The 144179-nt window shown below is 43.4% G+C and overlaps 1 protein-coding gene across 1 annotated transcript; it reads right to left on the bottom strand.

Annotated features, from left to right (window-relative positions):
- Positions 1 to 47272: 47272 nt before the first annotated feature.
- Positions 47273 to 108627, bottom strand: ATCAY (ATCAY kinesin light chain interacting caytaxin). Its single transcript, XM_075864172.1, has 12 exons — positions 108238 to 108627; positions 106723 to 106857; positions 73773 to 73834; positions 73461 to 73682; positions 72214 to 72399; positions 71966 to 72068; positions 69715 to 69846; positions 66818 to 66904; positions 55320 to 55418; positions 54449 to 54484; positions 48021 to 48056; positions 47273 to 47922 (listed from the first exon to the last, which is right to left on the bottom strand). The coding sequence occupies exons 2-12, from the start codon at positions 106803 to 106805 to the stop codon at positions 47889 to 47891; spliced, it is 1080 nt and encodes a 359-aa protein (XP_075720287.1). The 5' UTR covers positions 106806 to 106857; positions 108238 to 108627; the 3' UTR covers positions 47273 to 47888.
- Between the last annotated feature and the right edge of the window lie 35552 nt (positions 108628 to 144179).

The following is a 144179-nucleotide window of genomic DNA, read 5'->3' as shown; positions in this document are numbered from 1 at the left end:
GTCACTGTAAGGAACCAGTATCCCCTTCCTTTGATTCCTGATCTCTTTAATCAGGTTCAGGGGGCCCAATGGTTCTCTAAGTTTGATCTACGTATAACCTTATCCACATCAAAGAGGGGGATGAGTGGAAGACTGCGTTTAACACGCCCGAAGGTCATTTCGAATACCTCGTCATCCCCTTTGGGTTGTGTAATGCTCCTGCGGTCTTCCAGAATTTCATAAATGAGATTTTAAGAGATTACCTGGGTGTATTTCTTGTAGTGTACCTTGATAACATACTGGTGTTTTCCAAGGACTTGTCCTCCCACATTGAGCATGTCAGGAAGGTGCTCCAGGTCCTTCGGGAAAACAAACTTTGCGAAAACCGAAAAATGTGTGTTTGGGGTACAGCAGATACCATTTTTGGGTCAAATCCTCGCTCCTCATGAATTCCGCATGGACCCCGCCAAGGTCCAGGCTGTGGCGGATTGGGTCCAACCTGCCTCCCTGAAGGCATTACAGTGTTTCTTGGGGTTCGCTAATTATTACAGGAGATTTATTGCTAACTTCTCGGTCATCGCTAAGCCTCTTACGGACCTCACTCGCAAAGGTTCTGATCTCCTCCACTGGCCTCCTGAGGCTGTCTAGGCTTTTGAGGTCCTTAAGAAGTGCTTTATCTCGGCCCCGGTGCTGGTTCAGCCGAACCAAATGGAGCCATTTATCTTGGAAGTTGACGCATCCGAGGTGGGAGTGGGGGCTGTCTTGTCCCAGGGTACCAGGTCCCTGACCCATCTCCGTCCCTGTGCCTACTTCTCCAGGAAGTTTTCGCCCACTGAGAGTAACTATGATATTGGCAACCGCGAAATCTTAGCCATTAAATGGGCATTTGAAGAGTGGCGCCACTTCTTGGAGGGGGCTAGGCACCAGGTAACGGTCCTTACCGACCACAAGAATCTGGTTTTCCTAGAATCTGCCCGGAGGCTAAACCCGAGACAAGCTCGATGGGCGCTATTTTTTACCAGATTCAACATTTTGGTTACCTATAGGGCTGGGTCTAAAAATATTAAGGCCGATGCACTGTCGCGTAGCTTCATGGCCAGCCCTCCTTCGGAGGAAGATCCTGCTTGTATTTTGCCTCCCGGTATAATCATTTCTTCTATTGATTCTGATTTAGTCTCTGAAATTGCGGCTGATCAAGGTTCAGCTCCCGGGAACCTTCCTGAGGACAAGCTGTTTGTTCCCCTGCAATTCCGGCTAAGGGTACTTAGGGAAAATCATGACTCCACACTATCCGGTCATCCAGGCGTCCTGGGTACCAAACACCTCATTTCCAGAAACTATTGGTGGCCTGGGTTGCCTAAAGACGTTAAGGCCTACGTCGCCGCTTGTGAGGTTTGTGCTAGGTCCAAGACTCCCAGGTCCCGACCAGCGGGCTTACTACGTTCTTTGCCCATTCCCCAGAGACCTTGGACCCATATCTCCATGGATTTTATCACCGACTTGCCTCCATCTCAAGGCAAGTCGGTGGTGTGGGTTGTAGTAGACTGCTTCAGTAAGATGTGCCACTTTGTGCCCCTCAAGAAACTACCCAATGCCAAGACGTTAGCTACCTTGTTTGTCAAACACATCCTGCGTCTCCATGGGGTCCCTGTCAATATTGTTTCGGACAGAGGGGTACAATTTGTTTCATTGTTTTGGAGAGCCTTGTGTAAAAAGTTGGAGATTGATCTGTCCTTCTCCTCTGCCTTCCATCCTGAAACTAATGGCCAAACTGAGAGGACTAATCAATCTCTAGAAATATATTTAAGGTGTTTTATCTCTGACTGTCAATATGATTGGGTCTCATTCATTCCCCTCGCCGAATTTTCCCTTAATAACCGGGTCAGTAACTCGTCAGGGGTCTCCCCCTTTTTCTGTAATTTTGGGTTTAATCCACGGTTCTCCTCCGTTTCACCTGCTAGTTCCAACAATCCCGAGGTAGAGGTCGTTCATCAGGAACTGTGCACAGTCTGGGCCCAGGTTCAGAAGAACCTAGAGGCGTCCCAGAGCGTACAAAAAACTCAGGCTGATAGAAGACATTCTGCTAACCCCTTGTTTATGGTCGGGGATCTGGTGTGGCTATCGTCTAGGAACTTGCGCCTTAAGGTCCCGTCCAAGAAGTTTGCTCCCCGGTTTATTGGGCCGTATAAGGTAATTGAAGTCCTCAATCCTGTCTCCTTCCGAATGGAGTTGCCCCCATCTTTTCGAATACACGACGTGTTTCATGCCTCGCTCCTTAAACGCTGCTCCCCGTCCTTGGCTCCCTCGAGGAAACCACCTGTTCCCGTTCTCACCCCTGAGGGGGTGGAATTCGAGGTGGCCACGATTGTGGACAGCAAGATGGTCCAAGGCTCCCTCCAGTACCTGGTTCATTGGAGAGGACACGGGCCTGAGGAGACGACTTGGGTACCCGCCCGGAATGTTCACGCTGGGGTATTGGTCAGGAAGTTCCACCTTCGTTTCCCCAATAAACCAGGTCCACTTAGAAAGGGTCCGGTGGCCCCTCATAAAAGGGAGGGGTACTGTAAAGGATCTGCCAGGCACAACTTCTGTGGATACGCCCATAGGTAATCAGTCTGCACCTGAGTCTATGTCTCTGAGACTGACTCCATCTTCCACCACTCAGGATGGCAGGCTTAAGAGTGGGAGAGCCTATCGCAGCCTGGCCAGACGGAGCTAGCTCCCGCCCTCTGTCTATTTATATCTGCCTTTCCTGTTCCTCCTTTGCTTGTGATTCTTCTCGTGTGGTTTCCTTGCCCAGCTACAGCTTCTACTATTTGATCCTGCTCCATACTGACCCTGGCTTACTGACTACTCTTCTGCTCTGCGTTTGGTACCTCGTACACTCCTGGTTTGATTTGGCTCGTTTACCTCTCTTGTTGCTCACGGTGTTGCCGTGGGCAACTGCCCCATTTCCCTTAGCTTTGTGTACACTTGTCTGTTTGTCTCGTGCACTTACTGGACGTAGGGACCGCCGCCCAGTTGTACCCCGTCGCCTAGGGCGGGTCGTTGCAAGTAGGCAGGGACCGAGTGGCGGGTAGATTAGGGCTCACTTGTCCGTTTCCCTACCCCCATCATTACATAACGAACTGTAGTTTCGATCAGTACCATTTTTGGGTACATGCGACTTTTTGATCTGTTTTTATTCAATTTTTTAGGAGGTGAAGTGACAAAAAAATTGTGATTCTGATATGGTTTATTATTATTTTCTTTTACATTGTTCACCGTGTGGGATGAATAACTAAATACTTTTGTCAGTCAGGCCGTTACGGACGCGGCGATGCCAATTATCTATAGTTTAATTTTTGCCAGGACCTACTATGCTTCCGTAGATGGCAGACCGGAGCCCATTTTTAGGCCTCAGATTGCCATAGGAACCTTTGGCTGCCCGCGATTGTGTCGCAGGACCGCCAATGGGATTGTAATCCCTTAAAAGCCGTGATCGCTATTGAACACGGCTTCTAAGGAGTTAATCAACGGGGACCACCACGATCGGTCCCTGCACACTGAGCTGTGATAGCCTTTTGTCGGAAACAGCAGGTATCACAGCTCAAACACATGCCGGCTAAAAATGGCAGTGTGCTAAATCAGGTCAGTACTATCACTGAGCTGAGCGCGAACAATGCACTCAGCCCGACGTAATAGTACTGAGCTGAGCAGGAAGGGGCTAATGTCACCCATTTGGGAATGTTTTTCTTATTACCCTTCCCTATGTATTATAGAAATTTAAAAACCTCATACAGAACAATTTTTAATACTGTCTCATTGATGGGAGCCCTGGAAAGTGAATAGGGCTGTGCCGCAGTGAAGGGAAAAACTTTGAAGTGGTGAGAGTGCTTATAGAGTGTTGTTGTAACGTCTATGGCCACAGCCCGTCGTTCTGACTTACCCCTCGACCACCGTGGCCATGGACATCCGAGTTCCTTGCAGCGCGTGCACGGTCTTAAAGGGCCGGTGCACGCATAATTGCAGGAAATCTGCAATCTAGCCCAGAATGCTATGGGCTATAAAAGGGGGTCTGCCTGTAATGTCGGGGTAGGGAGACAGATAGGTGAGCCCTAATCTACCCGCCACTCAGTCCCTGCTTACTTGCACAGCCCGTCCTAGGCGACGGCGTACAACTGGGCGACGGTCCCTACGCTCAATATGTGCACGACAGACAAAACAAAACTAGGGTACACAGAAGCAATGGGAAGTGGGGCAGTTGCCCACGGCAACAACGTGAGCAACAGAGTAGTGGACGAGCCGAGTCAAACCAGGAGAGCACGTGGTAGCAAATCCAGAGCAGGAGAATAGTCAGTCAGGCCAGGGTCATAATGAAGCAGAGGTCAATGGTAACAGCAGGAACAGCAGAGTCAGGAAACAGGAGAATCACAGGCAAAAGACAAGCAGCAAATGAAGGTATAAGTAGACCAAGGGCGAGAGCTAGAACCGTCTGGCCAGACTGTGATAGGTTCTCCTACTCCTCAGCCTACCAGCCTGAGTGGTAGCAGATCGAGTCACTCTTGCAGACCTAGGAACAGATGCAGGCTGATTAACCACGGGCATCGACACAGAAGCTGTGTCAGCAAATCCTTTACACTGCCCTCTTGTTCTTTGCCTGAGCGTTGTTCATTGCCCAAAGTTTGTCTTGCTAATGGTCCCCTAGTGTCTTCGAGTTTCCTAGTGTTCCCTGTTCCTGTATCCTGTTCCCATGCTATCCTGATCTAGTGCAGTGCTGAGCTGTTGCCATGTTGTGCTGCATTCTACGCCTGTTCTGCTACGCCACGCCTGACGTCTACCTGCCGCCTGGTCCCAGCCATGCCTGCCTTGCTACTGTCTACATTGCCTCAGGTATCCTCTCTGGACTATAGACTCTGTACTTTACCTGTTTGGTCAGCTGCCATCCCACTACGCGGTACGGCCCAGTGGGTCCACACCCCGCATCATGACAGTTGTGTTCTCTTCGTGGGACCATTTATTTAGCCCTACCTGTTATTTTATATCTATCCCTTAGATCTAATTTATCAGCATATGCTTAATAGTGACTTTGACATTTTTCCACCATTGTTTATCTATATGCAAAAATTCAGGGGAGAAAGCCATGCCCCCTGGTAGGACATGCCCCATTGGCAGGACACGTCTCCTCAGTAGGACATGCTTAATTTGTTTGGCTCACCAAAGTGTCACTGGAAAACTTTTTCAAATGTAATATACTGAATCAGTATCTGCTGTTTCTCCCATTTTTTAGCACTTCCTCTGCGAAGACTGGAAGCACTATTTACAAGACCTGTTGGTATGGTTGTTCCTGGTTGATTCTCCAACAAAATCTGCTCTTTAAAACCAAATTGCCTTTCCTTCTGAGCCCTGCATTGTGTCGTATTGCCGTACTCGGGAGAAATTGCTTTACAAATGTAGTTTTTTTTTCTCATTTACTCTTTGTAAAAATGAAAAATTTTGAGCTAAAATACATCTTTTTGGTAAAAATGTTATTTCTTATTTTCACTGCCTAATTCTAATTAATTAAATTAAAAATCTTTGGCTCATAATGCTCATTATACCCCTAGATGAATTCCTCAAGTGGTGTAGTTTCCCGCATGGAGTCATTTCTCAGGGGTTTCTACTGTGCTGGTTACTTCATGGCGCCCAGAAACCAATCTAGCAAAATCTGTGCTCGAAAAGCCAAGTGACTCTCTTTTCCTTCTGAATCTATGAAACACCTGTGTGGCCAAAATGATCACTACCCCACTAGATAAATTCCTTCGGGATATCGTTTTTAAAATGTAGTCTTTTGGGAGTGTTTCTTATGTTTTGGCACCTCTACGTAAACCTATATTGGTGCCTCGAAAAATCCACAAGGTGCTCTTTTATTTTTGTGGCCTGTTTTACAGTTAAGTAGCACACTAGGGAATATTTCTAAAAACTGCAGAATTGAGTTGTATTTCCCTGTTAACAATTGCTGTGTTACAGAAAATAAGGATTACAATGTTCAAATTTCACCTTGACTTTGCTTTCATTACTGTGAAACGCCTAAATAGTTAAAGAGGCTCTGTCACCAGCTTGATGCTTCCCTATCGGCTACCTAATCTAATAGGCGCTGTGTTGTAGATCACTACTGTGTTTTGTTTTAAGAAAATTTCCAAAGTTTTTTTTTTTTTAAGGTACCTGTTCAGTTCTGAAGTGGCTTTGAGGGGCCTATATATTATAAACACCCATAAAACACCCCATTTTAAAAACTAGACCCCTCAAAGTATTCAAAACAGCATTTAGAAAGTTTTTTTTAACCCTTTAGGCATTTCACAGGAATTAAAGCAAAATGGAGGTGAAATTTGCAAATTTCATTTTTCTTGCTGAATTTAAATTTTATTCTATTTTTTCCTGTAACACAGAAGGTTTTACCAGAGAAACACTACTAAATATCTATTGTCCAGATTCTGCAGTTTTTAGAAATGTCCCGCATGTGGCTCTAGTGTGCTCGTGCACTAAAATACAAGCCCCAGAAGCAAAGAAGCACCTAGTGCATTTTGAGGCCTCTTTTTTATTAGAATATATTTTAGGCAGCATGCCAGATTTGAAGAGGTGTTGAGGTGCCAAAACAGTAGGAATCCCCAAATAGTGACCCCATTTTGGAAACTGCACCCCTCAAGGAATTTATTTATGGTTGTTGTTACCATTTTGACCCCACAGTTTTTTCACAGCACCTATTTGAATTGGGCTGTGAAATTAAAAAAATGACTTTTTTTCCAATAAGATGTCATTTTTGATCAAAATTTCTTATTTTCACAGGCAACAAATTGCCCCATTTTGTTGCCCAATTTGTCCTGAGTGCAGCAATACCCCATTTGTGGCGATAAACTGCCGTTTGGGCCCATGGGAGGGCTCAGAATTAAAGGAGTGCTATGTGTTCTTTGGAATCCAGATTTTGCTGGATTGGTTTTTGGGTGTCATGTCTCATTTGCAGAGCCCCAGCGGTATCAAAGCAATGGAAACCCACCAGAAGTGACCCCATTTTGGAAACTACACCCCTCAAGGAATTCATTTATGGGTACTGTGACCATTTAGACCCCACAGTTTTTTCACAGAATTTATTTGAATTGGGCTGTGAATTTAAAAAAATGAAATTTTTTCCAATAATATGTCATTTTGGCTCAAAATTTCTTATTTTCACAAGGAATAAAACAACCCATTTTGTTGCACAATTTGTCTTGAGTGCGGCAATACCCCATATGTGGTGATAAACTGCTGTTTGGGCCCATGGGAGGGCTCAGAAGGAAAGAAGCGCTATGTGTTCTTTGGAATCAAGATTTTGCTGGATTGGTTTTTGGGTGTCATGTCGCATTTGCAGAGCCCCAGAGGTATCAAAGCAATGGAAACCCACCAGAAATGACCCCTTTTTGGAAACTACACCCATTAAGGCATTCATCTAGAGGTGTAGTGAGCATTTTGATCTCACAGGTATTGTCTAAAAGGCAGAGGCATTGCTAGGTTCTCCAGCACCCGGGGGCAAAGATTCAGTTTGGCGCCCCCCCCAACCTCTTTCCCGACATCCCCTTCCCCCTCGCCGTGTTTGTTTTCTCTACCAATCGACGTGTCATTTCTTTTCCACATTTCTTTTTATGTAACGCAAGCATAAAAACATTTGTACATTTTACAAGCAATAGGATTCTATACACAACACCAGAAACAAGCTCAGTACATATATATAGCACCAGCAAAAATACAGCTCAATTTAGTGCAACACCTGCCGTATAGGTGTGTACGGCGTAAAACTACAGCTCCCAGCATGGCCCGAACAATGGTAAGGATATGCTGGGAGATGCTGTTTCACAAAAAATAAATCATATCATAATCATATCACCCATCATCTCGCTATAGATCATACAGTAACTACAGTACTGATTAGAGGCAGAATAAACATTTACATTAAGTGACTCACCGGTGACGTCTCAGATTCTAGTTATTTTTCTCCATCCGATCCAGACCTCTATGATGACTTCTCCCGGTCACAGACCATTTCTGCAGTTTGCCGCTCACATGTCTTCAGCTTCTCGCTTTTCCAACATTTCTGCACCTATAAATAAATATAAAGTTCTCATTATACCACACACTACGCCCCTAAATATAATAGCGCCATACACTGCACCTCTAATTATAATAGCACCATACACCGTGTCCCACACACACACACACACTGTGCCCCCTGTAGATAGTGCCTGCCATAGAGCCCCCTGTAGATAGTGCCTGCCATAGAGCCCCCTGTAGATAGTGCCCCCATAGAGCCCCGTGTAGATAGTGCCCCCATATAGCCCACCCCTGTATATAGTGTCCCACAAATAACTCCCCCTATAGTGCTCTACAGATACCCCACCCCTGTATATAGCCCCCTGTAGATATAGCCCAGCCCTGTATATAGTGCTCCACGTATAGCCCAACCCTGTATATAGCCCCCTGTAGATATAGCCCACCCCTGTATCTAGTGCTCTACAGATAGCCCACCCCTGTATATAGCCCCCTGTAGATATAGCCCACCCCTGTATGTAGCCCCCTGTAGATATAGCCCACCCCTGTATATAGTGCTCCACATATAGTCCACCCCTGTATATAGTGCTCCACATATAGTCCACCCCTGTATATAGTGTTTCACAGATAGCCCACCCCTGTATATATCCCCCTGTACATATAGTCCACCCCTGTATATAGTGCTCCACTAGATAGTCCACCCCTGTATATAGTGCTCCACAGATAGCCCATCCCTGTATACAAGGGTGGGCTATCTGTGGAGCACTATATACAGGGGCGGACTATATGTACAGGGGGGCTATATACAGGGGTGGGCTTTCTGTGGAGCACTATAGGTGGAGCTATTTGTGGGATACTATCTACAGGGGGATTATATACAGGGGGGGCTATATCTACAGGGGGACTATATCTACAGGGGGACTATATCCAGGGGTGGACTATATCCAGGGGTGGGCTATATCCAGGGATGGGCTATTTCCAGGGGTGGGCTATATCTACAGGGGTGAGCTATATCTACAGGGGTGGGCTATATCTACAGGGGGGCTATATCTACAGGTGTGTGCTATATCTACAGGGGTGGGCTATATCCAGGGGTGGGCTATATCTACAGGGGTGGGCTATATAATGGGGTGGGCTATATACAGGGGTGGGCTATATCTACAGGGGTGGGCTATATCTACAGGGGTGGGCTATATCTACAGGGGTGGGCTATATACAGGGGTGGGCTATATTTACAGGGGTGGGCTATATACAGGGGTGGGCTATATACAGGGGTGGGCTATATCTACAGGGGTGGGCTATATCTACAGGGGTGGGCTAGATCTACAGGGGTGGGCTATATCTACAGGGGTGGGCTATATACAGGGGTGGGCTATATCTACAGGGGTGGGCTACATACTATATAGCCCTGCCTGTAGCTATAGGCCACCCCTGTATATGGTGGTCCATAGATAGCCCACCCCAGTATATAGCCCCCCCCCCCTGTAGATAGACACCCCCCCCCGTAGAAAAAGCCCCCAGCGTGTAGATAAAGCCCCCCCCCATAGATAGAGTTCCCCTTGTAGATAAAGGCCCCCCCCCCGTGTAGACAAAGTCCCCTCCGTAGATACAGCCACACACTTTCATTACATTTTTAAAAAAACAAAAAAAAACTAACTATTTAAACTCACCTTATTCCCGCTACCACGCCGTCCGGCAGCCATGGAGACCTGCTCTCTTCTGCGTAGGTCTCCTGGTGGTTCAACGCAGCGTCTATGAAAGGCACTGATTGGCTGGGCAGGATGACTTTCCCTGTCAGTCAGCGCCTATCATCGACGGAAGCTTCACTGGTACAAAAGGTACCAGTTGCTTCACTCGTGGAAAGGCGCCTGAATCCCCGGGCACGGAACATTCATTGCTTCTAACAGTACCTGTGTCCTTGCGACACAGGTACAATTATAGTGCAGGAGGAGGTGGCGCTGGCGCCCCCCTCTAAGCTGCGCCCCGCCTGCCCCCCCCTAGCTACGCCCCTTTAAAAGGTATTGCGCAGCAGATGGTGCAGCGTGAGATTTGCAATTTTCTATATATATATGCCATTTCAGTGTCCAATATATTGTGCCCAGCATGTGCCACCGCAGATATACCCTTTAAATTGTAATGTGGGTTCTCCTGGGTACGGCAATACCCTACATGTGGCTGTTATCAGCTGCCTGGGCACACGGCAGGGCTCAGAAGGGAAAGATGAGGGGGATAAGCTGTGCGGAGTGCATCAGGGTAAATTAAAAATCAAGGGATGTATGATAAATTCTAAAACAATCTTTCATACAGAGCCCTGGTTTTTCGGGACACGTCACATTGATATATTGTGTTCTCCCTTATCCCCCTCTTATAGCAGACTTTGCACCTCTTTTGACTTTTTCCCTTCTTGCCAGTTTGGGGAACTTCTCCTGGAAAGTGTTGCCCTGGTACGATGCGTGTGGCCCCGCTTCCAGAAGTACTGGGTGCCCCCCTCTTCTTGGTCCATAAAGATTAGGTTTTTGATAACCACCTCTTGAAATTCCAGGAAAGTTCCCCTCTGGCCTGAACATCGACGTAGCACGTACGCATTGTACAATGCCATCTGTATGATGTGCACGGCCAGCTTCTTATACCACACCGCATGGTGCTGTAGGGCTTCAGGACTTGATCTGACAAGTCCACCCCTGACATGTACCTATTGTAGTCCAGGATGCAGTCTGGTTTGGGGGTCTCTGTACTGGTACCTCGTACAGGTACATGGGTACTGGTGTGGCATCTCTCTTGTCCTTGTACGTGACACACAATATGTTGCTGCTAGATTGTGCCCTGCTCTCACCCCTTCTGAGTGTTTGCCCTGCAGAGTCTTAGGGAGGCCTCTCAGATTTCTTCTAGCAGTGCCGCATGCCGCAGGACCTCTGGAAGCGAGGCAGTTGAAGAGTGGGACGCTGGTATAAAAATTATCCAGGTAGAGTTGGTAACCCTGGTCCAGCAGTGGGTGCACCAAATCCCACACAATTTTTGCATTAACTCCCAGTAAGGGGGGGCATTCTGGGGGCTGAGCACTGGTGTCCTTCCCTTCATATATCCTAAATTTGTAGGTATACCCTGATGCACTCTCGCACAGCTTATACATCTTCACGCCATACCTTGCCCTCCTACCCGGCAAGTACTGGCGGAATTGAAGCCTCCCTTTAAAATGTACCAAGGACTCATCAATAGAAATACACTTCTCGGGGGTGAATACTTGGGAAAACCGGGCACTGAAACGAACTAATAGAGGTCTCTTTTTTTTTTTAGGTTCCAGTTCAGTTCTGAAGTTGCTTTGAGGGGCCTATATATTAGACACCCCCATCAAACACCCCATTTTAGAAACTAGACCCCTCAAAGTATTCACAACAGCATTTAGGAAGTTTATGAACTCTTTAGGTGTTTCACAGGAATTTAGAGCAAAGTAGAGGTGAAATTTACATACTTATATTTGTCAGAAAATCCTTTTTATACCATTTTTTTTCTATAACACAAAAGATTTTACCAGAGAAACGCAACTTAATACGTATTGCCCAGATTCTGCAGTTTTGAGAAATATCCCACATGTGGCCCTAGTGCGGTAATGGACTGAAGCAGCGGCCTCCGAAGCAAAGGAGCACCTAGTGGATTATGAGGCCTCTTTTTTATTAGGCACCATGTCTGGTTTGAAGAGGTCTTGTGGTGCCAAAACAGTGTAAACCCCCCAAAAGTGACCCCATTTTGGAAACTAGACCGCTTGAGGAATTCATTGTAGTTTTCATGCAGCTTTTTGATCAGTTTTTATTCTATTTTTAGGTGGCGTGGTGACTAAAAAACAGCAATTCTACTATTGTTTTTTTATTCTATTTTTTTTACAGCGTTCACCGTGCGTTATAAATGACATATTCACTTTATTCTGTGTGGCGATACGATTACGGCGATACCATATGTTTATAGTTTTTTTTTATTATGTCTTATGGCGTTTGCACAATAAAATACGTTTTGTAAAAAATCATTCACTTTTTATGTTACCATGTTCTAAGAGCCAGAACTTTTTTATTTTTCCATCAATAAAGCCGTGCGAGGACTTATTTTTTGCGTAACGAACTGTAGTTTCAATCATTACCATATTTAGGTACATGCGACTTTTTGATCTCTTTTTATTCCATTTTTTGGGAGGTGAAGTGACCAAACAATTGTGATTCTGGTACGGTTTATTATTATTTTCTTTTACGGCGTTCACCGTGCGGGATAAATAACTAAATAATTTTGTAGTTCAGGCCGTTACGGACGCGGCGATACCAATTATTTATAGTTTATTTATTTATCTATTTTTATTAATCATAAAGGACTGAAAAGGGAAAAAGGGGGATTTTTACTTTTATTACTTTTAAAACTTTTATTTTCTTATTTTTACACATCTTTTTTTACTTTATTACTTTGTCCCACTAGGGGACTTGAGGCCCTGATCGAAATTCTAATACACTGCACTACATGCGTAGTGCAGTGTATTAGAACTGTCAGCTACTCACTGACAGCAAGCATAGTGGGTCCTGACTTTGTCAGGATCCACTAGGCTTCCGTCGATGGCATAGCCGGACGCCATTGTTTGGTGTCTGGTTGCCATAGTCACCATCGCCGGCTATTATCGTGTAGCAGGCCGGCGATGGAAGCTTAACCCCTAAAGAACCACGATCTCTATTGAACGCGGCTTTTAAGGGGTTACTCAGCGGGGACACAGCGATCAGTCCCCGCTGTAGGAGCTGCGGCAGCTGCTGTGCGAGACAGCAGCTGTCACAGCTCCTGTATGTGTCGGTAGGACGGCTGAAATAGCCGTTACTCCCGAGACGTACTATTAGGTCATGGAGCGCGAACGCTATGGTTACCATGACCTAATAGTACGTCCAGGAGCGGGAAGGGGTTAAAATGGGGTGATTTATAGGGGGTTTCTGACATATAGACCCCTCAAAGCCAATTTGGTCCCTAAAAACAATAGGTTTTAGAAATCCACTTAAAGAAGTTATAAACCTTCAAACGTCCTATAAAAATAAAATGTAGCATAAAAAATTATTCAATCATAAAGTAGACATGGGAAATGTTAAAAAGTAACTATGTCTATAAAAGGGTCTAAAGGCCCAGTATTGGGTAGACCTTTACTGTCTATTGTTGCTTCCATATCCTCCTGGAAATATCTTATTTCAGTTACGCCTGTGTCGGAGTGCATATCTCTGAAGTTACTTCCCCTTTGCTATCTATCTTCCTTCATGCCAGGAATTAATTTGGGGATTTGGGTAAAGGCTGGAATATATGACATAGGGTCATTGTAAGCCTGGGTATTTGTTGCATTGGGAGCTAGATTTAAAGCTGGAAATTTCACTAAGTGAATGGTACTCTGCTATACATTGGGCCTCCAGGATTTCAAGGGGAGCTAGCCACAGAGAAATAGCGCAAAAAATACTACTTAGATGGTATAGAACCCCTCTGCAAATTGCTAAATTTAATGTTAATTATTCTCCGTCATGTTGGAGGGGTTGCGGAATGATAGGTAGTTATATGCATGTATGGTGGACTTGTCCCCTAGTATCCAAGTTTTGGAAATTAACCTTTACATTTATTTCTTCTATTGTACATTTCAGGATCTCTCCATCCCCAGCTCTGGCACTATGTTTTATTGGCCTTGTTGACATGCCTATAGAGTTTCAGTGGATTGTTGGCCATGTAATCTTGGCTGCCAGATTATTGATAGCTAGGTCTTGGAAGTCTTCAGATCCGATCACAATAATGGAGCTAAGTAACCTAGTACACTTTGACTATGTTATGGAGAAGATGGTAGCTATACGTTTAAATACTTTCAATACCTTTCGTATACAATGGGCCCTATGGCCAGAATATAGGTTGTCCAAGACTCCTTCCCCCACTTCCCCCTCGTAACATGGGCGCTGGTAGTTCGGGGGACAATGTATGGCTATAGGTTCATTTTCCATTTTCTAAACTTTTCTGTATAAATCAAATAATGCGGCAGGGGGAAAACTTCTGGCTCAGACTTCCATGTTTTGGAAGAAGGTAATACGGCAGCTTTTCCTTTTCTTTTTCTTTGTTAAATTTACTACTTATAGTCGAAGAAGCTGAGACTTGTTTATTTGTTATTTCTAATGTATTTGTACTATAAAATATTACGATTTTTCACTAATTCTGTTGACAACGGATGGAATTGTTTTTGTCTTTCCTTTCTTCTGATGGATTATATAGTGCAAATGTTTTGTTTTTCGTTTTTTGTTTCTTAACTGTTTTGTTGTTATGTTGAAAACTTAATAAAAATGTAAATTTAAAGAAAATAAAAGTAACTATGTCGTGTGATATGACTGTCTTACAAGCGGATAAATTCAAATGTAGAAATATGCTAACTTTTCAAAATTTTCTCTTAATTTTGTTGTTTTTCAGAAATAAACACTGAATGTATCAACCCAATTTTGCCACTAACATAAAGGAATCTCAGAATCGCTTGGATAAATAAATGCTTTCCACATTTAAAACCACATAAAGTGACACGTGTCAGATTTGAAAAATGAGGTTCTGTCAGGAAGGTCAAAACTGGCTAAGGTGGCCTAGGGTTATAAATGTAGGAAGGGATTTTTATATACTAAGTGAGTTTAAGAAGGTAATCTCCATATATTACCTGCTTGCTACTGCCAGATCTATTAATGTTACATAGTTAGTTCGACTGAAAAAAGACACATGTCCATCAAGTTCAACCAAGGGACAGGAAAAGGGCAGGGAAAAGTTTCTACACATAGGAGCTAATACTTTTTTGTTCTAGGAAATTATCTAACCCTTTTTTAAAGCCATCTACTGTCCCTGCTGTGACCAGCTCCTGCGGTAGGCTATTCCATAGATTCACAGTTCTTACAGTAAAGAAGGCTTGTCGCCTCTGCAGGTTGAACCTTTTTTTCTCCAGACGGAGGGAGTACCCCCTTGTTTTTTTAGGGGGTTTTACATGGAACAGGATTCCACCATATTTTTTGTATGTGCCATTAATATATTTATATAAATTAATCATGTCCCCCCTTAGTCGTCTTTTTTCAAGGCTAAATAGGTTTAATTCTTTTAATCTTTCCTCATAACTTAGATTCTCCATGCCCCTAATTCGTTGCTCTTCTTTGTATTTTTTCCAACTCCAGGGCATCCTTTCTATGAACTGGAGCCCAGGCACTGTCCCGCGAGTCCATGCCTCTTTTAATACATGACAATATCTTGCTGGCTTTTGAAGCAGCTGATTGACACTGCATGCTGTTATTTAGCTTATGGTTTACAAGTACACCCAGATCCTTCTCAACAAGTGAATCCGCCAGTGTAGCTCCCCCTAGGACATATGATGCATGCAGATTGTTGGTACCCAGATGCATAACTTTACATTTATCAACATTAAACTTCATTTGCCAACTGGATGCCCAAACACTTAGTTTGTTTAAATCTGCTTGCAATTCACGAACATCTTCCATAGACTGAACTATATTACATAGCTTGGTGTCATCTGCAAAAATAGAAATAGTGCGATTAATCCCATCCTCTATATCATTAATAAATAAGTTGAATAATAGTGTGAAGGATGGAGTGGACAGAAGTTAATGTTTATAATAATTTTCTTTCTTTAATAAAATATAGACTTAGGAGTTGTGTACATAATTGTGATGAAGCAATAGTAGGATTAGATAAGTATACGTGGCAAGATGGCCCCTGAACAGGGACTACGCACTAATAAAATAACAAGTCACTTCCTGGTATGAACGAACTATGAACTATGAAGACATATCTAAAGGACCAGATAAGGGTGAACCTATCCAAGGATGACACAAGTAACAAGAGGCTTACAGTGATACGTGCTTTTATAAAAGTGTGATAACATGTACCCACCCCCAGGAGAAAGGAGATATAGAACAAATGTGTGTAATAAAGCAGCGACGCCTCTCCTGATGCTGAGTAAGGAGCTTTGTACCAGACTCTGTGTGGTGTGATTCCTTTCGTACGAACTCAGCGTATTATCCCTGCCGGTTGAGACTGATTAGTACCCGAACATTTTGGCGCTCAGCGTGGGGCCACACTCGAGGGATAAGCCGTGTCCGTGATCGACGACCCCCAGACGCCTCAACATCGAATCGCCAGCCACGCTCCCAGGAAGTCTGATCAGCTTCAAATAAAACACGGTAAGGTTAAGTTCATGTTTATGAATATTGGCTCTTATCCGTGTGGGAGAGTGAGCAGGTGATAAGATACCGAGGTATTTGGAGTCAATCCCGGCCACACTCTCAGCGACAGAGAGTTAACCCGCTGTGTGGCTCCAAGAATCATAGTATAGATAGTCGCGTCTCGCCGGCATAGGTGATAAGTATAAGTGTAATAATTCAATTAGTCGCAGGGTATAGTTTGATACCATTAAGACGACAGGTATAAGTGTAATAATTTAATTAGTCGCAGGGTATAGTTTGATACCATTAAGACGACAGGTATAAGTGTAATAATTCAATTAGTCGCAGTGTATAGTTTGATACCATTAAGACGACAGAGACAGACAGTCAGTTATAATTGTGTTTTGTGTTCAGAAACATCGAGAATAAGGTTTCATTCTCAGGACGGTGTTAAATATAGAACAGTATGTTTAATGTGTTTAAAACAAAGAGACAGGCAAAGGAATGTGGTTCATTAACCGCAAAAGAGATAGTAGAAAAAAGAGAAGGCAAGAAGAATGTAGAAAATAGTAAGAAAGTTATGCACATATGTGGCATATTTATAGATGGAAGAATGGGCTGCAGCTCTTAGGAAAAACAAGGGAAGATTAAGTGACGAAGGAAAGTTAGATGAAGCATTAGCTTGGCAAAGAACAGCCATAGCCATAACTAAAGACAAGTTTACTGAGCAAGAAATACGAGACAGAAAGGGTAAAATCATCAAATATGTGTATTACAAAGAACGTGTCCAGCCACCGCCCTATAATGGCGACGGTGGAATTCTAACTGCGTGGGAGTGTCCCAGTTGTGGTCAACAGAACCCGCCCCAAGTTGAATATTGTGTATCATGTCACTTTCCACGCCCCGATCCTCCCATATATGCCACGCCTTCGGCACCACTCCCCGCCCCAGGAGGCCATCTTGGTACACCTAAACCTGTTGTTCCGTTATATCCGGTACTCACACAAGAAGGTGGATTTTATAAGCCCCCTCCGGAGGATGTGGCCACGCCCGGCCCAACCAAATCAGTATGAAATAATCACCTTGTTAATTTTGTCATTTGTAGTGTTTTTTCTATTTACAGAAGTTCCAGTCTAGTTCACTGATGAAACAACACGTAATCATAATATAGAGATGGTGGCCGTCAGATTGTACTGTTAAACATTAACGTAGATAATTCCTGTACAATGGTGTGATAAATGATTGCAGATACGTATGTTGTTTTGCCGGCATTGAAAGTGTTAAGATTGTGAGAAGTTGTGAGAAATGAGTGTGTGACCTCCCTCCCTCCCCCCTAAAGTGTGCTGTGTTTGGGAGGAGGAGGAGGGGGGGCTGACTGGGTGCAGTCTGCAGGGCTGATGAGACAAAGGGATCTCAATATGCACTGCTGAGATATATATATATATATATATATATCAGTAATGTCTACAAACCGAAATACATTTCTTCTCTTTTGCGCAAGCGCTGTTGTTTATAAAAGTTACGATATTTATGTGTTATGATGTGATCAGATTTCATGTGTTTTGATGCTAATTCAGACGTATTAAACTACAGATACGGTGAGACACGGGGGTTTGAAAATGTATGTGCCCCCACCGTTCCCTATTTTTATATACTGTTTATTGGTTTGCAGTAATTAATGTGATCAGAGATAATATTTTCTGTTTTATTGAATAACTAACTACAATTGTTCTATTTTTGATTTCATATAGAAATTATGTCATTGTAAAGATCAAATGTATTTTGTCAGGAAAAAGTCATTTTTGTTTCAGGCTGTTGTACATTACAGGGGGTTAAATTAGTGTTATGTTGAGATGTAGTTTTGAACTCTGCTACATCACTCTCGCAGAGTCCACAAAGGGGGGAAGGGTGAAGGAACTGATCAGGTACAATTTTGGTTTATGTGTAAGAGACCATCCCCCTCCAGCAAAGTTACACAGGAGGATGTGACATCACTCACACGAGTCTTTATGGATTTAGATGAGGGAGAAGGCAAAACAAAACTTGTCTGGACATTGTTAATTTGATGTAAAGTTTTTAGGGATGTTTTATTTTTATTTGTTTTTGTATTAATCAAGTATTTGCAGAACCTGATAAAAGTGAGATTCTCAAAGTATTCTGGATTATCAGCTGAATGAGGAGGAGTTGTGTTTGGTAGCGGCTCGTGACACCAATCCATGGAGTACCTCTACGCAAGCATATACTTTGTACTGTACTGAACAAAATGGACATGCCACTGCAGTTCTCACACAAAGTCATGGACCACAGCAGCGCCCGGTAGCATATTATTCAGCTAGACTAGACCCTGTGGCCCGAGGTTCCCCATCATGTGTGAGAGCTATCATTGCTGTAAATTCAATGTTAAACAAGGCCTCAGATTTGGTCCTGGCATTTCCAGTCCAGGTTTTTGCACCACATGATATTACTGCTATTCTTACTCAAGTACAACCGAAGCATTTGTCCACTGCAAGACATTTGAGATTAATCTGTGCGCTTCTTCTCCCTGAGCAGGTTACTTTACACCGCTGTACTACATTGAACGCAGCTACCTTACTGCCTTTGGAGCAAGGTTGAGAAGACGTAGGTAAAGTATGGTCACAATTTTTGTCTGAAACTGATGAACATGATTGTATGGCCCTTATGGCCCAGGAAACAGTGGGGTTCGCACATGTAAAAGATACCCCACTCCAAAACCCAGACCTAAATACTCTTTGTGGATGGTTCAAGGTATTTTGTAGAAGGATCTTTTCTTACAGGATATGCAGTAACCACCGAAGATGTAGTCCTAGAAGCAGCCTCCTTACCAGCGTCCCGCTCAGCACAAGAAGCGGAGCTTAAGGCCCTGGCAGCAGCATGCCAACATGCAGAAGGAAAGACAGCAAATATATACACTGACTCTCGAAGTAGCAGTAGTAAACATTAAAAGCTCACACCAAGGTTAGTTCACCAGAGACAAAAGGAAATGCTTTGGCAGACCAAGCCGCAAAAGCAAGCAGCACAGAAGCTACCCGTGTTAGCAGCCGTATGTCAGATAAAAGATCCAGAGGAAACAAGACCAGCTGTAAGCCCGGAACTACGGCAAAAACTTCAAGGACAAGCAACAAAAGAAGAAAAAGACAAGTGGACGGCCCAAGGAGCAACGCTACGAAAAGATGGCCTCTGGCAATGCCAGAATAAACTGTGCCTGCCTAAGACAATGTTCCCAATGATGGCCCAAATAACACATGGAGCGACTCACCAATCAAAAACGGCAATGATGGACTTGGTAAACAAGGTGTGGTATGCCCCAGGGTTTAGTGTGATGGCCAGCAGTTTTACACAAGGATGCATGATCTGTGCAACACATAATATTGGAAGAACTGTAAAAGTACCACAGAAGCACACACCCAGACCTATATCCGTTCCAGAGACTGCAGATAGACTATATTCAACTACCCAAAGTTGGTACCTAGGAGTATGTGCTTGTTTGTATTGATCTCTTTTCAGGATGGCCAGAAGCTTTTCCAGTAACCAAAGCTACAGCCGTAGCCCCAGCAAAGAAACTGATCAACGAGGTGGTGTGCAGTTATGGAGTTCCAGAGATGATCGAGAGCGACAGAGGAACTCATTTTACGGGTGAAATCATGAACCATGTGTTGTCAGCTCTAGGCATAAGTCAAACCCTACATACACCATACCATCCACAGAGCAGTGGGAAGGTTGAGAGACTAAATGGGACTCTCAAATTGAAAATCCAAAAAGCAATGGTAGAAACCGGGAAACCATGGACCGAGTGTCTACCATTAGCCTTGTTCTCAGTAAGATACACGCCCACAAAAAGAACAGGTCTCAGCCCATATGAGATCTTATTTGGGTCGGCTCCCAGATTAGGATGTTATTTTCCACAGGTGCTCCAAATGCAGTATGGTAGACTAACAGATTATGTATCAACGCTGAACAAACAATTGACCAAGGTGCATGCACAAGTCTTTGCTTCCATTCCAGGTCCTGATTCAGTTGAAGGGACGTATAAGCTAGAACCAGGAGATTGGGTCATTGTCAAAAGACACGTGAGGAAGAGCCTTGAGCCACGGTTTGATGGTCCTTTTCAAGTTTTGCTCGTTACAAGCACCTCAGTGAAGCTCGAAGGAAAGGCAAGCTGGATTCACGCCAGTCATTGTAAAAAGGTTCTTCAGCCAGAAGAATGAAGATCTTTGCGGTTGTTGCGGCGGTTGTTGCGTGTGCTCTTATACAAAAAGGCAGAACTGCTACTCCTGTACACGTAATCAGTACAGAATCACTGGAACAGTTCAGGACAGGGTGGGCGAATGCCACAGTGATAGAAAGCAGGGTAACTACACCTGTAAGGCCAATGCCCCGTGTTATACTACAAATGTGACTACAACCGAAGGGACTTGGAAAAAAGGACCACATGGAGGGACTGTGTACCTTCACATAGACAAAACAGCCAACATTAGCATACAAGAAGAGACGCCGGGGCTGTTGCTTTGTTGTTATGAACCAGATTTACAGTATCTACAGAAATATACAACCAGTAAAAATAGAAACAAAATGATAAATAAGACTTATGAAAGATGCAACAAGGAGAGGCTCAACTCTACGATTGTAATAAAAGAAACTGATGGGATAATATTATTTATGAATAATAGCCAAATAAGAAATAGAAGATATTTTGTATTCTTGATAATAATTTTAAGAGATAGTTTTAAGCCACATATAACAGTACAAAGTCTGGAAAGAATCCCACACATTTGTAAGAGCGCTGTAACCCAACAGCAGAAAAAGAATGTACACTTCAATATTTCCTTCCCTGAATCCCCCAGCTGTCATAGACAAAAAAGAGAATGGTATGACCCGCTATTAGGAGGGGTAGGAACGGGATTAGGAGTATTGAATGGTATACAGTTAGAAACAGTTATGAACAAATTAAACTCAGTGGAGATGACACATGTACTGCATTAAGGATAGGTGCGTCATGGTTACCTACTACCTTTGACTTACAGCAAAAAGGGTTAGCTATAGATGAACTGTTTCTAAATGTTTTTAATGAAAGTATGCTAACCGAATATAGAACATTACAGAATGTATCAATTTTTGTAAAATGGACAGTATTGGCTGTCGTCTTATACAGGGAATCTCGGCTATGTGGGACCTGAGGGTCCATTTAGAATTATGGATATGGTAAATTCCACAGAATGGGAAAAATTGATTCTTGAATAGCCAAACCCCGTTGCCCCTAGGATCCGAACCATCTCACAAATAGTTGCAATCGCGAACCCAGGATTCGAAGACACTATGGCTATGGAAACTGGATTTGGGGATACAAATCTATGGTTGGAATGGATGAAATATTCCGCCACTAAAGTAAACAAAAAAATTGAAGGACTTTTACCAACTCCATCCATGAAAACAACCACCCTTTATCGAGACTATTGTTCTGAAGATGAATAGATAGTGTAGGGTGTGCACCGACTCTTTAAGTCCAGCTACAAAGGGGGGTCTCCTAATAGGGGAGGCTCGTCTCAAACTGGTGAAAAAATCCTTTTACTCCCCTTTCCCAGAGCACGGACACACTTAGGTTAAGAAATGAAGAAAATAATGATAAAAGGGGGGACTGTGAAGGATGGAGTGGACAGAAGTTAATGTTTATAATAATTTTCTTTCTTTAATAAAATATAGACTTAGGAGTTGTGTACATAATTGTGATGAAGCAATAGTAGGATTAGATAAGTATACGTGGCAAGATGGCCCCTGAACAGGGACTACGCACTAATAAAATAACAAGTCACTTCCTGGTATGAACGAACTATGAACTATGAAGACATATCTAAAGGACCAGATAAGGGTGAACCTATCCAAGGATGACACAAGTAACAAGAGGCTTACAGTGATACGTGCTTTTATAAAAGTGTGATAACATGTACCCACCCCCAGGAGAAAGGAGATATAGAACAAATGTGTGTAATAAAGCAGAGACGCCTCTCCTGATGCTGAGTAAGGAGCTTTGTACCAGACTCTGTGTGGTGTGATTCCTTTCGTACGAACTCAGCGTATTATCCCTGCTGGTTGAGACTGATTAGTACCCGAACAATAGTGGTTCCAGCACTGAACCCTGGGGTACACCACTTATTACCGGGGACCATTCAGAGTAGGAATCATTGACTACAACTCTCTGGATACGGTCCTTGAGCCAATTCTCAATCCAATTACAAACTATATTTTCTAAACCTATAGTCCTTAATTTACCCATTAGACGTCTATGGGGGACAGTGTCAAATGCCTTTGCAAAGTCCAAAATCACTATATCCACAGCGGCCCCTCTGTCTAGGCTTCTGCTCACCTCTTCATAAAAACAGATTAGGTTAGTTTGACAACTTCTGTCCTTAGTAAAACCATGCTGGCTGTCACTTATAATACTATTTTTTGTCACATAATCCTGTATATAGGACCTCAATAGCCCCTCAAACATTTTCCCCACGATGGATGTTAAGCTTACTGGTCTATAATTACCCGGGGAAGACCTAGAGCCCTTTTTGAAAATAGGCACCACATTTGCTCTGCGCCAGTCCCTTGGCACTATTCCAGTCACTAGATATTCTCTGAATATTATGAAAAGGGGGACAGAAATAACTAAACTAAGCTCTTTAAGAATTCTAGGGTGTAACCCATCTGGTCCCGGGACTTTGTGCACATTTATTTTATTTAATTTAGCTTGGACCATATCTACATTCATCCAATTCAGTATACCAACTGATATATTAACAGCACTGGCATCGGCTACATCAGCTGCTCTTTCTTCAGTTGTATATACAGAGCTAAAGAACCCATTTAGTAACTCTGCCTTCTCTTGATCCGCTGTGACCAACTCCCCATTACCACTATCTAGGGGTCCTACATGTTCAGACCTTGGCTTTTTAGCATTTATATACTTGAAGAATTTTTGGGGATTTGTTTTACTATCCTTGGCCACCTGCCTTTCATTTTGTATTTTTGCTAATTTTATTACATTTTTACATATTTTATTAAGCTCTTTATATTTTACAAAGGCTGCAGATGTACCCTCAGATTTGTATTTTTTAAATGCCCTTTTTTTGTCATGTATTGCCCCTTTTCACAGAAGGTGTAAGCCATGTGGGATTTAATTTTAGTCGTTTATACTTGTTACCTATAAGAATAAATTTTGCACTATTATTACCCAAAGTAGATTTGAAAATCTCCCATTTATCATTTGTCCCATTATTTGACATTAGTTCTTCCCAGTCTAGATCCTGAATTGCAGCCCTCATCATGGGGAAATTGGCTTTCTTAAAATTAAATGTTTTTGCCCTCCCAGCCTGCATTTGTTTTTTACAGTATAGGTAAAATGTAACTATATTGTGATCACTGTTACCAAGGTTTTCTCGAACATTGACATTCCCAACAAGATCTGCATTATTAGAAATGACCAGATCCAACAGAGCTTCACCTCTAGTCGGGTCTTCCACAAACTGGCCCATAAAATTTTGCTGCAACAGGTTGAGGAAATGTCTCCCCTTTGCAGTTGAAGTCGAACCATGACACCAATTAATATCCCTGAAATTAAAATCTCCCATTATCACTACAGTACCCGCCTGTGCAGCCCGCTCCATCTGTTTATATAGCTGACCTTCCATCTCCTCAGTTATATTGGGGGGTCTATAGATTACACCAAAAGTTATTTTTTCAGTGTTTACCTCCCTTTCTAGTTCCACCCACAAGGTTTCAACCTCCTCACAGTATTCACCCACTATTGTCTCTTTCACACTCGCCTTCATATCACTTCTCAAATACAGACATACACCACCGCCTTTCCTATTTGTCCTGTCTTTCCGAAACAATGTAAAACCCTGTAGGTTTACAGCCCAGTCATGTGAAGAGTCCAGCCATGTTTCAGCAACACCAACTATATCTATATTTTCTTCCAGTACCAAGGCCTCCAGCTCACGCATTTTGCTTTAGTATTCCTTTACTAAAGTAAGATATAAAGAAACAAACACGGCGCCACATAGTGTGAGTAAGCCCAATCAAACAGTCAGAGTATGACAGATGGATGCTTACCACAGCTGGATAGGTCAAACACTTTGAAATAGAAGTAGATCGTGGAGAGTGCTGCTGCCGAAATCCCAAACGGTAACTCCAATGGGTAACCGTGCAATATTGGTAATTATAAGGTAGAAAGAAAAGGGATGTAACCACGGCGCTGCTACTCAATAAGGATCCAGAAATTGATAATAGTATTTATTGGTAAGAAGGCTACGCGTTTCAATGCCGCACCGGCATCTTCCTCAGGCCATATGAATTGCAGTTAAAACTAGGTAGCTTTATATGCACCACGCGGATAAAAAAGCCGCCAATGTGTTCAGGGTCAGAGGGCACAAATGACGTAATCAGTGCAAGGATCACCAATGAAACAGACAAACATGTCTATAAACAAAAAAATTACATTAATGTTAAAACAAACACAAATGTTGACACATCGTAACATTTACAGGTTAGTTGAAATGAAACAAATAAATAAATCAATAAATAAATAACTAAATGGAAACATGAGAAAAGGTGAATAAATAAATAAATAAATAAACTTTTCTCATGTTTCCATTTATTTATTTATTTATTTATTTATTTATTTGTTTCATTTCAACTAACCTGTAAATGTTACGATGTGTCAACATTTGTGTTTGTTTTAACATTAATGTCATTTTTGGCATGGCATGGCAGCCCGAACCGCACATCATGTTATAAATATATTCAGCGCGCTAGCGCTGCTAACTGCCGAAGATGAGGAGGAGGAGCAGGGAATTGGCCGGGAAAGGGGTAGGACACGCCTCCCTGACAGTGCGGGCCGCCGCCATTGAGTAACAGAACAGCGACGGACGGCTGTTCTGTTACTCCAAAGCAGCAAGAGAAGAGCCGGGCGGGCGGTCACCGGCGCTGAGGTTAGTTGGCTTAACCTCCTGCCCAACTGGTTCCCAACCGCTGGCTGTATTTTTACAGCCAGCAGTCAGGAACGGGTCGTTAAAACCCGAGCCATAGACTTTCTACGGCTCGGGTTTTAACTCGCGATCGGGCAGCTGAATGTCGGGTCTCCAGCTGTCAGTGACTGCCGGGGACCCTGAGGAGAAGATAGAAGCAGCTTTCACTGCTTCTGTCTTCTCTGATCACTTGCTGAATGCGCGCTGTGTACAGGAATAGAGACAGCAGCAGCGGCGCTGTCTCTATTCCTCCCGGTGATCATGTGACTGGTCACATGATCGCCGGGTGCCGTTAGTGGCAGACTGTTGCTGGGTCTAACTAGACCCAGCAGAGCCCTACTAGTGACAATCGTCACTATGAGAGGGCTGATTTCCCCTGTAACTGGGGCTGCTGTGCAGCCCCAGTTACAGGGGAAAAACATGGTGTAAAAGAAAGAAAAAGTATATATAAAGTTCCCCAAAGGTCTTTTTTGACCTTTGAGGATCAGACCATAGTAATAAAAAAATAGTAAAGTAAAGTGCAAAAAAAAATTAAATAATAAATACACAAAATACCCACCCCAAAAAAAACGTTCCCCCCGCCAATCATTGTTGTAACGCTAGCGCTGACCCAATTACCCTAATATAGACATGTAATATATAAAAATTTACAGTAAACAATGACGATTACAAATAAAAGGTCTATTTTAGGGTAAAACTATGTTATTACCCAAAAAAAAATAGCTGAAACGTAAAAAAGCTTATTTTTTTACTATTATTTTCAAACTTTATGAATAAAAATTCTAAAATTGCAAAAAAGGTGTGTATAAAAACGTTAAAAAACGAAACCTGCATTGTCTACGGAAAAACGTTGCAAAAATCACGTCGGTTTTATTTTTTTTTAATAAAAATGTGTGTTTGGTGCAACTTTGTAATTACGTTTTATTAAAGAATATTTTCACTTTTTGAGATACAGCTGCTTTGTATCCTGTATCCGTCAGGTCAGCAGGACTGACGGGATCAGTGAAACGGGCCCTGCGCTAAATTATAATCTTAGATGTGATAGATTTGAGGTGGATCCTGCGTGTCACTGATCCTGTCAGAAACAAAGAACCTGTATCTAAAAAAGTAAAAATATATTTTTATAAAATCAATCAATCACACTGATAAACACACATACTAATATATATATATATATATATATATATATATATTATAATATAAAGTTTTTAAATGTGTACATAACCCTGTGGCACTATATACAAGGGGGAGCGCTGTGTGGCACTATATACAAGGGGGAGCGCTGTGTGGCACTATATACAAGGGGGGGGCTGTGTAGTGCTATCCACAGTGGTATGTGTGTGGCGCTCTTTATAGGGGGGGCTTTTTGGTGCTATTTACAAGAGGGGGAGGGCTGTGTGGCGCTCTCTACAGGGGGGCTGTATGGCACTATCTATAGGGGGCTGTGTGTAACGCTCTCTACGGGGGGGGATGTGTGATATATAGAGGGGGCTGTGTATGGCGATATCTATGGGGGTGTGTAATATCTACAGGGGCGGTGCGTGGCACTATGTACAGGGGGCTGTGTGTATGTGGCGTTTTACAGTGTGTGGTATTATTATATTCAGGCGCGCAGTGTTTGGTGCTATTATATTTAGGGGCACAGCGTGTGGCACCATGATAACTTTATTTTCGTTTATAGGTGTGGAAATGTTGGAAAAGTGAGGAGACGTCTGAGTGGCAAATTCTGCAGAAATGAGTCATGGCCGGGAGAAGTCGTCATGAGCGCTGGACCGGATGGAGAAGAAATGAGGAAAAAAACTACTAGAATCTGAGACGTCGTCACCTGTGAGTCACTAGATTTATAGAGAATCTGTCACCTCTCCTGACATTTTTATTATAGGAATCCTTGTATTTCACAAAAAGTATTTCTGCAGTCCAGGACTGATAGACAATTCCCCTTGTCAGGAGGATGTGTCCCTACACAGTGTGATACTGTCAGTATGTACGGACATAGCCCTGTGACAAGGGAAATCGTAACACTGTTAATGCTTGCCCAAAAAGGTAGTGTTAAAAATAGTTACGGCGCGGCAGGGCGGCGGTGAGGAAGGGGGGCCCAAGTTTGGGTAACAGCCCAGGGCACATGGTCTACTTAATCCGCCACTGCATATTCTTGCTACCATAGACTTAGAGACAATTGTGGATTTTTTGTGTTCTTACCTTTTCTTAAATATATGACATAAGGTTTCAAGCATTTCCTAATTTATTGTATACTCTACAATTTTTGAACTTTTGTGTTGGTTATGCCCAAGTATAGCGTTTACTAACGGTGTGTATGTGTGTATACAGTGCTGTGCAAAAGTTTTAGGCAGTTGTGGAAAAATGCTGCACAGTAAGAATTCTTTCAAAAATAGAAGTGTCAACGTTTTTTTTTTTTTATCAATTAACAAAATACAAAGTGGCGTCTAAATCAAATCAATATTTGGTGTGACCACCCTTTGCCTTCAAACCCGCATCAATTCTCCTAGGTACACTTGCACAAAGTCATGGATTTTGCAGGATTATAGTCAGGTGTATGATTAACAATTATACCAAACAGGTGATAATGATCATCTTTTTCATATGTAGGTTGAAGCACAGTCATTAACTGTAACAAACAGCTGTGTAAAGGTGAGGTTGTGGAAGACCGTTTCATGTCACAGGTCCACCATGGCAAGACTGAGCACAGCAACAAGACACAAGGTAGTTTTTCTGCATCGGTAAGGTCTTTCCGAGGCAAAGATTTCAAAGCAAACTGGGGTTTCAAGATGCGCTGTTCAAGCTCTTTTGAAGAAGGCCAAAGAAACGGACAATGTTTAGGACCGTAAACATAGTGGTCAGCCAAGCAATCTTAGTGCAGCAGATAAAAGACACATCTTCTAATTTCAAAGGGTAGTAAACCTGATGTCCAGTAGTGCTATGTGCTCGGAACTGGCAGAAGCCAGTGGGACCCAGGTACACCTATCTACTGTTCGGGGTCTGATTGGCTCCAAATTTATTCTGCAGCAGAACAACGATCCCAAACATACACCCAATGTCATTAAGAACTATCTTTAGCGTAAAGAAGAACAAGGAGCCCTGGAAGTGGTGATATAGCCCCCACAGAGCCCTGATCTCAACAACATAGAGTCTGTCTGGTATTACATGAAGGGACAGAAGGATTTGAGGAAGACTACATCCACAGAAGATCTGTAGTTAGTGCTCCAAGATGTTTGGAACAACCGCTACAATATCATCTATATCACCTTGGGAAGTGAATATAGATCTAATTCTCTGTTTATAATCATTAAAAGTACAGTATGTTTTGACAATCCAAATTGAAAACATGACATCTTTATATAAACTAAACTTGATATAATTTAAAATGCTATTGCTATTCTTTACTTTAAGATGGAGCCTCTTTATTCACCATGGTAAACAGAAATTTTACTTGATTTGTGTCAAGGTTATCATTGATGTATATACATATGTCCTTTGCATTATATACAGTATCAAAGCCTTCCACGCATGTCTAAAATTTCTTATGAGAGGAATTATTTGCTGCCATTTTTTTTAGCCTATTAACTTATATTAAATATAGAAAAAAAGAATCCCTTGAAAGTCCAGAAATCTGGCGCTGGTGGAATAATGAGTCATAATGTTGTCTATAATAAAAGAACTGTACGGTCACATGCAGCATAAGAGAAGTTAATACCACTCACTTTTTGACACTTAGGTGTCTTTACAAAAGCTTACAAATCATGAGTAATTATATAAAATCAATAGCAGAGTTTAAAACGCTCTAAATGCTTATTTTATGATTAACTATTTCAGTTGTTTTAATTTTTATGAAGAAATTAATGGACCCAATCTGCTCTAGTGGAGTCGGTAAGAAAAAAAACGACTCACAATAGCCCAGGGAGATTTGTTTGATCTTTATCATAACCAAATAACCAAATTAGAAAAGGATGAATTTGGCATTTTTCAATCTACTGTATATAACAATGTAATAGAAAAACATATGTTGCAATATATGATAGCCTGGGCACCAGAGAAAAATGTGGTTTTATGGCCAGCTTTTATCACAATTTTACAGCTTATATATTAACATGTTAATCATGTAAATACAGTGTTTTACTTTACACTGATCAGGTATAAGACCCAGTTCAGTTTTTTGGCGATGATTTCGACACGGAAACCGCATTGGAATCAGCGGCAAAAAAAGTCCGAAATCGCTTCCTATTGATTTCAGACATGCAGAGCAGCATGTCCTTTCTTGCCGCGGTTCCACCTCTGACCTCCCATTAAAATCAATGGGAAGTAGAAAAAGCGTTTTTTTGCACACAGTCCTAAATGGCCGAAGGCGAAGAATGCATCGAAAACCGTGGCAAAAAATCACAGGCAGGTGAAAATCTGACTCAAAATTCCTGAAGAAATTTTGAGGCAGATTTTTTTCTGCCTGCAAAATACTCCGTATTACCTTAGAGGAGGCCAAACGGCGCTCCTCTAAGGTAATACTGTTTGGCAAATGTATAAAGAACAATACATAGTGAGCTGGTTTACTCACCTAATTTTGTTGTGTACGTATAGGCACAACACTAATGCTTTGCATTGGTAACAATTGATGATCTCTCTTTAGGTGTCAGCTGCCACCCGCTGCTATCCCACGGGTGAAATCCACTTTGCCTGGGAGAATGAATCAAGTAGAAGGGAGAAAAAGTGCAGCATTTGGGACACAATGCCTCGCAGGTAATTATTCAAAGGAAGTATATTTTTCTTGGGTATACGTTTTTATTGTCACACACTACGCGTTTCATGACCAGACAGGTCCCTTCCTCAGGCTTATACCAAAAATATACTTCCCTTGAATAATTACCTGCCAGGCGCCGTGTCCCGAATTATGCACTTTTTCTCCCTTCTACTTGATTCCGTCTGAACTAGGCTGTCATGCCCATGGCCGCGGGCCGTCAGGCTCACTCACCTTCTGATGGCCGTAGCCATGGATCTGCGAGCGCTGGCCCCAGCCCTCTCCTCAGGAGACACCAGCACTCACTTCTGCTTATCTCAGCTGGGTCCCGTAGGGTGCGTGCGCAGGCTCGTGCCTGCTCTTAAAGGGCAAGTGCGCACACCTGAGTTGAAGTCAAAATGAGCCCATGAGCACCCTGGACTATAAGAGGGGCCCAGCGCCTTCCTGCCTTGCCTGAGCTTTGTTGTCCTACCTTAAGTTTGTCTAAGCAAATGGTCTCCCAGTGTTTCCCATTCCTTCTGCCTGTAACCTGTATCCTGTTCAACCCTGGTCAAGTGCCATGCTGAGCTGTAGCTGAGTACCACGTCTGTCCTGCTACATCACGCCTGGCGCCTGCCTGATGCTTAGTCCCAGCTGAGCCTGTCTTGCTACTGTCTGAGCTTCCACAGGTAAACTATACAAACTATATACTGTGTCCTGTGTCCTGTTGGCCAACTGCCATACCGTCAAGGCGGTATGGCCCAGTGGGTACACGTAACCAATGTGACAGTACGCTCAGGCCATGGACCCCGCTGGTCGATCCAAGACCATGACGACGTCACAAGAGATGCGGGCGTATATGCTAGATCTCCGGTCTCGACAGGACCAACTACTCCAGGCCTTGAATATTATTGCACGTCGGGTGGAGGTGCAAGCTGCCTTTCCTCCTACTACACCTCCTGACAGTACTGATCCTCCGACTACAACTCCTGACAGTGCTGATCCCCGATTTTCTTTGCCACTTCCTGACCACAATGATGGAGACGCAAGGACCTGCTGTGGATTTTTGAACCAGTGCCAGATCCACTTCAGCCTGCATACAAGGGCATTTTCATCTCATGGCGCAAGGGTTGCTTTCATTGTCTCTCCCCTCACTGGCAGGGCCCTTGCATGGGAAAATCCTATCTGGGAGAGACAAGGACCAGAGACCCGTAACCTACGGACATTTCGCAAAGTGTTTGAGGTGCCTGGACGAGTCTCGTCTGCAGCCGCTTCCTTGCTGAACCTACGCCAGGGAGACACCTCCATGGGTGAGTACGCCATCCACTTCCGCACCCTGGCGGGAGAACTGTTGTGGAACAATGAGGCCCTGGTGGCTACATTCTGGCAGGGACTGTTCCCTAAAATTAAGGACGAGCTTGCCGCTCAAGATCTACCGTCTACCCTGGATGACCTCATACTTCTGGCCGCCCGGATTGGTAAAAGGATCCGAGAACAGCTCCAAGAAGCTTGTTGAGAGGGAGGACTCCCTAGTCCCGGTCCCTACTTTGCAACAACTCCTGCTGTCCTCAGATGCCGACCCTCCTATGGAGTCTGTGAGGATGGACCAGTTTAAGCTGTCTACCCAGGAGAGACAACGTAGACACACCTCGGGACTCTGCCTGTATTGCGGCCTCGGAGGCCATCTTGTGCATCTGGTCCCCAAAAGCCCCAAAACCTAGGGTTGGTAGGAGAGACAACCTTGGATAAAGAGGGACTTTTGTCTAAATTGTCCATTCCCGTGACCATAATGTCCGCCGAAAAAACGCATCGGGTCTCTGCGTATCTGGACTCTGGATCCGCTGGTAATTTCATTCGTAGAGACCTGGTGGATCTTCTCCAATTGCCCACTACCCCTTCTGGAGAGGCCGTTGGTAGTGGCCTCTGCCAGACCCTATTATAGCTGTGACCAAGCCACTGAGGCTCCAAGTAGGAGCTCTCCACTCCGAGCTCCTCTTGTTCTTTGTCTTGACCAAGGCCGTTAACCCCGTAATGCTGGGTCTGCCTTGGCTCCGACTACATGCCCCAGTCCTGGACTGGAGCTCTGGAGAGGTTCTCCAATGGGGTCCCGAGTGTCCCAACCATTGCCTGGCACAGATTAGTTCGGCGCAACCTCCTCTGCCTCGGTCATTGGCAGGATTGCCTGGTCATTATGCTGCATCTTCGGACGTCTTCAGCAAGAAGGAGGTAGAGACGCTGTCCCCAAACCATTTGTATGACTGTCCTATCGAGTTGACTCCTGGTACATCCCTTCCCCGTGGTACGGTATATCCTCTCTCCTTGCCAGAGACTCTGTACATGTCCGCCTATGTTAAAGAGAACTTAGAGAGGGGCTTCATACGGAAGTCTTTCTTCCCGGCAGGAGCCGGGTTCTTCTTCGTCAAGAAAAAGGATGGTTCCCTGCGTCCTTGTATCGACTACCGGGGTCTTAACCAGATCACGGTAAAAAATAGGTATCCGTTTCCATTGATCTCAGAACTGTTTGATCATATACGTGGTGCCAAGATTTTTTCCAAACCAGACCTGCGTGGGGCTTACAACCTAGTCCGGATTCGCCGGGGTGACGAATGGAAGACTGTATTTAACACCTGTGACGGACACTATGAACATCTAGTAATGCCCTTCGGCCTGTGTAATGCTCCTGCGGTCTTCCAGGAGTTTGTTAATGACATCTTCCGTGACCTCCTCTATGTTTGTGTTGTGGTCTATATTGATGATATCTTGATTTTTTCTCCAGATCCTATGACTCATCAGAGACATGTCCGTTAAGTTTTGCTGCGGTTAAGGCAGAATCGCCTGTGCGCCAAGTTGGAGAAGTGTGTGTTTGAGAGAGATGCGCTACCCTTCCTGGGCTACATCGTCTCGAATCGAGGTCTCAAGATGGATCTTGAAAAGGTAAAGTCCGTCCTGGAATGGCCACGCCCTCAAGGCTTGAGGGCCATGCAGCACTTCCTGGGATTCGCTAATTTTTACAGAAAGTTCATTCCAAACTTCTCCTCACTGACATCGCCTATCTCTAACCTCACCAAGAAGGGAATGAACACCAAGGTATGGACTCCTGAGGACGCATTGAACAGCCTGAAGAGTGCCTTCACGTCAGCCTCTATCCTCCATCATCCAGATGTTTCTCGAGGGTTCTCGTTGGAGGTGGACGCCTCCTCTGTCGGTGCTGGTGCACTCCTGATCCAGAGAGGTTCCAAGGGCAAGTCAATGGTATGTGGATATTTCTCTAAGCTCTTCTCTTCCGCAGAACGCAACTACTTGATTGGGGATCGGGAGTTACTGGCTATCAAATTGGCCCTGGAGGAGTGGAGACATCTACTAGAGGGTGCAGCTCATCCCATTATGATTGATAGGGACCACAAGAATCTCCCCTATCTCCAGACAGCCCAACGGCGAAACCCTCGTCAGGCCAGGTGGTCGCTGTTCTTTACCAGGTTCCAGTTTGAGCTCCATTATCGCCCGGCTGACAAGAATGTGAGGGCCGATGCCTTGTCCAGGTCATTCGAGACAGAGGACACCATGGAGATTCCACAGAATATTATTGACCCGTCTTGCATTGTCTCTGTCAACCCCCTGCAAGTTAGGGACATTCCTCCAGGGAGGACCTTTGTGCGTCTGACTGACAGAGGGAGCATCCTCCGCTGGGGACACTGCTCTAGACTGGCAGGTCACACGGATACCCGTAAGACCCGAGACCTGATTGCCCGTCATTTCTGGTGGCCCACGCTGCCCAAAGACATCATGGACTTTGTTTCGTCCTGCTCGGTGTGTGCAGCTAACAAGGTCGCTCACTGCAAACCTGCTGGCCTGCTCCAACCGCTGCCTATGCCCGATGTTCCCTGGCAGCATATAGCTATGGACTTTGTTACGGGCCTGCCTCCCTCTGTGGGATGCAGTACTGTCTGGGTGGTGGTGGACCTATTTTTGAAGATGGCACACTTCGTTCCACTGACCGGCCTTCCTTTTGCTCCTCAACTGGCCAACTTTTTCATCCAACACGTCTTCCGCCTGCACGGCTTGCCGCGGCATATTGTATCTGATCAGGGGGTCCAGTTCGACTCTAGGTTCTGGAGAGCCCTCTGTGGACTCCTCAATGTGAGATTGGACTTTTCCTCAGCCTACCATCAGTCCGATTGTCAAGTCGAGAGGATCAATCTTTGATAACTACCTACACCACTTCATCTTCAAGCAGCATGATGACTGCTTGCAGCTTCTTCCGTGGGCTGAGTTCTCATATAATAATCACACTAGCGAGTCCACAAGGAATACACCGTTATTCATTGTCTACGGCCAACACCCACAAATTCCTCTCCTGGTGCCAGTTATGTCTGAGGTACCAGCAGCTGATTCTGCTTTTAGGGACTTCCTGCAAATCTGGCAGCAGACTCGATCCTCCATCCTACTGGCAGTTGACCGCATGAAACGGAAGGCAGACACGAGGAGAAGAGAACCTCCTCAATTTCTCCCTGGCACAAACGCCTGGCTGTCCTCTAGGAATATCCGACTGAGGGTGCCATCATACAAATTTGCTCCCAGGTTCCTCGGACCCTTCGAGATCCTACAGCAGATCAACCCTGTCGCCTACAAGCTTCAGCTGCCTCCTACCCTCAAGATCCCCAACTCCTTCCATGTCTCCCTCCTGAAGCCGGTGGTTCTGAAATGCTATACCAAGACTCCTAGCCCTGCGGTTGCCTCCAGTGGCCCTTCAGACACCTTTCAGGTTAAGGAGATCTTGGACACCAAGAGAGTAAGAGGAAGAACTTTTTATTTGGTGGATTGGAAGGGGTTTGGTCCTGAAGAGAGGTCCTGGAAGCCAGAAGAGAACCTCAATGCTCCTACCCTACTGAAGAAGTTTCTCTCTCGCTCGGGCCCCAAGAGGAGGGGGCGTAAGAGGGGGGATACTGTCATGCCCAAGGTCGCGGGCCATCAGGCTCACTCACCTCCTGACGGCCGTAGCCATGGATCTGCTAGCGCTCACTTCGGCTTACCTCATCCGGGTCCCGTAGGTTGCGCGCTCACGCTCGTCCCTGCTCTTAAAGAGCCAGTGCGCGCACCTGCGTTGAAGTCAAAATTAGCCCATGAGCACCCTGGACTATAAGAGGGGCCCAGCCCCTTCCTGCCTTGCCTGAGCATTGTTGTCCTACCTTAAGTTTGTCTAAGCAAATGGTCTCCTTATGTTTTCCAGTTCCCAGTGTTTCCCGTTCCTTCTGCCTGTAACCTGTATCCCGTGCTACCCTGGTCAAGTGCCGTGCTGAGCTGTAGCCGTGTTGTGCTGAGTACCACGCCTGTCCTGCTGCTTAGTCCCAGCCGAGCCTGTCTTGCTACTCTCTGAGCTTCGACAGGTACACTATACGAACTATATACTGTGTCCTGTTGGCCATCTGCTATACCGTCAAGGCGGTACGGCCCAGTGGGTCCACGTACCCAACGTGACATAGGCCTTATAGTTCATAGCTGCATTTACAATTCAGCTGGTCATTACATAAGCTTTTTGTCTTACAGATCTTTAACAACTTAGCTGAGCACCTACAGTGGAGGAAATAAGTATTTGATCCCTTGCTGACTTTGTAAGTTTGCCCACTGTCAAAGTCATGAACAGTCTAGAATTTTTAGGCTAGGTTAATTTACCAGTGAGAGATAGATTATCTAAAAAAAAAAAAAGAAAATCACATTGTCAAAATTATATATATTTATTTGCATTGTGCACAGAGAAATAAGTATTTGATCCCCTACCAACCATTAAGAGTTGAGCCTCCTCCAGACCAGTTACACGCTCCAAATCAACTTGGTGCCTGCATTAAAGACAGCTGTCTTAAATGGTCACCTGTATAAAAGACTCCTTTCCACAGACTCAATTAATCAGTCTGACTCTAACCTCTACAACATGGGCAAGACCAAAGAGCTTTCTAAGAATGTCAGGGACAAGATCATAGACCTGCACAATGCTGGAATGGGCTACAAAACCATAAGTAAGATGCTGGGTGAGAAAGAGACAACTGTTGGTGCAATAGTAAGAAAATGGAAGACATACAAAATAACTGTTAAACGACATCGATCTGGGGCTCCATGCAAAATCTCACCTCGTGGGGTATCCTTGATCCTGAGGAAGGTGAGAGCTCAGCCGAAAACTACACGAGGGGAACTTGTTAATGATCTCAAGGCAGCTGGGACCACAGTCACCAAGAAAACCATTGGTAACACATTACGCCGTAATGGATTAAAATCCTGCAGTGCCCGCAAGGTCCCCCTGCTCAAGAAGGCACATGTACAGGCCCGTCTGAAGTTTGCAAATGAACATCTGGATGAATCTGAGAGTGATTGGGAGAAGGTGCTGTGGTCAGATGAGACTAAAATTGAGCTCTTTGGCATTAACTCAACTCGCCATTTTTGGAGGAAGAAAAATGCTGCCTATGATCCAAAGAACACCGTCCCCACTGTCAAGCATGAAGGTGGAAACATTATGTTTTGGGGGTGTTTCTCTGCTAAGTGCACAGGACTACTTCACCGCATCAATGGGAGAATGGATAGAGCCATGTACCGTCAAATCCTGAGTGACAACCTCCTTCCCTCCACCAGGACATTAAAAAGGGCTCGTGGCTGGGTCTTCCAGCACGACAATTACCCGAAACATACAGCCAAGGCAACAAAGGAGTGGCTCAAAAAGAAGCACATTAAGGTCATGGAGTGGCCTAGCCAGTCTCCAGACCTTAATCCCATCGAAAACTTATGGAGGGAGCTGAAGATCCGAGTTGCCAAGCGACAACCTCGAAATCTTAATGATTTACAATGATGATCTGCAAAGAGGAGTGGGCCAAAATTCCATCTAACGTGTGCAAACCTCATCATCAACTACTAAAAATGTCTGACTGCTGTGCTTGCCAACAAGGGTTTTGCCACCAAGTATTAAGTCTTGTTTGCCAAAGGGATCAAATACTTATTTCTCTGTGCACAATGCAAATAAATATATATAATTTTGACAATGTTATTTTTTTTTATTTTTTTTATATAATCTATCTCTCACTGGTAAAATTAACCTAGCCTAAAAATTCTAGACTGTTCATGTCTTTGACAGTGGGCAAACTTACAAAATCAGCAAGGGATCAAATACTTATTTCCTTCACTGTATAATGCTGTGATAGTTATTTTCTTCTACATCAGATTACTGTATAGTGTCTGGAGTAAATACTACATTTCCCAAAATACAAATCACCAAGACAAAGAATTCTGGAAGATCTCAGCGCTGAAGCCAGCAGGATTTTAACTCCAGTTCTGAACTATAATACAGACTGTAACTCATGATCAGTACATGATAAGTGAATGGAATGTATTTGTAAGTATTCAACGTTTTATGTAGAATTCTATATGGGAACTGTTAAAGCGAACCTAACTTTTCAGGTGACTTTTCAGAACAAGTTGTCATATGTGTGTACATGAGGAATAACACTATTTAACACTATTTCTGGCCATTAAATGACTTGTATATGGCATTTTTTTTCAGCAGTTTTCCCCTCTGCAGGCTTTTTCTCTAATTATCATTGGTCTCTGGGCTAGTCGGTGGAGCCCAACTTCTAACATGAATTCTATACTTCACACAAAGATAGAGATAGAAGAGCAGGAATCTCCTCTTCACTATCACTACTACAGCATGGATTACATTATACAGCAGTAATGAGCAGTGTAGCTGAGAATCCAGCACTGGGGGTTAAACAATAACACTTACCAGAAGTCGAAAAATTTCTGTCTGTATCTTTCTTACTCTGCTCCCCCATCCCCTACCCACAGACTTGCATAGGCAGCGTATCTGTGTCTCTTTCTCTTCCTACTCCCTCCTCCTGTTCCCCCTGCCCTCTCCATAGACTACTATTGGCAGGCAATGAAGAGATACACCCACACTTTCTGCAGTTTCTCTGTAACTAGGAATGGATTTTGCTGGACAACATGGGGTGGACAGAAGATTACAGAAAGGGAGACACCTAGTGGTAGTAACTTCACACAGAATTTGCATGGTTAAAACAACTACATTTTAAAGGGGTTGTCCAGGAATACATTTTATTTAAATTTTAACTTAATTGGACATATTTAATTATATTTCTAATTTAGTGTCTGTTTACATGTGCCAGCGTTACCCTGTTCTGATCTGCTGTCACGTGACCGCACCCAGGGTAAATTTTTTATTTCCTGTGACGTTCCGTGTCTTTGCTCAGCCAGCATTTCAGGTGGAACAAAGGCACGGTGCGTCATCAACTACATTTACAGGCAGTGGGCCGGGCAGATGTTTCATGAGCTCCGTCTCTGGTCCCACTGCCTGTAGACGTAGTTGATAACGCGCTGTGCCTCTGTTCAGTCGGAAGTGCTGGCTGAGCAAAGACACGGAGCGTCATCAATCCTGCCCCCTCCTCCTCCTGTCTCGTCGTCCACGCCTCCTCCTTCATCATCTTTACTCTTGGAGCCCCCGCACTGAAGTGCATGTGAGAAGGAGGCGGAGGAGATTTTTTGGCTCCCTGTAGGAGCGGAATCCCTAATCCCAGGTGATTCTGTTCCAGGAGAAGTCCCTGACTTCACTGTCCATATATGGACACAGTGACGTCAGGGACTTCTAAAGCGGAATTCCCAGCGCTGTGGCCGGAGATTCCGCTCCAGAAGAAGTTCCTGCCTTCACTGTCCATATATAGACACAGTGACGTCACAGAGTTCTGAAGCGTAATCCCCATCACTGTGGCCGGGGATTCCGATCCAGGAGAAGTCCCTGACTTCACTGTCCATATATGGACAGTGAAGTCAGGGACTTCTCCTGGAGCCATCCCCTACAGGAAGGTAGGGGGGTGGCTATGTACAAGGGGGCTGTGTAGCACTACCTACAGGGGGGCTGTGTAGCACTACCTACAGGGGGCTGTGTGGCATTACAAAAAGGGGGGCTGTGTGGCATTACCTACAGGGGGGGCTATGTGGCATTACCTACATGGGGGCTGTGTGGCATTGCTTACAGGGGCTGTGTGGCATTACCTACAGGGGGCTGTGTGGCACTACCTACAGGGGGGCTGTGTGGCATTACCTAGAGGGGGCTGTGTGGCATTACTTACAGGGGAGCTGTGTGGAATTACCTACAGGGGGCTTTGTATATCTACCTACAGGGGGGCTGTGTGGCACTACCTACAAGGGGGTATGTGTGGCACTATCTACAAGGGGGCTATGTGGCATTACCTACAGGGGGGCTGTGGCAGTATCTAAAGAATGTAGTGTGTGGCATTATCTACTGTGAATGATGGTTTATTTGCTTATCTTCTCTGTATTAAATTACATTATGAATTATCAAGCAGGATGCCAAATTACTAAAATATGTATTCTCCATTTTGCAAAAAACTTTCCTCTATATAATTCAAAGAAATGTCTTATCTTCATGTGTTCATAATATGGTCTTCATAACCCATTGTAGCGGGTTTGCTTAACGCCCAGACATAAAGTGCAACTATTTCTCACTATCGCAACAAATTCCCCCATGAGAACAAACCACTAACAACTGCCCATTATATGCTTGTCTCCAGGTGTTACCTGATGTCAGCATTTTAATGAAGAATTAGAATTATGTACTTGAAATATTCTTATTGTCTGCTATTGGCTGAATAACAAATATTGTCACATTGCCTCTGATTGGTTAACCTCCTGATTGGTTAACCTCAAGTCTACACCCCATTTGAATGATATTATTATAATTGAGTTTGGCAATAACCCTCCAGAGGAGTATTTTGAGCATGCCAGCAGCGTCTGTGTGTTATTTCTCCTCTCTTGATATATATCAGTATGAAATCTACTGATTAGGATGCTGGATAAAGCTCCTCGCGCGAGTGTCTGTTGGAACATTTGTCTAACTTTCAGTATAATATATTTTGAGCTATTGACTTCCACGGCAGTAATGGTGCCGTAAAAACCTGGGAGATTGCACATCTGATAGCTGTCGCTAGAGAGGTCTTGCGCTTTACATCTGTGAATTACAGAAAAACCGCGGTAGGTAAGGAGCTTATTCTTACAGCATTCACACATGTATTGCATAAGCCTCGGAATTTAGCTGTCATGACGTCACATCTTCTGGATGTGGCACTTTATCCAGTAATATTATGAAAGGATGGATCCAAAAAGGTATGTTGAAACTTTTTGTGTGATGAAAGATTGCAGGTGCGTACGTTACAATTACAATTACATTGTTAACCAGAAAAAGTTGTGAGAAGTGTAAGACCTCCGCTCTTTGGAATGCGGTGACATAGGCCATGGTGGAGAGAAGTTGTAACTCACATGTGACGTTTTTGAAATGAAGGGATTGTAGTCTGGACAGTGAGGAAAAAAAAACTTGTGCTGCTCTGTTGTAGTGTGTCATTTGTTATTTAGTTGTTGTGTAAAATCGTTGAGGATTAATAGTTATTCTGTACACTACCGTTCAAAAGTTTGGGGTCGCCCAGACAATTTTGTGTTTTCCATGAATGGCCACTCCATTACAGATAGAATACCAGCTGCCTGCTTCTTCCCTAAATAGTTCTTGCATAATTTGGAGGTGTGCTTTGGGTCATTGTCCTGTTGTAGGATGAAACTGGCTCCAATCAAGCGCTGTCCACAGGGTATGGCATGGCGTTGCAAAATGGAGTGATAGCCTTCCTTATTCAAAATCCCTTTTACCTTGTACAAATCTCCCACTTCACCAGCACCAAAGCAACCCCAGACCATCACATTACCTCCACCATGCTTGACAGATGGCGTCGGGCACTCTTCCAGCATCTTTTCAGTTGTTCTGCGTCTCACAAATGTTCTTCTGTGTGATCCAAACACCTCAAACTTCGATTCGTCTGTCCATAACACTTTTTTCCAATCTTCCTCTGTCCAATGTCTGTGTGCTTTTGCCCATATTAATCTTTTCCTTTTATTAGCCAGTCTCAGATATGGCTTTTTCTTTGCCACTCTGCCCTGAAGGCCAGCATCCCGGAGTCGCCTCTTCACTGTAGACAGTGACACTGGCGTTTTGCGTGTACTATTTAATGAAGCTGCCAGTTGAGGACCTGTGAGGCGTCTATTTCTCAAACTGGAGACTCTAATGTACTTGTCTTGTTGCTCAGTTGTGCAGCGGGGCCTCCCACTTCTCTTTCTACTCTGGTTAGTGCTGTCCTCTGAAGGGAGTAGTACACACCGTTGTAGGAAATCTTCAGTTTCTTGGTAATTTCTCGCATGGAATAGCCTTCATTTCTAAGAACAAGAATAGACTGTCGCGTTTCACATGAAAGCTCTCTTTTTATAGCGATTTGGAGAGTTTAATCGAACCCACAAATGATATGCTCCAGATTCTCAACTAGCTCAAAGGAAGGTCAGTTTTATAGCTCCTCTAAACAGCAAAACATAATTGCACAAGGGTTTTCAAGTGTTTTCTAATCATCCATTAGCCTTCTAACACAGTTAGCAAACACAATGTACCATTAGAACACTGGAGTGATGGTTGCTGGAAATGGGCATCTATACACCTATGTAGATATTGCATTAAAAAAACAGACGTTTGCAGCTAGAATAGTAATTTACCACATTAACAATGTATAGAGTGTATTTCTGATTAATTTAATGTTATCTTCATTGAAAAAAACTGCTTTTCTTTCAAAAATTAGGAAATTTCTAAGTGACCCTAAACTTTTGAACGGTAGTGTATTTCGGCCGGAAGTCCCGGACCGAACTCAGTGCAGGGAGCCGGGCTCCTAGCATCATAGTTATGTACGACGCTAGGAGTCCCTGCCTCTCCGTGGAACTGCTGTCCCGTACTGTAATCATGTTCTCAGAAGGGAAGGAGCACCTTTTGAATTTTGGAGCGCAGATTTTGCTGGATTGGTTTTCAGTGCCATGTCGAGTTTGCAACGCCCTGGAGGGACCAAAACAGTGGAAACCCCCCAAAAATGGAAACTACATCCATCAAGAAATTTTTCTATGGGTATAGTTAGCATTTTGACCCCACAGGTTTTTTGTAGAATTTAGTGGAATTAGGCCGTGAAAATGAATATCAACATTTTTGTCCACTAAAATTTGTAATTTTTTAATTTTCACAAGGGATAAAAGAGAAAAAATCACACCAACATTTGTAAAGCAATTTCTCCCGAGTACGGCAATACCCCACATGTGGTCATAAATGTTTTTTTTTTTTATTAGAAATGAATTAACCCTTTCAGGACTGATCCTATTTTGCTTTTTCATTTTTGTTTTTGACTCCCCGCCTTCCAAGAGCCATAACTTTTGTATTTTTCCATCAATAGAGTGGTGTGAGGGCTTATGTTTTGTGGGAAGAGTTGTAGTTTCTATTAACACAATTTAAAGTGCCATAAAATGTACTTGGAAACTGAAAAAAAAGAAAAGACTATTTGTTTAAAAAAATTAATTGTTTTGTATCATCCCATTCTGACAGCCAGAACTTTTTTATTTTTCGGTCGATTGAGCGCTGTGAGGGCTTATTTTTGGCTGGACAAGCTTTTACTGGTACCATTTTATGGTACATACACCTTCTTGATCAGTTTTTATTACATCTTTTTTAGAGCTATGGTAACCAAAAAACAGCGATTTTGGTGTTTTAAATTCTTTATTTCTTACAGCGTTCACCATGCACAATAATTTAAGTTTTACCTTATTCTGTGGCTCGGTACGATTATCGCGATACCATAGGTATATCGTTTTTTTAATGTTTTGCAGCGTTTGCACAATAAAATTACGTTTCTATAAAATAATTTATTTTCTGAGAAACCATATTCTGAGAGCCGTAACTTTTTTATTTTTTAGTCAAAAAAGCTGTGGGAGGTCTTGTTTTTTGTGGGACGGGTTGTAGTTTTTAATGGTACTATTTTGGGGTAAATGCGACTTTTTCATCACTTTTTATTCTATATCTTGGGAGGGGTGGTGACCAAAAGATGCTGGCATAGTTTTATGTTTATTTTGTTTGCGGAGTTCACCGTGCGGGAAAAATAACATTATCGTTTCATAGTTTGGGTCGTTACGAACGCGGTGATGCCAAATATGTGTACTTTTTTAACATTTTCATTTTTTTCCTATAATAAATGACTTATAATAGGAAAAAAACGACTTTTATTTTGACACTTTTATAAAACATTTTTATTAACTTTTTTTACCTTTTTTTTTACTTTTTACACTTTCTTTTTTTTACCTGCAGCTCTGATCGCTGCTAGAATACATTACACTACCTAGGTTGTGTTTTAATGTATTCCAACTGTCAGTGTGACGTCACAGTCACTCTGACAGTAAGTCTACGAGGACCAGCCAGAGGCTTCCGTACATGCAGACCCGGAGGCTGTTGTCTGGCCTCCGAATGCCATCACAAGCATTAGCAACCCCCACAATCGCATGGGGGCTGCTGATGTGCCAAAAAAAAACTAAATGCGGTGATCGCAATCGGGAGACGCGTTTAACGGGTTAATTGCCAAAATCAGCTGCGAAGAGCCATTGATTGGCAACACTGGAGTGTCAGTGTCAGGGACAGGTGACCTCCTGGTTCCCGATGCACACCTTGTCGCCGACAGTGTGCATCAGGAACGGCACAGTGACTTCCTGTCACTCTGACAGGAAGCCTATCAGGACCAGCCGGAGGTTGGCAGACACGGAGGCCATTGTTTGGCTTCCGTTTGCCATGCTAACTATTGGCAAACCCAGCGATTTCAACCGATCGCCGAATTTAAGGGGTTAATTTGCTAAAATCAGTGGCAAAGGACCGCTGGCCGGCAAGAGTGGAGTGTCGCCAACAGTGTGCACCGGAAACAACTCAGTAACTATACGTCCTCGTGCGGGAAGTAACCTCCCGCGACGACATATAGTTGCTGACTCGTGCGGGTAGGGGTTAATGAATATGGTTCTAGGAGGTCTTCAAAATGTGTATGAGACCCCAATTAGTAATCCAGATTAAATGTGTATGACAGTACCCTCAATTTTGAGTTTTTTGTGTATAGATGGTTCCAGATCCTTCCAGAATGGTAAATATGGCACTGGGTATGCTGTGCTGTAGTCTCCACGCAATATAAGGTATTGTGTAAGAGACCATCCCCCTCCAGCAAATCTGCACAGGTGGTCGAGGTGACGTCACTCACAGATGAGTCTTTACAGATTTAGATGGGCAGAAGGCAAAACAAAAAATAAAATTTGTCTGAACATTGTTGATTTTATGCCAGATTTCAGTAAAATAATTTGTTTGTTGGGGTGGGATTTACAAGTGTCCTGGATCATCAGATGAATGTGGAAAAATAAAACTCTGTCCTTTTGAAATAGTCTATATATATGTGACATAGGTTTCCAATGTAAATTTGTAATCTAGAGATACTTTATCATATACAGTATGTACAAGACAGGATACGAGGCACAAGGTAAATCATCCAGAAACCACTCTCACCTTCTTGTTCATCTCAAGAAGCAGAGCTGGAGGTGCTCGCTGAGGCTTGTAACCTGGCAAAATGTAAGACCGCCGACATTTACACTTACTCTTGGTACACTTTTTGCATCGCCCACAATTATGGGCCCCATTGGTAGTAGGAACTTTGTTGGATCATCGGGTAAGCCAATTGAGAGAGCAAGAGATGACAGACCTGACAACAAGAGAGTATGTGCAGTCAGGTGTCAGTAAATTGGCTTGTCCCTGGATTCAATAATGCCACCACTAGGTTTGTAGCAGCCTGCATGATCTGCGCACGGCATGACATAGGTAAAACAGCAAAGGTACCTATGAAAAGTGCAGCCCGGCCAGTTTAACTGTCCCAGCGACTGCAGAACATACAACTACCCGAGGTAGGTGTGTATGATAATGTGCTCGTATGTGTAGACCTGTTCTCAGGGTGGCCTGAAGCCTGGCCAGTACCTTCCTCATTGCAGAAGTTGTGTGTAGTGATGGGAATAGTTTTTATCCCAAGTATTGAACTGGTGTTTGTACAATGATAAGATATCAGCAGTTCTCCAGATGTTATTCCAAAGTTAGTTTGATTAATAATGATATTCAAGAAGTGCTGTGGGAATATTAAATACTGAGGTTAATTTTATGTAAAGTTCTAGACCAGCGTGTCTTAGCATTGGACTATTGGAGGCATGTGTCAGATAAAAGGTACAGCAGCGGAATATTCCCATTTGAAAACATTTTTTTTTTTTCTTGTTGTGAAAGGAAAATTTGAGACCAGAGAATTCTGTGCCGTCTATATATAAAGAAGAAAAATCAGTTTGCATGTATCACTTCTAGTTACTGCTCAATGTGAATGTTGAATATAAAGATGTTATTTGTTAATGGGTTTTTTTCAATCGAATTATCTGATTAAGATTAATTAATGATTATGCAGTGTAAAAGATTGTTCTCCACAGGAAGTGTCCAACTTGGAGCTAAAGGCGTGAAAACCAGATTCTAACAGAATGTGGACGGATGAAGGAAGGTAAACAGGTAGCACCCAAGGCACTCTTGATGCCACTTGCATTGACGGTGTATGACCTCACATATGCCTCCAAGACTGCAAGGATCGGTTTGGTAAGATCTAATTGGTATGTCCCAGGTTTTACAGCTGTTGCTGCTAAATTCTGTTAGAGCTGTTTGATTTGCCTACAGAACAGTCCTGGCAGACCGGTGCCAACCTTATCATCATACCCACATCCCACAAAGAGAAGAGACCTTGTAGCGGGTTGGCTGAACGCCCAGACATAAAGTGCAACTATTTCTTATTATCGCAACAAATTCCCCCATGAGAACAAACCACTAACAACTGCCCATTATATGCTTGTCTCCAGGTGTTACCTGATGTCAGCATTTTAATGAAGAATTAGAATTATGTACTTGAAATATTTTTATCGTCTGCTATTGGCTGAATAAGAAATATTGTCACATTGCCTCTGATTGGTTAACCTCAAGTCTACACCCCATTTTAATGATATTATTATAATTGAGTTTGGCAATAAACCTCCAGAGGAGTATTTTGAACATACCAGCAGCGTCTCTGTGTTATTTCTCCTCTTTCATATATATCGGTATGAAATCTCCTGATTTAGGATGCTGGATAAAGTTCCTGGCGTAAGTGTAGGTTGGAACACTCATCTAAATTTCAGTCTAATATATATTGAGCCATTGACTTCCATGACACTACAGAGGGTAGTGTGCAGCATTATCTAAAGAGGGCAGTGTCTGGCAGAAAATGTCCAAATTAAATTCATCCGTTATTAAAATCGACAATCGGAAAAAAACTGATGCAAAACAGGTCAAAATCGGCCGTTAAAAACGGAAACACGGCCCTGAACGCAAACGGAATGGATGCAAAAAGGCAGAGAAAAACAGACCAAAACGGCCATTTTTATCGGCCAACACTCGGACCCCATCGTGTGAATAGAGCCTAAAGGTAGTTGATGACGCGCCGTGCCCCTGTTCAGCCAGAAGTGCTGGCTGATCAAAGACATGGAGCGTCGCCTCTCCTAGTACATGCCCCCTGCTCCTTCTACTCTCTGATGTAGAAGGAGAAGGGGCAGCTTTGTTATTCCTCAATCTCCACGCATCCCGTTGGTTACATAAACACAGGGCTGTTGGGTTTACATGACCCTCAACATCCCTGTCTATTACCCACAACATCCCTGTCTATTACCCTCAACATCCCTGTCTATTACCCCCAACATCCCTGTTTATTACTCCCCACATTCCCGTATATAACCCCCATCATCCCTGTGTGATTATTACTGGGTGTGTGTGACTGTGCAGGGAGCTAGCTGCCTGTAATTAGAGCAGGGAATGACCCTGTGAACATAAAGTGGCGTGGCAGTATGCAAATAGCTGAGATGCTGTGAAGGGAGTAAATGCAAGCTGTCTCCTCAAATGCAGCAAGGGATCATGGGTATTGTGGGTTACAAGACAGGAAACAGACAGGAACAGAAGAAAGGGATGTAAACAAACAGAAAGAGCAGAAGTAACGATGGAGATTAAACAGAAACTGGTTAGAAGGTTAGTAGGGGGTTTTAGGGAAGGCAAACCAATGCTGGGGGACACTTTTTAGAAAATATTTTTTTCGTGGCCAACCCCTTTAACAGTAAGCCAATGACAAAGTTGATATGTTCAAAGAGGTATCATTGAGAGATCCTTCATGTGCAAGTTGCTTTATATTTTCTGTACGGATTTACAAAATTATGAAATTTAAATACAAATCCATTTTTTGCATTTTATACAGGAGCTATATCTGTACTATAAATTATAAACTTTGATAATGTTTTGCTTTTAGTACTTGCAAACTTTATTTTAAGAATGACAGTCCTTGACTTCCTGATTTTTTTATTATATTAAATATATGACACTTGTATGACTCCAAATATTGAGTCGAAACAAACCATTCCATTTGTCCTTTTCTTCCCATATTTTAATTTCAAAAGCTTTAAAAGTCATCAGAATGCTTCCAAATAGAGATTCAAAAATGATCCTTTCTACTGATTACTTAAGATGTGAATCAACCAGATTTGCTGCGAAACTTGACCCTGGCACTTCTACCATCTCTATGCCCAAGATAGCAACAATTCTTTCTGTAGACCTCTCTCTTCAGTCTTTTGTTATATGTGAAAAATATTCTTCTTCCATCATTCAATGTAACGATGTGTTGGAATCCTCAATCTTGCATACATGCATTAGGGAAATGTTTTACATGTTCAATAGCTGAAAAGCTTTAACATGTTCATTTGCTATCTAGGGAAGGAAAACCAACACTTTTTCGGTAAGAAGGATACATATGATTCACATAAAAATATTGACAATACACTAGACTTGAAAAACATTTTTGAATTGATCAAAACATTTTTGAAGGTGAAAATCCAGACAGGGAGCTTCAATAGCAGTTTAAGGATGGTAAGGAGGTGCGCCAAAGCCGTGTTTGAAAATGTTTATTTACAAGACAGGTCTGCAGGCCGTGGGATGCTAGAGTAAAGGAATTCAACAATTATTAGTAAACTGGATCTAATAAGATCAGTAACATACTTGTATAACATTTATATTATAAGTAAAATATGTAATACCTTGTTGCTTCCACATTATCTCCTTTTTCTTCTGCCCTGGAATAAAAAGAATTATCAGAAATGAACAATGGCATTCACATTGATGAATGCAGTGTTTACATAGATTTATATTTATATCTGTCACTTTGCAAAATGTATAGTTAAAGGGTTATTCACACAATCTTATTCATTACACAGTGTTCCGCACTCATAAAATAAATAAAGTTTTCAAATACAATCTATTGTCCATAGTGCATGCTGTACGAGATATCACCAACCAAAAAGCCCCATCTTACAAGGTTGTGTATAGCGCGTTGCCCTGGGATCCGTTCTCCTGTATTTCCTTTTGTCCCAGTCAAGCATGCATGGTTGATACCTGCTATTCTTTTACAGTGGATATCCTCTTGTTTTTGTGCAGTGAGATGGCAATTGCGCGGTTGCACCATCCTCACTGCACAGGGCAGACATGTGCACTGTACGCCAGCTGCTGTCAAAGAAGCAGCAACTCCTCTCCTTCTGCACCGCGTGGTTGTGTATAAGGCACAGCCAAACAAGCGTTGAAGTATCACACATTAAAACACTAATGATAAGTTGCCATTAGAAAAGCCCAAAGAAATCTGCAATTATATTCCCATACGCAGGAGATTGCGGGGATCCTAAGGGAGGAGCAAGGTGCTTGTGGGAAACGTAACACACTGCGATCACATGGGCAGCGCTGAAGGACGCCCACTTGACACTGAGTAGAGACAAAGAGTCACGGAGAACTTGGAGCCGGAACAAGAAACTAGATATTGAGTATCTGAAGGCATGGTTGGATTACTTTAGCTAGTAGGCTTCAGTTATTTTGAAAAAAAACTATTAGATTCTGTGACAACCCCAGCAAAATTAAGAATTGTGCTTGTTCTCATAACCAGTTATAAACTTAGCAAGGAGTATGCCATAATCCATCTTTTGGACAGTATATCCGTATCTCTGTGATACATTCCAGTCTTTAATATGTTGACTGTCAGATGAAAGAAGGAAAGGTTCCACGTACTCAAAGTAGAGCGGACTGTATATGATCATCTGTTGTGGCAATTCTTAAGTTCAATCTCATGCGCTAACATCAGGACAAAACAGTGGCTAGCATGTTTTACACAGCAGTCCTCCACAAGCTTTACATTTTTCCATCCGGTATATGACATTTTTAAACAACAGTGCAGGAGCGATCCATTCTCCAGCTATGTCCCTTCTTCTAAGTGAGCAAGGTATAGAGATTTACATGAAATAATAACTGATACTTTTGTGTGTATGCTCTGTGTATACAGGTTGTTTAACCCCTTAAGAAACCAGACAAATTATGTCCTTAAGCACCCAAAGAATTTTTGCGTCCGCTCAATCTGCTAGTTACAACTTTTTATTTTGAAGCAGACATAAATTAGTGTTATAAAGCTATTCTGAGTTTTTTTTACGCTAATTGTAATAAAAATGTGTGAACATTATTATATGGGTTATTATGATATGGGGATGTCAAATATGTATGTGTTTTGTAAAGTGCTCATTCAATGAAGTATATTTGCGAATACAATTTTTTTTATTTTCCACAACTATTTTACTATTTAACTATTTTAGTAATACTAAATTAAATAAAAAAATTGTAATCTTTTTTTTTTGTCACAGGGACTAAAAATCTGCACAGACAACTGCAAAAATTTCAGCAACACATCTACTGTTTGTTAATATATATTGTCCCACTGCGGATTTTACTGCAACTCTGTGGCAGGTATTATCATTTGCATTGCAAAGAGTGGAATCCTCAGCAATTCCGCAACACAGCAAGAATTAGAAAATCTGCAGCATGCCCTGAATTCTGCACAGATTTTTTTTTTACCAATACACGTGGACAGGGTTTTCAAGACCCCATCTATTATACTGAAATTTGCTGCAGATTTTCGCATCCGAATCTGCACAAAAAAAATCTGTCATAAATCGGCCACGTTTGAACCTGGCCTTAGAGTGTACCCAAAGTTTACAAACATGCAAACAAGATAAAGTCTAACAGGGAGAAATTGAAAGACAAATGTTCCATGGGTATTTTAAGCTTCCATGGAAACAAAGGTGCACTATATGGACAAAAGTGTTGTGACACCTACACATTACACCTACATGTAAATCCATAGGCATTAATATGGAGTTGGTCCCCCCTATCCAGCTATATCATCCTCCACTCTTCTGTGAAAGCTTTCTACAAGATCTTGGAGTGTGTCTGTGGGAATTTTTCGAGTGGCAGATCATCATTAGGGCGGTTTGGGTGGCTGCCCGGGGCCCAAGGTTCCGAGAGGGGCCCATGGCCTTCAGAACCGCACATGACCGCACGGGCCCCCTCATGCCCGGTGGCGTCGCTAGCACCGGAGGGGGCCCTGGTGCTAGGGAAAGCCTAATTCACTTGTATATGAGTCCTCAGGACTCAGATACAAATGAATACTATAGGCTGCAGGCCACACTAGGCTTGCAGCCTATAAGGCGCTAGGAAGATTACCTGCGCAGGCCGGCATGATCACGTACTTCATCACGCGGGTCTGCGCATGCGTCCGACTGGAGATTCGCGGGAACGGGGCAAGGTAAGTACAATATATTTCTATTTTTTTAGGAGTGGAGCGCTGTGTGGCAATATACAGGGGGGGAGCACTGTGTGGCAACATACAGGGGGGAAGCGCTGTGTGGCAACATACAGGGGGGAGCGCCGTGTGGCCCTATATACAAGGGGGGGCTGTGTGGCACTATTTACAAGAGGGGGAAGGCTATGTGGGATTATTTACAAGAGAGAGAAGGCTGTGTGGCGCTATCCACAGGGTGCTGTGTGGCGCTATCCACAGGGGTATGTATGTGGCGCTATCTACAGGGGTATGTGTGTGGCGTTCTCTACAGGGGGGCTGTGTGGCACTATCTACAGGGGGCTGTGTGTGGCACTATCCACAGGGGTATGTGTGTGGCGCTTTCTACAGGGGTGGCTGTGTGTCGCTATCAATAGGGGCCTGTGTGGCACTATCTATAGGGGCTGTGTGTGATGCTCTCTATGGGGGGGATGTGTGATATCTACAGGGGCTGTGTGTGATGCTATCTACAGGGGGCACTATGTATGTGGTGCTTTACTTTACAGTGTGTGACACAATTATATTCAGGGGCACAGTGTTCTATTTTATTCAGGGGTGCAGTGTATGGTGCTATTACATTTAGTGGCGCAGTGTATGGTGCTATTATATTTAGGGGCACAGTGTGTGGCACCATGATAATTTTATCTTCGTTTATAGGTGTGGAAATGTTGCAAAAGTGAGGAGCCGAAGACATCTGAGTGGCAAATTCTGCAGAAATGTGTCATGGCCGGGAGAAGTCGTCATGAACTCTGGACCGGATGGAGAAGAAAAGAGGAAAAAAAACTACTAGAATCTGAGAAGTCGTCACCTATGAGTCACTAGATTTATAGAGAATCTGTCACATCTCCTGACATATTTATTATAGGAAAATCCTTGTATTTCACAAAAAGTCTTTGTGCAGTCCAGGACTGATAGACAACTCCCCTTGACAGGAGGATGTGTCCCTGCAGAGTGTGATACTGTCAGTATGTAGGGACACAGCCCTTTGACTAGGGGAATCGTAAAACCCATTTGTTAATGCTCGAACAGAAAGGTAGTGTTAGCAATAGTTACGTCAGCGTTGGGGAAGCGGGCCCAAGTTTGGGTAACAGCCCAGGGCCTATGGTCTACTTAATCCGCCACAGATTTTTGCCCATTCATCAAGAAGAGTATTTTTGGGTCTCAGAAACGGATGTTGGACGAGAGGGCCTAGCTCGCGATCACAGTTTCATTTCATCCCAGGTGTTCAATGGGGTAAAGTTCAGGGCTCTGTGTGGGCTAGTCAAGTTCTTTCACATCATACTCGCCTAACCATGTCTTTATAGACCTTGCTTTGTGCACTGTGGAACAGTCATGCTGCAACAGAAAAGGGCCTTCCGCAAACTGTTCCAGCAGAGTTGGTAGCATACAGTTGTCCAAAATTCCTTGGTATGCTGAAGCATTAACATTTCCCTTTACTGGAACTAGGAGGCATAGACCAACCCCATAGCATTATCCTTCCTCCACCAAATTTTACAATTGGCACAATGCAGTCAGGCAGGTCATGTTCTCCTGGCATTCGCCAAACCCAGATGCGTTCATCAGACTGCCAGATAGTGTAGAGTGATTCGTTTTCAGTGTCCAGTGGCTTTACATCACTCCATCTGACGCTTGGGATTGTGCTTGGCTTGCATGCAGCGTATCGACCATGAAAACTTATGCCCTGAAGCTCCCGATATACAGTTTTTGTGGAAATCTTAATGACAGAGGAGATTTGGAACTATGCAGTTATTGAGTCAGCAGAGTGTAGGCGACTTTTATGCACTATACGCATCAGCACTCGACGACCCCACTCTGTAACTTTAGGTGGACTGCCACTTTGCAATAATATCACTCACAGTTGATTGTGGAATATCTAGAAGGGATGCAATTGCACAAACTGACTTCCAACTGTGACATCCTATTACAGTACCACACTCAAACTCAGTGATCTCTTTAGAATGACCCATTCTTTCACAAATATTTGTAAAGGCAGACAGCATGACTAGATGCTGGATTTTATACACTTGTAGCAAAGGCACTGAAAGAAACATCTGGATTCAATGATTAACCCATTAGTTACCGCCCATAGGTGTTTTTACGGCAGACAGTAACGGGCTTTATTCTGATGCATTGGCCTTTTTACGGCGCTGCCTCAAAAGAAATAAACGCCACCGGGAGCAGTTAAAGCTCCCTGCGCTCAGTTATCTCTGGTGGGCGGGATCTAAATAAGTATCGATCCCGTCCGTTTAAGCCCTTAGATGTAGCACTCAATAGCGAATACCGCATCTAGGTGGTTTTGGATAAAGGAAGAAACGATCGCAGGTTACCGTTGGATTCTATGGCAGCCGGGGGCCTAATAAAGGCCCCCAGGTCTGCCTCTAGTGAATGCCTGTTAGGCCATGCCAGAGGCAGATGCCTGTCAGTTTTACACAGAAGTATTGCAGTGTATTATAAAAGGGATCAAATCATCACATAGTAGAGACCCCTAGTGGGACTAAAAAAAAGTTTAAGAAAGTTTATAATAAATAAATAAAAATCCCAAGTAAAAAAAAAAATGAAAAAAATAACTTTTTCCCCTTACAAAATGCTTTGTTATAAAAAAAAAAAAAAAAAAGGAAAGTGAAACAATTGACACATATTTGGTATTGTTGCGTCCGTAAAGACCCCAATTATAAAACTATTTCATTATTTAACCCACACGGTGAACGCCGTAAAAAATTAAATAAAAAACAATACCAGAATTGATGTTTTATGTTCATCCTGCCTTCTATAAATGTTGATAAAAACTGATTAAGTCACATGTACTCCAAAATGCTACCAATAAAAACGAAAAGTCGCTCCGCAAAAAATAAGCCTTCATACAGCTGCATCGGCGGAAAAATAAAAAAGTTATGGCTTTTAAAATATGGCAACACAAAAACAAATAATTTTGAAAAAAATGAGTTTTTATTGTGTAAAAGTAGTAAAACATAAGAAAACCCGCTGAATAAAGTTATTATGTTTATACCACATGGTAAACTAAATAAATTTAGTACAGAAAAAAGAGTGGTGAAATTTCTGAGTTTTCTTCTATTCCCCCCAATAAAAGTTAATCAATAAATTATATGTACGCCAAAATGGTGCTATTAAAAAATACAACTTGTCCCGTAAAAAACAAGTCCTCATGCAGCTACATTGATGCAAAAAAAAGGAAAAGTCATAGCTCTTTGAATGTGACGATGGAAAAACTTAAAAAATAGCTGTCATTAAAGTCTAAAATAAGCTGGTCACTAAGGGGTTAAGAGGTGTGTCCCAATACTTTTGTCCATATAATGTATATCCTCAATCAAGCAATTGGAAAATCATTATGATCAGAGTAAAAATCATTGCTACTGAACATTTTACAAACCAGCGACTGAGAAAAATTGTGAGACGTGATGTTAATTTCTCAAATGGAACAGATTGTAGTCTACAAGCAACACCTTCCATTCGGTAATAGGAATATGGCACCATCCCCATGTCTCCCCTCCTAACCTCCTGTTTTACCTCTCTCCCAGCCCGTTTCTTGTTTTCTACAGTAGTTAGAATAGCCCCTTTTCCTATTGTGTCAGCTTTTTTTTGTATTTGGTCTAAGAACATGTGTATTTAAATACATTGAATCTTCCTGATGTAGGCCACTTTCTAATATCTATTACCCTTTTTATTGTTTAACTACTAATTTACTAATTATTTTTGCATCTTCTTTGCAAAGTGTCCATATAACCTCTAATGAACAGCAACCCAAATGGTCAATCAATCCGTGGAGGTTTGTCCATTGAAGGAAGCATTACTACTTACCTTTCTCTCCTAGCTTTGATTCTTTCTTCATCATACCTACAACAAAATTTATAGTAAATGGTAACTGCTAATTTATAAATTAATACATGATATGCACAGTATTTTAGGTCTATTTCTCATCAATACTCAAATTAAAAATCTGTTAAAGGACCTTTCCAGTTTAATAAATAACATATTTGCCTGCACTGTCCACATGCCACACTGGAGTTTTATAGATCATAGTTGCTGGAAACATTTAGCTTCCACTTCTATAGCTGCAAAAAGGTGGCCTTTTAGTATCCAAAGCTACCCACTTACACATATAACAGATGCACGAACAATATACTGTATAGATTAAAGGGGTTATGTGGGGACCAAAAAGTATTAGCACTGTACTCACTGCAGCATGTGAGTACACTCACTAATATACATTACGGTCCCCCATCGCGCTGATTATGAGATTTTAATAGATTTTTATAGCGCTGACAGAGGATCGGATGTCTAGCGGCATAGTCTTCCTTCATGACGACACGACTCTTCTTCATGTGACTGGCTCTGCTGTACTCTATGTAATCGCTGTAGCAGTAGTGAGCATAGAACATCAATTTTTAAGGACTGGAAAGTCTTTTTAATAATGGGCAATAATACATAAAATATCACTTTGCAATAACATCAAATTCTTTTCACTTGATCTTGGCCCATACTGATTACGATATGAACAAAATGAAAAATTCTGAAGTGGGAACTTAAAGTATGTATTGAGTCAATTTTATATTTTTATTTTTATTTTTTTTTACTAATGAAGGTTAAATAGGAATATAATGGCTACTATAAATGCAATAAGGAATTAGGTCATATGTCACAAATAGTTTACAATATATTCTAAACTTACTGTATAACGCACTCAGGGATATGTACATTCTCCATAGGAATTATTTGCTCCAGTTCCTCCAGACTATGCACATACTGTATCTTACTGATAAATTTCACACTGTTGAAGACAATAGTAAACAGTAAATTTAACATGTCTGTATTTGTACCGACTAAGATTTGTGTCAGAACATAGTTTGTTCAGTTTTAGCTATGAGTGTTACATTTCTTAGAAAAATCTGATGTATCCGGTAGCCTGAGATAGGTACTTGCTGCCATGCTGCCTTTCACCATCTTTGCTATCAACTCAGTGCCAATAGCAGAGTCATGTCTGACAGTACACTGCCTAACAACCATAATATTGAAGGGTAACAGCATTTCTCTAGCATCTAGTCCAGGGGTAGACAACTTACAAAAAAAAAACAAACAATGGTGAAGTACATAAAAGTTATATAAGACAAACTGTTACCACGTATGTGACACAAACCAATTAATCAGTTAATTAAACTTACATTTCAGTGTGACCCTTGTCTCTCACTTTATCTGCAAAGATGATCCATCTGTGGCTACTCAACACCAGCTTGTGGGGGTCACATAGAAGAGACCGCAGGTACTAGGGGGAACTGCACACAGGAGAGACCGCGACTACTGAATAAAAGCTTGGGGGGGGGGGGGATCACGTAGAAGAGAAAATGGCTACTGAACAATAGCTTGGAAAAGAGAGTGCTGTCAACTTTTGCTAACTTTTTTTTTTTACAGAGCGGTTACTGTACTCAGTCCTTGCAGCACTGCATTATGCGATTGGGGACGCTGAATACCAGGAAAGAGGGCAGTACTGCATTGTGTGCTTGTCAAGTGTTCAGCAGCGACAAACATCATGAAGCACTGCTCTCTTTTCTGATGATCAACACCGCCAAGCAAAAAACGGTGCTGGACACTGGAAGAGCGAAGTGTGCCAGCAAACCATGCCCCATGTGCTGGCTGTGTTAGAGCTGCCACAGGTTGCTGACCCCTGATCTAGTCTTTCCCTATCACTTCCACATTAGCTATGTTATCATACAAATAAATGTAGTTCATGACTCAAGTGATAAAAGTTCCAGTAAGAAGAGATCCAGACACTTCTTATTATTACAACTGTAGGTAAGGCTAATTTCACAAATAAATTTCTGGGTACTTTTGGCCTCCATGAAAGTTAAGAATGATATTTATTTTTATTATAGTAATTGAAATGTATTTTGGGGACCAACTAGCTAGTATCTTGGCCACCCAAGAGTTCCATATTTTCAGAAATTTGTCAGGACATCCTGAGCTTCAGATGTGAGTTTAAAACATGGAAGGGTAGAGTTAACCCCTTAAGGATGCAGCCTTGTTTTGACCTTAAGGCTCAGAGCCCATTTTTGAAATCTGACATATTTCACTTTATGTGGTAATAACGTCAGAATGCTTAAACCTATCCAAGCGATTTTGAGATTGTTTTCTCGTGACACATTGGGCTTTATGTTAGGGGTAAAATTTGGAAGATATATTCCGTGTTTATTGGTGAAAAATTGCAAGATGTAGAGAAAATTTATAAAAAATAGCATTTTTCAGAATTTAAATGCATCTGCTTGTCAAACAGACGGTTATACCCCCAAAATAGTTACTAGTTCACATTTCCCATAGGTCTACTTTAGATTGGCATCGTTTTTTGAACATTCTTTTATTTTTCTTGGACGTTACAAGGCTTAGAACACAAACAGCAATTTCTCATATTTTTAAGAAAATTTCAAAAGCCTTTTTTTAAGGTACCTGTTCAGTTCCGAAGTGGTTTTGAGGGGCCTATGTATTAGAAACGCCCATAAAACACCCCATTTTGAAAACTAGACCCCTCAAAGTATTCAAAACAGCATTTAGAAAGTTTATTTAACCCTTCAGGCATTTGACAGAAATTAAAGAAAAGTAGAGGTGAAATTTGCAAATTTAACTTTTCTTGCTGAATTTCAATTGTATTAAAAAAATTTCTATAACACAGAAGGTTTTACCAGAGAAACACTACTAAATATGTATTGTCCAGATTCTGCAGTTTTTAGAAATGTCCCACATGTGGCTCTAGTGCACTCGTGGACTAAAACACAAGCCCCAGAAGCAAAGAAGCACCTAGTGCATTTTGAGGCCTCTTTTTTTATTAGAATATATTTTAGGCAGTATGCCAGGTTTGAAGAGGTGTTGAGGTGCCAAAAGTGACCCCATTTCGGGAACTACACCCCTCAAGGAATTCATTTATGGTTGTTGTTACCATTTTGACCCCACAGTTTTTACAGAGCACGTATTTGAATTGGGCTGTGAAATTAAAAAAAATTACACTTTTTCCAATAAGATGTCATTTTTGATAAAAATTTCTTATTTTCACAGGGAACAAAATACCCTATTTTGTTGCCCAATTTTTCCTGAGTGCAGCAATACCCCATTTGTGGCGATAAACTGCCGTTTGGGCCCATGGGTTGCCTCAGAAGGGAAGGAGTGCTGTGTGTTCTTTGGAGTGCAGATCTTGCTGGATTGGTTTTCGGGTGCCATGTCACATTTGCAGAGCCCCAGAGGTATCAAAGCAATGGAAACCCGCCAGAAGTGACCCCATTTTGGAAACTACACCCCTCAAGGAATTAATTGATGGGTAATGTGACCATTTAGACCCCATAGTTTCTTCACAGAACTTATTTGAATTGGGCTGGGAATTTAAAAATATATATATTTTCCAATAATATGTAGTTTTAGCTAAAAATTTCTTATTTTCACAAGAAATAAAACACTCCATTTTGTTGCCCAATTTGTCTTGAGTGCAGCAATACCCCATTTGTGGTGATAAAATGCCGTTTGGGCCCATAGGAGGGCTCAGAAGGAAAGGAGCGCTATTTGTTCTTTGGAGTCCAGATTTTGCTGGATTGGTTTTCGGGTGCCATGTCGCATTTACAGAGCCCCAGAGGTATCAAAGCAATTAAAACCCACCAGAAGTGACCCCATTTTGGAAACTACACCCCTCAAGGAATTCATTTATTGGTGTTGTGACCATTTTGACCCCATAGTTTTTTCATATAACTTATTTGAATTGGGCTGGGAATTCAAACAAAATTAATTTTTTCCAATAATATGTAGTTTTGGCTGAAAATTTCTTATTTTCACGAGAAATAAAATACCCCATTTTGTTGCCCAATTTGTCCTGAGTGCGGCAATGGCCAATTTGTGGTGATAAACGGATATTTTGGCCCATGGGAGGGCTCAGAAGGAAAGGACCACCATTTGGCCTACTGTGGATTTTCTGGTGCGAAGTCATGTATGCAGAAGCCCCTGAGGTACCAGTACAGTTGAAACCCCCAAGAAGTGACCCCATTTTAAAAACTACACCCCTTAAGGCAGTCATCTAGAGGTGTAGTGAGCATTTTGACCGGAGACATACACCCTATAAACTGTAATGTGGGTTCTCCTGGGTATGGCAATACATTACATGTGGCTGTTAACAGCTGCCTGGGCACGCAGCAGGGCTCAGAAGTGCAGTGTAGTGCAGTGTATTAGAGCTGTCAGCTACTCACTGAAAGCAAGCATAGTGGGTCCTGACTTTGTACAGCTACCATGACCTAATAGTACGTCCAGGAGCGGGAAGGGGTTAACCAATGCAATCCATGCAGACAACGTAGGAACCTTAGGATGTTTCCAGTGCATGAGTATGTTGTTTTGTTTTTTTAGCTTAGAATAGTAGTAATGTCATCAGAGATCTAACAGCCACAGTAGGTACACTTTCTTCCACCAGCAATAAGAGACGAATTCTAGGGTCAAGAATACGAGGGAGACCTAGTTTGAGCTCAAGAAATTCAAGAACTTCAGCCCAGAAATTATTAATAATTGTACATTCCCAGTAGGTATACGTCCCATTCTAAATAATTTGGAAGGTGTGTAATAAATTTGTTGGAAAAATTTTACTTGAATAAGTCGGTCTCTTGTAGATACCAAAGGACCTGTCAGAGCAGATAGCATTTCTTTGTGATCATCCACAGAGACGGAGGGAAGAGTCTGAGACCATCGGTTCAGGTCTCTGTCAAGTTTATTAGAAGATACATCAAGCAACTGCCGATATAGTGCGAACAATGGTTTAGCCAACGTCTGCCGTGTCACCTAGTCCTCCACCGGGAACGTACATAGTCTGACATTATATCCTACAAATTGCGACCAAAGAGCATGTCTGAGCTGGAAATAATGGAGCCTGAGATGAGTCGGAATCTGCTGTTTGGATCTAAGCTGTGTGAAAGTGGCTATCTTATCCTCCACTACCACATCCTCCAAGGTCAATAACCCAAGGGTTGCCCACTTACTAGGGTTAGGAAGTCTCCTTAGCTGCGGTAAAAGTAGGTCATACCATAGTGGCGTCCTAGGTGACCAGGACTCCTCCTCCGACTTAAATAGCAGCATTGATCTCTGCCAAACCTTCAAAGTAGTCTGCATTGGGACTGGAAGCGTGTATCCACGGTGGGCTGCCTATAAATAGAGTTCACTAGGGCTTTATAGGAACCAAGATGTGAAGCCTCCAGCTCAGTGCAGGAGTTAAAATGTCTATGAGTAAACTACCACCAAAACGTACACCAATTGGCTGGCGAGGAAGTAAAGAATTAAATTCCGGAGAGCCAACTTCCCCTTCTCAGTGGGGAGTTGCCTTGTTCCCAGAGCAATTCTGGGAGTGCCTCCTGCCCAAATGAAAGATCTAAGCTCTTTATCCATATTATTGTACATTGATAGTGGTAGCCACACTGGAGACAAAAAGCTTGGCAGGGACTTCATTTTAAATAGATTAATTCTGCCCGTAGCTGTGAGAGGGAGGTGTCCCCTATCTATCAAGGTCTATCTTAAGAGACTGTACCAAAGGAGTGATATTATCTGGTATAAAGCTACACATGTTGGGCCTGATTACTACACCAAAATAAGTAATTTTATCTGCCCACTGTAGTGGGAAAGGAAGTGCAACGTCTATCGCCATCACCAAGGACTTTGACCAGTTCATACGAAGTCCAGAGAAGGATGCAAATAAATCAAATAAAGGCAACATTGCCCGCAGAGATGGACCCGGATCATTAAGTAATAGGAGCGTGTCATCAGCATAGAGAGAGACACGTTCCTCCCTTCCACCCATCACGAAGCCCTTTATTTCAGGAAAGGCCCTTATAGCCAATGCAACAGGCTCAATGGCCAATGCAACGAGGGAGGGCGAGAGTGGGCAACCCTGTCTAGTCCCTTGGACTAGTGTGAATGAGGGGGGGATGTGACAATTGGTTTTAATACTGGCTGTAGGTTTGGAGTATAATAATTATCCATAGTAAAAATTTGGGTTCAAATCCAAACTTACCAAGTACAGACCACAGATAAGAGCATTCCGCCGAGTCACATGCCTTTTCAATATCTAGAGAGGCAACAATTCTGGTTCCCCCCGAACCCACAGCAGGGGACATGTTAGTAAAAAGCCTTTGAATGTTAACATCAGTGGTCTTCCCGGGCATAAAACCTGACTGGTCCAGATGGATAATATGAGAAATTATTTTTTGCAGACACATTTCTAGTATTTTGGCCAATGTTTTAATGTCACAATTAAGTAGTGAAATAGGCTGGTTGGAGACACAATCTTTCGGATCTTTACGGGGCTTGGGGATCAGTACTACAAGAGAGGGAGGATATCACTCGGATGAAGGGATTGGAAAAGGTTAAGCAAATGAGGGGCTATTAACTCAGCATGCAGTTTATACCACTCTATGGGCAGGCCATCCCGTCCCAGGGTTTTCCGGTTCGGGAAGAAGCCAATAGCCTCCATAATTTCCTCTATAGTCAAAGCAGCTTCGAGAATACCAACATCCTCCCTATCCAGGGTAGGGAACACAATACCATCCAAGTATGTCTCTAGATCAAAAGTGGTGGTGTAAACCTTAGAAGAGTATAAGTCAGAGTAAAATTTAGCAAAGACTTCATTAATGGCCAAGGGGTCACTAACAGACATCCCTATACAAGAGGTTATTTCCAAAATATGGTTTGGGGTAGTGTCTTCCCTAGCCAGGTATGCCAGCAAAATACCATTTTTGTCTCCGTGCTCAAAAACCCTCTGCTGAGAGTAAGTAGTAAGTTCAGATAATAAAATATTATATTCTCGTTGTTTTGCCAAGAAGGCAGTCAAGGCTGAAGACTCCTTAGTCCTGAGATACTGTTCCTTTGCCACAGCCAACTCAGCTTCTAAAACTGTATGCTGCTGAGCCAACCCCTTTCTATAGAAGGATGTTGCCCCTATGACTACCCCTCTAATATATGCCTTGAAGGCATCCCACACCAGATTGCTATCTGCCGAACGCAGATTAGTATTCCAGAACTCTACAATTTCTTTCTCCAATGTAGTTGTAATCTCAACACAAGAGAGGCAAAGGGGACTTAGTCTCCAGATCTTACACTTTGAAGTTTCGGGAAACCCCAGAGTAACCATGAGCGGAGACTGAGCCGATATTCCCCGAGGGAGGTATTGCGCATCCACTACATATTCCAATGAGGCAGCATTACCAAATGCCAAGTCAATTAGGGAGAAGGACCTATAGGCTGGTGAGTGGGAGGAATAAGCCACAGAGTTAGGGTAACAAGCCCGCCAAATTTCCCGCAGATGATACATGGCAGCCCAATCAGTTAAAGAGGAACCAGAATCTGGGACTCCCCCCAGTTTATCTAGGCCAGAACACAGCAAGAGATTAAAGTCCCCCAGGAGCAGAAGAGGAGCAGGACCAAGTTCCGTTACCAGCATTGTTATATCAGTGAGTTTTTGGATAGAGGCCAGAGGAGGATTATAAACATTCACCACAATAAAGGAAATAAAGTGGATTTGACAAAACAGCACAATGAACCTCCCCGGTTGATCCGTTTTAACACTTGTAACATCACATTGTAGAGATTTATGAACCAGCAAGGAGACCCCACAGGAGTAAATGGAGTAGGAGGCATGATAACCATGCCTGACCCAAGGCCGTGCAAGGGCTCGCAGCTTGGAACCAAGTAGATGGGTCTCTTGTAGTAGAACCATGTGTGGATTGTACATGGAGAGTTAATTAAACACCGGAGCCCGCTTGAATTTGTCATAATCCTCTCACGTTCCAGGAGATAATTTTAAGATGTCGTAGCATCTCCATGAGTAATAATAAGGGTAATACAGGAGAGCCGCAACACACTGGGGTTGAATATTGCAATTGTGTCTCCTATGAAAGTCTCCAACTCCAGCACTTCCACAGACAAGATCACCAGTCCACATATTCAGAGAAATTACATATATACAAGCAGACAAGTATGAAAGGCAAAAACAATTAATCCATCCCCCCGAACTTGAGACAGGTTTCATTCCCAAATGCAGCAATCAGCAGAAAACATAAACTAAACTACAATGTATTTAGAAATGGTTAGCAAAGGGGGGCTACCCCCTTCCCCTAGAAAACATCAACATATTTTACATAGAATTAATAGACACAATAGAACTACGGGGGGATTTAAGCAAAATATTCAAGTCCTGTTGGGTGACATGACATCCAGCATCACTGAAGACATCAGCGAGGAAACTCTAAATCTACCCCCAAAGAGTAGAGTGAAGAACATGTTCCATGTTGCAAAACAGTCTCCTTTCATTATAGTTCCCTACAGCACAAGAATATATGGAGCGATAGAAGCCATATAGTTAGAGTAACTGACGTAGATCGAGAATTTGGCACATCTCTCAGCCCCCATCAGTCCTGAAATCTTTGGTGAAGAAAATCGAAAGCTCCAGCAAGGAGCAAAATAAAGAACATGTTCCATGTTGCAGAACAGTTTCCCCCTGTGGTATGCCTCCGTCACATGAGGAGACACGAAAACAGGAGTGCAGAAACTAGAGTCCATGACGTTCCAACCAGGCAAAGGCGTCTTCCAGCTTGTCCAGGAACATTGTAGAGCCGTTGTCCACCAATCTGAGTTTGGCAGGGTACACCATAGAATAGACTATTTGCTTCTCCCTAAGACATTTCTTGGCCTCTGTAAATCGCTGCCTCCGTTTTTGTACCTCCAATGAGTAGTCTGGAAAAACTGTCACATCCTGATTGGTATACTTCAGAGGCCCTCATTTCCTCGCAAGTTCCAGCAACTTATCTCTGTTCTTGAAATTCAAAAACTTTGCAATGAATGTGCGTGGCGGCGCTCCAGGTGGAGGGGCTCTAGTCGGGATACGATGCACTCATTCCACACAAAACATAGGAGAAAAGACAGTATCCCCAAACAATGACTTAAGCCAATTTTCCAAGAATGCAGCAGGGTCTGACTTTTCCACACCTTAAGGCAGGCCAACAAAGCGGATGTTGCACCTGCACAAACAGTTCTCCATATCATCAACCTTAGCTCACCATGTGGACTGCTGTGTTTCTAGAGTGTCAACCGTTGTTCTTAAAGGAGCCACAAAATCTTCCAAATCAGAAATACATCTCTCAGACTCAGTAGCTCTTTCACGCTGTGTGTGCACGTCTGCTCTGAGAAGTCCAAAGTCTGTCTGAAGGGCATCAATTTCCTCGTTTAGAACCGTACGAGATTCTGTGATAGCCTTCAGCACATCCAACATGGACAGTTCAGGAGGAGAGTCAACAGGAGTGGAAGAAGCCTTAGAAGGCTGTGAGGCGTGGGGCCCAGATGTAGGACCGGTGGATTTATCCAATTTGTTCGTAATTTTAGACTGTTTGGAGGGGGTCATTTCAGGAGTACCCCTAGTTGCAGGATAGAGTAAGGACTGAGAATCACCTCAGATCGGTGCATGGCTAAACACACTTCAAAGAATTCTAAACATAGGGAAGGGAGCAGACCCTCCACGCGACTCTTTATTTCCAGATTATATCTTTAGCAGCATCAGGAGGGATAGCATGGAGGTCAGACCACATCCAAGTTACATTGGCAGTAAGTTGCTAAAGTCACTCACCACTCCACAATGGCTGCCACGTCCACAAGATAGAGATAGCTCACAGGAAAGTGTGGCCCAAGATGGTTGCCGCGTTTGTGCTGTCCTGCACGGATTTGTTGCTGCTGGTCTAAATGGAGCCCAAGAAGTGAGGGCACTGGGTAGGAAGGGCAGGACCACCTGGGTTAGTGTTCCTTGAAGAGCAGCTCCATTCAGGGATCTGTAACAGGCTTCGTTTGCCTGCGCTAGTGCGACTGGAAGTGCGGCCCTCGCACTTCCAGATTCAATTTTAGGCCGGGGATCCATCTCGCACACTAGGCCCCTATGATGAAAAGCTGCCAAATGCTGCAGCGAAATCACCAGAAGGCAGCATTACCGTCGGTGAGCACCGCTGTGTGCAGTACACCCAGTGCTAAGACGGAGGATGACGGTGGATTGCAATAGGCGCTGGCGGAGATCTCCTGCTGCATGTCTGCTCCCGCCATCGTCCAGGCCATGCTCCCTTTATGATATATTTGTCGCAACTCGCTAGACACTCTTCTCTTTCTTACGCCACCACGTACTTTACACCAGTATTGCAGTAAAAAATTATAATAAATCTGGTGCATTAAGTGACTGACCCTTTTTTAAACACTTTTAACTGTCAAGAAAGGTGCAAAAGTGCATTTTGCTTAGTAAATGTACCCCACTGTGCTTACAGCTGTTGTCCAAGTGCTTCACTAGTCAATGCTTTATGGTAGCATGTCAAGAGAACAAAAAAATAAATCTAATTTGACATCCCAGCTACAGTTTGCCAAAGGGCTTGCATGAATCTCACGTTTAAAAAGATTTCATAGTCTTAAAGAGGCTCTGTCACCAGATTTTGCAACCCCTATCTGCTATTGCAGCAGATAGGCGCTGCAATGTAGATTACAGTAACGTTTTTATTTTTAAAAAACGAGCATTTTTGGCCAAGTTATGACCATTTTTGTAATTATGCAAATGAGGCTTGCAAAAGTCCAAGTGGGTGTGTTTAAAAGTACAAGTCCAAGTGGGCGTGTATTAGGTGCGTACATCGGGGCGTTTTTAATACTTTTACTAGCTGGGCGCTGTGAAGAGAAGTAACATCCTCTTCTCTTCAGAACGCCCAGCTTGTGACAGTGCAGATCTGTGACGTCACTCACAGGTCCTGCATCGTGACGGCCACATCGGCAGCAGAGGCTACAGTTGATTCTGCAGCAGCATCAGCGTTTGCAGGTAAGATCGACTTACCTGCAAACGCTGATGCTGCTGCAGAATCAGCTGTAGCCTCTGGTGCCGATGTGGCCGTCACGATGCAGGACCTGTGAGTGACGTCACAGATCTGCACTGTCACAAGCTGGGCGTTCTGAAGAGAAGAGGATGTTACTTCTCATCAGAGCGCCCAGCTAGTAAAAGTATTAAAAACGCCCCGATGTACGCACCTAATACACACCCACTTGGACTTGTACTTTTAAACACACCCACTTGGACTTTTGCAAGCCTCATTTGCATAACTACAAAAATGGTCATAACTTGGCCAAAAATGCTCGTTTTTTTAAAATAAAAACGTTACTGTAATCTACATTGCAGCGCCTATCTGCTGCAATAGCAGATAGGGGTTGCAAAATCTGGTGACAGAGCCTCTTTAAGAGAGTAAAATTGAGCGTATTTGCCATACAAAAACACAGGGGTTACTTCTGGTATTGCAGCTCAGCATAATTCAATTGACAAGCTCACTGTTACGACATATAAAGCTTTGCTAAAATTTAAAGGGGTGTTTGTGGATATAATAAAGGACTTATTTAGGGGAAATGTACACAAGTAAAAACTTTTTTGTACTAATGCTGGAATGCCATAGGTTGCTGATCACTGTCTCAAAGCATAAAATTAAAGGGACACCTGCCAAAACTTAACTTTCCCATGTGTACCATTATGGTATTCCATGTGTCAGACTCTCGCCCGTTATTTTTCTTGCTGCTTCTATCTCTATATATCAGACTGGGATGGTTGATTAGCAGCAGTGTGAATCAGGCTCTGTGACACACTTTCTTTACATGAGTCTATGGAGATCTATGTGTCACCCATAACAGGCTTCAGCAGTTCCTGTACCACACTAGCCTTGCACAGGAGGGACAGAAACTTCTATCATCAGCTACCACTGATACTTACACAGGTTCCTGTTACACAGGTATAATGTAGAATAATATAGTGCAGCCTCCCTGTCTGTATATTTATGGTTTCTCATTTAGGGGAATATAGAGAGAATGATAATCACAGTGTCCCCCAGATTTAGAAATGGTATGGTCTCTAGCTGGTCATGTGAAGCTATGCTGAAGCATCATGGGATTGATAGCAAAGCAGAGACGAAGAGAAAGCTGGAGAAATCTAAGAATCAAGATGGAGGCTTTTTTAAAGCACAGGCAAGGGAGCATTTCAATAAGTAATTACAGGATACATAAAAGTGTAGAGTGTGGTATACAGACAGGAGGGGAATTCAGGCATGGAAACTTGTGTTATCACTGGAGGACTTCTTTAACCATCACACACACACATCAGTATTTACAGCTACATACCTAATGAATGGTCTGGAGATTGCCAATACAGTCCTGATGAACCAGGAAGGGTGGACAATGATCAAAGATTTCAAATTTTTTCTCAGCCTGCAGGAAAGAAAGCAGAGAGTATTCCATTTTGAGTCCAAAAAAATCAAACTGTCAACCTTTGTACGCCAGTTTTCTGGCATAGAAAAGTTGTAAAAGGGCCCAAAATTAGTAATTTGCAATTTTTACGCCACTCTCCCCACTTTGTGAATAAGGGGTGTGGCTATGTGAAAGAGCATGGTGCCACAGTGGCCTGACAATTTTATTATTATTTAAGACGTAAATTATAGTGAAAATATACACCATCTCCTAGTTATTGTAGATTTCACTCTGTGGGGCGTAGCAAGGTAGGGGGTCGGTGTCCCCCAAGATTGGACTACCCCCCCAATCGGTCAATTAAAAAAATATAAAAAAATGATGCTTACCTCTCCGCTCCTCTTTTCTCCTCCAGGTACACTTAGGCTCCATCCGCATGCTGTGATTCATACAAGGTCCTGACACCGGGCAGCATCAGGACATTTTATGTGATGCAGCACTGATGACGTTGAAAGCTACGTAGCATATAAGGCCCTGACACTGCTCGGCATCAGGACCTTGTATGAGCCTCCACACGCTGAGAGAGGAAGCCGAAGGGGAGAAGAGGAGGGGTGAGGTGAGTATACTTTCTATTTTTATTTTTTGTCCAATAGGGAGATTGGATGATGCATGGTTGTTGTGCCATACAGCCAGCGGACAGATGTGACAGACTTGATAAGAGGCGTGTGCCTCTTAATAAATCAGTTGCATTTTACTCCAGCGGAGCAGCTAGCTAATACTGGCGTATAAAACGCCAGTCTTAGTAAATTAGTAAAAAACTTTTGTAAACAATGCAAGTACTGTTCAGTCACAAGAACCAGTTACAGAAACAACCTGTGTGCACTTATACTATACTATACTACACTATTACTCTTAATGCAATTGTATAATACAGTGCCATGAAGGCTATGAATAAACCCTTTGTTTAACAGATCCTAACGAATCCTTGCGGATCCTATTGACTAATAGGAATCTGTCAGGGCTTCTGGTATTTTTTAACATAAAAATACAATAACGCCTAAATCAAAGAAAATAACTGAAATGTGAATAGAGCCTTCTAATGACATTTTGTAACTGAAAATGTAGTGCTGTTGGTAATGTCCTTGGGAACACTAGGTGAGCAGCAACACGTCTGTTTAAATCAATTGTAAATGTTGGCACTTATGTGTTAGAACTAGTAAAATATACAATGCTTGGGTACAAAGGCACTAGTGAGACGCTCTATAAGAACGGTTTATCCACTGCACTTTACCGCCACCTGCTGGCATACATTATACAACACATTTTTTTGGCAAAGGAAATTATTTATACACTTAGGGCTTGTCCACACGTAACGGATTTGCTGCGGAAAATTTCCACAGCATTTACGCATCAACTAGCAGACAATCTGCTGTGGAAAATCCACACCATTTCATGCATTTTTTACTGCGGAAAATAGTGCAGATTTTTGTGGCGGTTTTTTGGTGCGTTTTTTCAAGGGCTGTGTGATGGGGATATTTCTTATTACTGTGATGTCATTTCCACCCCCTGCAGCAAGTTACACAATACATTGTAGTGTGCTGCTGAATTGTTGATTCTCATTGAACTCTATGGAGAAAAAAACGCAGAAAATCAGTTCACTTTCTGCAGCAATAATTGACATGCTGCGGAAATAAAATTACGCAGTGTGTGGATGACCCTTGTTAAGTCTACTGTATTCCGCTGCGTATTTTCCGTCCGCAATTCCGGATGGAAAATACGCAGCAATACCGTTATGTGTGGACAAGCCATTAAGCTTCTTGTTCTTGTTGTGAAACAGTTGCATGTAAACAAAGATTCCCTGTGTGCGCATTTATCTGCATTATGATAATTATGTGTAAATTATGCATGATCATTCTTGTGTGTATGTAAACTCATTTGCAGTTTCAATGTTTCTAAAAATTCAGAACACAATGGATTATGGAAAGTTGGAGCATTCACACTGCACCTAGCCTGAATGGGTCTTGCAGAATACCCCCTATTTTCTATAGGGCTATGGCCTCAACAGCTCCTCATAAGTTTCCTGATTAAATCAAGTCTTTCCCACATTTTAATTGGCTATTAATCTTTAACATCACCTCAGAGATTCTCAGAACTGAAGTCTTTCGCTTGCCAGGCCATTCAGCATAGTTCATGTCATTGGGTTTTGGGGAAATGATAAAAAGTTTTTACTTTAAATCGTTTTTTAACAAGTGATCTTAGCAATACCAAAGGTCCTCTGTCTTTCATCTGTCCCATATGAAAGGCTGCAAGATGTTTCCTGAGGACTATTGAAGCTCTATCTCATCTAGACAGGATTTTAAACCTATTTCCTGGATAATCTGACATATGGAAGATTTGAAGGCAATTTGTGGTTAGAATTTACATCTTAAATTGTTAGTGAGATATCAAAAAATGTTTCCATTTGAGTAAATCAAACCATGGGTCACTTTTCAAAGGGATTCTTGGGGAAACGTAACTCCTACTGTACATTTCTTTATGTTTCTATGGCAGCACCAGCTTCCCTATATGCATGAGACAAATGGGCACCCTTGAGGAAGCAGAGATCCAGATAAAATGTCGAGATTTCATGTCTTTTTCCCCAATTAAAATGTGGCTCGTTCTATTGGCCAGTATATTTCCAGTATGCTTAAGGTACAGTATAGGATGAGTTATTATTTGTGAGTGACAGGAAATAAGCTTATTTTAGGCTATCCACGGAAATTAGGCACCTTGATAAATCCTAAAAAGTCAATATATAAGAGTGAGTACATCATTAGTTCACAATATGAACTCACCTCCTATCTATCATCTGATAGCACTTCTTCAACCATCCCAACCCAGGCATTCTCCGTCGAGGTGTGGCGCCATTCAGGTAAACGATCATGTAATCCTCAGCCACAAGCAACTCCAAACTGCTTATTACATACCTGCAAAAATCAAATAAAAGCAGTAAAATGCATGGGCTATTTTGTACGATAAAACATATGTAAAGGGCATGCACACCTTCCATCCGTTTTTTATTTTCAAAATGTATCTAAAAAAATCAAGCCACTTTGCAAGTAAATCTTACACCATTTTGTGTTTACAGCTACTAATCATGCCTATATGTCTCGATGGTTGCAGACAATAAATAACTATGCAGTATGGTCCTTCAGTCATACTCCCTGCATCTGTCTCCTACTTTTTGCTAACATACATTTGGTAGACAGATTGTCACGTAGGGTACGTGGACCCACTGGACCGTACCGCCTTGACGGTATGGCAGATGGACAACAGGACACAGGTCAAAGTCTATAGTTCTAATAGGTGTACTTGTGGTAACTTCAGACAGTAGCAAGGCAGGCTCAGACAGGACTTTGGCAGCAGGCAGGCACCAGGTGTGGTGTAACAGAGCAGGCGTAGTACTCAGGGCAGCATGACTCCAACACGATACGGCACCTGGACCAGGATAACACGGGATACAGGTAACAGAAACGGGAACACTGGGAACTGGAAGACACTTAAGGGACCATTTGCAGAGATGAACATAGGTAACGACAACAAAGCTCAGGCAAGGCAGGAAGGGGCACAGCAGAGTAATTTATGGCTGCGGGCGTCAGGGGGTGAGTAAACCAGACGGCCCGCGGCCATGGGTGTTACACAGATGGAAAGGGAGTATAACCGCATGATCTGACTACACACAGGTTTTGTTTGTTGTCTATAATCATGGAGACACATAGATCTGAATAAAAACTGACCCCAAACAGAGGAAGATTTTTAATCAAAAATATCCGCAAATTTCAGTAAAAAAAAAAGTTATTGCAAAGGTGTATATAGTTTTAAAGAGGCTCTGTCACCACATTATATGTGCCCTATCTCCTACATAATCTGTTCGGCGCCGTAATGTAGATAACAACAGTGTTTTTTATTTTGAAAAACAATCATTTTTGAGCAAGTTATGAGCAATTTATATTTATGCTAATTAGTTTCTTAATGCCCAACTGGGCATTTTTTTACTTTTGACCAAGTGGGCGTTGTAAAGAGGAGTGTATGACGCTGTCATTCATATCATGATCTCGCGAGATCACGCAATGCTTTAAATTAAGTCCCACACTAAAGTGTCAGGAGTGTGAATAGACATTACGTCCTGGCTGGAGGTGATGTCTATTCACTCTCAAGACACTTCAGTAAAGTTAATGTGGATGTATGTGACAGCACAGCGAGATCACGCTGTGCTGAGTACAAATGGACATGAATGGAGAGAAGTGTATGACGCTGATTGGTCAGCGTCTTACACTCCTCTTTACAACGCCCACTTGGTCAAAAGCAAAAACACGCCTAGTTGGGCATTAAGAAATGAATTAGCATAAATCTAAAATTGCTCATAACTTGCTCAAAAATGATCGTTTTTCAAAATAAAAAACACTGTTGTTATCTACATTACAGCGCCAATCAGATTATGTAGGAGATAGGGCACATATAATGTGGTGACAGAGCCTCTTTAAAACCTGATCACATGTAATCTTGCATACTTTTGCCACAGGCAAAAACATAGTAAATGGCCAACCATGTGGACTCTGGAAAAAGCTGCATAGAGCCGACAGGACACAAAGTGGCACTTCACTTTCCTAGTGTAGCTGACATTTATTTCTTGTGATCATCAGAGGTCACAGTGGTTGGACGCTCACTATCCATTGATGGCATATCCTAGTTAATGAACCATGAGTTCTGCACCGTACCAGAAATAAAGAATACAAAGTCTCCTAATTGGGTTACGAAAGAAGAAATTAATCCAATGCTCTTCTTTAAAGATGAGAAAGCATTCAATGCAACAAATATACATATGTGGGGGGTCAAGACATTTTATTGAAATTAATTGTAAGTTGGATCCATGATACCAATGTTTACACGTTTTACTAGTATCAGAGTTGATGTAGCATTTCTTTTATTTATAGAAATGGAGAATCGTCTTAAAATTAGAAGCTGATATATGCTGCAATGTTGGTCGTGGTTGATTATATTTATCTACTCACTATACATGGTCACAACAATGTCAACTCCACGTACAGAAAAAGATTCTCCATGATGTAATGGTAATCTGGACAGCTGCTGTCTGGTAAACAACAGGCTGCAAACACAATGATGGCGTTCAGACCCTCACCATAGTACCCTGGAAAAAAAGAAACAGGAGAGAAATTAGCTAAAAGAAAGTCCAAAAACTATACGTGTTGCAGTAAGAAGAAGAAATGTATCTCTACTGGTAACATTGAAAATATAATATTATTAGATAAATCTAAACAGCAGTAACTTCTTACCTCCATGTGTAACCACCTTCATGTATGGTTTGATCATTTGCAGATCAATGCGATGTTCCTGCTCCCCAATGATCACGGTTCTCCACAGGCGTCCATTTGTAGTTCCCCCTTCTTCCACAGCTCCATCACCAAACAAGTCGGCACTGTCTCCAGGCATATTCTTGCCACTTGCAACGGGTGTGTCATCTATAGGTATAATTATTTCACCTGTAAATGCCTTTACCAAAAAAGTTGTATGATGGCATAGCTCTGGGTGGTAATGCAGTTTGCTTTTCCATGCAGCTCTTAGATTCTGTTATGCCATAAATGCTTTGTTTGTTGATAACTGCACATGGTGTGTATATGAAAATTATGTTTTAGAGATCTTATGTTTGTGCGCAGTGATCTCTCAACTAGCAGAACAATATTTACACACAGCACCACCAGAATAAAGCAAGATATAGCAATAAGCAGACTACCCTCAATGTCCATTGACATCTCCCTTGGATACCAGAAAACACATTTTCTTCACCTGAAGCAGGCCCAGAGTGAAGAAAGAGTTTGAATCTTGTACACCATGTATATTGGTAAGTTTTTTTTTGTAATTATGATTGCTTTATCAACTAGAACACAGGCCATAACTAAGAATCTGAACCAACATTCTAAGCAACCACTAAAATCAGCGGCAGTTTACTTTAATAGTGTGTGAGATTTTGAGAAACAGAAGTCTGAGTAGTGCCAAAGGCATATAAGTGCTCTATAGAACCTGTTGGTTCTGGAAAGCGTTGTAGGTCCCAAATAGCTGACTTTACTAATGTAATCATCTTACATCTAATTCTGACATATCACAAGTCTATTTTGACTTGAGAGATTTTCTCATGACTATAAGTTAAGGCATATCTCTAGGATATACTATATACTGTAACTTATTGATTGCTCAAGGTACAACTGTTGGGACCCCTACTATTTCTAAAAAAGGGGCCGCAAAAGGGGGACTTCAGGATGATTCTGAATGATAAGTAAGTTAGGGCATATCCTAGGGACAGTTGACAGTTCCCCCAATGATGAGTTATTGTTAGGCGTTTGGCTTTTGGAGCTAATTGTAGGAGAAAGGTAGTGTTATACAGCGCCAGTTTAATTCAATGGGCGACCACGTAATGCATGGTTACACCTAGTTCCCCGCGCAGCTCTCTACTCTGGCTTATAAAGTAGCTGTCCCAAGCAATACAATCTCATATGACACTTTGTTTTTTGTACACTATCCTTACCTTCCCATTCCAACTCATTTCCATTGCCCAAGAACTCTAATGAGTCAGTTTCATCTGGAGTTTCAATATCATCCACATTGATGTCTAGATCATCTGGTGTATCTAGGAAGTCATCAGAAAGTACAGAGCCCTCACTCTGGTCTAAAGAGATATTAATCTCTGGAGCCACTAGTGTTTTACGCTTGCAATGAGATCCACTGATGTTTAACGTACTTGGCGGAGCTAAAGGAAAATACATGGATAAATATAATTAGTATTATTTTTTTTATATTTTACATCTAAAAAACACTTTTGATTTAGTAAGGTACCTACAAGATGTAATATCATCTGTGGGAGAGCCAAGAGTATCCATTCCTGTGTCTTCAGGTAGAGGCCTGTAAAATAGCAATATGTATGTACAAATGTAATATCAGAATTAATCTTTTTTTTAGACTGTAATTTTCATGCATTTTCTAGGAACACCCGACTATTAAGCTATTTTTTTTTTACCTAAAAATATACATATGACCCCAAAATTAAAAAAAATATAAACTTTTGAATATACTTAGTCACAGTAGTGATTCAAATCTGTTTGTACGGTGCTGATCTTTGAGTCTCTGCACGTCCTATGTTTACAGTGAAGAGTGATAATAAGTTAATCTACATAGACATCACGTGACCACGGTGACCAATCATGTTCTGTAAATCTAGCCATACATTATGAATTTTAGATTGCCATTTTCTGAACTTGTCTGTAAGGATTGTTGTTTTAGATGACAAAGCTATTGAAGAGTAACCAGAATTCTCAAAACTGCAATTCAATTAGCGCAGGCTAGACTGGGGTGTGGAGTCTAAGGGTTCCCCTGGTTTTCACCCTTAACCCCCGCAAGGAGGTATGGACTTTGCTGTAGCAGGTTCTCCACGTCACGGTCTCAAGAAAAGCCTCAAATTGTTGGCGGTAGCGCAGTTGGACTAGTGATATGGTCAAAAACGGAGATGGGTTTTGTCACCAGGAGAGCAGGATGTGGCAAGCCAAGGGATGAGACAGGCGCGTAGTCAGTAGATAGCCAGAGAGAAGGACCAGGAGAAGAACCACAAGTACCAAGTGTAGTATCCAACAAACAAGGCAGGAAAAAGGCCAAAATCAGGATCAATAGTCAATAGCAATACAAAAGCACAAGAACAGAGCCAGGAAGGATGTACCTCAATTACCAGGCACTGGATGGCAGGATAATTCCCTTTTAAATGGGCCACAACGCCTGATATCATGGACGTGGCGCTGGAACCGGCCGAGGTGAGTAATAGTGCCCCTTCTCTCAGGGCCCCTCCCCGAAGGTATTTGGTAAGAAACAACTACTTTCATCCGGACCATATCCTTTCCAATGAATGAGATAGAAGAGTTTTCCACCAACCTTCTTGCAGTCTCGAATTTGTTCTATCTCAAAATCTCCTCAGTATTCTAGAACAGAGTGAAAAGGCGTTTTGATCTTTGGAGAAAACCTTTTGCTGATTAGAGGGTGCAGAATTTAACTTTGATTAGCCCAATAATATGTGGAGCTAGCTTGTAAGATGAAACTCTTAGGCTCAGTTCACATCACGTTGTATCTACCGTTGAAGATATAGCATCTCCTGAGCTATGGTGCCCAGTCTGTCCGGGGACTCTGGTTGCTTTTAATCTCCGCTGGGTAGGCTCCAGTGACCTATTTGTCCATGGTCAGCTACTGGAGCTTCCCTAGTGACTAGCATCTACCGGAATATGTTTAACTTTCTCTGCAGCCAGCCACCCCGTCCTCGCTATTTATGCTGAGCATCAGCAATGAGAGCCTTAGATGATTCAGTACCGGAGCAGACGCAAAGCAGAACTTGAGATGCTCAAAGGCTTGCACCGCAGAAGCTGGCCAGTCTTGGGTATTTGCTCCCTTCATTAGAGAACTGAGAGGCTAAACAACTTGGGAGAAGTCTCAAATAAATTGTCTTTAGCAGTTTGCAAAGCCGAAGAATCTCTGTAGAGCGTTGAGCCCCAAAGGCTGCGGCCAGTTCAAGGCTGGGGAGACCTTGTCAGGATCAAGGGTGTTACCCAGGAAGGTTAGTTCTTTTTGCTTAAATAGACACTTCTCCAACTTCGCGTACAGGAAGTTCTAACACAGCTGCTGTAAGACTGAACAGACATGCAGATGATAGGTCCCTGGAAAAAATAAGGATGTCATCAAGATAAACCAGAACATATAGGTAAAGGATATCCTGGAAAATCTCATTAACGAAGTGCTGGAAAATCACAGGGGCATTACAAAGGCTGTATGGTATCACCAGATGTTTGTGGTGCATGTCCCAAGGGTTGAAGGCGGTTTTCTATTCATCTCCCTCTCTGATGCAGATCAAGTTGTAAGCTCACTGAAGATCCAATTTGGAGAAATTAAAAGACTCTGATACGATCTCATGTTCTGAGATTGGCGGAAGTGGATAGCTGTTCTTCACTGTAATCATGTTCAGACCTTGATAATCAATGCATGGTTTCAAGGATCCATCTTTTTTCTTAGTAAAGAAGATTTCTGCTCCAGCAGGTAAGCACGACTTTTGGATGAATCCTCTTTTGGAGATTTTCTTTGATATAATCAGACATTGCCAGAGTCTCAGGCAGGGACAGAGAGTAAACGCTACCCCTGGATGGGTCATGACCTGGAAGGTCCTAGGAGTGATGTTCTGAAAGTGTCTCAGGCCTTTGGGGAACAAGAGAAGGCAGTGCTACAGACAGTAGGAACCCCAGGGGATGATCTGACCAGTTGACCAGTCTATTAAAGGAAAATGACGTCTTAGCCATTGTAACCCCAACAGCATCGTGCACTTGGATTGAGGGAGGACCAGGAATGGAATTTATTTAAAATTAAAGACTTCCACTTGGAAGCAGACTGGAGTACTTTGATGATGAACATAACCCTGAGGGATTAGTCATACATTGACAAAGGTGAGATGAAGTAGTTCTTATAGAGGCAACAGAGGAATATGAAGTTTCTTGGCAAAGATGTAGTCAATGAAATTCTCGGCAGCTCCAGAATCTACATAAGCCAGACAGGAATTGTGAGTCCTGAAATTGAAAGATACAGGTACTAGCAGTTTATCAACAGGGAAGAAAAATTTTAGGCCTAAGGAACTATACCCGCATCCACCTTCGCCTTGTAGTTTTACTGGCTCAATATAGGACAACTGGAATGAAGAGGCCCTTTTTGTGTCATCTGAAGAGTTCTCTCTTGTGGAGGCAAGGAAGTGTGACCCAATGGCTTGGACTTAACTGGTTCCATAGTAGTAGGGATATTGAAGGTTGAGACTAGTTGAGGATACCAACGTGTGCGTTGATTTTCCCAAAACCTCTGTAAGGAAATGTCCGTCCCTTTAAGATTACCTTGACTACTAGTCCAGCTTTTGAGCTGTTCAGCCTATCCCTATTCTCTGTCTTTCTTCCTATCAGGTGTAAGGGTGGAGTACTTAAACCTGGGTTGCTTCTGTGTTCTTTGCTTGTGAATTTCCTTGCTGCATGTGTTCGATCAAGCTTTTGACTATACCCTGTACCTTTGACTATTTGGACTTTTTGGAACTGGACCTCGGCTTGTCTCTGGATTACCCTTTGCTTACGAATTTGGACTTTCTGCTCCTGGCTGATATTGACCTCTGCTATTCCTGACATCCCCATGCTTTGTGATTTGGACTTTCTGTTTACCCTCTGCCTGTCTTGTTGCATGTTCTGGTATTGCCTGCATTGCACCTCTTATCCAACACCGAACTCTGTTAAAACAACCTGGGTTCTATGCAGCCAAAACCATCCTGCCTTGCGGTGGGCTCTGGCGAAAACCATAGCATAGACTTAGACACTGTTTATCAGAGTTGTGACGGATTTGGGATTGCGGATTTATTCAGTCCTGACAGTCTCCAGCAGCCTGTGGAGAATCACTCACATAGCAATTCCATAAAACTTCCACCCTGGGAATTGCTCAACCAGTAATTCCATTACATATTCACAAGCCTTTAAAAATGATCTTTTTTCATTATGGAACCTATGCACACCCTGGTGGAACAGATGCACGATCTGACTCAGCTGGTACAAAATCTGTCCGGAACGGTTTCTCATGATGAAACTGCGCAGGTCCAAGCAGTCATTCCAGTCGCAACTCTGGTTGAACCCAAAATTAACTTGCCTGATCGTTTTTCTAGTGATCGTAAGTCTTTTATTATTTTTCCGGAGAGTTGTTAATTGTATTTTCGACTTAGACCTTTTTTCACTTGAACTGAGCAGCAGTGAGTTGGTCTCGTCATTTCACTACTGCAGGAGGATCCTTAAACCTGGGCCTTTTCGTTGAGACCTCATGCCCCTAATTTTTTTTCTGTTGAGACCTTCTTTGCGGCCCTAGGGTTATTATATGGTGAACCAGACATCACTGCAGTGGCTTAGGCCAGTCTGTTATCTCTCCAGCAGTGACGGCATCCTGTCGAAGATTACTGTTTGGAATTTAGACGGTGGTTCATCTCATCACAGTGGAACGATGCAGCGCTCCGATGTCAGGCCTTTTTGAAACCTTGAAAGATCTTCTAGTTAATTACCCTCCGCCCCCGACTTTAGAGGATACCATGACTGTTGTTGTGCATCTTAACAGATGTCTACCAGAGCGCAAAAAAGAAAGTTCAGCAATGTTCTCTCGTCCTTTCTGCGCTGAGATCCCTCTGTCTCGCAGGAGCCCATGGAGTTGGGCTCTACGCTGTCTTCTCATGAATGGAGACTTTTTTGGAGATGCAAACGGCTGTGTTTCTATTGCGTGGAGGCGGGTCATATTCTCAAGAACTGTTCCAAGACATCCAGAGCCTAGACAGTCCCCTGGAATGCCATTTGGCCAGTCAGGGTTTCCCCACATTTTCTCAAAAAATCCTTTTTCCTGTTAATGTATGGTTTAATAAAGTTTGTATTTCTGGTCAAGCTTTTGTAGATTGTGGTTCTTCGGCTAATCTCTTACATTTTCAGGTTGCTAATAGATTGGCTATTCCCCTTGTTCAGCTGAGTACCCCTGTCAACGTATCTGCTATAGCTAATACCGCGCTCTCTCAGGGGTCGGTCAAGTTCTCCACTCTGCCTGTAACTTTGGAAGTAGCGACTTTGCATACTGAACTAATCTCTTTCTTTATCTTATTTCCCTTCTGAGGTAATATTAGGTATTCCATGGCTGCAGACACATAATCCTGTTATTGATTGGGTAAGAGCAGATTTGATTAAGTAAAATTCTAAATGTTATGATTCTTGCATGTCTTTGTCTACTACTAATGTATCTTGCAACGCACCATCAGTGCCTGAGTGTATTCAAGATTTTGAGGATGTCTTTTCTGAAATTGGTTGGGAATCTCTTCCTTCTCATAGGCCGTTTGACTACCCCATTGTACTTCTCCTTAATGCTAAGCTGCCTTAATAGGCGGATTTATAATCTTTCTGCTCCGGAAAGACAGGCCGTGAAAGATTATATTAAAGACGGTCTTCATAAGGGTCATATTCGTCCATCTACTTCTCCAGTGGGTGCAGGTTTTTTCTATGTTGAAAAGAAACATGGCGGTTTAACACCCCGTATCGACTATCGTGAATTAAATAAGATTACCGTTAAAAACCAATATCCTCTTCCACTCATCTCGGACCTGTTTAATCAGATCTCAGGAGCCAGGTGGTTCTCTAAACTGGATTTACGCGGGGCCTACAATTTGGTTCACATCCGCAGAAGGGATGAGTGGAAGACAGCGTTTAAAACTACGGATGGTCATTATGAGTATTTGGACATGCCTTTTGATTTAAGTAATGCTCCTGCGGTGTTTCAGAACCTGGTTAATGATATTTTCAGAAATTTTATTCTACACTTTGTGGTTGTGTATCTGGAGGATATTCTTGTGTTTTCTTCCGATTGGTCCTCTCATCTTCAACATTTAAGATCCATCCTCCAAGTGCTGAGGGAGAATTGCCTTTACACAAAATTTTAAAAATGTCTTTTTGGAGTTCAGGAGGTTAATTTCCTGGGGTATGTTCTGTCAACTCATGATTTTCGCTAAAGTTCAGGTGGTTCCTGATTGGGTCCAACCCACTTCACTAAAAGCTCTGCAAAGGTTCTTGGGTTTTGCTAATTATTACCGAAAATGTTTTCATAATTTTTCCTCCATTGCCAAACCTTTGACGGATCTTACGAAAGTGGGTTCTGACCTTGTAAATTGGAAACCTAGTGCGGTCTCCGCCTTCTAAACCTTAAAACAGTGTTTTATAGAAGCGCTTATACTTGGTCAACCTGACCTTTCTAGCGCCTTTATTGTTGAGGTTGATGCCTCAGAAATATGTGTGGGGGCTGTGTTGTCTCAAGGATCTTCTGTATTGACTAATTAGCGTCGCTGTGCTTTCTTTTCTTGCAAATTTTCTGTCACTGAGAAAAATTATGATATAGGTAATCGTGAGCTTCTTGCTATTAAGTGGGTGTTTGAAGAGTGGCGCCACTTTCTAGAGGGGGCTAGACATCAAATTACTGACCTGACTTTTTTAGAATCAGCCAAAAGACTCAATCCAAGAAAGGCTAGGTGGGCCTTGTTCTTTACCAGATTTGACTTTATTGTAACCTACAGACCCGGGTCTAAATAAGTCAGGGCTGACGCCTTATCTCGACGTTTCTGTCCTCTCAGGTCCCCGTCATTCAGCCTGAACCTATTTTGTCTAAAGGGATAGTGGTTTCTGCAATATCGGCCAATCTTGCTACTGAAATTAAAGAATGTCAGCAACTCACTCCGCAAATCATTCCAGCTGGGATATTGTTTGTACCTTCTCAGTTCAGATTTAATTTGCTCAATGAGTTACATGATTCTGTTTTGTGTGGTCACCCAGGGATAACTGGTACTAAAAAACTAATCTCACGTCTCTACTGGTGGCAGTCTGTATCTTGTGATGTTATTTCCTATGTCTCTTCTTGTGATTTCTGCGTTCGTCCTGAGGGGGAACTACTTCCATTGTCTGTTCAACAGAAACCTTCGTCCCATCTGTCCATGAATTTTATCACCGATTTGCCTCCTTCTGAAGGGAAAACTGTCATTTGGGTTGTGGTGGACCATTTTAATAAAACTCCCTGATTCTAAAACTCTGTCTAAATTATTTATTGATCAAGTGGTTCGTCTGCATGTCGTCTCTGATAGGGGTGTACAATTTGTGGCTAACTTCTAGAGAGCTTTCTGTAAGAAACTTGGTGTACAGTTATCTTTTTCTTCTGCATTACATCCTTAGACTAATGGTCAAACTGAGTGCTGGAACTGTGTCTTAGGTGTTATATTGCTGATAACCAGGCTGAATGGGACTTGTATCTTCCATTAACGGAATTTTTTATAAATAATCGTCACCATGTTTCTCTTGATACCTCGCCGTTTTTTCTGTAATTAAGGTTTTCATCCTCATTTAGGTTAATTTTCCGTTTACTTCGAGTGATACCCCTGAGGTAGAAGTTGAATCAAATAAACTGTGCACAGTTTGCTGCTAGGTTCAAAAAACCTGAAGAACTCCCAAGTTATTCAAAAGAAAAATGCAGACAAAAAATGTACTGTTGGTCCTGTATTTTGTATGGGTCAAAAGCTTTGGCTTTCTACTAAAAATCTGTGACTGAAAGAACTATGTCGTAAATTTGCTCCTAGGTTTATTTGTTCATATGAAATTGTTGTTGTTGATATTAACCCTGTGTATTTTTGTCTGGCTCTTCCCCCTTCTTTCAAAATTCATGATGTTTTTCCCAGATCCCTCCTTAAATTATTTTTTTACACCACCTAATCCACTTAAGAAACCTCCTCCTCCAGTTCAGGTAGAAGGAGATATGGAATTTGAGGTTCAGAGAATTGTGGATTCCAGAAGGGTCAGGGGTACTCTGCAGTACTTGGTGCACTGGAAGGGGTATGGACCAGAAGAACGAATTTGGGTTCCTGCCTTTTCAGTACATGCTAATCTTTTAGTTAAAATCATTTATTTGAAGTTTCCTTTGAAACCTAGGCCGAGGTTTAAGGGTCCGGTGGCTCCTAGTAGAAAGAGGGGTACTGTTAGGAAACGTTCATTCCTTTATGTTTACCTTGACTAGTAGTCTAGCTTCTGGGCGGTTCTGGTTTTAGTTGTTCAGCCTATCCCTTTTCTCTGTCTTTCTTCCTATCATGTGTAAGGGTGGAGTACTTAAACCTGGGTTGCTTCTGTGTTGTTTGATCAAGCTCCTGATTATACCCTGTACCTTTGACTATTTGGAAATTTTTTTGGAACTGGACCTCAGCTTGTCTCTGGATTAACCTTTGCTTACGGATTTGGATTCTGTGCTCACAGCTGGTACTGACCTCTGCTACTCCTGACATCCCCTAGCTTTGTGATTTAGACTTTCTGTTTACCCTCTGGCTGTCTTGTTACCTGTTCTGGTATTGCCTGCACTTCTTATCATACACCGAACTCTGTTAAAACAAACTGGGTTCTATGCAGCAAAAAAACATTATGCCTTCCGGTGGGATCTGGCGAAAACCATAAAGTAGCCTTAGACACTGTTGATCAGAGTTGTGACGGATTTGGGGCTGCGGATTTATTTGCATGCTCAGTCCCGACGGTCTCCATGCTAGTTCGAACGACTTGTGACTCTCCGGAAAGCCAATATGATTTCCTGCTGGCAGGTTTCAAACTAGGTCACTTGCTCGGCCAGTTCATAGGCATCAATAGGCAGGGTAGTAGAAGCACCTTTGGAATCCATGGCTGTTAATTCCATTACGAGTCACAAGGACCAAGAGAAGAACCACAACTACTAGGTATAGTATACAAAAAGTAAGGTAGGAGCATAGTCAGGAACAAAGCCAAGGTCAGGATAAGGATCAATAGCAATAAAAACGCACAAGAACAGAGCTAGGAAAGATGAACAGTGCTGTCAAAAAGTATTTTTCCCAATTTCTTGTATTTTCGCATATTTGTCACACTTGAATGTTTCAGATCATCAAACTAATTATTTTAATATTAGACAAAGATAACCTAAGTAAACACAAAATGCGGTTTTTAAATGATATTTCATATATGGAAGGAAAAACGCTGTTCAGCCCTACCTGGCTCTATGTGTAAGTAATTGCCCCCTTATATACTAAATTAACCAGTTAACCAAATTCAATTGACAGTTGAATTCAATTTTACTAGCCACATCCAGGCAGGATTCCAGGTCTCAAAAAGCAGCACAGGATTCCACGGTCTAAAGAGATTCATATACAGATGCAAAATAAAGTAATTGAAATCTACCAGTCTGGATGTAGCGACCAATGGGATGTGGAACCACTGGGCTACTCCACCAGGCTGATAACTGGTAGCAATAGCAGACAGGATAAAGACATAACTTGTATAGCAGTAGCAATAGCAGGCAGGATCAGGTGCATACATACTAGCTGGTTAACTCTAGGTTGTTACAATATTGCCCAGGCAGGGTGTGTCCAATGAAGCATGCTTGAGAAAGGTCCTGCTGGACTGAAACGTCGCACGGGTGAATAAATTGCTGATACTTTTTGGAAGTGCTGCCTCTGTCCATTTTTTGTCTGCCTGATATTGAGGACCGTGGACCAGGTCCAATTGAGGCGTGCACCCAATTGCAGTCCAGTGCTGTGGAATCTATTTGTTTTGTTCTATTAGTTTAGGGGTCTGGGATCTGTATTTAGGGAGTCTGGTCTGGGGCCTGTATTAGTTTATGGGGCTGTATTTAGGGGGCCTGGTCTGGGGTCTGTATTAGTTTAGGGGTCTTTATTTAGGGGTCTGTATTTAGCGGGTCTGGGATCTGTATTAGTTTAGGGGGTGTGGTCTGCGGTCTGTATTAGTTTAGGGAGTCAGGTCTGGGGTCTGCATTTAGGGATCTGGTTCGAGTTCTGTATTTAGGGGGTCTGGTCTAGGGTCTGTATTTATTTAGGGTGCTTGTTCTGGGGTCTGTATTTCTTTAGGGTGCTTGTTCTGGGGTCTGTATTTGTTTAGGGTTGTCTGGTCTGGGGACTTCAATAGTCTAGAAGGTCTTGGTTCTGTATGTATTCTAGGATCTGGTCTGCGTCCGAATTTATTAGTCTCAGTATAAGGGGTTGTCCGCACACATGGATAGGTCATCAGTTTGAAAAATGTTTCTGGGGGCGTGGCTTGGCTCCTGAGTAAGATAGACGCGTGAACACTCAGCTCCGGCACCTAATCGACTTTTTAAGCGACTAGTATCTCTATTCCACTGAGAAAATACCTCACACCACTCTCTACCGACTGCACAATGCCCAGGCGTCGAAAATAGGCTGCCAGACCGGCGAAGTTAACCGACCTCTATCCCGGCCAGTCGGGCGGAGAGTGGGACGGAGCTGACTCCGGGTCGCAGACAGGCTCTCTTGCTTTGGAGCCTCCTCCTTGTTCACCTTCCCTGGCTCCAGAAGTACTTACCCCGCATCACAGAATTAATTCTGTGCCGCTCCTCGACACCCAGACACCTCCATTGCGCCAGACTTCTCCGGGAGATGACATGCATACCTCCCTTCCTCAGAGTGGAGAGTATGGCCGCCATTATCCCACCCTGTCACGTGGGACGACGCTGTCCGCGCCATCTTCTCCTTCCCCTAGGAGCCCAGTGAAGCAAAAGCAAAGGATACAAGAGCCTGACCCGACACCGGAGACGGTAAGAGATGATTTTCTCCCAAACTCTTACTCTGATACACAAAGGGACATATTAAAAATCTTGCCTTCCTCCTCTCTGCCGGTCACAGAGTTTACCATGAAAACCATGTTACAAGCACTTCATCAGTCTCTGCATGCTGGTTTAGCAGGGCTCATTCACTCTTTGTCAACCTGAGTGCAGGAGGTAGAACACAGAGTTCAACACATTGAATAAAAAATGGGAGAGGTTACTTCATCTCATAACGATCTTATAGGTGCACACTATGACTTAAAAGACGAACTCTCCCAGGTCAAAATAAAACTAGCAGATATGGAGGATAGGTCACGTCGCAATATTATCAAACTTCGTGGGATACCAGAAGAAGTTCTTTCACAAGACCTCAACTAATATCTGCAAGGTTTCATGCAAAAACTGCTACCACGATGCACATCGAGAGATCTCATTATAGATAGGATACATCGGGTCCCTTGACCTAAACACCTTACTGCTGATATTTCTCGAGACGTGTTGGCACGCATTTTTTCCATATTAAAGAACTTTTTCTGGTGGCCTCAAGAAAGAAAGATTCTATCCCTATCCAATTGAAGATGATATCTGTCTACACGGACCTATCTGCTGTAACTTTACAAATGCGCAGACAACTGGCTCCTATTACCCTAGCTTTACGTGAAAACAAGATCCTATACTACTGGGGCTTTCCAGTTCGTCTTCTACTTACACGTCATCACACCCACCATACTATCAGTTCCTTATCTGACGGTACAGCCTTACTTCATCAATGGAATATTGAAGTTAAGGTTCCAGACAAACCATTGACTCTCCCTCCGCTCCAGCTCAAGGAGGATTGGCAAACGGTTCGGAATCGCAAACAACCACATCGCTGAAAATGATTCTTCATGCCAATATGTTAATTTGTGGACGGTTTATGGTCTGCTCTCAATTTTTTCCCTACCTGAGGTTCTTGCTGACTAATGTTCCTCCTGGGCGCTCATCTTGGTTCAGCTTCAGACTAATTGTTTTCTCCCCTGAACCCACTGAACGGCTTTTGCTGTTCTCTCTGTGCTGCTTCCCTTGAAATGAGTAGTAGTCTCATCTCAGTTTTATTGATATTGTTTATGTTTCTATGTATGTTTTTTGTTGCTCACAACTCAGCCGGCAACTATAGGTATGATCAGATTTCCAATTATCCCTTCTATTTATGACAGCTTCCACATCTGATGATTGCTATTTTAAAAGTTGTCATTGCTTTATATTATGTCATTAGACGGTTATCAGCACGCCTCCTTCCTCTAAAATGGTGATCACTATCGCCTCATTAAATGTCAATGGTCTTAATACCACTCAGAAAAGAGCCTTTATGTGGGCTGAAGCCAAATCCCTGTCTTGTGATATTTTTTGTGCCCAGGAGACACACCTATTGCTAAGGGATGCTCATCGTATTAAATCTCATTCTTTCTCCCACATTTGCCAGTCGCATTACACGACTAAATCTAGAGGTGTTCTGTTGGCTGTCAAAAATACGGTGGCTTTTCAACCACTTCATGTGTGTGAAGATCCTAATGGCCGCTATATTCTACTAGTATGCCTGCTTAACAATGTCAAATATACTATACTGAATTTATACGCCCCAAATAGACACCAAATTAGCTTTCTCCATAAAGTGCTCAGGCTTATTGATAAACACTGTGAGGGGAAACTCTTAATATGTGGAGACTTCAATGCAGTTATGGATTCCGCATTAGACACTACCACCAGTACTAGACAAACATACGCCTCATTACGTACCTTGTTCTGGTCTAAGGAACTCTATGACGTTTGGCGTATACGTAATAGCACGGAAAAAGATTTTTCTTTTTACACACAAACTCACAATGGTTATTCCCATATTGATATGTTTATTACGGACAGAGAGTTATTGTTTTTAACACGTGCTGCGACTATAGAAGACATAAAATGGTCAGACCATGCAGCTATAACCCTGTCACTTGCAGAATATAGCAACACTAATCAGACATATCTCTGGAGATGTAATTCCTTTATACTTTCACACCTTAAATATAAACTGGAAATAGAAAGGCACCTTCGTGCATATTTCCGAACCAATTACTTTCCTGAGGTACATATTAATACAATTTGGAATGCCCATAAGGCTTTTATTAGGGGGTCACTTATACGGATTGGTCACATAGTGAGGAAACAGAGGCTGGCAACTGTTACCTTCCTCATAGAAGAGATCAACAAACTTGAACTTTTAAACAAATCTGCCCCTTCACATCAACATGCAGAACATTTATCTTGTCTCCAACAGGACTTACATAATTGTATGTTGATGGATTATGAGAAGAATCTAAGGAAAACCAAAGCGAAGTATTACTCGCAAAATAATAAACCGGGGAAATTACTGGCTACCCGTCTTAAAAACCACCACCAGAAATCAAGAATCCCCTACCTTATAGACCCACACACAAAGGGACAGGTGTTACATCCACGGGATATTGCTAACCAATTTCAGAAATGTTATTTTTCCTTGTACAATTTAAAAGATGACCCGTTTGCACCACACCCGCTCCACTCGGACATACAGACTTTCCTAGATAAAATTCCACTCTCTAAACTAACGACCAATCAGTTATCGTCACTTAATGCTCCAATATCTGATAAGGACATTTCTGATGTCCTTAACAAACTCCCACATGGGAAATCTCCTGGGCCTGATGGTATGACCAATACTTATTATAAATCCTTACAGGATTTCTTGACTCCTTTCATGCGTAGATTTTTTCCAGACAGCCATGCTCTCTGGTACTCTTCCAAAAGAAAATCAAGCGGCATTGATTGTCACAATTCCTAAACCAGAGAAAACTGCTTATACACCCCAAAACTTCAGACCTACAGTATTTCTCTGTTGAATACAGATATTAAAATATACGCCAAATTGCTTGCTACTAGATAAGCCCCATTGCTCCCATCCTTGATTCCGGAAGACCAAGTGGGTTTCATTATGGGTAGACAGGCACCTGACAATACAAGGAGAGTTGTGGGATTGCTTAATCATATTGAAAGACATGGGATTCCTTCAACAATGTTTGCTCTGGATGCTGAGAAGGCTTTCGACTGTATTCGTTGGTCTTACGCCTTCCTGGCTCTTGAGTCCATGGGTGTTAGTGGTGAAATATTATCGGCTAATCAAGCATTATATTCTAACCCATCTGCAAGAGTTTACACCAATGGAGTATTATCTGATGGTTTTCAGATCTCGAATGGCACTAGACAGGGGTGCCCCCTATCACCCCTCATATTTCTCTTATCAATGGAACCACTAGCCCAACTTTTGAGACAACATAAAGATATTGAGGGTATAACAATTGGTTCTAGAACCCATACTATTTCATTATACGCAGATGATATTATCCTTTCATTGTCCAATCCGGAGAAATCTTTAGAGGTGGCTTTGGAATGCATTAGTAACTTTGGTCGCATTTCCCTCTTTAAACTCAATACACAAAAATCACAGATCCTCCCTCTTTATTTCTCCATCTTCACTTCATTTCCTCAAAACTAAATACCCGTTTAAATGGAGACACGGAAACATTTCTTATCTGGGCCTCTCTTTGACCTAAGGCGTCACATATGGCAAATTATGTAGCGCTTATAGGGGACATACAAGTTGGTACCTCTAGATTACACAAATTTGAAATCTCCTGGTTATAATAGCCTCATTTAACATGCTGTTGCTTCCAAAGATTCTTTATTTATTTGGAACCCTTCCAATTACATTACCCAAAACCTTTTTCCATCAACTTCAGAAAATAGTTCTACAGTTTGTTTGGGTGAAAAAGAAACCAAAGATTGCCTCTCGTTTTCTTATCAAGGATGGGAGGTCGGGTGGTTTAGGTATTCCCGATATACATGGGTATTATGTAGCTACCTTAGCGGTACATATCTCTTCCTGGTGGAGATCTGATATGTCAGCAGGCAGACGTCAGGCGTCGTGTAGCAGGACAAGCGTGGAATACAGCACAGCACGACTTCAGCTCAGCACGGCAATTGACCAGGATAGCATGGGATACAGGTATAGGTAGAAGGAACGCGGAACACTGGGAACTGGGAAAAACTAGGAGACTTTTTGCTTAGACAAACTTTGGGTATGACAACAACACTCAGGCATGGGAGTAAGGGGCTGAGCCTTCTTATAGTCCAGGGTGCTCATGGGCTAATTTTGACATTAACGCAGGTGCGCACGATGGCCCTTTAAGAGCGGGCACGAGCGTGTGCGCGCGCACCCTATGGGACCCGGCCGAGGTGAGCGGAAGTGAGCGCTGGCCTCCTGAGGAGGAGACCGGGGCCGTCAGGAGGTGAGTGAACCTGACGGCCCGTGGCCATGGACATGACACTGCCTAGTAATGAAAGTTTTAGTTATACACTAATTAAGCATTTTGTTCAACATCATAGCAATTTAAACTCATTATGTAATCTCAAATTGATGGGATGGTATAAACGAGGCTCCAAGGGACTTAAGTATATTTATAATACAATTGCATCTCACACTTTTTTTTACTAAAACGTATCCTATTGTACAATGGGAGAGAGATTTAGGGATGTCTTTTGATGAGGTTCAATGGATCACTGCATTTAGATGGATTCATACCTCTCTACATTGTGTCTCACATATTGAAGCAGCGGTAAAAACTGTTTTCCGTTGGTATTATGCTCCTGACAGACTGCAACGGATGTTTCCTAACACCTCCTCATTTTGTTGGAGAAATTGTAGTTGCAGGGGGACACTGCTTCATGTGTTATGGGATTGCCCTCTCATCCAAACCTACTGGAGAAGGGTGCATGCTTTTCTCAAAGATTTGCTTCAATTTACATTTCCCTCTTCACCCCACTTGGCGCTACTTTTTCTTGAAATAGACACGATTCCTGTACAATATAGAAAATTGGTTTGTAAGATCTTTGTGATGGCTAAACTTGCCCTGACGAGATATTGGAAAAGTTCTAAGATTCCACCAATAGAAGAGTTGATATCTATGATTTATACCTCCTATATTTATGAAAAAATGATTGCTTATGGTAATTTTACATACTCAACCTTTGTTAAACACTGGGCTGCTTGGTCAAATAGTTCTTATTGCTCCACCAGATGAGGGGAAATCACTCTTGCTAAGTCAGGTTACCATTATGCGTCTGTTTAGAAGTGACTGGACTCCAGGTTTCCATATATTCATATATTTGTGGTAATATAGTGATTTATGTTATAGTTTGATGCTGGCGGTGTATGGCTGTATACTATATATTATGTTTTTGTGTTACTTTTTGGTACTCATGTCCATCCTTTTCTTTACTTGATGATATATACTTTGTTTTGCTTGTAAATTCAATAAAAATCATTGAAACTAAAAACATTTCTGTTCCCGGACAACCTCTTTAATATATGGTCCTGGGCCTAGCTGTCTGAATTTTTGTGTTTCTATAGAGGCTTGAAATGGCTGCAGAAACTAGGGGGAAATATGTCTCATCAGGAGAAGTCGCCATAACGGTCTGTATCAGATGGAGAAGAGAAGAAAAGAGAACGACTCCCATCAGAGAAGACATCCCTTGTGAGTCACTGGATCTATAGAGGATCCGTCACCTCTCCTGACATGTCTGTTGTAGGAAATCCTTGTATTCCACATAAAGTACTTGTGTACCCAGGACTAATAGACAAATGTGTGTTACCATTCCCATTGTCAAGAGGATGTGTCCCTACACAGTGTGATACTGTCAGCAATGGTTGGAGACAGTCAATATGTAGGGACACAGCCCTTTGACAAGGGGAATCGTAGCACCCATTTGTTAATGCTCGCACAGAAAGGTGGTGTTCACTATAGATGCGGCAGTGGGGAAGGGGGGCCCAAGTTTGGGGAACAGCCCAGGGCCTACGGTCTACTTGATCCGCCACTGCTAGCACTCCACACTTGGTTTCATTGTTTATCATTCAACGGGTCACTGCCATTAGCAGACATCATTCACCTCTCTTACAGTCACTTTTATAATACTTGAACTAACTATTTGAACTAACTGCTATTCCTGCACAAATTACCAATCACCTCCATGCATACCCTATAATACAGTATACTTACATAACATGCATGCAACAATAGACATAAACAGCTTAGGAAACATGAAGTAAAGGAAAACAATAAAAGTAAATAACTGTTTTAGAAGCCATGTTATATTTTTGCTGTTGTTTCTTCCTAAACCTACTAAAAAAAATGCAAGTAGTGAGATTATGCATTTTCCATGCTTCAACCCCATTACATATAAAAAGTCAAATAGGCGAGCAGCAGATACTCAGCAGCTAAGGGTGTGTTCACATCAGCGTTCGGTTTCCGTTGATGAGTTCCGTCAGACCTTTCCATCGGAGGATCCCATCAATGGAAAGGCAAATGGAAACCATAGCTTCCGTTTGCATTACCATTGATTTCAATGGTAATGCTTCCGTTGCTAATGGTTTCCGTTTGTCTCCATTCCATAAGGTTTCAGTTGTTTTGACGGAATCAATAGCGCAGTCGACTACGCTGTAAAGGATCTGCCAGGCACAGCTTCGGGGTTAACGCCCATAGATAATCAGTCTGCACCTGCTTCTATGTCTGTGAGACTGACTCCATCTTCCACCACTCAGGGTGGCAGGCTTAGGAGTGGGAGAACCTATCACAGCCTGGCCAGACGGAGCTAGCTCCCGCCCTCTGTCTATTTATATCTGCCTTTCCTGTTCCTCCTTTGCTTGTGATTCTTCTCGTGTGGTTTCCTGGCCCAGCTGCAGCTTCTTGTACTATTGTCCTTGCTTCATATTGACCCCGGCTTGCTGACTACTCTCCTGCTCTGCGTTTGGTACCTCGTACACTCCTGGTTTGACTCGGCTTGTTTACTTCTCTTGTTGCTCACGGTGTTGCCGTGGGCAACTGCCCCTTTCTCCCCCTAGCTGTGTGTACCCTTGTCTGTTTGTCTGTCGTGCACTTATTGAGCGTAGGGACCGTCGCCCAGTTATACCCCGTCGCCTAGGGCGGGTCGTTGCAAGTAGGCAGGGACTGAGTGGCGGGTAGATTAGGGCTCACTTGTCTGTCTCCCCACCCCCCGTCATTACATAATCACAAGCCCATACCTAGTCTACCCTGGTCCCTGACACCACTATGGACCCCCTTGAGACCCTGGCTCAGCAAATGCAGGTCCAGGCCCTGGCTCAGAGGGTTAACCAGCCTGATGCTACCTTGGTAGTCCCCCTCACCTCACCTATTGAACCCCACCTCAAGTTGCCCGACCGGTTCTCAGGGGACCGGAAGACTTTTCTCTCCTTTCGGGAGAGTTGTAGGCTCTATTTTCGTTTAAAGCCCCACTCATCAGGTTCTGAGAGCCAGCAGGTGGGTATAATTATGTCCCGGCTCCAGGAAGGGCCCCAAGTATGGGCCTTCTCCTTGGCTCCTGACGCCCCTGAACTTTCCTCCGTTGATCTTTTCTTTTCTGCTCTCTGACTCATCTATGACGAGACTGACAAGACTGCTTTTGCCGAGAGTCAGCTGGTGACCTTACGTCAGGGTAAGAGACCTGTTGAGGAGTATTGCTCTGACTTTAGGAAGTGGTGCGTAGCTTCTCGGTGGAATGACCCTGCCTTAAGGTGCCAGTTTAGGTTGGGTCTGTCGAACGCCCTGAAAGACCTGCTAGTTAGCTATCCCTCTTCTGACTCCCTAGACCAGGTTATGGCTTTAGCGGTACGACTTGACCGACGTCTCAGGGAACGACAACGTGAACGTTTATGTGTTTTTTCCTCTGACTCCCCCATGATGCCTCCCGAGGTTCCGTTGCTTCATTCCTCCCTGGAAGACTCGGAGGTACCTATGCAACTCGGGGCCTCCGTGTCCCCCCAACAACGTAGAGATTTCCGCAGGAAGAATGGTCTCTGCTTCTACTGTGGGGATGACAAGCATCAAGTGAACAACTGTCCTAAGCGTAAGAATGTAGCCGGAGAACTTCCGCGCCTAAGTGATCATCGGGGAGGTCACTTGGGCGCACAGGTATTTCCCGTAAATATGAAACGTAATAAAATCTTGCTTCCCTTTCAGGTCTCTTTTGGTGGTAGGTCTGCTATCGGCAGTGACTTCGTGGATTCAGGGTCTTCTGCTAATATCATGTATGTGGAATTTGCTATGTCTCTAGCTATGCCTTTGATTGATTTGCCTAAACCTGTCCTTGTACCCGGTAGTGGGTATCGACTCCACTCCTCTTGCTAATGGTTATTTTACACAGCATACCCCTGATTTTGAACTCCTTGTTGGCTCCATGCATTTGGAGCAGTGCTCTGTACTGTTAATGCAGGGATTATCGTCCGATTTGGAATTAGGCCTTCCCTGGTTGCAGTTGCATAATCCCACGTTTGACTGGAATTCTGGGGACCTTACCAAGTGGGGTAATGAATGCTTGACATCATGTTTTTCTGTTAATTCTATTTCTCCCCCTGAGGAGGTGAACACGCTACCTGAGTTTGTTCAGGACTTCGCTGATGTTTTCTCTAAGGAGGCCTCCGAAGTGTTACCTCCTCATAGAGAATATGATTGCGCAATCAATTTGGTACTAGGAGCTAAGCTCCCTAAGGGTAGGATATTTAATCTCTCTTGTCCCAAACGTGAAGCCATGAGAGAGTATATCCAGGAATGCCTGGCCAAGGGTTACATTCGCCCCTCTACTTCTCCGGTAGGTGCTGGCTTCTTCTTCGTAGGGAAGAAGGATGGTGGTCTTAGCCCATGCATTGACTACCGAAGCTTGAATAAGGTCACTGTAAGGAACCAGTATCCCCTTCCTCTGATTCCTGATCTCTTCAATCAGGTTCAGGGGGCCCAATGGTTCTCTAAGTTTGATCTACGGGGGCTTATAACCTTATCCGCATCAAAGAGGGGGATGAGTGGAAGACTGCGTTTAACACGCCCGAAGGTCATTTCGAATACCTCGTCATGCCCTTTGGGTTGTGTAATGCTCCCGCGGTCTTCCAGAATTTCATAAATGAGATTTTACGAGACTACCTGTGGGTATTTCTTGTAGTGTACCTTGATGACATACTTGTGTTTTCCAAGGACTGGTCCTCCCACATTGAGCGTGTCAGGATGGTGCTCCAGGTTTATTAGAGAAAACAAACTGTTTGCGAAGACCGAAAAATGTGTGTTTGGGGTGCAGGAGATACCATTTTTGGGCCAAATCCTCACTCCTCATGAATTCCGCATGGACCCTGCCAAGGTCCAGGCTGTGGCGGAATGGGTCCAACCTGCCTTTCTGAAGGCGTTACAGTGCTTCCTGGGGTTCGCTAATTATTACAGGAGGTTTATTACTAACTTCTCGGTCATCGCTAAGCCTCTTACGGATCTCACTCGCAAAGGTGCTGATCTCCTCCACTGGCCTCCTGAGGCTGTCCAGGCTTTTGAGGTCCTTAAGAAGTGCTTTATCTCGGCCCCGGTGCTGGTTCAGCCCAACCAAATGGAACCATTTATCGTGGAGGTTTACGCGTCCGAGGCGGGAGTGGGGGCTGTCTTGTCCCAGGGTACCAGATCCCTCACCCATCTCCGTCCCTGTGCCTACTTCTCCAGGAAGTTTTCACCCACTTCCTGGAGGGGGCGCCACTTCCTGGAGGGGGCGCCACTTCCTGGAGGGGGCTAGGCACCAGGTAACGGTCCTTACCGACCACAAGAATTTGGTTTTCCTAGAATCTGCCCGGAGGCTAAACCCGAGACAAGCTCGTTGGGCGTTATTTTTTACCAGATTCAACTTTGTGGTTACCTATAGGGCTGGGTCTAAAAATTTTAAGGCTGATGCTTTGTCACGTAGCTTCATGGCCAGCCCTCCTTCGGAGGAAGATCCTGTTTGTATTTTGCCTCCAGGTATAATCATTTCCGCTATTGATTCTGATTTAGTCTCTGAAATTGCGGCTGATCAAGGTTCAGCTCCCGGGAGCCTTCCTGAGAACAAGCTGTTTGTTCCCCTGGAATTCCGGCTAAGGATACTTAGGGAAAATAATGACTCTGCACTATCTGGCCATCCAGGCATCCTGGGTACCAAGCACCTCATTGCCAGAAACTATTGGTGGCCTGGGTTGCCCAAAGACGTTAAGGCCTACGTCGCCGCTTGTGAAGTTTGTGCTAGGTCCAAGACTCCCAGGTCCCGACCAGCGGGCTTACTATGTTCTTTGCCCATTCCCCAGAGACCTTGGACCCATATCTACAGGGATTTTATCACCGATTTGCCTCCATCTCAAGGCAAGTCGGTGGTGTGGGTTGTAGTAGACCGCTTCAGTAAGATGTGCAATTTTTGTCCCCCTTAAGAAACTACCCAAAGCTAAGACGTTGTCAAACACATCCTGCGTCTCCATGGGGTCCCAGTCAATATTGTTTCTGATAGAGGGGTACAATTTGTTTCATTGTTTTGGAGAGCCTTCTGTAAAAAGTTGGAGATTGATCTGTCCTTCTCCTCTGCCTTCCATCCGGAAACTAATGGCCAAACGGAGAGGACTAATCAGTCTCTAGAACAATATTTAAGGTGTTTTATCTCTGACTGTCAATATGATTGGGTCTCATTCATTCCCCTCGCCGAATTTTCCCTTAATAACCGGGTCAGTAACTCATCAGGGGTCTCCCCCTTTTTCTGTAATTTTGGGTTTAATCCACGGTTCTCCTCCGTTTCACCTAGTAGTTCCAACAATCCCGAGGTAGAGGTCATTCATCGAGAACTGTGCACAGTCTGGGCTCAGGTTCAGAAGAACCTAGAGGCGTCCCAGAGCATACAAAAAACTCAGGCAGATAGAAAACGTTCTGCTAACCCCTTGTTTATGGTCGGGGATCTGGTGTGGCTATCGTCTAAAAATTTGCGCCTTAAGGTCCCGTCCAAGAAGTTTGCTCCCCGGTTTATAGGGCCGTACAAGGTCATTGAAGTCCTCAATCCTGTCTCCTTCCGACTGGAGTTGCCCCCATCTTTTCGAGTACACGACGTGTTCCATGCCTCCCTCCTTAAACGCTGCTCCCCGTCCTTGGCTCCCTCGAGGAAACCTCCGGTCCCTGTTCTCACCCCTGAGGGGGCAGAATTCGAGGTGGCCAAGATTGTGGACAGCATGATGGTCCAAGGCTCCCTCCAGTACCTGGTCCATTGGAGAGGATACGGGCCTGAGGAGAGGACTTGGGTACCCGCTCGGGATGTTCACGCTGGGATATTGGTCAGGAGGTTTCACCTTCATTTCCCCAGTAAACCAGGTCCACTTAGAAAGGGTCCGGTGGCCCCTCATAAAAGGGCGGGTACTGTAAAGGATCTGCCAGGCACAGCTTCGGGGTTAACGCCCATAGATAATCAGTCTGCACCTGTTTCTATGTCTGTGAGACTGACTCCATCTTCCACCACTCAGGGTGGCAGGCTTAGGAGTGGGAGAACCTATCACAGCCTGGCCAGACGGAGCTAGCTCCCGCCCTCTGTCTATTTATACCTGCCTTTCCTGTTCCTCCTTTGCTTGTGATTCTTTTCGTTTGGTTTCCTGGCCCTGCTGCAGCTTCTTGTACTATTGTCCTTGCTTCATATTGACCCCGGCTTGCTGACTACTCTCCTGCTCTGCGTTTGGTACCTCGTACACTCCTGGTTTGACTCGGCTTGTTTACTTCTCTTGTTGCTCACGGTGTTGCCGTGGGCAACTGCCCCTTTCTCCCCCTAGCTCTGTGTACCCTTGTCTGTTTGTCTGTCGTGCACTTATTGAGCGTAGGGACCGTCGCCCAGTTGTACCCCGTCGCCTAGGGCGGGTCGTTGTATGTAGGCAGGGACTGAGGGGCGGGTAGATTAGGGCTCACTTGTCTGTCTCCCCACCCCCCGTCATTATATACGCAGTCGAAAAAAACCATAACATTCCCACCCAGGGTTCGAAGTAATTACCCACACATCCTGACCAGGGATCAAAAGTTATGCAAAGGAATACCTGTTGTGTGTCTGCCATGCGGACCTGGGGAAAAATGTGACAATGGCCTAAGTTCAAAGGAAATATAATTGATCAAGGCGAACCCCATCATAATTGATATTTGGAGTGACCCACATATGTAGTTATGATCAGGGAAAATAGCCCTCATATATATGTCAAATTCACAGCCACACACCCAGAGGAACTACCCGGAATTGGCTATTGCCTAAAAACATGGACATATTACAGTTGTGTTTGATATGCCCTGGTTGGTAAATGTCTGCACAGTATGCAGGTAATATTATATTTCTAGGAGATTCCTGCAAGAACATGTGACCATTTTTGGGTTTCTCAATAGAAATACAACTATGTAATGGGAGGAGTCTGCTTCATTATCATATGAACAGCCTCCTCTCAGTGACATCACCAGCCTGTGAACAGGAGGGAAAAAATGGGTTTAAAATGCCAGAAAAAGAGAATGCCCGTGTCAGTCGTTGGGGATCCATATCTCGGTTGGAGTAACTGCCAGTATTTTCAGCTGCCCCCACAGCCAGGATATCACTACAGTACATCAGTAAGTTTTTGTTTTGTTTATTTTTCCCTTCTATTTTTATAAACTGAATGCATTGTAACTGTATGTACTGTATATTTTTCATCTTTTAATCTGACAACTACTTTTTGTATTGCACTGCACTATTGTGTATTCAATTTGAAATATTAATAAGTCTCTTCCTTATAGTCTTGTAGAACTTATTCTTCCGAAGGTGAAGAACGTTACCTGTATTCATTTAGAGCATTTTATGTTCCATTAAGATAACCTGTGTTATTGAGGTTCTCTCTCTTCCTCTCTCTCTCTCTCTCTCTATTCCTCTCTTTCTCTCTCTCTTTTCCTCTCTCTCTCCTCCTCTCTCTCTCTTTCTCTCTCTTCCTCTCTCTCGCTTCCGATCTCTCTCTTCCTCTTTCTCTCTTCCCCTCTCTCTCTCTTCCCCTCTCTCTCTCTTCCTCTCTCTCTCTCCCTCTCTCTTCCTCTCTCTCTTCCTCTCTCTCTTCCTCTCTCTCTCTTCCTCTCTCTCTATCTTCCTTACTCTCCCTCTCTTTCTCTGTCTCTCTCTTCCTCTCTCTCTTCCTTTCTCTTTCTTCCGTGACGAGGAGCGAGAAGGGTAAGTATGCTGTTACTGTAGTAACAGAGGCTAATGTAGTTTACTACATAGGCCCCATTTGTTATAGTAACTATGGATAGAAGTGGCTTCAGGGGCAATTGCGACCGCTGTGACCACTATAACTACGCCCCTGGCTCTCTGATAAGAGGAAATCAGCAATTCTAAAGGTAGTTTTAAACCAGATTGGGAAAGAAAACATCATGTAACACAGTAATACAATGTACCTACAGATTTTCTCTGCACTTTATGTGGACTATAAATGTAAATCTAGTCGTAAAATGTAGGAAAATTGCTTTTATTTAAGGTGACTCTCAAACCCTTGACCATTACTTTGTTTTTCATCTAAATAGGTCCATAATTCTGTGCTGAACAACTAATATATTTTTATAGGGGTCAGATCTCCATATTTTTCTGAACATCCACAGAAAAGTTGCGACTTTTGGACCGTATCTGCCACTCTCGCAACTCTTTAAAAGTGGGCGGAGTTTAGCAGAAGGGGGTGTGCAGTATTTACTATAATTTACGCCAGAAACTGGCATAAATCAGAGTGGAAATATAGTCATGTGCAGTGTGTGTAGTTTTTCATGATAAAACCCTACCTTATGACTTCTCAGAATAGCTCTTTTTTCTTGGGTATCCCTAGTATTAAGGAACGTTATTTATGATAAAGGACAGTACAAGTGATTCATTTGATTTCACTATTAATACTGATGAATAGGTGATAATTTATCTTCCTAAGTAATTTTATTTATGTCAGTTTTCAGCTGTAAAATTGCATCTGTTTAACAGTGAATGAATGAACATTAGACAAAGTGTCTCCTGTTGTAGACACTAGGCCATTATGTGTTCTTAAAGAAAAAGATCATGGCTACATTGCAGCTGCAGCTACAAATGTTTCATTAAACGAAACTTCCTGTGCAATTTAGATTCTGTAGAGAAACTGCTGATTGTTCCATATGAAATAACTTCTAAGGAAAAAAGTATAAGGTGCTTATTTGAAAAAACTCTGAATGAGGACATATACGTATCGAAGAGGCAGGAACTGCTATAATGCTATGATCAATGGGTCGTTTGTGTAATGTATGTATAAGGCAAGTTCCACTCTGACTGAGGGGTTATCCTAAGTGGGGATATGTCCATATCTTTAATAAGGCAAATCAAGATGGCCATACATGTGTTTTAGCAGGCAAATGCGTTGACTATCTTAGAACCACCAGGCTGCCACTTGACATCTGCCATTGAGAGAATCAGAGATTGGACTGGATTTTAACCAGTCCAACTACACTGTTTCCACAAGATAAGCAGCGTCAGATCAATTAGTCCTGGTTTTACCTTAGAAATTTGTTACAAAATAGAAAAATTACAAATTTCGAACCTCATGAACAACCATACAAGTGAATTAGCGCCATCTTTATCCAGCTGCATCAACAACTGCATATTGTCAGCTGTGCAAACGAGATTCGATGAACACAATCCTAAGACACAAACACCACATACAACACCACATTTAGGCTCTTCATTCAGTATACACACCAGGAACTTCTCCCGACATATACTTCTAACCTCCCATAGGCTATCATTGGCCAAACATCCTTTAGGCAATCGACTGCCCATTATACAATAGTATGCCTTTTGCCTCAAGTGTATTGAAAAGCGCAGCCAACTACCCATTTTAGTAGAACTGTAAAAAACAAAACATATGCCTTTTGGTTGCAGATATTTCCAACTGTTTAGGCATACAGTTGCATACGCCTGGGGTAAATGCTTGGCATAACGTTTCAAACGGTGCCACCAAACGTAATGCCCAAACAGTGTAAACCTACCCGAAAATTTATATTCTAGTGGAAAATTTGAGCTTGAGAAAAGAAAATGTAGGTAGGGGTCTGATCACTCAGTGTCATAGTGTTTACCCTTTTTTCCAATCTCCAGATGTACAGTATATATATTTAAAGAAAGTTAAGGGATAGGTTGAGCTTGATGGACCTGTGTCTATCTTCAACCTATGTAACTATGTAAGTACTATGTAAATCCACAAGTAAATAAAGTTTATGGAAACAAACACTGCATGTGCTCATGGTCTGCAATATAATTCCTATGCTAATTCGAGGCATGAGAGCAGACTTTGAGGACCATAGCTACCGGGACAGCACTGTTTGTTAACATCTAATTCGGCCATTGACAATCAATGCATACTTAGAATTCTAGACATACTTAATGAGAATTCAACCTAAACACAAAATATCCCCTTTATGAAGAGTGTTTGACCTCTTACATAGATCTTTACTAATCTTGGTCCAGCAATTCAAAGATGCACTGAACTTGTATGGCTCAAGTCCTTTCTCAGATTCCTTCATATGGTCTCTTGTTGTGCACTATACACTGGTGTTCTCTAGAGTATCTGAAATTGCACACTCCATCAATGTTGTTTAGGGGTTGTTAGTAATTTTCCACCCAAAAGTGAAAGTATTTTTGGTAATTTTCAATCTATATATTTTTTGTTGTGCAAACTTTTTTCTGTTTTTTGATCGTCTCATTTAACCCTTTCCCACGATTGGCCGTGATTGTACGTCCGAAATGAAAGTGATTTCCCACATTCGGGCGTACAGTTATACCCAAACTTCAAACTGTCACCATGTCAACAGACATGGTGACAGCGTCCCGATCGCAACTGTCATAGACAGTTTCCGAGCAGGACTCGCGGCACAGGACCAATCAGAGTGGTCCCGTGCCGGCACGAGCTGTGATTGGCCAGTCAGTACTGACAGGCCAATCACAGCGCAGGAGCAGTGGTTTGCCGGCATCTCCGTCTCTGACAAGCTCATTCCTGTCAGAGAGCTTGTCAGAGTCGGAGACAAGTACAAATACAGTGAAGATTGGCAAAAAAAGAACTCAAAAACCCAGCGATCTACCCCTTTTCTGCCCTTTTGTGCCCACTAACCAGTGATCACCCCCTTTGGTGCCCACTGGTTAAGAAAAAAAAATAATAAATAAAATATATATATATATATATATTATATCATTTCAGTTCCTCACAGTGTCCTTCTGCCATGCTGTAATCTGTCAACTGTCGCAGTACCCGGTCGCCATCACCCTGCTGTGTCCCTAGATTGCCCACTGCCCGAGTTCCCTGTTAGGTAGCAATGCCACGTCTCATTTAGTTTTTCCCCTGGTAGGTAGGGTACCCTTACTAATTTAATACAGCAAGGTCGCTGGTCTGTTCTCATTCCACAGTTGAGAGTAGCGGTTTATTTTTTGATAAAAAATGTTTTTTTAAAAATGTAAAAAAATAAATCTAAAAAATTTTTTTTTTTTAAAAGTTACAAAAAAAATTTGTTCGTTAGTGGTAGCAAGAGTTCGTTAGCATGACCAAAAGAGTTTTCTCAGCCGAGGAAGCATATGAAATGCTGTGTTCCGATACGGACAGCGCGAGTGAAGGTGAAGCACAGTTCGTGCTTCCATCTTCCTCTGAATCCAGTGACTCTGAGTCTGCTCCCCCCTGTCGGCGCAGAAGAGCCGTAGGTCCTGCTCTGCCTGAGCTGACCTGGGAAGCTGCGAACAATTATACCCCCCAGGTGCCTGAGTTTACAGCCCCCTCAGGCATTCAAATTAAAATTACCGGTTTCAGCCCCATTGATTATTTTAGACTTTTTTTTCCAGACTCCCTTTTAGAATTAATTGTCCAGCAGACCAACATCTATGCGGAACAGTTTATCGCCCAGAACCCCGACTCTTTTTAAGGGAGAAGCCAAAATTGGACGCCCACAAACCCAGTTGAATTGCGGAAGTTTTGGGGCATATTTTTACGTTTTGGTCTCATAAAAAAGCCCAGTATTAGAGACAATTGGTCCCCTGATATTTTATATAACACCCCCCTTTACCGCACAGTAATGACAAGGAAGCGATTCGAAGCCATCCTAAAGTTCCTGCATTACAATGACAATAGTCAGTGCCCACCTCCACAGGACCCAAATTTTGATAGGCTATATAAAATAAGACCATTAATTGCCCACTACTCCCAAATTTTTTCCCAAGTTTATACACCCCAACAAAATATTTTGGTGGATGAATCACTGGTCAGCTTCAAGGGTAGACTGCACTTCAGGCAGTATCTACCCAATAAAAGAGCCCGGTACGGCATAAAACTCTACAAGCTGTGCGAAAGTGCCACCGGTTACACCTACTCTTTTAGGGTCTATGAGGGAAAAGACTCCCAAATAGATCCCCCAGAATGCCCCCCCATCCTAGGAATTAGTGGAAAGATTGTATGGCAAAGGATATCATCTGTATCTGGACAACTTCTACAACAGTGTCCCATTGTTAAAAGTTCTCTCGTCCAGATCCACCTTGGCGTGTGGAACAATCCGCAAAAATCAGAAGGGCCTCCCCAAAACTTTGCTGGGTCAGATCCTAAAATTAGGAGAGAGCAGAGCTGTCTGCAGCGACAATCTGCTCCTCCTGAAGTATAATGATAAAAGGGACGTCCAGCATTGATGACAGCAGATGCAGCCTTGTCCCTGTACGCGGATCCACCACCCAAGTTCCCAAATCATTCTCCGTACAGGAGTACAACAAATATATGGGTGGCGTTGACCTGTCTGACCAGGTTATAAAACCATACAGCGCCATGCGCAAGACCAGGGTATGGTATAAAAAGCTGTCTGTGCATCTTACACAGATGGCAGCATACAACGCCTTTGTCCTCTACAGAAACGCTGGCAGTGGGGATACGTTCCTGCAATTTCAGGAAAAGGTCATCAAGTCCCTGATATTTGGTGACCAGGAAGGGGAGGGCAGTTCATCCGGTTCTTCCGTCAGCAGGATAATTCCCAGCCAGCATTTCCCCACAGAAATCCCACCCACTGAAATAAAACAGAAGCCCCCAAAAAAATGCTGTGTGTGCGCCAAGCGAGGCATTCGTAAGGACACCACATACCAATGTGAGACTTGTCCCACAAATCCCGGCCTGTGCATGAAACAATGTTTCAAAATATATCATACCTCCTTGGATTTTTAATTTATTTATTCTTCATTCACCTTTTCTGACTCCCATATTGGCCATGAATAATTATTCATTTTTTTACTGACCAGCCCCATTTAAAATTTGATCATTTAAAATTTGTAAAAAAACACCTAAAACAAAACTAAAAATTCTCACTATACCAAGGACCCGAGGAAGTGTCTGTCTCATCCAGGTTGCAAATCAGGGTGAGAGGAATAAATCCAGATGAGATTGGTTGTCTCCGCAAATCTTTTTTTGCTGAGGCCTTTGATTTATTTTTTGGGCTGGATTTTATGGAATGGTGGGTAGGTTGGTAGTGGGACCTGCCATTCCCTCTCCCTCCATTGCGGGTTTTCCAGGTTGTCCTCCTTATTTACTAAAATTAAAGTATTTCTTATTATACCCCTAGATGAATATCTAGAGGGTTATCACTTCACAATTTAAAAATCCTCACTATACCCCTAGATGAATACCTAGAGGGTTGTCACTTCACAAATTAAAAATTCTCACTATACCCCTAGATGAATACCTTGAAAGGTGTTACATTGCAATCTAAATCCTCTCACTATACCGCTAGATGAATTCTTTGAGGGGTTTAGTTTCCTAAATGGGGTAACTTTTCTGGGTTTCTAATGTTTTGGCACCCCAGAGCCTCTGTTTTCATGACACAGGGCAGTAAATGCCATCGTACTAGGCCTCAGATGTTGCATGGTGCTCTTTACCTTCTGAGCCCCGCCACGTGCTCAAACCGTATTTAGGAGAAATTGCGTAACAAACTGTGGGTGCTTTTTCTCCTTTAACCCCTTGTGAAAATTATGAATTTGTGGCTAAAGCAACATTTTCTTTGAAAAAAATCAAAATGTTATTATTTTACTGCCCAGTGTATGAAACACCTATGCGGTCAAACTGCTCACTATACCACTTGAAAAATTCCTTGAGGGGTGTATTTTCCAAAATGGAGTCACTTTTGGGGGGTTTTCACTGCACTGGCACCTTTACAAATGCGACATGATGCAGAGAAATCAATCCAGCACTCCAAAAGCTAAATGGCGTGCCTTCACTTCCGAGTCCTGCTACTTGCCAAACAGCAGTTTATGACTACATGTTTGGTATTTCCGTACTCTGGAGAAGTTGCTTTACAAATGTTGGGGTGCTTTTCCTCATTTATTTGTTGAAAAAATTAAAAATCTTGAGGCAAAGCTACATCTTAGTGGAAAAGAATGTAATTTTTCATTTTCACTGCCCAATTCTAATGAAATCTATGAAACACCTGTGGGGTCAAAACGCTCACTACACCCCTAGATGAATTCCTCAAGGCGTTTAGTTACCTAAATGGAGTCACTTTTGTGGGGTTTCCACTGCACTGGTACCTTTACAAATGTGACATTGTGCAGAGAAATCAATCCAGCACTCCAAAAGCTGAATGGCGTGCGTTCCCTTCCGAGTCCTGCCACTTGCCAAAAACAGCAGTTTATGACCAGATGTTTAGTATTTCCGTACTCTGGAGAAGTTGCTTTACAAATGTTGCAGTGCTTTTCCTCATTTATTTGTTGAAAAAATTTTTTTTGAGGTAAAGCTACATCTTATTGGAAAATAATGTCATTTTTCATTTTCACTCCCCAATTCTAATGAAATCTATGAAACACCTGTGGGGTCAAAATGCTCATTACACCCCTAGATGAATTCCTCAAGGGGTGTAGTTTCCTAAATGGAGTCACTTTTGGGGGGTTTCCACTGTACTGGTACCTTAGGAGCTTTACAAATGCGACATGGTGCAGAGAAATGAATCCAGCAAAATCAGCGCTCCAAAAGCTAATTGGCGTGCCTTCCCTTTCGAGTCCTGCCGCTTGCCCAAACAGCAGTTTATGACCACATGTTTGGTATTTCCGTACTCTGAAGAAGTTGCTTTACAAATGTTGGGGTGCTTTTCCTCATTTATTTGTTGAAAAAAATAAAAATTTTGAGGTAAAGCTACATCTTATTGGAAAATAATGTAATTTTTCATTTTCACTCCCCAATTCTAATGAAATTTTTGAAACACCTGTGAGGTCAAAATCCTAACTACACCCCTAGATGAATTCCTCAAGGGGTGTAGTTTCCTAAATGGAGTCACTTTTGGGGGGTTTCCACTGTTCTGGTACCTTAGGAGCTTTACAAATGCGACATGGTGCATAGAAATGAATCCAGCAAAATCAGCCCTCCAAAAGCTAAATGGCATTCCTTCCCTTCCGAGTCCTGCCGCTTGCCCAAACAGCAGTTTATGACCACATGTTTGGTATTTCCGTACTCTGGAGAAGTTGCTTTACAAATGTTGGGGTGCTTTTCCTCATTTATTTATTGAAAAATATAAAAATTTTGAGGTAAAGCTACATCTTATTGGAAAATAATGTAATTTTTCATTTTCACTGCCCAATTCTAATGAAATCTATGAAACACCTGTGGGGTCAAAATGCTCACTACACCCCTAGATGAATTCGTCAAAGGGTATAGTTTCCCAAATGGAGTCACTTTTGTGGGGTTTCCTTTGTTTCAGCACCACAAGACCTCTTCTAACCTGACATGGTGCCTGAAATATAATTTAAGAAAAGGAAGGCCCAAAAATCCTCTAGGTACTCCTTTGCTTCTGAGGCCGGTGTTTCAGTCCAGTAGCGCACTAGGGCCACATGTGGGATATTTCTAAAAACTTCAGAATCAGGGCAATAAATATTCAGCTGTGTTTCTCTGGTAAAAACCTTCAGTATTACAGGAAAAATGGATTAAAATGGAATTTCTGCAAAAAAAAAATTACATTTGAAAATTTCCCTTCCACTTTGCTTTAATTCCTGTGAAACACATAAAGGGTTAAGAAACTTTCTAAATGCTGTTTTGAATACTTTAAGGGGTGCAGTTTTTAAAATGTGGTGATTTGTGGGGGTTCCTAATATATAAGGCCCTCAAAGCCACTTCAGAACTGAACTGGTCCCTAAAAAAATAGGCTTTTGAAATTTTCTTGAAAATTTGAGAAATTGCTGCTAAATTTATAAGCCTTCTAACGTCCTAAAAAAATAATAGGATGTTCAAAAAATGATGCCAATCTAAAGTAGACATATAGGAAATGTTAGGTAGTAACTATTTTGTGTGGTATAACTATCTGTCTTACAAGCAGATACATTTGAATTTGGAAAATGCTAATTTTTTGCAAATTTTCTCTAAATTTTGGACTCAGAATTGCTTGGATAGGTAAAAGCATTCCCAAAATATTACCACATATAGTAACACACATCAGATTTAAAAAATGAGGCTGTGTCATAAGGTCCAAAAGTGTCTGCGTCCTTAAGTGGTTAAAGAGCCATAACTTTTTAATTTTTACGCCAACACAGCTGTATAAGGGCTTGCATTTGGTAGGATGAGTTCTGTTTTTCAATAGCTTTTTGGGGTACTTATAGTTTATTAATTAACGTTTATTAACTTTTTGGGGGAGAAATGTAAAAAAATCTGCAATTCCGCCATTATTTTTTTTGAGTTTTCATTTTACGCCGTTTGTCATGTGGCATAAATAACAAGTTACCTTTATTATATGGGTCAATACCATTACGGCAATGCCAAATATGTATAGGTTTTTTCATGTTTTGCTCCTTTTGCACAATAAAAACTCTTTTGAAAGAAAATAATCAGTTTTTGCATCTCCGCATTCCAAGGGCCATAACTTTTTTATATTTTTTCGTGGATGTAGCCATATGAGGGCTTGTTTTTTTAGGCCGAGATGCAGTTTTCATTTGTTCTATTTTCGGGTACATGGGACTTTTTGAATAAACTTTATTGAATTTTTTGGGGAAGGGCAATGAAGGGGATTCCTTCATTGCTTTTTTCTTTTTTTTCTTATGTTGCTCACCTTGTGGTGTAAATAACATGTTAACTATAATGTTCAGGTTTTTACGATCGCAGCAATACCATATATGTGTATTTGTTTTAATTTTTTTACTGTCCAGTTTTTAATTAATTTAAGTGGACATTAATAAAAATATATTTTTTGTCCCACTAGGTAACTACAGTATGCAGGACTTTGATCGCTTCTATGATGCTATACCGTACCGTAGGCATACAGCCATGGAAGGCCTAGTAGATTTTGTTATGCCCCCAGCTGCCATGACTACCTATCTGCATCATTCATGAGCCACCAATGGTGACAAAGGGAGCCCTCTCCCTCTTTAAACCACTTAGATGCCATGGTCACTATTGAGTTAAACGGCCGGGATTGGAGGTAACTCCGATCCTGGCTGTTAGAGCAAGAGCCCGGATGTCATCAAACAGCCGAGCACCCGCTTCTCCTGGGATGCGACACTTATGCCGGGCTTATTCTGATGCACTGTAAAAAGTAATAGGACCCGTTAGTGACCGCCGTGAAGACGTGTATTGGTGGTCACTAAGAGGTTAAGGTTGTTCATATTCAGATTACGAACTAACAATCCATTTCCCTTCATTTCACTTAATTTAGCTGCATAGAAATATCATAACTTACCTAGGAAAGTCTTCATCCTGCCATTCTTCTTTGACTTCCACATCAACATTTTCCATACGCAATGTGGCCTCAGTAGTCCCCATCGCTTTGTGCTGTTTAGCAGGTGTTGTTGGACTATAAGATCTGTTCAAAATCCTAGACATATATAACAGATATTATGCAGTTTTCATGTATTTTGCAATAAGCAATATGAACATTATACAATGTTGTCTATTCCATTGATTTATGTAGCATAAAAATTTTTGCTTATTCTTTTTTCTATCAAAATGTAGAATGCAGTATTAAAATGAAAAACATCTAATATATCTAGATATACATCTAAACTTCTATAGGCCGGATAGTCTCCATTTATTAGAAATGGAGAAATTTGCTTGCACTTTTACCTGCAAAATTGTCCACCACCACAACTTTTGTATTGTATTAGTGATCACAGAATATAGATCTAATTTATAGATGGGGATCGCCATTTTAACTATTCTTTATCTTGTCCAATTTACAAGAAATGGTTACTCTACACATAGTAAGATTAAAATAAGACATAAAACCATTAACTTATCCTACAGTTAAGATACAGTTGCCAATTGCCTCATATTAGGAGGAAAGAAATGAATAAATCCCTGAATCAATGACCCATCACCAGTAATCTAATGCATATAACTTGTGCTATTATTACTTTAAAAAAAGACATCCATCCATTAAACAAATTACCCATGACAACTTCCTCCGGTAGAGCGTTATATAGTTTCCTGCTCTTATAGTAAACTAACCCCGTCAATGACGGTGGTGAAACCTTATTTCCTCTAGATGTCGAGGATGCCCACTTGTCAGGCCTAGGTGTAAAAAGATTATTAGATAGATCTCTGTACTGTCCAATTATATATTTGGACATAGCGACTATATTGTCCCTAAGCCGTCTTTTTTTCCTGACCTAAATTACCCCAAGTTAAATTTTTAGTTTCTTGGTAAGTGACTTAAGGTCTCTATATACTTTGGGGGCCTGCAAAACTAGCGAACTTGCTGAGGCCCTCTACGACCATGACCATACCTGTGCCAGACTTGTATTTGCATTATTGCTTTTCTGTACATATTGTCTTTAGTGATTCTCAACTACTGAAATGACCATTGTCCAATATCTTTTATTGAAATTGTCTAAGCATGTCCTTCATTACACATACAGTATTTGTGGTCTTATTAGAAATTATACTCAACAATAAATGATATAAAAATTAGCGTATATTAAACATTCCACATAGCAGGTTATTTAACGTATCTTTACCATCAACGTCTTGGTAGGATTGTCATATTCAAATATGACTTTTGTATTAAAAGAAAACACTGGGCCTTTATACCCAACTGATACGATGGTGAAAGTGCCTCTGAAAAATCATATTATCTTAAACATACAAATGCCACAGTTGCCGACATAAAGTCACAGGGAGCAGGTACATATAACAAATTATATTCAAACATAGCATATACTATAACAAGCAATGCCATTAACAATTGTAAACCTACCTTTCTTCCCGAGGGAAGAGTCAGTTGTTTGCAAAGTAAATAATCATAGAAAATGGCTACGCAGAATTGTTGTCCACCTCAGTCCTCATCTGCCAGGAGAACATCTCTGAAATGATTCATTTAAATCCTGGAGAATACGGCACTATTTCTGAGCACTGAGAGGCCCTTGAAGATGCTGCAATCTCTCATCTTTGGGATGTGATGCGTGAATTTGTCCTCAGCACAGTGGTCATGCCCATAGAATTTATGTGCAAGACTCTGTATCATCAACTCACAGCTGGTACAGGTTTAGCAGCTGATGCACTAGCTATTGTCAATGTGCAATGGAGGAGACGGGAAGGAAGGAGGAGGAAAAGGGCGATTGATTCTCCATTAGCTACCACCCCTCCTTTTTCAAGGGAAAGCTAGTCTTGATTGGATAGAGGTTGGCAGCATCCTGGCAAACTAGAAAGCTCCTATCAGGCAGATAGAGGAAAGGCAAGCTTTTAGTGGCATACTGATGGATTAACTCTTACGTTGCTGAAGTCAGTCAATGAAGTGCTGTGTGGAAAGTGACACACTGGACAGCTGTTCTATATCTTAAATGTCAAACAGCTATACAGGAATTTTAGATGATGATATGAGTGGTTAGTTATATAAAATGGATTAGATGTTTTATATACTGAAAAAAAAATACTGATCATCTATTTTATACTGTACATTACTGAAAGATTATAGTCATAATTTATTCTAATCTCGTATATCTGATGTTTTCATCACAGTGAAGGTTGCACAGCTTTATTTTTAGTTGTCTTTTGTCTTTTTTTGTGGTATACATTAGTTCAGAACAAAACAACAAAACCGGAACTCAAACTATTTTCTTGGTCATTAACCCCAAAAATTAAAACTCTAATTTTCCTGTCTAAAATATGCACTGTATTCAATGTGTGAGGTACCTGTTAGTGTAAACAGCTAGTGAGCACTATCTGCACAGGTGCCATAGCCCCCACTTTTATAGGCAAGCATAAGGGCTAAGCAAATAAAAACTGGATGAATGGATTATTGCATAACTTAAAGTCAGCTCACTACATAAGAATGCAAAGTCCATTTGTGCAAACACCTTCTGACGGTTTGTGTCCACACTGGCTGCTGCTTGGCATGTGATATCAAATTGTACCTGCAGTACAGAATGGATCACTATGCGCCATTCTTCTAATCAGATGATCCATCCGTGCAGAGGTTCGCTTCCGCGCACCTATTGCTGTCATTCCCGTTTGTTGTTGTTCTCCCAGCCTCAGGGACACGAAACGTTGAACAGTGCTGACATCTCGGCCTAGGTGCGTAGCAATCTGGCGGAGTGATAAACCAAGGTCATTAAGGGAATGAGTGGATTGCCGTACCAAGAGAGGTTATCAAACTTGGGGCTAGTCAGTTTAGAAAAAAGACAGCTTAGGGGCTATCTAATTACAATGTGCAAATATATAATTGGACAGTATAGAGATCTTTCTGATGACCTTTTTACACCTAGGCCTGTAACAAGGACATCCTCTACGTCTATAGAAAAAAAGGTTTCACCACCGTCACAGACTGAGATTGTTTACTGTGAGAGCGGTGAGACTATAGAACTCTCCGCCACAGGATGTTGTGATAGTTGATTCTTTGAACAAGTTAAAGAAGGGCATTGATGCCTTTCTTGAAAAATATAATATTACAGGTTATGAGTACTAGATTCTGGAGATGGGAGTTGATCCAAAAATATGTTCTGATTGTCATATTTTGAGTCAGGGAGGAATTTTTCCCCTAATGAAGCAATTGGCATCAACATCATGGGAATTTTGCCTTTCTCTGGAATAACACGGTAGGATTATAGGTTGGACTTGATGGACATGTGTTCTTTTCAACCTTATCAACTATGTAACTGTGTAATCAAGACAATTAAAAGGCTAGAATTTTCTTTAATCAAATAATAGTTTGCAGCAATACCAACCTTCCAGTTGTCAATTTCTTTAGGTAACCAGGCTGAGCACACCATGAGGATAACCTCTCCCTTTTCCTCTTCCACAAACTCTGCCTGCAGCATCTTCCTGTTCTCTTCCTTCCTCTTTGTCTGAAATGGTTGTTTTTTTTAAAAAAAATTGAGACTTTCAGACATCTCTGATTCTGATGTCACATTGCCATTCCTCGTGTGTGGTTTAAATTCCTTCATAAAGCCATTATCACGTTTATTTGTTTTTTTATAAGCAGAATTCTTGTTTTACTGCCAACGGTATAAACGGCCAGTTTGCTAATCGTCTTTATCCCTAACATACCTCTCATGCCTAGTTGCCGCCATTTGCTCTTGTTGGATGTGAAGAATTCAGTCTGAATCCTCCTTTAATCGATTAAATGTATCAACATTAGCCATCATGTTATCTGTTCTGGTTTTGCTTGCATTGCACCTCTTATCCAACACCGAACTCTGTTAAAGCATCCTGGGTTCTATTCTGCAAAATCTAACCTGCCTTGCGGTGGGCTCTGGCGAAAACCATAGAGTAGCCTTAGATTCTGTTGATCAGAGTTGTGATGGATTTAGTGTTGCGGATTTACTTGCACGCTCATTACTGACATTCTCCAGCAGCCTTTGGGGAATCGCTCACATAACAATTCCATAAACTTCCACCCTGGGAATTGCTTAACCAGTGATTCCATAACATAATCACAAGTCATTAACCCCTTACCGCTCAGTGACGTACTATTCCGTCATGGAAACCTCCCCGTTCGCGCTCCATGACGCAATAGTACGTCACGGGAGTAACATTTCGGCCGTCCTCCTGACATACAGGAGATGTGACATCTCCTACAGCGGGGACCGATCGCTGTGTCCCCGCTGTTTAACCCCTTAAAAGCCGCGTTCAATAGTGATAACAGCTTTTTAGGGGTTAAGCTACCATCGCCGGCCTGCTACACGATAGCGGCCGGCGATGGTGACTATGGCAACCGGACACCTAACAATGGCGTCCGGCTATGCCATCGATGGAAGCCTAGTGGATTCTGACAAAGTCAGGACCCACTATGCTTGCTCTGAGTGAGTAGCTGAAAGCTCCAATACACTGCACTACGCATGTAGTGCAGTGTATTAGAATAGCGATCAGGGCCTCCGGCCCTCAAGTTCCCTAGTGGGACAAATTAATAAAGTAAAAAAAAAAGTTAAAAAAAGATGTGTAAAAATAAGAAAATAAAAGTTTTCAAAGTGATTAAAGTAAAAATCCCCCTTTTTCCCTTATCAGTGCTTTATTATTAATAAAAATATATAAACAAACAAATAAACTATACATAATTGGTGTCGCCACGTCCGTAACGGCCTGAACTACAAAATTATTTTGTTATTTATCCCGCGCGGTGAATGCCGTAAAAGAAAATAATAATAAACGGTACCAGAATCACAATTGTTTCGTCACTTCACCTCCCAAAAAATGGAATAAAATTTGACCAAAAAGTCGCATGTACCTAAAAATGCTCCTGATTGAAACTACAGTTCGTTACGCAAAAAATAAGTCCTCGCACGGCTTTATTGATGGAAAAATAAAAAAGTTCTGGCTCTTAGAATATGGTATCACAAAAAGTAAATTATTTTTTACAAAATGTATTTTATTGTGCAAACGCCATAAGACATAAAAAAAACTATAAACATCTGGTATAGCCATAATCGTATCGCCCCGCAGAATGAAGGGAATATGGCGTTTATAGCGCACAGTGAACGCTGTAAAAAAAATTTAATAAAAAAACAATAGTAGAATTGCTGTTTTTTAGTCACCACGCCACTTAAAAATAGAATGGAAACTGATAAAAAAGTTGCATGCACCCCATGAAAACTCAAGGAGTCTAGTATCCAAATTGGGGGTCACTTTTTGGGGGTTTCCACTGTTTTGGCACCACAAGACCTCTTCAAACCGGACATGAGGCCTCAAAATCCACTAGTTGCTCCTTTGCTTTGGAGGCCGGTGCTTCAGTCCATTACCGCACTAGGGCCACATGTAGGATATTTCTCAAAACTGCAGAATCTGGGCAATAAATATTAAGTTGCGTTTCTCTGGTAAAACCTTTTGTGTTATAGAAAAAAATGGTATAAAAAGGATTTTCTGACGAAAAAAAAAAATATGTACATTTCACCTCTACTCTGCTCTAAATTCCCGTGAAACACCTAAAGGGTTCATAAATTTTCTAAATGCTGTTGTGAATACTTTGAGGGGTTTAGTTTCTAAAATGGGGTGTTTCATAGGGGTGTCTAATATATAGGCCCCTCAAAGCAACTTCAGAACTGAACTGGAACCTAAAAAAAAATAATTAAGCAATACTTCGCTTCATACATTATACGGATAATGAGCAGTGCCCACCTTGAGATGGCCCCAGTTTTGACCATTTGTATAAACGGAGACGCCTATTAGATCGTTTCAGTGCCCGGTTTTCCCAAGCACACACCCCAAGAAGTGTATTTCTATTGATGAGTCCTTGGTAGATTTTAAAGGGAGGCTTCAATTCCGCCAGTACCTGCCGAGTAAGTGGGCAAGGTATGGCGTGAAGATGTATAAGCTGTGCGAGAGTGCATCAGGGTATACCTACAAATTTAGAATATATGAAGGAAAGGACACCAGTATTCAGCCCCCAGAATGCCCCCCCTTACTGGGAGTTAATGCAAAAATTGTGTGGGATTTGGTGCACCCACTGCTGGACCAGGGTTACCACCTCTACCTGGATAATTTTTATACCAGCGTCCCACTCATCAACTGCCTCGCTTCCAGAAGTACTGCGGCATGCGGCATTGCTAGAGGAAATCTGAGAGGCATCCCTAAGACTCTGCTTGGGCAAAAACTCAGAAGGGGTGAGAGCAGGGCAAAATCTAGCAGCAACATTGTAATGGCGGGGGTGGGGAGACAGACAAGTGAGCCCTAATATACCCACCACTCAGTCCCTGCCTACTTGCAATGACCCGCCCTAGGTGACGGGGTACAACTGGGCGACGGTCCCCACGCTCAACAAGTGCATGACAGACAAACAGACAAGGGTACACAGAGCTAGGGGGAGAAAGGGCAGTTGCCCACGGCAAAACCGTGAGCAACAAGAGAAGTGAACAAGCCGAGTCGAACCAGGAGTGTACGAGGTACCAAACGCAGAGCAGGAGAGTAGCCAGCAAGCCGGGGTCAATATGAAGCAAGGACAATGGTACAAGAAGCTGCAGCAGGGCCAGGAAACCAAACGAGAAAAATCACAAGCAAAGGAGGAACAGGAAAGGCAGGTATAAATAGACAGAGGGCGGGAGCTAGCTCCGTCTGGCCAGGCTGTGATAGGCTCTCCCACTCCTAAGCCTGCCACCCTGAGAGGTGGAAGATGGAGTCAGTCTCACAGACATAGAAGCAGGTGCAGACTGATTATCTATGGGCGTTAACCCCGAAGCTATGCCTGGCAGATCCTTTACAGTACCCCCCCTTTTATGAGGGGCCACCGGACCCTTTCTAAGTGGACCTGGTTTACTGGGGAAACGAAGGTGAATCCTTCTGACCAATATCCCAGCGTGAGCATCCCGAGCGGGTACCCAAGTCCTCTCCTCAGGCCCGTATCCTCTCCAATGGACCAGGTACTGGAGGGAGCCTTGGACCATCCTGCTGTCCACAATCTTGGCCACCTCGAATTCTGCCCCCTCGGGGGTGAGAACAGGGACCGGAGGTTTCCTCGAGGGAGCCAAGGACGGGGAGCAGCGTTTAAGGAGGGAGGCATGGAACACGTCGTGTACTCGAAAAGATGGGGGCAACTCCAGTCGGAAGGAGACCGGATTGAGGACTTCAATGACCTTGTACGGCCCTATAAACCGGGGAGCAAACTTCTTGGACGGGACCTTAAGGCGCAAATTTTTAGACGATAGCCACACCAGATCCCCGACCATAAACAAGGGGTTAGCAGAACGTTTTCTATCTGCCTGAGTTTTTTGTATGCTCTGGGACGCCTCTAGGTTCTTCTGAACCTGAGCCCAGACTGTGCACAGTTCTCGATGAATGACCTCTACCTCGGGATTGTTGGAACTACTAGGTGAAACGGAGGAGAACCGTGGATTAAACCCAAAATTACAGAAAAAGGGGGAGACCCCTGACGAGTTACTGACCCGGTTATTAAGGGAAAATTCGGCGAAGGGAATGAATGAGACCCAATCATATTGACAGTCAGAGATAAAACACCTTAAATATTGTTCTAGAGACTGATTAGTCCTCTCAATTTGGCCATTAGTTTCAGGATAGAAGGCAGAGTAGAAGGACAGATCAATCTCCAACTTTTTACAGAAGGCTCTCCAAAACAATGAAACAAATTGTACCCCTCTATCAGAAACAATATTGACAGGGACCCCATGGAGACGCAGGATGTGTTTGACAAACAAGGTAGCTAACGTCTTAGCATTGGGTAGTTTTTTCAGGGGCACAAAGTGGCACATCTTACTGAAGCGGTCTACTACAACCCACACCACCGACTTGCCTTGATATGGAGGCAAATCGGTGATAAAATCCATGGAGATATGGGTCCAAGGTCTCTGGGGAATGGGCAAAGAACATAGTAAGCCCGCTGGTCGGGACCTGGGAGTCTTGGACCTAGCACAAACTTCACAAGCGGCGACGTAGGCCTTAACATCTTTAGGCAACCCAGGCCACCAATAGTTTCTGGCAATGAGGTGCTTGGTACCCAGGATGCCTGGATGGCCAGATAGTGCAGAGCCATGATTTTCCCTAAGTACCCTTAGCCGGAATTGCAGGGGAACAAACAGCTTGTTCTCAGGAAGGCTCCCTGGAGCTGAACCTTGATCAGCCGCAATTTCAGAGACGAAATCAGAATCAATAGCGGAAATGATTATACCTGGAGGCAAAATACAAGCAGGATCTTCCTCCGAAGGAGGGCTGGCCATGAAGCTACGTGACAGTGCATCAGCCTTAACGTTTTTAGACCCAGCCCTATAGGTAACCACAAAATTGAATCTGGTAAAAAATAACGCCCAACGAGCTTGTCTCGGGTTTAGCCTCCATGCAGATTCTCGGAAAACCAGATTCTTGTGGTCGGTAAGGACCGTTACCTGGTGCCTATTCCCCTCCAGGAAGTGGCGCCACTCTTCAAATGCCCATTTAATGGCTAAGAGTTCGCGGTTGCCAATATCATAGTTACTCTCAGTGGGTGAAAACTTCATGGAGAAGTAGGCACAGGGACGGAGATGGGTGAGGGACCTGGTACCCTGGGACAAGACAGCCCCCACTCCCACCTCGGACGCATCAACCTCCACGATAAATGGCTCCAATTGGTTGGGCTGAACAAGCACCGGGGCCAAGATAAAGCACTTCTTAAGGACCTCAAAAGCCTGGACAGCCTCAGGAGGCCAGTGGAGGAGATTAGCACCTTTGCGAGTGAGATCCGTAAGAGGCTTAGCGATGACCGAGAAGTTAGCAATAAACCTCCTGTAATAATTAGCGAACCCCAGGAAGCACTGTAACGCCTTCAGGGAGGCAGGTTGGACCCATTCCGCCACAGCCTGGACCTTGGCGGGGTCCATGCGGAATTCATGAGGAGTGAGGATTTGGCCCAAAAATTGTATCTCCTGCACCCCATGCACACATTTTTCGGTCTTTGCAAACAGTTTGTTTTCTCGAAGGACCTGGAGCACCTTCCTGACATGCTCAATGTGGGAGGTCCAGTCCTTGGAAAACACAAGTATGTCATCAAGGTACACTACAAGAAATAACCACAGGTAGTCTCTTAAAATCTCATTTATGAAATTCTGGAAGACCGCGGGAGCATTACACAACCCAAAGGGCATGACGAGGTATTCGAAATGACCTTCGGGCGTGTTAAACGCAGTCTTCCACTCATCCCCCTCTTTGATGCGGATAAGGTTATACGCCCCCCGTAGATCAAACTTAGAGAACCATTGGGCCCCCTGAACCTGATTAAAGAGATCAGGAATCAGAGGAAGGGGATACTGGTTCGTTACAGTGACCTTATTCAAGCTTCGGTAGTCAATGCATGGCCTAAGACCACCATCCTTCTTCCCTACGAAGAAGAAGCCAGCACCTACCGGAGAAGTAGAGGGGCGAATGTAACCCTTGGCCAGGCATTCCTGGATATACTCTCTCAAGGCTTCACGTTCGGGACAAGAGAGATTAAATATCCTACCCTTAGGGAGCTTAGCTCCTGCTACCAAATTGATTGCGCAATCATATTCTCTATGAGGAGGTAACACTTCAGAGGCCTCCTTAGAGAAAACATCGGCAAAGTCCTGAACAAACTCAGGTAGCGTGTTCACCACCTCAGGGGGAGAAATAGAATTAACAGAAAAACATGACGTCAAGCATTCATTACCCCACTTGGTAAGGTCCCCAGAATTCCAGTCAAACGTGGGATTATGCAACTGCAACCAGGGAAGGCCTAAAACCAAATCGGACGATAATCCCTGCATTAACAGTACAGAGCACTGCTCCAAATGCATGGAGCCAACAAGGAGTTGAAAAACAGGGGTATGCTGTGTAAAATAACCATTAGCAAGACGAGTGGAGTCGATACCCACTACCGGGACAGGTTTAGGCAAATCAATCAAAGGCATAGCTAGAGACATAGCAAATTCTACATACATGATATTAGCAGAAGACCCTGAATCCACGAAGGCACTGCCGGTAGCAGACCTACCACCAAAAGAGACCTGAAAGGGAAGCAAGATTTTATTACGTTTCATATTTACGGGAAACACCTGTGCGCCCAAGTGACCTCCCCGATGATCACTTAGGCGCGGAAGTTCTCCGGCTACATTCTTACGCTTAGGACAGTTGTTCACTTGATGCTTTTCATCCCCACAGTAGAAGCAGAGACCATTCTTCCTGCGGAAATCTCTACGTTGTTGGGGTGACACGGAGGCCCCGAGTTGCATAGGTACCTCCGAGTCTTCCGGGGAGGAACGAAGCAACGGAACCTCGGGAGGCATCATGGGGGAGTCAGAGGAGAAAACATCAAGACATTCAAGTCGTCGTTCCCTGAGACGTCGGTCAAGTCGTACCGCTAAAGCCATAACCTGGTCTAGGGAGTCAGAAGAGGGATAACAAACTAGAAGATCTTTCAGGGCGTTCGACAGACCCAACCTAAACTGGCACCTTAAGGCAGGGTCATTCCACCGAGAAGCTATGCTCCACTTCCTAAAGTCAGAGCAATACTCCTCAACAGGTCAATTACCCTGACGTAAGGTCACCAGCTGACTCGGCAAAAGCAGTCTTGTCAGTCTCGTCATAGATGAGTCCGAGAGCAGAAAAGAAAAGATCAACGGAGGAAAGTTCAGGGGCGTCAGGAGCCAAGGAGAAGGCCCATTCTTGGGGCCCTTCCTGGAGCCGGGACATAATTATACCCACTCGCTGGCTCTCAGAACTTGAGGAGTGGGGCTTTAAATGAAAATAGAGCCTACAACTCTCCCGAAAGGAGAGAAAAGTCTTCCGGTCCCCTGAGAACCGGTCGGGCAACTTGAGGTGGGTTTCAAGAGGTGAAGTGAGGGGGACTACCATGGTAGCTTTAGGCTGGTTGACCCTCTGAGCCAGGGCCTGGACCTGTAGGGAGAGACCCTGCATTTGCTGAGCCAGGGTCTCAAAGGGGTCCATAGTAGTGTCAGGAACCAGGGTAGACAGGGTATGGGCTTGTGATTATGTAATGACGGGGGTGGGGAGACAGACAAGTGAGCCCTAATCTACCCACCACTCAGTCCCTGCCTACTTGCAACGACCCGCCCTAGGCGACGGGGTACAACTGGGCGGCGGTCCCCACGCTCAACAAGTTCATGACAGACAAACAGACAAGGGTACACAGAGCTAGGGGGAGAAAGGGCAGCTGCCCACGGCAAAACCGTGAGCAACAAAAGAAGTGAACAAGCCGAGTCGAACCAGGAGTGTACGAGGTACCAAACGCAGTGCAGGAGAGCAGCCAGCAAGCCGGGGTCAATATGAAGCAAGGACAATGGTACAAGAAGCGGCAGCAGGGCCAGGAAACCAAACGAGAAGAATCACAAGCAAAGGAGGAACAGGAAAGGCAGGTATAAATAGACAGAGGGCGGGAGCTAGCTCCGTCTGGCCAGGCTGTGATAGGTTCTCCCATTTCTAAGCCTGCCACCCTGAGTGGTGGAAGATGGAGTCAGTCTCACAGACATAGAAGCAGGTGTAGACTGATTATCTATGGGCGTTAACCCCGAAGCTGTGCCTGGCAGATCCTTTACAAACATATTGTGTGTGAAGTACAAGAGAGAAGTTCTTGTATTGACAACAATACATGGCCACACCAGAACCCACGTACCTGTACGAGGTACCAGTACAGAGACCCCCAAACCAGACTGCATCCTGGACTACAATAGGTACATGGGAGGGGTAAACTTGTCATATCAAGTCCTGAAGCCCTACAGCGCCATGCGGTTTGGTATAAGTAGCTGGCCGTGCACATCATTATCAAGAAACTAATCTTTAGGGACCAAGAAGGGGGCACCCAGTACTTCTGGAAGTGAGGCCACAGGCATCGTACCAGGGCAAGACTTTCCAGAAGAAGTTCCCCAAACTGGCAAGAAGGGAAAAAGTCAAAAGAGGTGCAAAGTCTGCTATAAGAGGGGTATAAGGGAGGACACAATATATCAATGTGACACGTGTCCCGAAAAACCAGGGCTCTGTATGAAAGTGTTTTCAAATTTATCATAGATCCCTTCGATTTTTCATGTACCTTGACGCACTCCGCACAGCTTATCCCCCTTATCTTTCCTTTCTGAGCCCTGCTGTGTGCCCAGGCAGCAGATAACAGCCACATGTAGGGTATTGCCATACCCAGGTGAACCAACATTACAGTTTATGGGGTGTATATCTCCAGTGGCACATGCTGGGCACAACATATTGGACACTGAAATGGCATAGATATATAGAAAATTGCAAATCTCACACTGCACCATCTGCTGCGCATTATCTTTTACACAATACCTGTTGGGTAAAAATGCTCACTACACCTCTAGATGAATGTCTTAAGGGGTGTAGTTTTTAAAATGGGGTCACTTCTCGGGGGGTTTCAACTGTACTGGTACCTCAGGGGCTTCTGCATACATGACTCGGCACCAGAAAAGCTCCAGTAGGACAAATGGTGGTCCTTTCCTTCTGAGCCCACCCATGGGCCCAAACTGCAGTTTATCACCACAAATGGGGTATTGCTGCACTCAGGAGAAATTGGGCAACAAAATGGGGTATTTTGTTTCCTGTGAAAAGAAAAAATTTTGATCAAAAATGACCTCTTATTGGAAACAATTAAATTTTTTGAATTTCACTGCCCAATTCAAATACGTGCTGTGAAAAAACTGTGTGGTCAAAATGGTCACAGCAACCATAAATCAATTCCTAGAGGGGTGTAGTTTCCAAAATGTGGTCACTTCTGGTGGGTTTCCATTGCTTTGATACCTCTGGGGCTCTGCAAATGCGACATGGCACCCGAAAACCAATCCAGCAAAATCTGGACTCCAACAAACATATAGCGCTCCTTTCCTTCTGAGCCCTCCCACGGGCCCAAACGGCAGTTTATGACCATAAATGGGGTATTGCCGCACTCAGGACAAATTGGGAAACAAAATGGGGTATTTTGTTTCCTGTGAAAATAAGAAATTTTGATCAAAAATGACATCTTATTGGAAAAATTACATTTTTTTAATTTCACAGCCCAATCCAAATACGTGCTGTGAAAAAACTGTGCGCTCAAAATGGTAACCACAAACATAAATGAATTCCTTGAGGGGTGTAGTTTCCAAAATGGGGTCACTTTTGGGGGATTCTTACTGTTTTGGCACCTCAACTCCTCTTCAAACCTGTCATGCTGCCTAAAATATAGTCTAATAAAAAAGAGGCCCCAAAATTCACTTGGTGCTTCTTTGCTTCTGAGGCTTGTGTTTTAATCCACGAGCGCACTAGAGACACATGTGGGACATTTCTAAAAACGAAGAATCTGGACAATACATATTGAGTAGTGTTTCTCTGGTAAAACCTTCTGTGTTACAGAAAAAAAAATGGAATAATATAGAATTTTAGCAAGAAAATGAAATTTGCAAATTTCAACTCCACTTTCCCTTAATTCCTGTGAAATTCCTAAAGGGTTAAAAACTTTCTAAATGCTGTTTTGAATACTTTAACGGGTCTACTTTTTAAAATGGGGTGTTTTATGGGGGTTTCTAATACATAGGCCCCTCAAAGCCACTTCAGAACTGAACAGGTACCCTAAAAAAAAGGCTTTTGAAATTTTCTTAAAAATATGAGAAATTGCTGTTTATGTTCTAAGTCTTGTAATGTCCAAGAGAAATAAAAGAATGTTCAAAAAACAATTGCGATCTAAAGTAGACATATGGGAAATGTGAACTAGTAACTATTTTGGGGGGTATAACCATCTGTTTTACAAGCAGATGCATTTAAATTCAGAAAAATGCTATTTTTTCCAAATTTTCTCTACATTTTGCAATTTTTCACAAATAAACACTGAATATATCGACCAAATTTTACCACTTACATGAAGCCCAATGTCTCACGAGAAAACAGTATCAGAATCGCTTGGATAGGTTTAAGCATTCCGACGTTATTACCACATAAAGTGAAATATGTCAGATTTGAAAAATGGGCTCTGAGCCTTACGGCCAAAAGAAGGCTGCGTCCTTAAGGGGTTAAAAATGATCTTTTTTCACTATGTTTCCCATGCACGCCCTGGTGGAACAGATGCATGATCTGACTTAGCTGGTACAAGGTCTGTCCGTAAAGATTCAACATCATGAAACTGCGTAGGCCCAGGCAGTCGCACTCCGGTTGAACCTAAAGTGAAATTACCCGATTGTTTTTCTGGTGATCATAAGTCTTTTGTTAATTTTTGGGAGAGTTGTAAGTTGTATTTTCAACTAAGGCCTTTCTCCTCAAGAACTGAGCAGCAGCGAGTTGGTGTCATCATTTCACTTTTGCAGTAACATCCTCAAACCTGGGCCGTTTCGTTGAGACCTGATGCCCCTGAACTTATATGTGGAGATATTCCTTGAGGCCTTAGGTCTAATATATGGAGAACCATATATCACTGCAGTAGGTCAGGCCAATCTGTTATCTCTCCAGCAAGGACGGCTGTTATGGCTGTGGTCGCAGATCGCTGCCGCTCACCCTGAGCGAACGACTGCACCTCTTCCACAAGACTGTGCATAGACTGTGAGTTGGCCAGCTGCCACTCTGCTAATGCTCAAGCAAGGAGGGTCCACAGTAGGAGAGTATGCCATCTCATTCCGTACCCTGGCAGCAGAGTTGGCATGGAATAATGAAGCATTGGTGGCAACTTTTTGGCAGGGACTGACCTGACACATCAAGGACGAGCTAGCAGCCCACGACCTCCCTTATACCTTGGATGCCCTTATCCTGTTGGCTACCCGGTTCGACATGAGGATCCAGGAACAAGATCAGGAGGTTCGGCAGGAGAGACATTTTCACAGATTGGCACCTTCATTACAGAGACCACTACTGCCCCCTCCTGTTGCTCTACCTGAAAAACCAATGTGTCACGACACGGGGTGTGGACCCACTGGGCCGTACCGCGTAGCGGGATAGCAGCTGGCCAACTAGGTACAAAATAATGTCTATAGTCCAGAAAGGGTACATGAGGCAATGTAGACAGTAGCGGTGACACAACTTGACTTTCACTGTAGATGACACAGTAGATGCAGTGGAAGACACGACTTGACTTTCACTGTAGATGGCACAGAGGCATGGTAACACGGGATACAGGGTACAGGCAGCAGGAACAGGTAACACTGGGAACTGAAAAACACTGGGAGACCATTTGCAATACAAACTTTAGGTATACAACAGCGCTCAGGCAAGGATCAAGTGGGCAGAGCCCCTTTTATAGTCCAGCAGCATTCTGGGCTAATTACTGATTAAATGACAGCTGAAAGCGTTCTGGCCCCTTAAGGCTGTGCACGCACGGCCGCGAGCGCCCTGCGGGAAACAGTCCCAGAACCCGGAAGTGAGTGCCGGCGTCTCCCTGGAGTGAGATGCCGCCGAGAACACAGATGTCCATGGCCGGGGCCGTCAGAGGGTAAGTCTGAACAATGGCCCTCGGCCATAGACGTTACAGTATCCCCCCTCTTACTCCCCCTCTTCTTGGGGCTAGAACGGGAGAGATATCTATTCATGAGGAGAGGGGCATCGATGTTCTACTCTGGCTCCCAAGACCTCTCCTCTGGACCAAATCCCCTCCAATCCACGAAATAAAACGTCCTTCCTCCCACTTTCTTGGTGGCCAGGATCTCCCTCACTTCGAAAGTCCCTGACGAACCGCCAGGAGCTACTGCGGAACTAGGCGTCCTGGAGTAGCGGTTCAGGACCACGGGCTTCAGCAAGGAGACATGGAAGGAGTTAGGGATCTTGAGGGTAGGAGGCAGCTGAAGCTTGTAAGACACAGGATTGATTTGTAGTAGAATCTCGAAGGGTCCGAGGAACCTGGGAGCAAACTTGCAAGAAGGCATCCTCAGCCGGATATTCCTGGAAGACAACCAGACCTTCGTACCTGGAAGAAACTGGGGAGGTTCTCGTCTTCTAGTGTCTGCCTTTCTCTTCATGCGGTCCACCACCAGCAGAATAGAAGATTGTGTCTGTTGCCATATCTGCAGAAAGTCCCTGAAGGTAGAGTCAGCTGCAGGCACCTGGGACATAGTAGAGACAGGAAGAGGTATACGAGGATGTTGGCCGTAAATGATAAAGAACGGACTAGAGGTGGTGGACTCACTAGTATGGTTATTATAGGAGAACTCAGCCCACGGGAGTAGCTGCACCCAGTCATCATGCCGTCTGGAGACAAAGTGGCCCTAATAGTTCTCCATAATCTGGTAAACCCTTTCGACTTGTCCATTGGACTGAGGATGATAAGCCGAGGAGAAGTCCAACTTTACACCGAGGAGGCCGCAGCGTGGTCTCCAGAACTTCGAGGTGAACTGGACCCCTCGATCCGAGTCAAAATGCAGAGGCAAGCCGTGCAGACAGAAGATGTGTTGAGCGAAGAGGTCGGCCAGTCAAGCAGCAGAAGGCAGACCAGTCAGGGGAACAAAATGAGCCGTTTTAGAAAATCGATCCACCACCAGCCAGATCACACTGCATCCCGCAGATGGAGGCAGATCTGTGTCATAGACATGTTGCTATGGACGCAAGTCCATAGCAACAGGCTGCCAGGGGGAATCGGGCACAGGCTGTGGTTGGAGCAGACCGGCTGGTCTGGAGTGGGCAACTTTGTTTGCTGCGCACACCGTACAGGAGGAGACAAAGTCCATGACGTCTTTGGGCAGCGTGGGCCACCAGAACTAAACGGGTAATTAGGTCTCGGGTCTTACAGCAGGCACCCGCGTGACCTGCCAGCTTGGAACTGTGACCCCAGCGAAGGATTCATCCTCTGTCTGCCAGACGTACAAAAGTCCTTCCCGGAGGAATGTCTCTAACTTGCAGAGGGTTTTCAGAATAGATGCAGGAAGGTTCGATAATATTCTGTGGGGACTCCACAGTGTCCTCTGTTTCAACCTAGACAAGGCATCGGCCCTCACATTCTTGTCGGGAGGTCGTAGTGGAGTTCGAACCGGAACCGAGCAGAGAACATCGACCACCTGGCTTGACGAGGATTCAGCCGTTGAGCCGTCTGTAGATAGGTCTGGTTCTTGTGGTCCGTGAAGACCAGGATAGTATGAGCTGCGCCTTCCAGTAGGTGTCTCCACTCCTGCAGGGCCAGCTTGATGGCCAGTAACTCCCGATCCCTAATCGAGTAGTTGCGCTCTGCGGGAGAAAACCGCTTAGAATAGTAGCCACATACTACAGTCTTGCCTTTCGAACCTCCCTGGAACAAAAGTGCACTGGCACCAACAGAGGAAGCGTCCACCTCTAGTGAAAACTGTAGGGATACATCAGGGTGATGAAGAATAGAGGCTGACGTGAAGGCCTTTTTCAACGTTTTAAATGCGACTTCTGCTTCTGGAGTCCACACCTTGGCGTTCATGCCCTTTTTAGTGAGGGTGGAGATGGGAGCTGTTAATGAAGAGAAGTTGGGAATGAACAGCCGGTAGAAGTTGGCGAATCCCAGGAAGCGTTTTATGGCCCTTAAGCCTTAGGGCCGTGGCCGCTCCAGGACAGCCTTTACCTTCTCAGGGTCCATTTTGAGACCCTGATCGGAGATGATATGGCCTAGGAAGGGTAGAGACTTCTTTTCAAACACGCACTTCTCTGGCTTGACATAAAAATAATTCTCCGTTAATCGAAGCAACACCTGGCGGACATAACCCTGATGAGTCACAAGATCTGGGGAAAAAATCTAAATGTTATTCAGATACACCACAACACAGACATAGAAGAGATCACGAAAAATGTAATTGACAAATTCTTGAAACACTGCGGGGGCGTTACACAGGCTGAAGGGCATGACCAGATATTCGTAGTGACCATCACGTGTATTAAATGCAGTCTTCCACTCATCACCCTGACGAATCCAGATTAGATTGTAAGCCCCCCGTAGGTTTAGCTTAGGAAAAAAAATTCCCCTCGTATGCGATCAAACAGTTCCGAAATCAAAGGCAATGGGTACCTGTTCTTCACCGTGATCTGGGTGAGGCCTCGGTAGTCAATGCAGGGTCGTAGAGATCCATCCTTCTTCTTGACAAAGAAAAACCCGGCTTCGGCCGGGTATGAGGATTTACGTATGAAGCCCCTCTCCAAATTCTCCTTAATGTAGGCTGACATAGACTGGGTCTCAGGCTAGGAGAGAGGGTATACTCTACCGCGAGGAGTGGATGAATCAGGAACCAAGTCGATAGGGCAATCATACGCTCGATGTGGTGCCAATGTCTCTGCTTCCTTCTTGTTGAAGACATCTGAGAACAGAGAGTAACAAGGAGGCAACCCTGCCAGTGACTGATGCGGTGGAGACTGAGGCGGATGGACCTGCACAAGAAAGCGGTCGAGACACTTGGGACAACACTGGAGAACTTCTCCAGAGTTCCAATCCAGGACTGGGGCGTGTAGACGGAGCCAAGGCAAACCCAGCAGCACGGGGTTGATGGCCTTGGCCAGGACAAACAGGGAGATGAGTTCTGAGTAAAGGACTCCCACTTGGAGTCTTAACGGCTTGGTCACAGACAAAACTGGGTCAGGCAAAGGCAGTCCATCTACCGAGGCAACGATCAATGGCCTTTCCAGCAAAACAGAGGGCAACTGAAGAAGATCCACAAGGTCTTGGCAGATGAAATTGGCTGCAAAGCCAGAGTCCAGGTAGGCAGATACTGGATGTCGCCTCTCGACATCTACGATGGTCACAGGAATTAACAGTTTGGAGGAGAGTTCTCTATTAAATGCAGTATTGCCCAGGGTTGTTTCTCCAACGAATCCTAGGTGTTGGGCTTTTTGGCTTCTGGGGACACAGACGCACGACATGGCCAGCGAGACCGCAATATGAACAGAGTCCAGAGGTGCGCCTGCGCTGTTTCTCTTGAACGGAAAGTTTAAGCCAATCCACCTGCATCGGAACCTTGGGTGGAGCAGTAGAAGAAGGCAAGAGGGGTTGCTGGAAGTTGGGCGCCAGTCTAGGAAGCCGTCTCTCCTGTGGAACTTCTTGAGATCTCTCTCTAAGCCTTATGTCCACTCAAGTAGCAAGTAGAATCAGGTTGTCCAAGGCAGCTGGTAGATCTCAAGCAGCAAGTTTGTCCTTGATCTCAGGCGATAGGCCATGCCAGAAGGATGCTACCAAGGCCTCATTGTTCCAGGACAGTTCATCTGCCAGCGTCCGGAACTGGATGGTGTATTCGCCCACGGAGGCGTCCTCCTGGCGAAGATTAAAGATAGCAGTAGCTGCCGACGAGACTCGTCCAGGCTCCTCAAATACGGTACGGAATAACCGCACAAACCCCTGGAAGTCTCGGGTCCCTGACGTTCCCAGATTGGATTTGCCCACGCCAGGGCCTTGCCTGCAAGTAGAGACATAATGAAGGCGATCCTGGCTCCGTCCGAAGGAAATGCTCAGGCGTGCAGAGTGAAGAGGATAAGGCATTGGTTCAGAAACCCCCTGCACGTACTTGCATCTCCATGGAACCGAGGTGGCAATGGCAGCGAGAACCGAGGATCCGAACTGGAGCTGCCAGGAGGTGTAACAGGAGGGTCGATCGGAGGAGCATGAATAGGAGTGGAGTAGGAAGTAGTTAGCGCCCATAGCTGCTGTGCCATGGTGTCTGCTGCCACAAGAAGTTGATCCTGTCGTGTTCGCAGATCTTGCAGTTCCGCCTGCATGGCTTGGGAGGGTGACAGGCCCTTGAATTGACCAGCGGGGTCCATGGCCTGAGCGTACTGTTACGTTGCAGGGTGTGGACCCACTGCAGGATAAACAGCGCAGACTCTTCAGGTCTGTGTGTGTATTGCGGCCTTAAAGGCCATTTTGTGCGCCAATGTCCACAAAAGACGGGAAAATCCTGCACCTAGGGTTGGTTGGAGAGGCAACTCTAGATGGGACAATGGCAATCGTCAAAACCTCTTCCAAATGATCTATTCCTGTGACCATCATCTCGGGAGAGACATCACACTCCTCCTTTGCTAATCTTGATTCCGGGGCAACTGCAAATTTCATCTATCAAGATTTAGTGGATCGCCTACATCTACCCACATGTCTTCTAGAGAGACCACTGGCTGTTGTGTCTGTAAATGGACTACCATTGCCCGATTCTATTGTGGCTATCACGAAACCACTGACGTTACAAATCGGAGTTCTTCACTCGGAACAGATCACCTTCCTCGTCCAACCTGGTTCTGCTGGGCCTGCCTTGGCTTCGTCTACACGCCCCAGTCCTTGACTGAAGTTCTGGAGAGGTCCTCCAATGGGGGCCCAGATGCCTTAACCACTGCTTGCCACAGGTCCATCATGTCTTGCCTCCACTGCCTCAGTCATTCTTCAATCTACCATCTCATTATTCTGGTTTTACAAATGTCTTCAGGAAGAGGCAAGCAGAGACTCTTCCTCCTCATCGCATCTACGACTGCCCTGTTAACTTACTCCGTGACGCTTCACCGCCTCAAGGGTGCGTTTATCATCTTTCCCTGCCAGAGACCCTAGCCATGTCCACCTACGTTAAGGAGAACCTCGAGAGAGGAGTCATCTGGAACTCTTCCTCCCTGGCTGGAGCCGGATTCTCCTTCGTGAAAAAGGACAGATCTCTTCGTCCATGCATCAACTACCGGTGTCTGAACCAAATTATGGTTACAAATAAGTATCCCCTGCCGCTTATCTCAGAACTTTTTGATAGAATTTGTGGGGCCAAGGTATTGACAAAGCTGGATCTACGCGGAGCATATAATTTGATCTGTATCCGCAGAGGAGACGAATGGAAAACCGCATTTAACACCCGTGACGGCCATTACGAATACCTTGTGATGCCCTTTGGACTGTGTAACGCTCCAGCTGTTTTCCAAGAATTTGTAAACAACATTTCTCGGGATCTGCTGTATATCTGTGTGGTGGTCTATCTGGAAAACATCCTGGTTTACTGATTTGATGACACATCGGAGGCACGTTCTCCAAGTTCTGTCGCGGTTGAGGAAGAATCGCCTATATGCTAAAATTGAGAAATGTGTGTTTGAAAAAAAACTCTCTGCCCTTCCTGGGCTACATTTTATCTGACCGTGGCCTCAAGATGGACCCAGAGAAGGGGAGATTTGTCTTAGAGTGGCCACGCCCACAGGCTCTTCGATCCATACAAATATTTCTGGGATTCGAAAACTTCTATCGGCAATTCATCCCAAACCTCATCTCTGACTGCTCCAATCTCGGCCCTCACCAAGAAGAGTGTGAACGCCATGGTTTGGCCTCCAGAGGCAGAATCGGCATTTACTAAGCTCAAGAGTGCTTTTACTTCAGCATCTGTCCTTCAACAGCCTGATGTTTCTTGGCAGTTCTTTCTAGAAGTGGATGCATCTTTCGTGGGTGCTGGAGCACTACTATGTGAAAAGAACTCTAAGGGCAAGATGGTGGCCTGTGGCTTCTACTCGAAATAGTTTTTCATGGCAGAGCACAACTATTCCATCTGGGATCAAGAGTTGCTGACCGTCAAGTTGGCATTGGAATGGAGACACTTGCTGGAGGGCACGGTTCACCCTATTGTCATTTATACGGACCACAAGAACCTTACATACTTACAGTCAGTACAACGACTAAATCCCCACCAAGCCATGTGATCGTTGTTCTTCGCCAGGTTTCAATTCTTGCTTCACTTCCGCCCTGCTGATAAGAATGTGAAGGCTGATGCCCTGTCGCGATCATTTGAGACTAATGACTCTGAGGAGATTCCTCAATATATTATAGACCCGTCTAGGACTATTGTCGCTAGCCCATTGCAAATTAGAGACATTCCTCCTGGAAAATCTTTTGTCCACCTTGCCAACAGGAAGAGAATTCTCCACTGGGGACACAGCTCCAAATTGGCGGGGCACTCAGGTGTTTGAAAGACTCTGGACTTAATAGCCCATCAATACTGGTGGCCCACACTGCCGAGAGATGTTGCGGACTATGTCTCTTCATGTACGAACTGTGCCTCGAACAAGTCTTCCCGCTCCAGACCTACTGGTCTGCTCCTACCCCTGTTCGTTGCTGATGCCCCTTGGCAGCATATCGCTATGGACTTTATCACGGACCTTCCTTCTTCAGCTGGGTGTACAATGATCTGGGTAGTAGTGGATCGGTTCTCGAAAATGGCACATTTCATTCCTCTGACTGCCCTTCCGTCTTCTCCTTGTCTGGCAAGCCTGCTTATTTCGCACATCTTCCGGCTACATGGACTTCCTCTACATATTGTCTCGGACCGGGGGGGGGGGGACGGCAGTTTACATCCAATTTCTGGGGAGCCCTGTGCAACCTGCTAGACGTTCAACTGGACTTCTCTTCTGCCTATCACCCTGAGTCTAATGGTCAGGTGGAGAGGACCAACCAGATTTTGGAGAATTACCTTTGTCATTTTGTGCTCATTTATTCACATCTGGCAGCAAACTAAGGCTGTGATTCAGCAAGCAGTGGACCGCATGAATAGGCATGCCGAAAAATCCCTCCTCAATTTCCTCCTGGAGTCAAAGTATGGCTGTCCTCGAGAAATATTAGACTCAAGATGCATTCCCACAAATTCGCTCCCAGGTTCCTTGGTCCTTTCGAGGTTCTACAACGGATTAACTCTGTATCCTATAAACTTCGGTTGCCTCCTTCTCTCAAGATTCCTAACTCCTTCCACATTTCCCTCCTTAAACCCGTGGTCCTGAACCGCTATAGTAAAGCCCTTGGTTCTGCAGTTGCTCCCAGTGGTTGTTACTCCCACTGATGTATTCGAGGTGAGGGAGATTCTGGACCACAAGTGAGTAGGAGGGAGGACTTTCTATCTGGTGGACTGGAGAGGGTTTGGTCCTGAGGAGAGGTCTTGGGAGCCAGAAGAGAACCTTAGTGCACTTGCCCTTATTAAGAAGTTCCTTTTACTCTCCGGAGTGGGCATAAGGGGGGTGGGTACTGTTATGGCTGCGGTCGCGGCATCATACAGTAGCAGAATAGTGGGTGAGATAAAACAAGTCTCATCCACACTCTGCGTAAATGCTGAGCGGAAAAAACGCTCAGAAATTGACCTGCGGTGCAGACTTTTTTTCCGCAGCATGTCAATTGTATTTGTGTGAACGTTGTTTATCTGTTGCAGGTTTTCCCCATTGAATTCAATGGGGAGGTAAAATCCACAACAAATAGCAGCAGGGGCGTAGCTAAAGGCTCATGGGCCCTGGTGCAGGAATACAGCTTGGGCCCCCCTACCCCTCCACAAAACCACCGGACACCTGCCCGCACCTATGCCCAGCCACCTTGCCCAACAGTCCCCATGGATGCGCCCACTGTATAATGCACCCATAGCTGCCCCACGGTATAATGCCCCCCATAGCTTCCCCCACACAGGATAATGCCCCATAGTATAGTGCTCCTCATAGCTGCCCCTTCACAGTATAATGCCCCCATAGTATAATGCTCCCCATAGCTGCCCCCTTAGTATAATGCTCCCCATAGCTGCCCCCACACAGTGTAATTCTCCCCCTAGCTGCCCCATACAATATAATGCTCCCCATAGCTGCCCCCTCACAGTATAATGCCCCCCCCCAGTATAATGCCCCCCATAGCTGCGCCCATTGTATAATGCTCCCCATAACTCTACCCACAGTATAATGCCTCCCATACAGTATAATGCCGCGCATACAGTATAAGGCCTCCCATACAGTAAAATGCTCCCATAACTGCCACCATATCAGCACCCCCTCCCATACCCAGTATAATGCCCCCATATGTACCTAATAAAAAATAATAACATAATTACCTACCTATCCCTGTTTCCACGACGGGTGGAGGATCCTTCTCCTCCGGTCTGTGCTAGACACAACTTTGTGCCTGCCTGCGCCGAGCCGCTCACGGCTTAGTGAATGCTGGGGCAAGGAGCCATCACTCTTGCTCCAGCATTCAATTCAACTGTATCTGCATCCTAAGGTTTCAGATGCAGTTGGAACTCGGACCAGCGGCGGTCACATGGGATAAAACATCATCCCAGAAGGCCGGCATGGATGACGTTAGAGGGCCAGGCTCCTGGGATGACGTTTTATCCGATGTGACTGCCACTGCAGCCATTTACAGGTCTGCTCAGCAGTTTTCCGCAGCGGACATTCTGGGCGAAAAACTGCACCACAGTTTGGTGCGTTTTTTTTGCCCGAAATTCCCTGAGCCCACAGGGGCGGATACCAGATACCACGGTCCGGTACCAAATGGTTGGGGATCACTGCTTTAGAGGACACCATGATGGTGCGTCTTGACCGACGACTACGAGAATGCAAAAATTAAAGATCAGCAATGGCCTCTGCCCTTCTCTGCGCTGAGGTGCCTTCGTCTGATGCACAAGAACCCCTGCAGTAGGGCTCCACTATGTCTTCTCAAGAACAGAGACTTTTTCGGAAACGCAGTGGGCTGTGTTTCTATTGCAGGGACACTGGTCATATGCTCAAGAACTGTTCCAAATGTCCAGAACGTCCCGCTCCGGAAAACTTCAGAGCCTAGATGGTCCCTGGGAATGCCATCTGGGCAGTGAGGTTTTTCCCACATGTTCTCAAAAAAAACCATTGCCTGTTAATGTGTGGTTTAAAGTGTAGCTAAACACTTAACAAACTTCTGACATGTCATAGTGACGTGTCAGAAGTTTTGATTGGTGGGGGTCCCAGCACTGAGACCCCCACCAATCGCTAAAACGAAGCAGTTGAAGCGTGTCAGAAGTTTGTTAAACATTTAGCTACACTTTAATAATGTTTGTATTTCTGGTCAAGCTTTTATCAATTGTGGTTTTGCGGCTAATTTCTTGGATTTTCAGGTTGCTAAAAGATTGTCTGTCCCCCTTGTTCAGCTGAGTACCCCGGTCAAAGTGTCTGCTATAGATAATACCCTTCTCTCTCTCTTGTCTCTCTACTGAACTAATCTCTTTCTTTATTCTAGAAAATTTGCCTTCTGAGGTAATATTTGGTATTCTGTGGTCGCAGACGCATAATCCTGTTATTGATTGGGTAAAAGCAGATTTGATTAAGAGGAATTCTAAATTTTATGATGTCTTTGTCTACTACTAATGTATCTTGCAACGCACCATCGTAGCCTGAGTATATTCAAGATTTTGAGTATGTCTTTTCTGAAACCGGTTGTGAATCTCTCCCTCATTATAGGCCATATGACTGTCCAATTGTATTTCTACCTAATACTAAGCTGCCTAAGGTGCGGATTTATAATATTTCTACTCCGGAAAGACAGGCCATGAAAGATTATATTAAAGACAGTCTCCGTAAGGGTCATATTCGTCCATCTACTTCTCTGGTGGGTGCAGGTTTTTACTTTATTGAAAAGAAAGATGGCGGTTTAAATCCCTGTATCAACTATCGTGAATTAAATAAGATTACCCTTAAAGAGAACCTTTCACCTCCCCATACATGTGCAGCTGAGTGCAGCATGTAATGGGGAGGGCTGCACAAACCCTGGGGCACTGTAAAAAAAAATTCTACCTCCCACCGTTATTTAGATATCGGTGCCGTTATATTTGGCGCCCGATATTTAAATAACCCCCTGAACAGTCAACGGGGTGTGTACTGTCAAGGGGGCATATTACTATGGCTGTGACACTGTCCAATCAGATATGGGACATGAGAGAGTGTGCGATTGCAGTCTTTTCACCCGAACAGGAAAGGGGGCGTGTTAATGCTACGGACAGAGCTGTGGAGAGGAGAGTGCGCATGCGCGCTCTCATCTCTTCAGCTCTTGCGAGAGATCAGTCTTGTATTGTGTGCCAAACTGGCAAGGGGGCGTGTCTCTGCTACGGACAGTGTAAGCGCTCTCTAGTTCTTACACTGTCCGTAGCAGTGACACGCCCCCTTGCCAGTTCATCAGACAAAGTACAAGACTCATCTCTCACAAGAGCTGAAGAGATGAGAGCGCGCATGCGCACTCTCCTCTCCACAGCTCTGTCCGTAGCACTGACACGCCCCCTTGCCTGTTCGGATGAAAAGACTGCAATCGCACACTCTCTCATGCTGTGGCGCTGTCCATATCTGTTTGGACAGTGTTACAGCCATAGTAACACGCCCCCTTTACAGTACACACCCCGTTGACTGTTCAGGGGGTTATTTAAATATTGGGCGCCAAATATAACAGCACCGATACCTAAATAACAGTGGAAGGTAGAAAAAAATGTAAAGTGCCCCAGGGTTGTGCAGCCCTCCCCATTACATGCTGCACTCAGCTGCACATGTATGGGGAGGTGTAAAAGGTTCTCTTTAAAGAGGCTCTGTCACCAGATTTTGCAACCCCTATCTGCTATTGCAGCAGATAGGCGCTGCAATGTAGATAACAGTAACGTTTTTATTTTTAAAAAACTAGCATTTTTGGCCAAGTTATGACCATTTTTGTATTTATGCAAATGAGGCTTGCAAAAGTACAACTGGGCGTGTTTACAGTAAAAGTCCAACTGGGCGTGTATTATGTGTGTACATCGGGGCGTTTTTACTTCTTTTACTAGCTGGGCGTTCTGACGAGAAGTATCATCCACTTCTCTTCAGAACGCCCAGCTTCTGGCAGTGCAGACACACAGCGTGTTCTCGAGAGATCACGCTGTGACGTCACTCACTTCCTGCCCCAGGTCCTGCATCGTGTCGGCCACATCGGCACCAGAGGCTACAGTTGATTCTGCAGCAGCATCAGCGTTTGCAGGTAAGTAGCTACATCGACTTACCTGCAAACGCCGATGCTGCTGCAGAATCAACTGTAGCCTCTGGTGCCGATGTGTCCTCGCTCGTCCGACACGATGCAGGACCTGTGAGTGACGTCACAGCGTGATCTCTCGAGAACACGCTGTGTGTCTGCACTGCCAGAAGCTGGGCGTTGTGAAGAGAAGTGGATGATACTTCTATACACAACGCCCAGCTAGTAAAAGAAGTAAAAACGCCCCGATGTACGCACATAATACACGCCCAGTTGGACTTTTACTTTAAACACGCCCAGTTGGACTTTTGCAAGCCTCATTTGCATAAATACAAAAATGGTCGTAACTTGGCCAAAAATGCTCGTTTTTTAAAAATAAAAACGTTACTGTAATCTACATTGCAGCGCCTATCTGCTGCAATAGCAGATAGGGGTTGCAAAATCTGGTGACAGAGCCTCTTTAAGCATTGGAGTTAAAACCACTTTAAAGTTACATTAAAGCAAAGCGACATTGGAGCTAAAGTCACATTAAAGCAAAGTCACACTAAACGGAAGCCACATTGGAACTAAAGACACATTAAAGTAAGAATCGCATTATAGAGAAAGTGACATTGGAAGTTTGCACAAATTGACAGTCGTATTGATGCTAAAGCCATATTAGAGTGGACGTGACATCTCAGTGAAAGCCACATTGGAGATAAATCACATTAAAGGGACAGCCACATTTAAGCAAAAGCCACATTGGAGCTAAAGTCACATTAACTAGGAAGCCACGTCTGAACTAAATCCCTGCTCTCTAAGTTGATATGTAGATGAATATATTAACACAAGAGCGACCAACCTACCATACGGGTAGATATCAATTATACATGGACATAAGCTAACAAAGGAACCTTAAATTAAATAATCACTTAAAATATTTCTTCCAGCAAGCTTTATAAGAAATAGATAATAATTTGCAAACGCACAAAAAACTCAAATGAAGAACAAGCCAAAAACGGGAAAACCCTAAAAAAGTTAAAGAAAAATAAATTACGAGTAAAAGACTGAACTTTGGGGGGAACACAAGTTCAAGAGTGGATCTTAAAAAAGATTAACCTAAGGACACATTTGCAACTTCAAGTTGGACAGACAGGGAAGAAGAAGAGCAAGTCATGCAAGATTCACCTGATCTTAAAGAATACATAAAAGCTTTCCCTACTACAGAATGCACCAGCAGCTTATTTAAGGAATTTACCCACACAGTAAAAGAAGAAATATCTGAAAGGAGGTTTGACGTTAAACAAGCCTTCTCCAGAATTCAATCTCTTGAAGACACCTGTACCCAGGTGATCTCTCATGCTGAAAGAGTCTCAGAGATACTCATAAACAAGCAAAAATAAATGTACCTGCAAAGATTACATAAATGTACCTGCAAAGATTACATATAGATGATCCTTGAAAACAGATCTAGAAGGAAAGAAAGAAGCCATGATGTGGGACTAGAGAGAACTCACAGAGTTTTCAGGCCCAGATCAGTAGGTCCACAAAAACCAAGACACATACTATGCTGCTTGCAAAGTTTTAAAATCAAAGAAGAAATTCTAATGAACGCAAGATATGCTAAGAGAATTGAATATGAGGAAAGTGAAATTCTCATCTATCAAGATCTTTCCAAACTTACTCTGGATCTGAGACACCAACTGCAAACTTTGACTAAAACGTTAAGAGAGAGAGATATTCCTTACAGATGGATGTTCCCTTTTGGTCTTGCAATAACATTACACAACAAAACAATCACAATTAAAACACCAGACGATCTGGATTTTGCTCTAAATAAACTGGATCTAGGTAATCTCCAAATACCAGATTGGACCAGCCCAGAGGAACAACTCAACCTTCCACAACTTCCAAATAAAGATAACTGGGAAACAACTTCCCCAAAGAAAGCTAAAAAGAAGATAAGAACTGAATCAGAAAGCGGAAAAAACCCAGAGAAGATAAGAACAGATAGATGTAAACTAGAACTTCATATCCTTTTCATTATTAATTACTTGTTTAATATCTGTTTATGATTAAAATTAGTTGCAAGACTTGCTTGGGAGAACTTAGTTCTCTAAATCTAAATGACCTACCACGTAACTTAAAATCCTTTCAAGCTCAGCCCCCCCCCCACCGGGAAATTTGATCTATGCCTTGAACTCCAGTCAAGAGTGGAATAATTTCCACTGGCTCTCTACTGCCAGCATAATTTTTGGGATATAAATATGTCCACAATTTCTTGTTTGCAGTTTCAATCGTTTAAGTTTTACCCTATTTTCATAACCATTTCTGTCTCTGCTGAATCCCAAAATTAACACTATACACTTTATATAAACTATGGCTGAATTTAAAAAAGCAACGTATAGTGTCAAAGGCATAAATGTCCCAAGTAAGAGACTTCAAATAATTCAGTTTCTAGAAAAGGAAAGAGTAGACATTGCTTTTCTCCAGGAAACACATTTTTAAGAAAAATACACACCGTTAACAAAAAATAAAGCCTACGCAAAATGGTACAACTCATCTACACCGCTTAAAAGATCTAGAGGTGTTGCTATTACTATCAACAAAAGAGTTTCATTCATGTATAAAGACGTACTAATAGATGCAAAAGGTAGATATGTTTTTTTGAAGGGAATCATCTTTGACATGGTTTTCACATTTGCAAATGTGCCCAACACCAACCAGGAGAAATTTTTCAAGCAAGTACTGCTCAAATTGGAGAAATTTGAAGAAGGTAAATTAATTCTACTGGGTGACTTCAATATACCACTTAATCCAACATTAGACACCTCTTATAACAGTTCTTCAATCTTATACAAAAAGTTTAATCTATAAAAAAGCTCTTCCTAGAGTCACACTTATTTGATGCTTGGAGAATTCATTACCCTTCTAGTAGAGATTACTCATTCTATTCTGCAGTCCATAAAAAGTATTCTAGAATAGACTATCTGTTGAGTTCTCACTCCCTTATCAATGCTATAGCACAGGTAAAATACGGTTTGATTACTCAGTTAGATCACGCTCGCTTACACTGATACTTTCAATTGCCAAGACACAAAACATTAACTATTATAATTGGAAACTGAACGACAGCTTGCTTGTAAATAAAGAAGACAAAGCCTATTTGCTCTCGCGCATACAAGACAATTTTTCAGATAACTGTCCTGATAATAATTGTGATTGAAACATTTGGGAAGCGCATAAAGCGGTAATTAGAGGTTTTCTAATCAAATTAGGCTCAAGGAGAAAAAAGAAAAAAATCACAAACCTTTTAGAACAAATTAAAAATCTGGAATTGAAACGTAAGAAATCACTATGTATAAAATAAGAAAAATAACTCTTTAAACTTAGAACAGAACTGAAAGATTTATTAAATCATAATACAGAAAAGTTTCTCTACTTTGCAAAATACAAAATGTACATGAATGCAGATAAGTGTGGGAAGAAATTAGCTAACCTAATAAAAAACAACATTTATATCAAACACTTTTATATCCAAAATAAAAAAATAAAAATAAACTGGTATACGCAACAGAAGATATAGCCAAATAATTCTGCTCTTTTTACGCAGAGTTATATAAGGCTATGTTCACACGGAGGTTTTTGACGAGTTATTTGACGCGGTTTCCGCGGCAAAAAACTCGTCAAAAACGGCCCTAAACCGACTCCCATTGATTTCAATGGGATGTGGAGGCGTTTTTTCCCCGCTGGCGTTAAAAACGCCTCGAGGAAAAAAAAAGCGACATGACCTATCTTCAGGCGTTTTCCGCCTCCAAAACCCCATTGGGATCAATGGGAGGCTGAAAAACAGCGTCTCGAGTTTTTCGAGGCTTGTTTTGACGCTGTATTTCACAAAAAACGCTTGTGTGTAAAACACAAGCCCAGCCCAAAAAGGGGCTGGCATACACGGGAGGCAGCCATTTCCTGGAAATCCACATCGTGGAAGAACTCCCCTGAGGACAGCAGCATCATCCACTTGAAAAGCACCATCCGAGTGAAAAAGTAAGTGCAATTACTGGTTCCTGTTCACATCTGACATACATGCCATACATGTGTGCAGATGTGTTTTTATTTAAATTTTTTTTAATTGTAAAAACATTTTTTTATTTTTTTTGTAATTTTTTTTTAAATATTTAATGAGCTTCATTTTACTAAATATTGTTTTTTACATTTCAGGTACCAAAATGTCTCAAGTGGCGTACCATCGTATGGACATGAACGTCGGGAAACTGATACATGAAGTGAGTATTCAATGTTTTTTCATGTGTGCCTGTGCACATTAGCGCTGTGTTTCACATCAGCGTTGGCTTTCCATTCAGGGGTCACATCCGTCTGAGGTTTCCGTTGTGGAACCCCGCAACGTAAAGTCAAACAGAAAGCACAGATTCCTTTTGCATCACCATTGATTTCAATGATGATGCATGTGCGCTAATGTTTTTACTTTGCCTCAGTTGTGCAAGTGTTGCGCTGTTTCACATCAGTGTTGGCTTTTCGTTCAGGGGTCCCATCCGTCGGAGGTTTCCGTTGTGGAACCCCGAAACTTAAAGTTCTTACAGAAACTACAGATTCCCTTTGCATCACAATTGATTTCAATGATGATGCATGTGCGCTAATGTTTTTACTTTGCCTCAGTTGTGCAAGTGTTACGCTGTTTCACATCAGCGTTGGCTTTCCGTTCAGGGGTCCCATCCGTCGGAGGTTTCCGTTGTGGAACCCCGCAACGTAAAGTCAAACAGAAAGCACAGATTCCCTTTGCATCACCATTGATTTCAATGATGATGCATGTGCGCTAATGTTTTTACTTTGCCTCAGTTGTGCAAGTGTTGCGCTGTTTCACATAAGCGTTGGCTTTCCGTTCAGGGGTCCCATCCGTCGGAGGTTTCCGTTGTGGAACCCCGCAACGTAAAGTCAAACAGAAAGCACAGATTCCCTTTGCATCACCATTGATTTTAATGATGATGCATGTGCGCTAATGTTTTTACTTTGCCTCAGTTGTGCAAGTGTTGCGCTGTTTCACATCAGCGTTGGCTTTCCGTTCAGGGGTCCCATCCGTCGGAGGTTTCCGTTGTGGAACCCCGCAACGTAAAGTCAAACAGAAAGCACAGATTCCCTTTGCATCACCATTGATTTCAATGATGATGCATGTGCGCTAATGTTTTTACTTTGCCTCAGTTGTGCAAGTGTTGCGCTGTTTCACATCAGCGTTGGCTTTCCGTTCAGGGGTCCCATCCGTCGGAGGTTTCCGTTGTGGAACCCCGCAACGGAAAGTCAAACAGAAATCACAGATTCCCTTTGCATCACCATTGATTTCAATGATGATGCATGTGCGCTAATGTTTTTACTTTGTGTTTGCATGTAGTAAATAAACTGACGTTTCAATTATATGTTATTACAGGTCCAGTCACATCCCTGCCTATGGGACAAGGGCGCCGATGGGTATAGTGACCGTAATGTCCGTGAGGATGCATGGACAGCAATCTGCAAGGCACTGTACCCGGACTGGAGCAGTCTTTCACCTGCCCAAAAAGTTCGTAACGGTGAGTTTTTTGTTTTTTTTTGGAACTGCATTTTTTTTTCCACATGCTATGTGTTTTTGTCAACTATTTTGAAATGGTTTTATTGTCGTTGCAGCGGACGATGTAAAGAAACGATGGAAGAGTGTGCGGGACCGCTTTATGAAGGAGGTGCGGAAGACAGAGAGGAGTGGGACCTCTCCATTGAAAAAACCTAAGGTCCCTCATTACGAAGAGCTGCTGTTCATCTTGCCTAGCAGGGGACAATGGCCGTAAGTATTAATGCCTATGTTTTAATTTCCCAAACCAATTCTCCTAGGTACTTAATGTTTTTTTTTTTCAACAGAACTGCTGGCAATTTTCACGAGCCAGAGGCCCCTGCCAGCCAAGAGGAGCAGCAGCAGATAGAGAGGGAACCCACTCCTTCAACATCGACCCAGCATGAAGCGGAGGGGGAAGATCATCTTGCGGGATACTTGGTGGCCACAGACATGCCGCTGGGGGATGAGACACCTATCTCCTCACCCTTGACAGTGTCTCAGCGTGAGGCCCCCCCTGTGGCCACCCAGGTCAGTGATCCCGCCCCCCCTACCAGCACCTCTTCCACGCGGGTGTGCAGAAGGACCCCCCGGGTAAGGGACAGGCAATTGGATGTGGAGTCCGAGGCCATCTCCCTTATCCAGAGGGTGGACGGCGATGACAAATTTGATTTTTTTGGGTACGCGTTGGCATCTTCCTGCCGCAAGATGCCAACAGATAGGCAAGATCATTTTATTGCCTTTTGTCACGCCGTGACGGCAGACTTCTGTAACGCCCCCTCCCTGCCGGAACTCTGTGTTTTTCTTAGCCATTTCCGGCAGGACATACAGCTCCATATGGCTCAACTTTCGGGCGCGCCCACCACCGCCACCCACAGCCAACCCCAGTATACCACTTACCCCGCTCCTCCCCAGCCCAATGCTGACCGACAATGTTACCAAACATTTGACTCTTACCACCCTCGCAGCACTGGACAACATCCTTCGTGCTCAAACCCCACCACACCACCCCGGTATTACAATTTGTAATTCACCTCTGGGTGACGTTGCCTATGTTTTGTTTTTGTTGCCAAGTTTAAAATTGCGGTAAATTATGGTAAGGGATCCGTTGCTTTTTGATATTACTTGTTTTGTAATAAAGTTTTATTTAATAATTTCGTTACATTGTGTGTGTGTCTATTTATTTTAACGTTAAATTGTGTTTTTAATGTTTTCACACGAGACACATTTACGATACATCTACGGAATATGTCATAAATGTAAGGTGTGCGTACAAGACCTGGAAACGGCATCTGTCTTGACATTAATGACATATCTAGCGGATAGCTCATAAATGTCCCTCATGTGAAAACATGACATTATGCTTAATCCACTCTATTTAGGTTTTCTTCCTTCAGATCTGTATTGGGGTCCCGTTCTTAATTTCCATGGTAGTTTTCCCTCTGAACGGGACTATAAATAGATACAAAGTGACACCGTCATAAAACAGAGGTTTCCGTCTGCATCAACTTTGATTGATATGGTGACGGAGCCGGTGCCTGTGGTTTACATTTAGCTCTTTTGTGCATTGAATGACTGATGTTGTGCACAAATGAGCCAAACGTAAACCACATGCATCGGCTCCGTCACCTTTTCAATTAATAGTGATGGAGATGGAAACCTCTGTTTTCTGACGGTGTCACTTTGTGTCTGCTCAGATGTGAACGAAGCATAAGGTACATTTCAGCAACAACACAACTGTACAGTGTCCTGGTCACACAGAAAAGACTTTGTCCACATGTATCCGAATTGCTGCGTATTTGCCACACAGAAATGTGGATGGGAAATACGCATCTGAATACAGTAGCAGCAAAGTGTATGAGATTGAACAAATCGCATACACACACTGCCCAAAAAATGAAAGCCGAACTTGACGTGCATGGTCTATTTTTTTGGCCACGGCACGGCAATTTCTAATGTGGTAAGTCCACAGAATTTCTGCAGCGGAAAGTCTGCTGCTATTGCTGAACAAATTCTGTTACGTGTGGACAAGGCCTTCATAGAAACGTAGCAGAAAAAAAAAAACACAACACATGTATTACAAACAAAAATTAACTTTTAATAAAGTATACAAGGCCTTCACATCAAAGTCTAAGTAATCGACAGGACACAAAGCCGGAAGACTTGATAGCAGGCTGGATGCTGAGAGATTGGATGGGACCCACGAGGAGAAACATCAATCCTGGACAGGCTGCTCTTCGCTGAGACATGCAAATTGCCAGGGCACGGCACCTTCGGGACTCATAAAGTAGTCCGCAAAGCCATCTCTCACCTGTACAGCACGGTTGGATGAACGGCCAAAAAAACAATTGCCAGGTATGTCACGAAAAGCTGCCTGTTGCTCCTCGCCAATGTCCAAACTGTCATAGTCCCGAGCATAGTTGTGGAGCACACAGGCAGCTTTAATAACCATGTCAACTGTTCCGGGATCCAACTGCATTGCACAGGTGAAGACCCTCCACTTACTACTCATGATCCCGAAGGTACACTCCACGAAGCGTCGTGCCCGGCTCAGCCTCATGTTGAAGACTCTCTTCCGGGCATCCAGTCCCCTTCGTGGGTATGGGCGCAGCAGGTTGGTCATCAGCGGAAAATCCTCATCCCCTACCATGACGAAAGGGAATGGATGCGTGGTACCCGGAAGAGGTCTTGGAGGGGGCAGAGTCACCTCATCTACCAGCACTCACTGGCCGAATATCGATAACAGTAGCGCCCGGGAGTCCCCAGTACTGCCATAGGCGCCGACTTCAATAGCGACAAACTTATACGAGGAGTCAGCCACCGCCATCAGGACCACAGAAAAGTACTTCTTGTAATTGAAGTAATGTGATCCTGAGTGCGGTGGCTGCTTCACACGTATGTGCTTACCGTCGACGGCGCCTATGCAGTTTGGGAAACTGGCCACAGACTGAAAGCCTGCTGCTGCCCGCAACCGAGTCTCCTGGGTCGGACTGGGCATCGAAATCGGCTGTAAGTGCTGCCAGATCACGTGGCATGTACTACTCACAATTCCGCAGATGGTAGATTTACCAACCCGGAATTGCAGGTGCAGAGATGCGTAACTCTCCCCAGTTGCCAAAAATCTGAAAAAGAGAGAGAGAAAGAATAAAATTAGACCAAGGATCAATCGCGTATATACAAGCCTATCTTGACCATACCCAGTAATATACACATTGAATCGATGGTCAAGAAGGCAAAACACACAAGTTTTTTTTTGTTTTCTTTTGAAACTCACTGCAATGTGATTAGCAGCCTATGCGTAGGAGAGATGGCCTTCCTCATGGTGGTGTCCTGGCGCATCAAATGGCACTGCAGGATTTCATCCAGTCGATCGAATGCAGTTATTGTCAATCTGATTAAATCAAAAAACTTCTCAGGATAGCTGTAAATAAAAAATAAAAAGTATGGATTAAGCATTTGTAAGTTATATTTAATGTAGTTTTCACATTCAGCCCTGCCAAACATAAATAACAGCCCCCCCTGGAGTAGACAGTGTCACAACCCACTTGTGGATAGCAACACGCAACTACCCCTTGTAGATAGTGCCATACAGATACCATTGTAGATAGCGACATACAGCCACGCCACCCAAAAAAAACTAAAAATATTTAATACTCATCTAGGCAATCAACTAACCTGATCCACAACATCAAGACCAACGGGATCCTTGCATAGACCAGCGTGATGCAGTGATGGCATCACACCGCTAAAATGCTGGGATCCATTCTCTGCACATGATAAAGATGCAGTACAAAGATGTCCTCCCTGCTATACCATACAGTTCAATAGTATATGCGTCCAAGGAAGCACATACTATTCAATGTAGTGTGGCCATATCAGATGCTAGCGGCATCTACGGGCATGGGGGGGCCGGTGTTGGAGGACGGCACGGGCACCCTCATGCAGTGTACCCCATGGTAGTTACAACACGGCTAATGGCTTGGATGCCATGGAATCACATCATCTATTACTACAATGGACATAATCATAATTCGCTCTTCACATATTTTTAGAATTGCAACTGCAAAATCAAACAAATCTCACCATCGCAGTTCTGTGTAGAGATGTCCAATATGTCCCCTCTGTGGCCGAAGTTCATTTATGGGGTGTACCCAGTACCGACGGTGCCGTTCTCTGCGTCGCTCTTCCTCCTGAAAAAAATGAAGCGTTGAACAGAAATGAATGCTTTGTCTAACATTTGATAATGCAGCGTAGAAAAAGTGTTTGTAAAAACTTACCTGACGCAAGCGACGTCGACGCACGACGTTGATCAACACCTTCATGAGGAGGCGCATCTCACGCCTCCTCACCTTTACTCGTGGCTGTGGTAATGCCACACTGCTGTGCTGCTCTTCATTTTGGTCCATAGCTGTTCTGTTTCTCCAACAACACTGTGTGTAATGGCGATTGTGAAGACTTGGGGGAGTTTTTTCCCTCTTGGGAAGTACAGCCTTTTCCTGTGGCATGTCTTTAAAAAAACGCTTCAAAAACCGCGTCAAAAACCGCGTCAAAAACCGCGTCCACTTGTAAAAAACCGCTCAGGTAAAACCTGAACTGATTTTGCTGGAGGAAATTCCTCCTGCAAAATACTCCGTGTGAACATAGCCTAAGGCCTCATGCACACGACCGTATTTTTTCCCACCCGTAAATACTGGCGTAAATACGGGTCCGGTGTCACACGTATTCGACCCGTTTTGCACCAGTATTTACGAACCCGTGCCCGTAAATATGGGTCCGGTGTCACCCGTATTCCACCCGTATTTACGGGCACGTTTTTGCGGCAAAATAGCACTGCACTAATCGGCAGCCCCTTCTCTCTATCAGTGCAGGATAGAGAGAAGGGACAGCCCTTTCTGTAATAAAAGTTAAAGAAATTCATACTTACCCGGCCGTTGTCTTGGTGACGCGTCCCTCTCTTCACATCCAGCCCGACATCCCTGGATGACGCGGCAGTCCATGTGACCGCTGCAGCTTGTGATTGACCTGTGATTGGCTGCAGCGGTCACATGGCCTGAAACGTCATCCAGGACGTCGG

This window comes from Rhinoderma darwinii, chromosome 1 (genome assembly GCF_050947455.1).
Source record: "Rhinoderma darwinii isolate aRhiDar2 chromosome 1, aRhiDar2.hap1, whole genome shotgun sequence".
NCBI lineage: Eukaryota > Metazoa > Chordata > Amphibia > Anura > Rhinodermatidae > Rhinoderma > Rhinoderma darwinii.
Note: the sequence above shows the minus strand (reverse complement) of the source record. Positions and strands in the feature narration are given on the sequence as shown.

What these genes read in the sequence shown, in the direction of transcription:
- ATCAY (XM_075864172.1), bottom strand. Translation starts at nt 106,805, where the DNA reads ATGGGGACTACTGAGGCCACATTGCGTATGGAAAATGTTGATGTGGAA. An exon ending in ATCCCTGAGTGCGTTATACA is followed by an intron (nt 54,485 to 55,319) that starts GTAAGTTTAGAA and finishes ATTTTGTTGTAG; the next exon opens with GTATGATGAAGAAAGAATCA. An exon ending in GATAATGTGGAAGCAACAAG is followed by an intron (nt 47,923 to 48,020) that starts GTATTACATATT and finishes CCTTTACTCTAG; the next exon opens with CATCCCACGGCCTGCAGACC.